This window comes from Ixodes scapularis, unplaced genomic scaffold (assembly GCF_016920785.2).
Source record: "Ixodes scapularis isolate PalLabHiFi unplaced genomic scaffold, ASM1692078v2 PGA_scaffold0__279_contigs__length_252992795, whole genome shotgun sequence".
NCBI classification, from domain to species: domain Eukaryota; kingdom Metazoa; phylum Arthropoda; class Arachnida; order Ixodida; family Ixodidae; genus Ixodes; species Ixodes scapularis.
The window spans coordinates 20,693,622-20,837,800 of NW_024609835.1; the positions used below are offsets into that span (position 1 = coordinate 20,693,622).

The following is a 144,179-nucleotide window of genomic DNA, read 5'->3' on the forward strand; positions in this document are numbered from 1 at the left end:
CGCGAGCGGAAAGAGTTACTTTCTTTTGATTCAGCTCATTCGAGGAATGTTAAGAGAGCTATTGCAACTTCGTGCCTGGAGTCTTCACTCCTGAAGTCTTTTGACCATCAGGCGGATGCTAGTTTTAAATATCGGATTCTAGCCTGGAATTGGCTGGCTTCCCGTGTTCGGCCTTATTTTTTTGTGACGGAGACCGCCCTACAAAAAATGAAGGGGTTGAAAAGAAAGGTCACAACGAGTCAGAGAACAAACACACCAGAAGAGATTCCGTACATCCACAAGGTTGCCCACAATCTGAAGAAAGTGGAAAGCAAGTACGATGTTCCTGTTCTGTTCTCTGCACCAAAGACATTGGCTGGGTTGTGCTCCCGTAATTCTGCTGGGAAGGCAAGAGCACCATGTGATAAACAACACGTCACCCCTTACTTGGACTGCACAGTGGGTGTGGTCTAAGAAATCGCACTGAGTTGTGGAAAGGTATACATGGGCCAGACGGGGCATTGCATCAAGGACCGAAAACAGGAGCACGCATTATCAGTAAAAATAAATATGGCTCGCATTTGCCTATACATTGCAGCACGTGTGGCTGTCTTCCGCGACTTCAGCAGATAAGGTTACTAGGGAGAAGCCGAGAGGCGGTCGCTCGAGAGCTATCGGAAGCTTTCTTTATCAAAAATGTGGGACGGCATGTGTCAGCGACACTTCTATTGTGCTTCGTAGTAATGAATTTCAGTTTTTGAGTGATCGGGTAAAAAATTAAGAAACATTTACGTGGTGCCACTTTGCCTGTCGTGTGTATATACATGTTGGTTTTTCCTAAATAAAACTAGTTGAAAGTTAGCGCCTGTCCTGTATATTTCTTCTCTTTGTGTTTTTTTTTTACACTATTTATGTTTTACCCCATACTAATAACCTTACAAGAATACATTCTACTACGCTCGTGCGCATTGGACTGCTCTAGCGACCAGGAGATCCTAGCCACTTCAGCGCTTTCCCGAGGGGAAGGGCTGCTGTTTGCGCACCGTGACATAACATTTTCTAAGACAGCAGACACAGATGTTTCCGGTGTTTTAACGAGTTTCCATGGCGATTGATGGCAGCAGGAACAACTCCCAATCAATAGGGGAAAACTCTGCGACTGCACACATTCAGCTGCTTTAACTCCGCTAAGCCTGTCGACGCCGATGCCTCTGAATTTTCCTGGTGTGAGATGGTGAAGTAATTAAATCACCTTTGAATGCTCGGAGGCGAACGTGGCTACAGCTTGGGGAAAGGGCGTGTTGGTTTAAGTCATGGATGAAGAAAGAATAAAACAATTAAAACAGGGACAACACAACCACATCTTTCATTGAAAGATGTGGTTGTGTTGTCCCTGTTTTAATTGTTTTATTCTTTCTTCATCCGTGGCTACAGGTTTCGGAACATTACAACATGAAACCAAACAGCTGTTTTCACCAATAAAAATATCTCAAATAAATGAAGATTGCCTGAATGGTTTTCGATTCCAAAGTGATATTATTATATTTAAAGCGTGGGGTCGTTCATAGTATTGGGATGAGTTCCCCAGCCCCTCGGTCTCTGCACCGTCCCCATAATATTGTGCATTCCTACAAACCTAACACGCCTTAATAACACACTTGAAGAAGCTTTCCATGGGCTAGAAAGTATCAAGGTTGTGCCTCACCGCCACTAGCCGAATAAACAATCAGACACGCACAGATGACATATATATATATATATATATATATATATATATATATATATATATATATATCAGTGTGTCGAACCGAAAAAAATACGGGTTCGGTTACGGTTCAGGTTCAGGTAAATTTATTTTGTTCCGGTTCAGTTCCGGTTCGATTAATTCGATCCGCGAACCGGTTCGGAAATTATAAATGACAAATTGCAACATCAAAATAAATTACAAATAAAACATCTGAAATCAGCACATACGAAACGGGATACATCGTAGTTTAAGGCTCGGGGATTTCTACCAGGAATGGTTTCTTTATGTGCACTCAAAGGTTACCTCACCGACGTTTACGTATTCGGACTTCATCAAATTGGGTCCGACGCAGTAGCTGTAAAATCCGCGACCTCCTTACAAACCCACTTACAAGTAGAACTCGCTAACTATCCCGCCACCTCAGCGTGTAAGCAATTGAAGGAACAGTGGGAAGAAAATACAGCTTTCTTTATTTGAACTAGCCTTCGGTAACTCAAATTAGACCCTTAAAGAAGTTTTCATTAAACAAGATACGGAATAAGAAAAACACTTCACCGAACGCAACGCCAGAAGGACGTAATAGGATAAATATTAAAATAGAAGAGTTCGCTGTCTCACAAATATGTTAGCTTCTAAGTGTCTATACGAAACCAGATGCATTATTATCAAACTCCACAGCCTTTTCTTTTCTCATTCCGATAGAAGCAAGCTTCAAGAACTCGCGCGTTCTAGAAACGTGTTATGAAATGAGAACACAGCAGCATTTAGGATTTACCAGATTGTAGGAAAATGAAATCCCGTGACGCGATTTTTTTTTTTTTTTTGCACAGCCTTCTAATTTTCTTTCTTCCGTGCAAGCTGCGACCAGCGCAATACTGGTTCCTATGTCAAGATTCATGGATGCAGCGTTTGTCAAGATTCATGGATGCAGCGTTTATATTCCTAAGGCTGAGTGGAGAAGAAAAATATGTAAGCGAGGTGTCTGTCAGTTGACGGCACTTAAAAAACAAATGGCTTTGATAGCACATTCATTGTCAACAGCGCGTGGCCGAACCGTTTTGACATGAGCCGGTAACCGTTATTTTTTTCCGGTTCAGTTCCGGTTCGGGTTTATCGCGATAACAATATAACGGTTCGGGTTCGGGTTCAGTTCCGGAAAAAATACCGGTTCGGTTCCGGTTTTCGGTTCGGTTCGGTTCCGGTTCGACACCCTGATATATATATAAATATATATATATATATATATATATATATATATATATATATATATATATATATATATATATATATATATATATATATATATATATATATATACATACATATATATATATATATATGTAATGTATTTCGCGGACATGAACCCAAGTGAAATGTATTTTAGATCGGTCACCTTCAAAAGGTTATTGAAAGAACAACAAATATGCTGTGCATACGACACAGCTGCAAGTTTAAAGCGTTACGTCTACGAGCCGAGTCTAGTGATATAAGACGCATATATCGAATGTTACAAATGGATTTGTAAGTCACAGAATTAATACACTGAAACACAAGAACCCATTTAAAAATATTTATTTGTTAGTCACATATTCCATAATCAATCACAGAGTTAGTCGAGATGCAATGCTTGTCACCAGATGGCGGCGCAGGTGACGCCATGTCGGCGTCAAACGTGCTTTCATCATCATGTTAGGGGCATATATTTTGAACTGAAGGAACCTATTATTTCAACTTCACCTATGGGTTGATAAGGTCTATGCATGATCGCCATTTCAGAGATGTGTATGCAATAATAACTAAGACAAAGGCCTCGAGCTTAAATTTTGAGCTGCAGTTTCATATTTCACGCGCAATTAGAAACCCAGCATTATCACAAGTTACATCTTAGCCCCTAGTTTAGTTTGGGGTGTATGTTTATTCTACTTTGAATAGATACCAGAAACAAGTCAATCAAATGGCACGTCTGCTAGCAACAGCGAGTCAAACTGTACTGAGGGCGCACTCAGGCGGCTCACTAAAGTGCCACTTTACTCCGCGCCTCCGCGGGTGGGGAGTGAATGGGCGTGTTTCAAATAAGTTAGGCATGGTGTCAAGTACATTAACTATATCACGACATTATCTCTATCACGGCATGATAGCAATGGCTTTCATGCCGTGATGAAGTGGCATATAAGCCATTGCTTATATGCGACTGTTATATCTGTCATATCGAGGCATGCCACTGTTATATCTGTTATTTCGAAGTTTGTTTTCGTTACACAATGTTTTTGTACATACGCCCCTTCGGGTGTGGCACTGCCACATCAAAATAGATTTGAGTCAATTATCTTAAAGCCCCAATGTTTACAGAGAGTTGGCGCTCGCCATATTTGCTTTTGCTTCCCTCTGTCCTTCATGCTATTTGTCTGTTAAATATCACAAATTCAACAGGATTTCTGCCAGGCTTTTATTGATTTTTATGTACCCATTAAAAATAAACATAAGGGCTCCGTGAAGTGCTAAAACTTTTCTTTATATATTACAATAGGCTCCGGACAAAGTACACATGTTAGCATGTCTTTGGCATCACGCAATTTCATTGAATGTTATAAGCGACTTCGACGCAGATAATTTATAGACCTGAAATGAAAGGAAAGAGTCATTAATCAAATTGCACGTGAACTACAAAGTTAAGCAGATAATGCTTACTCTTTAGTTTAAGACTTATTTTTGTGATTACAAATATTGTAGAACTTCTAGGCGTGAAACATATAACTGATGTTTTTTTGTAATTGTTACAGATTCTTTATAAAATATGCATTGTAGGTACAACATTTCGGTCTATGCAGGTGAGTTGCACGGCCAGGGGGCATAATGCAGGCGGATAAACGTCAGACTAAGTCACTTAGCTAACTATAGTTTGTTAATTAGATTGTTCTTAATTATTGAAGTTAGAAATATCATCTTAACGGAAACTTGATGAGCGTCATCGAAAACCACTGAATAGGTAAATTTTACAAATATTTGGAAGGGCAGAAAGGGCGGTGGTACCCGTACCCCTCGTACAACATGCACAAGGCTATTAGTGCGAAAATGCACCAGCGTAGTTGTTCCCTGTCTAATCATCCGAGTTTTGGCATGCCAGCATCGTGCCCGTTGGTAGATCGGTAAATTTAGCGGAACTTTCCGCTTACTATATATTAAATCTATCCCTTAAATTTAAGTAAGTATATTTTAATGCCACTCAGCAAGTTTATAATTTGAGCGATATGTTTATCTTCACTAACTAAAAAGTTAACTCAGCAATTTAAGTAAATTAACGAATGCATCGTGACCATTCATCCATTCTACTATGTCCCCCTGGCCGTATAACGTACCAGCAAATACCACGTTAGAGTAGCTTGTGTTTTGTTTGCCTTTCTGCATACCCGACCCGGAGGAATAACGCGAAGCCAACAATTTCAACGTCAAGAAACTACATTGAATAGGACAAAAACGATTACAACACTAACATAGTTTTCACCTTTCGGCGGTAATGGGCCGACTGCCCCTTGCGCCGCTTCTGTCTCGCCTTGTCGGGGCGAGAGGCACGAGGCTCGCGTGGCCGGCTGCTTGCCGCCACCTTGCGGCCTAATGATGGCCGCGGTATTCGGGGACCAGGCAAGCGCGTCTACCGGGTCCCCACAAGCTTTCACGAGTTTTTAAAACAAATCTGTAGAGCCTACAAATACAGCTTTTTTTGCAAGTCTAGTTTCAAGGCTTCATGCAATTCCTGTGATAAATTTAAAACCTCACTTATTGTACCTAAGATCATTCTTATCCAGAATCCGTTTTGTTTATTGTACATGCGACGCTTCGCCCACCCTGTCAAAAAAGGCACGCTGTAGGTCTTTCTTTTTTGTACTGGGAGAAAAGAATAAGACCAGTTCAAAACAGGTTTCTAGCAATAAACGCGTTATTACATTACTGCTTTTATGAAAGGCATATATATACTTGAAATTGTTTACAACAACGCTAGATGTGCATATTTAAATAATGCGCGATACGTTAGGCTGTGCTTTCACAAGAAAGGAGTTAGACTCAGTAGAGTTTTCAGCACTATAACCACAGACGAGACTCGTGCGTGCTCAAATGGTGGTGTTAAGTTCCATGGCACAAGGCAATGCCCGTATTATATATATATTGATACGAAGAGGAGAAGGAAGTTTGAGATCGGCTGGTCGAGAAAGAAGAGGAAGCAGTGCCGCTTCTGGTGCTTCGCAGGACCGCCATCTTTCAACCTCTTGTTCGTTGTAAAATATAGTATACCATAATCACCGTAACACTTTTAGTGGCGGTGCGGGGTACTTTCCCTACCTTTACGCCTCACCCATCCTGGACACCGAAACCCGCCGCCGCCTTCCCCCACAGGGCGAAATGCCCGATACCGGTACACCGCCCAAATGTACGCCAACGGTACCCACACCACCACTCGTCGCCTCACAACCACGACATCCTGGAAACTTCACCGGCACTGGCGACCACGTTGTCGAAGAGTGGATTCATCTTTATGAACGGATTAGCACCCACAACAGATGGGATCCCACCATTATGTTGGCCAACATAATTTTTTACCTCAAGGACTCGGCACGGACCTGGTCTCTCACCCATGAAGAAAGCATATAACTTCGTGGGATATGTGTAAAAACCAACTTCGACACCTTTTCGGTGATCCCACTGGTCGAAAAGTATCCGCAAAACGAAAACTTGCGTCCCGCGTCCAAACATCCACTGAATCATACATGGCCTACGTCCAAGACATCTTGTCGCTCTGCCATAAAGCTGACGCCGCCATGGCCGACTCTGGACAAATATCCCACATTCTCAAAAACATCGCGGACGACGTGTTTCAGCTTCTTGTTTTTAAGAACTGCTCCCCAATAGACGCCCTGGTCAAGGAATGCCAGATGTTTGAAGAGGCCAAGAAACGCCGCATAACTTGCAATTTCACACGGCTCCCTAATACGACAGCCGCTTCCACGTGTGAGTACACATTAAACTCAGACATCGCAAAAATCGTTTGTCGTGAGTTAGAAGCGATGCTCCCACCCAATACTCTTCTTCGCCCCGCAGAACCAGAAACGATTCCAATATCAACACTGCAAGCCGTCATCCGCCAAAAAATTGATAGACTTGGCATACCAACGCCCGCACGGAGATCCTGGTCCCCAGCTTACCTCTCAGCTAACCGTGAGTGTCAAGCGCTACGGCGAGATCTTGCAGCATAGACGACGCCGGACAATGAGGCCATCTGCTTTCAGTGCAATACCGTTGGCCGCTACTGCCGCAGCCGATGGAACAACCGACCTCGTACCTTCTCTTCACTCACCCACCCCCGCTCCTCCGATGATCCCTTGTCCCCCTCCTTGCCCCTTACTCCTTCCCAAAACGAAGGCTTAGCACCACGACCTCTGTACCACCACTCCACTTCTCCCCGTCGCCGTCAGTCTCCGTCGCCCGCCTTTCGCCGCCCTATCTCGCCAGCCAGTGACCATCGCAGCTCGGAAACTAAATCATGCAGCTTAAAAAGGTGCAGCTGAATCACTGTCACTGCCCACAAATCTTCCAAATGACGCATCGGCCACTGGTCATAATCTGCTGCCCATTAGAAATAAACGTTTCCTTAATTACGCCCTTATAGACACTGGAGCCGCCGCGCCTTTTATAAGGGAAGTTTTTGGGCGACAGCTACGTAAACCTTTAACACCACCAGACACTAAGCGACTGCTCTGTGCAGAAGGTCGTGTTATACCTTCCATTGGTATGTGTGGCACCCGAATTACTATTGATTACCAAACGACCCATGACCTGTTTACCGTCATTGCTAGCTCTCTGCATTCACCAACACTCGGGTGGGATTTCCTTTCTGCTCATTCCGCCCTGACTGACTGCCCAAACAGAGAAATTGAACTTGACGTTGCTGCCCCAACAGACGTTGCAGAACCAGTACTTTTGAGGCCACCATCTACCGACAACTATCGCATCCCACCACTTGTTGGAGCCTCCGTGAAAGTCGCATCAAACGGACCTACACCTGATGGTAATTATATGGCGTCTCCAAGCGTCGATGTTTTGTTAACGAAACGACTTGCTATTCCCCACTCTCTTGTTTCCATCATGGCTGGCACGACATATCTCTGGGTAGTTAATATCTGCCAGACCAGTGAAATGTTGCACACTGGAACTTGTCTAGCACACACATCGCCCTTTGCAACAAAAACTATATCGATCGGCTATTGCAGTGAATGTACCGCCACCTCCAGCACTATGTCTCCTGGAGAGTTCCATCCTTCCTAAACTCAAAGGCATGATCGACCCCAGACTGGACGAGCGACAGCAGCAAGACGTTCAGGCTCTCCTTTACAAGCACAGTGACGTATTTGACCTTGGGAGTTGTCCTCTCAGTCGAACGACGACAACCACACACCACATCAATACAGGCACTGGACCACCTCTGCACCACCGTCCTTATCGGGTTCCTGCCAGCGAATGTCGCATTATACAAACAGAGTTTAAAAAAATGCTCGCGCAAGATTTTGTTCAACCTTTTCTAGCTCATGGTCCTCCCCAGTTGTTCTAGTGAAAAAAAAAAAAAAAGACGGGAAGTGGCGATTCTGCGTTGACTATTGTCGGCTCAACAAGATAACTAAAAGGGATGTATACCCACTGCCACGTATCGACGACACACTTGATTGTCGGCACGGCTCCCAGTACTTTTTTTTCGTTGATCTTTGCACCGTCTATTGGCAAATGAACGTTGACGAGTCAGATAGAAAAACAAAAACTGCATTAATAACTCCAGACGGTCTTTACGTTTTTAAAGTGATGCCGTTCGGCTTATGCAACGCCCCAGCAACCTTCGAAAGCATGATTGATCGTGTTTTGCAAAGGCTCAAATGGACAACCTGCCTACGGTATCTCGACGATGCCATCATTTCTTCCACAGCGTTTGCATGTCACCCTCGAGCCACTCGACCAAGTTCTTACCCGGAAGGCAAACCTTCAATTAAATTATTCCAAGTGCCAGTTTGGTAGCTCTGAAATCAAAGTGCTAGGTCACCTTGTGGACAAAAATGGTATCAGACATGACCCCGACAAAACCAAGGCGCTCCAACAATTTCCAACACCAGCCTCCCCTAAGGACGTCCGCAGTTTCCTTGGATTGTGCCAAAACTTTAGTCGTTTCATTTGCCAGTTTGCTCGGATTGCCTGCCCTCTAACGAACCGCCTAGAGAAAAACCAACCATTTTTATGGGCTGCCGACCAAAACAAGGCTTTTCAAGCTTTGAAGACAGCCCTAACATTCAACCCCATTTTAGGCCATTTTGACCCCCCCCCCCCCCCCCCCCCCGCCCTTACTGAGCTAGGAACAGACGCCAGCGGCCAAGACCTTGGGGCTATATCGGCACAGCACCAACAAGTCCAAGAACGTGTGATTGCCTACGCCAGCCGAACCCTTTCTTCTGCCGAACAAAACTACACCATCACCGAACGTGAGTGGCTGGCTGTCGTCTGGTCTATTACGAAGTTTCACCCCTATCTCTTCGGCCGTCCATTTTCTGTTGTCACGAATCACCACGCACTCTGCTGGATCTCTTCACTTAAAGATCCTGTGGCTCGCCTTGGCCGCTGGGCTCTCCGTCCTCAGGTTACGACTATAGGTTCATTCAGAAAACGGGAAAACTTCACCGAGATGACGACTGCCTTTCTCGACATCCAGTGGACCCACCGGACTCAACGCCTGATAGCGAGACACTCCCGCTCTTTCAAATATCCGCCATTCTTAACATCGCAGAGGAACAACGACGTGATCGTACTCTCCAAACCATCATCAATGACCTCACGGCTGGAACGATTCGCCCACCTTCTACTTCCTACAGAATTGACAGCGGCATCCTTTATTGCCAAAAATTATCGACCAAACGGTGCTCCTCTGCTTCTCGTTGTTCCCAAACACCTTCAAACGACAGTGCTCGCCGAGCTGCACGACTTACCATTTTCCGGCCATTTAGGTGTTATTCGATCAATACCCGTGTTAAACAGAGATTCTACTTACTAGACAAACATGTACCGCACAGTCAAGTGGTATGTCTCCTCTTGTGACTCCTGCCAACGTCGCAAAATGCCATCAACGGGACCCGCAGGGCTACTTCACCCTTTGGCACTTTCTGAACACCCCTTTCACCAACTGGGCGTGGACCTCCTCGGCCCATTCTCTGAGTCCTACAATCGCAAACCCTGGGTCGCAGTTGCAGTTGACTATGCCACACGCTACGTGGTTACTGGCTCACTCCTGACTGGGACTACTGTCGTCGTCACCAAATTCCTCTTTCAAGACGTCATTCTGAAGCATGGCACCCCACCACGAGAAATTCTTTCTGACCGAGGCCGACCCTTTGTATCGAAAGTCGTTCATGAAATTCATCATCATCATCCTGCAATATTGCTTCATTGTGCACAAACAAACAATGGCCTAGCTATCATCGCCAGAGCAATGGGATGGTTGAGAGACTCAACAGGACCATTTCCGAGATCCTTTCTATGTATATATCTTTTGACCACCGCAGTTGGAATAGAATCCTCCCATATGCCACTTTTTCCTACAACTCCTCTTGACACGACACCACCGGGCTATTCACCCTTCTACCTTATATTTGGCCGTGAACCATCGCTCATGCTAGATTTCCTGCTTCCACCGCAACACATGTCCACGCTAACGGGCCATACGATCGACGCCACATGCCGTGCCGAGGAGGCGAACTAAGTGGCACGCCTGCGGACTCTAGACTCCAAGTACCGTCAGTGTCCCCGCTACAATCACAGGCACAACCTCGCCATTTATTTCCCAGGTGATTTGGTGTTGCCCAGAATGCCTCAGCGTTGCGTAGGCCTTGCTGAAAAGCTTCTGCCACGGTATCGCGGCCCGTACAGGATTATCAGCCAAACGTCCGACGTCAATTATGTTGTCAAGCCTTCTGGCCCCCACCGAAATCAGCACCATCATCACCCCCAGACAGTGCACGTCCTGCGATTCAAGCAATACAGAATTTTTGAAACGGCGAGACGCCATTTCCTCCGGCGGGCGAGTGGTAATACAAAGAGGAAAAGGAAGTTTGAGCTCGGCTGGTCGAGAGAGAAGAGGAAGCAGCAGGCGCTTCTGGGGCTTCGCAGGACCGCCATCATTCAACCTCTCATTCACTGCAAAATATCGTATACCATAATCAACGTAACCATATATACTCAGCGTATTCCACGTTACTTGAGCGAAGGTTTAAAATGTTTTGGTTCAATTCAGGACGACGAAACCAAAGAAATGAGCATGTTCTCTGTTTAGAGCAAGTCAGGCTATTTTTTATATTTTCCCAATAAATATTTAAACAATAATAATTAATGAACTTTTGAAATATTGAATTTAGAGCGAAAGTTCCAATGACAAGCTTGTAGAACATCATCAGAAACATCCAATTGAGTAGTTTTTAACAAGAAAGCTTAACACGTATTTTTTTTTTCAGGACTTCGATAAAAGCCCGTTAATTACGAAATAAACACGTGATTTTGCGCTTGCGCACTTTGTATTACAGTGCTCTCAGCCGTGGCTTGAATAAACTAGGCTGCATTCTGCATAGCGCACTTCTGACAGAGTCGCGTTTTTTCGTGTCTTTTTTTTTTCTCAATAATTTGAGTGCGTTTTTTTGAAGTCCAGACGAAAGAACCGTGTTAGGGTTTCTTGATAAAAAACACTGAATTGGATGTTTCCGTGGACGCTCTGTCTTTGGAACTTTTGCTCTAAATTGTATTTTTCAAAAGTTCATTACTTAATTTAATTAAATATTTTATTTGGCAGAATACAAAAAAATACCCTAACTTGCTATAAACAATGAACGCGCTTATTTATATACTTTCGTCTTCCTAAAATGTACGAAAATATTTTTAAACCTTGCTGAAGTTTTATTTTTATTTCCTCGCCCACCTCGTGAAAAAGCGATCAGCAAAGTTTCGTACGACGCCTGTGAACTGGTGGGAAAGAATATGTTCTTCAGAGGACGGCAACCCTGGTCTTGAAGCGGTCATGAGAATCCACATGGAAGATTATTAACGAGCTTTATTTTCCATTTCGATACATAAAAGGAAGAAACAAGAGGAAAAATCTGCGAGAACAGCTTGACAGAGCCCCTTTCTCCCTTCAAGTGGCATAAGCAGAATTCAAACCAAAGCAACAGCGAAAATCATTTGAGAAAACCGACATATCAAAGATGGCCCATTGCTCCCATTGGCATAAAGAAGAACACCACGACGAAGTCCTCATGGACGAATGGAATGCGACGAGACCGGCATGCTCTCAAAACCTTGTGCATGCATGCTCTGTCTGTAATTAGACAATCCTAAAGTCAAAAGGAATCCTCACTGCTACTGAGACCGCAATGCGATTTCACAAAGAATAAGTTCACCTCTTCAATCCCAATTGCTGCGTTAGTGGCGCCTACCAGGCGACTGCTGTGCTGCTGAAAAAAATCCGCCTGCTCCGGGCGTCGATCCCGTGTTTGTTAGCATCCACTTGCTCCACTGACGACTAAACACACGCTAGCTTAGTTGGTAACACACTTCTCTAAACTAAGAGAGGGTTCAATAGTAATGCGCATCAAGATAATTTTTGTTCATCGGAAGACCACTCGCCGAGAGGGCGCAGATCGCGTTGAATCTTAGGTGACAGTCAAATAGTACTTGGGAAATCTTCTCCCCTGTATTATTAGCATCTAAGAATACAATTTCAGTTTATTACTAATCGCCTATCTCGTTAGCTGAACTAATTGCAGGAAGTTCATTGTTTAGTTTTTCAAATGAATCACGGTGTTGGATAGAAACTGACTTTGAGGTGTGCGCCTTAATTTTATGAACAGCGCAGTCATGTGTAGGGTACTGCAGTCCCCATGTTTAATTATAGGACGCCTTTGCAATAATCAATTTAATCCACGCAACTGCCCAAGCGTCAGGAGATGTCACCCGATATATTCTTGAACTCTGTAAGATAATGAGTACACTGAACCTTCTTACCTTTCTAGCGTTTTTTCAGACCGCATTTTCACACGCTACGATTTGTTAAGTGGGGTACTAAAGCTTTTGCAAATGTATAAATGAATTCAAATAAAGGATGCGGAAAACCTTCAGTGGCTTTGCGATTAAACAACGTTGCCTATGTCAGGAGTTGTGCGTCGCGACACTGTTCATATTCTAACGGTTTTGGAGTGGTAACTTTGTGCGCAACCTGGGGATCTAAAGCGTTAAACCAGCTTGTGCGCATGTTAAATCGTCCATGGTTATTTCCAACAAAAGGGGGCCAAGTGCCATTGGCCACTGGAAAGCCCCTTGATTAAGGCGTTTTTTAGAAGTACCGCCAACCATTGTTGTGGAAACGCGCAAGACACGTGCCACGAGCGGGTGCTGCACCGCCATTCGCTTCCAAAGGCCGCTGAATTCAGTGCTGCGCCGCCATTAGCTTCCCAGGGCCGCTCGAGACTCGAGCCTCGTGCTCTGGCTCATTTGAGGCTGCTTGCAAGACAAACTCAAGCACATCGAAGGGTTTTAGACAATACCGCCTAAAAGACAAGGCCTGCACGTGACGTCATAGTTAGTGATTCCCGACCCGCCCCCAGCAGCAAACACGCTGAAGCCTGACAAGAGTATGGGCCACGTCACAACTACGTTACAGCGATAAGCACAAAACTGGCAGTACGAAGGTTGTCTGTTCTTCGTCTGTCGCTTGGTTTTTGCCCGCACTCCACAGTTGCAGCAGTATGTTTTCCGGGCTGCTTATGTAGTGGGAAACTGCTGACTGGGTTTTTGATAATATTTAGGACAAGTTCTGGAAGCAGCCGATTCTATTTGAAGCTTGCGGCACCCGTCTTAGTACGGCCGACGAAGACGCCGTGACCAATTCTACAACACGGTATGTACCGTCTGTTTTTTGTCTGTCTTTAAGCCGATGTGGCGATGAAGTATGCCATTCTTAACATGGAATACAATGACTTAGGTACTACACTTCCAGCTAAATCTGCGAACGCATTTGGACATGTTCTGGTATGTGTAAAAACATGACCGGGAGCACTTCGTAGTAATTTGTGGCCGTTCGTGTTGTTATCGGGTGATTTGGCGGCGATTCCAAATAGTTATTCCGTTTTATGAAACTCATGCACTCTTGCACTCAAAATGTTTCAAGCGCTAGCATAACGCCATAATCTTCAACTTGTGGCACAAATACCTGGTTCAGACATTTGCGTCGGTTGCGTCCACAGTAACCAAAACGACCGTGACGCATTCACCGGTACAATCGAGACTCAAGACTGCTTCTCGAATGTACTACTTGCACGGCTTTTCACGTTGTATGCGACAAAATATTTTCCGGGTGCAGGCAAAAACGTGTAACATGCTTCTAAAGTCTGTTTAGTCAAGAAGGTCCTGGTGGACAGATCAAGTTCTGGTGTAACTGTCCTCTGTTAATCCGACGATTCATATTTGTTCATAGAGTGCTACACAGACCTAATAAAGAAACCGGATTTTAAATTTTTATGCCATTTCTGCTTGAGTTACCTGGGTAACTCTTCAAATAAATATTTTATCTGATCGATGAGCAAAGCAAAAAGAGCAGTTACTGGTCAGACGCTACCCTGCTAGTTCTGTTCAGGGGAGATGCGTAAGACGAATATGTGCCAAGCAAATATCGAATAATTAAAAGTGCTACTGACATATCTTGAATATTGAGGTTGCAAAGCTGTTCATGTTTCTACCGATCTCAATTACATTGCTTTTAAATGCAATCTAAGAAAGAGTTTGTGATTCAAGCACCGGTCAAAGCTAATATTTAGTGGGAATAGTTTTTTTTTCAAAACAGAAAGTAAAAAATACAATTACGATCTAGACGTCACTAGTCAACTACACTTCGACTCGTTAAAACAATAGTAGAATCCTCAACCCAGTTACAGGTTTAGTTGCAGCGTGTTCTACTAACTCTGTTGAATAATAACAAAAATGAGAAAGTTCGGTTAACTGTGTCGATTCACTAGCGCCTGTGTTACTATTTATCGGTTTTGGAGTTGAAATGTAAAATGTCCAGCCAGGTTATAGGCAAACATCTTGCACATGTCCCGGAATGAAAGTTGGGGATGACTATTTTTACAGTCGCGTTTTATTACGTTACGTAAAATGCGCCGGCGAGTGACTATCCCCGTTCCTACGTTACTGTTATTTTACGCTTGAAATGGTACATCTGTGCTTCGCATTCCGCGTACCAAGCTACTTATCTAATAGGTTGTAACTCTTGGTACGGAACGCGGATGTCCACGTGATTTACGGTCATATCTCGACTCCTTGATATGGTTCCTATACTCCAAATAAAACACGATTGTCCCGGTAATTCACTATTGCATTTGACATAAGCAGTCGTAACGTAGGGCGATGCAGTTCTCAAACCTACGGCGGAATATGCACATAGACGCTTTGCAGACGAGCTAGATTACAGCCGCCGCTGCTGACCTTCTATCGTCTTAGCCAGGTGCCAGGCCACTGAAGCGGGCGTTTCCGAGCCTTTACAAAAGGCAATGCTGGGGAGAAGGACATATTAGAATTCAAAATAGCAAAAACTTATTCTTTTGTGGTCATGATGATATGAAGTAAACGTAGGAACTAGAAACAAAAATTTGAAGGTCGGTTATGGCGGCGCTCATGCACAGCTGCTGCAAAGCGTCTATACGCATCACGATGTACATGCGCACCTTTGAGTGTTGGGACACAACAATGTACTTCGGAAGGGCTTGCAATCACTGTCTCCTTCGTGGTTCATCCATCGGGAACGCAAAAGCAGGTATTGCGCCATGAGACCTGTGCTCATTTGACACAGCAGTGCCAAGGCATTTTTCACGCATGCATTGGACGCTCCACATGAACTTCTCACTTCATCGTCTGCTATGAATATACACTCGGAGTGAGCGTCTGTTTCACTATATTGTACGAAAACCACTGAAGCAGGCGGTGGAGCGGACAATGGAGCAGACGATGTAGTAGACGATGGCGCTCATCCGGGCCACATACGGGGCCCTGAGTGTATCCACTAGTGATAATAACATTTAGAGGATGAAACGCGCAGGCCTTGCGTTCTGGATGATATTGCTTTAGACCCCTCGAGCGGCGCACCGCTGCTGAAAAAAGGCCGTCGCAGCGTGTACGCGAGGGCTTCTTGAGTCGTGGTGTTGGCGATAAAAGTGAATAAATGACTGCGTGTTGCTGAACCAGAGCGTTGTATCATTTTTCGAGACGGGTAGTAGCAAACCAAAATCCTACAACGTATATGTCTAGTTGATTTTTGCATCGTGAACCTTTTATGCATTTACTAGATATTCCTCTCAAAACGTCACTTCTCAGTAAAAAAAAGAAAAATTAAATATGGGCCATACTCGAGCTGCGGATCCAAAAACCATTGCTTTTGCCTAATAGGATTGCGCGGACTATGAAGCAGGCTAGGACTATCCGGGAGGACAGGTTATGAACTGGAAACAAGTGAAATATATACTATAGAATACATAAAAAAGCTGCATGCGTATTCACTTACATCAGATGGAGGAGTAACTAATTTCAGCTTTATCCATAGCTTCAGAAACGCCTCACCAGTCAAAGAAAGATTTCTTTTGTAGAGTTTAGCTTCGCCTGTAAACAAAAATTAGTATAGGTGACGGCATTCAATGTACTAGATTGCTTCAAAAGTAAACGATAAAAATACCGTGGGAATATACTTATATATTATTAAATATATTATTTCGTCTATGTCTATTTCACAAGTCCTTTTGAGCCGCCTCGGTGGCTCCGAGGCGAGAGCGCCGGCCTACGGATCCCCATGTGGCGGGTTCGAATCCCGGCCGAGGTGCCCGCAATCTGACGGTGGCTGGGGATCTTTCGGTTGCACGTCGAAGTCCTCCGCTGGGGCGTGCCGGATGCCCGTCGTCGGTTTGGCACGTAAAACCCCAAATTTGACTTTTACAAGTCCTTTCATCACCCATATCTGCGCCACGATTTTATTTTGCCTCCCCAGTATATCTCATCTAGGTTGGATCATGCTTTCAAGGTTGGAATTCCACTCTGCAAAACTAACGCTTTTTTTCATTCCTTTTTCCCACGCACATCAGATGAGTGGAATCGCCTTCCCGCACCTACGGCAGCCATCGAAGGCCACAATCTTTTCCAGAACGCTTTAGCTATCATTGTATGATTAGGAGCCTCTTATTTGTCTTTATTAATAACTGCACAATGTTGTACTATCTTATGAAATGTAATCCACTCTCCTCTATAATGCCTCAGGCCTTGAGGGTAAATAAATAAATAAATAAATAAATAATTGAACTAGAGGCTAAAAAACTCAAGGACTCACAAGAAAGATACACATGGGACAGGACCTGCACCCATCCGCCGGAATGAAGTAGCGGTGCTTATATTCTGTATTCATTCCACCTGACTCGTTTGTTTTACTGTATTCATTTTATATAACTACCGTATTGTTCAATCTTTTTTTAGGGTATCTAATTATATTGTAATATGCACATATCCTTTTATACCTAACATACTGTTTTTGAACTTGGTCAAAATGCCACGCGACTCATAGCAAAGATTATCTCAATAAAAAATGGTGTTTTGTGAAAACATATAGTGGCAGTGAAAACAGTCACGAAGTTCATCAATGGAAACCTTGATAATGCCGACTGAATTTAAACGTTATTACACGTTTTCTATTAATATGTCGAGTAATATTATAATTGCTGAACAAGAAATGAAAGTTCCACCTAGTTTTAATGAATAGTTCCAAATATACAAAAAAATATCAACGGGTACATCAGTACTTAAATATTCATAATTAATTCGTGATTGTCACTGCCTGAGAAACTGACACATTGAAATAAGCTGAAAAATAAAGACAAGCGGCTGTCGTCTAAGACCAATACCTGTGAGGCGTACCTGTAATTAAGCTCACAGACACACCAACCAAAATCATGAAGAGGACTGATATAAAACCACTCCAGTATGCCGAAACCTGGTAGAAATACGGTATACCGACGAATCTGTAAAAAAGTAATTGTATTCCATAATTAGCATAATTTACATTTTTAATTAGGTATAAAAGATGCACGCTATAGAGAGGTGTTCAAAAACCTATAAAAACGTTTGCTCGGATCTATTTCTTACTCTAAGGCGTAGCAGAGAACAATTATTAGCTCATTTTAGCGGGTTTGCGGAAGGAAAGGACAACAATACTGCCTCAATGACAAAATCGTCGGCCCCTAGTGCTTTCTCATAAAATTTAGGAAATTTTACTTGTAGGTGATGGTTTTATTACAGTATCGTTTGCTTGGAGCCCTAAAAATATGTTATGAAACATTTATGAACCTTCGAATTTGCGTGGACAAACCAATAATATAAAAATGCTCACTTACTCATTGGATCCGATGAATTGAGTTGTTGCATTCGTAACGTTACTGACACATCCGTCAATAGATACTGGCATCCAGGGAGGCTTTACGTTATAATAAAACTTTCCGGCTGTTTGCCAGAACTGGATTCCGGTGGCAAATAAAATCGCAGTGGCTGCGCCCTGCAGATAGTTATTTCGTATTATTAGGAGGGCAATCAGTTCGCATTTTGTCTACTTCGTCTCCGCGCAAAATTTGAATATTAACCTTAGAGAATTACACCATAAAATCTTGGAAGCTTCGGGCAATATATTTCCCCTTGATTCGCCAGAAAGTTTATTGGTGTTTCATTAATTTATTTGACTGATATGATAGACGAGCGGTGTCATACCGGGTTCAAGGATACACAGCTTCCTTAGCAAAAAGATTTCAATATTTTTGTTAATCCTGATTGCATAAGAAATGTGGCGCATAACCAATCGCAATATTCATTGGTTTAACTGATTTACAAAGTGCCAGCAATGTTTGTTTCGAGTGTATTACACGGCAGTATATGGGCGCCCCAGTGTGCGCCAAGAAGTGAAAGAGTATCATACCTTTCTGCCAACACATGGAAAGACAAATCCAAGGAGTACTATTGCAACGAAGGGGCTCGCCACCGACGAGTAAAACATAATTAAAACCTGCAATATTAATAAAGGAGTGGTTCGTTAAAGGGCCCATGAAACGATTTTTGGGTTGGGATAAATCATTTGAGATTGGGATTTTACTAATAGAACATCGTTCAGTGGGCCAAAAGAAAAAAGGTAAAAAGTCAAAAGCCTGACATTCAGTGCGAAATTTTGAAAACACAGCGGACTATTTCGTTCCTTCTCCCCTTCGTAACCGCTCTGCCTTTTCACGGGAATACATCCGCGGTCCCAAAAGCGTGTCATCGGGTCCAAACTGACGTCACACAAAACCGGACCTCATTTAGTACCGTCACCCCTAAGCTGACATTGTGGTGGAAGCTACGCGCTTGCCGGACCAATCAGCCACCTCCGTTTCATCACCTGACTTCATTCTCTGCAGCCACATTTGCCACGCTTACGTGGCAAAAGTGTGGTTAGCCCAAGGAGCACGTAGCTTCCACAGCACTGTCAGCTTAGGGGTGAACGGGCTAGGGAAAGAAACTTTTGTCTGGGTTTTGAGCGACGGGCTAATCTTCTAGGGGGAGAATGGATGTGTCCGGGGATTACACAAACCAGGTTCCGAGCTAGAGGGGCCTCCCTTCTTTTCGCCTTCTTGAACTGTTTGGTGGAATGCGCGATTTATGAGTTGAGGAGGAAAGCGAAACAGGAAAAAGTTGGAAAAGCGTTTCATGACCCCTTTAAGAACTTCTACTGGTGTCCACGCTGCTGTAAATATCAAGACACTCCAATGTTAAACAAATTTATATTTTAGATGCTTCATGTTTTCTGCGATTAGCTTCCGTCTTCCATATATCGTAACATTATTTGTGTTGAAACAACCCGCAAAAACGTATAAATAAATATAATATTTAATGAAATCCGACAACATATTCGATAATTTTCGTGCAAGCTAGTCTTGTCAATATGAGGTACGCTGGTTGTATCAGTAATACGGGTCATCTCCGGTCTACTAACGTGTAAAAGTTGTTGGTTTAATCGAGTGTATTGCTTATTTCAAAAAACTATCTCTGTGTTTTTTTAAATATACACATAAACACGTTTTGTGCCGATTTGTTGGGAAGACGGCATATGTACAATTAAACTAGATATTTCAAATACGTAATATTGTTTGTAATGATACCGCTACCCCCTTTTTATCGAGTGTAATTGCATGGATTGCATTTATAAACAAATAATTGTAATGCATTACATTTAGTATAAATTTGCTCTGTTCAGTGTAACGGATTGCAAGAAAAGGTGAGGTATAGTAACATAATATATTTTATTGCCATGTCATGTCTGAAATGTAAAGACTTACATGTTGTACTTTGATTTGTGCCATTCAAATAGTTTGATTCCCATGTTTTCATCGGTTCATGAGTATGTGCATTAAATCAGGATATAGTTGGGGAAATTCTTATTAGCACTTGAATATTAGAGCCTTGCCGGAAAACCCATAACATCTACAAAATAATTGTTTTTATTTTGACTTCTAACGATGTCGTAATGCACGTAATGAGTTAATTAAAAACCTCCACCCTCCAACACTTACTCTAACAGCGGATCCGAGGTAAGGAACGATGACTCCGTAAACCGTCATGAATGTTCCAAAAGAAAATGCTAGAAAGAAATTAGGTTTAGTATGTTACTTTTCAGCAGCGGCGTCGAAAGATGTTTTTATACAATTTAAAGTATGAGAGAAATCTGCAAGATAAGAGCACTGCTTCCTAAAAATTTAAACGCCTGGTCAGGACACTTATTTTATCAAATGACTTTTTTCTGAATGGAAAAAAAAGAAAAGGCAAACCTAGTTGAGGAATATTTTTGACACGCGGTGCCGTTTACAAGGATCATTTATGCAGAGCACGACCTGTTATGTACTGATTGACTGGTCGGCACCTTCAGCTTCTGACCACCGGCGAGGCTGGTGCACCGAGCGCTCGTGCGTTACATGCGTGGGCCGGACGAACGCCAGGCGCAAGTCAACCTGTTTGTGTATCGTCAACCACATATACAATTGTATTTAACACGACTCGTTTTTATAGCTCTTTATTATTTGCGCCATTTCTCAGTGCTGCGAGGCCGAAAGAGGAAAATGCAGGGAATTGAATATACGCCTAGGGTGTATCTCTTCTTTCCGCTTCTTCCAGCCAATGGTTGTTTTTGAAAATGACATATTATAAGGGCACTATATATGACGTTGTTCTTTAAATAGATATTATTTTTAACAAGCCCGCAAGCATAAAATATTTTTTTAGAATCCAAAACCGAAAATTATTGCCGTGGAGTCAATATTGAGTTGAACAATTGTGGAAAGTAAATTTTGTGCCATATTTGTCATATTTGGGCAGTAAGTATAATGTCTTTGGGAAGTGCCTTTTTAATGGACTTCCTGAATAAGTACTAGCCCGAAAATATTGACTAGGTTTAACTTGAGAGTAAAGTATGTTCGATGCGGAAAACTGTGCTCGTAAGATCGTATGCTATGCATGCTGTCGGTACATCGCTATAAAACACATTTCGCTATATAAAAATTATACCTAATTATGTTCCGTTCCAATGGCTAGATGACTGCATAAAACATGTTGCACAAAACCGAATCAAAGGCAAAAATAAGCGCCTGCAAATTGCAACTGCAATCCAAAAATTAAAGCAAGAGAACAGCACAGCATCAATGCTTTTCTTTTCATCATCTGGTGTTTTCTTTTCTTTTATATTCTCCCGGTGTTCCGGGTGACACCGGTAGAGCTGCATAAAGTTTTCAGTTTTTTTTTTTTTTCAAGCGGTATTCTTACTATGAAACTCTCGTCTTAAATTAGCTGTGGCATTTCTCAATAGAAAATAATCTAGATATTTCCTAAGCACTTTTCGTACCATGGGAATAATTTCCCAAATTCATCATTAATGCATATCAGTAACTTAATCCATAGCCGCATAGCTTGGATACTAATAACTGCCTGTGACAAATATAAACTTTTACTGTCTCTTTGTTAGCCACATATGTTACATTTAATATGTATACAAACTACCGCTTCTTTAGCAAATATGATATACTGGTGAGGTTTGTGGTATACCTAATAGCTTTACAACCAAAGAGGCTTTTCTATCGCTCATCTTCACTGCTGGTGAAATCACGTCCACGTAGAATACAGCCGCCTCTGAGTTTATAATTGATGAAGTGGTGCTAGAATGAAAAAAGAAAAAAGTATAACTTTAATGTTGTGCGTAACTATACCCATGTGAAGTACATTATGAAAGACGATAGACGATGGCAAGCAAATGCAACTAAGATAAAACCTGGCACGTCGTTGCACAAATGAGTTCTTGGTTGTTGTTGTTTTCAGGTAGCTGGCATTTTGTACCAAACGAAAGCTTTCTGCAGCTTAAATAGAAATGTGCATCAAATTTTTCAGCATACAGGTAATCATAGACCTTTTTTTGCTGTTTCCAAACAAAATGCTGTTTGCGTCCTAAACGACTTCAAGTCGCTCAGTCTTTAGAAGCCTGGCAAGCTTACTTATGTCACCAGTACTAAAAATAGTAAATGCTACACGGACAACAAAGTTAAAAGTTTAACGAGGGCTTTCGGCTCTACAACCTAGCGCCTTGGAGGAGGCAATTTGGTTTACAAGAATATTCGAAAACGTTTAACAGATCTCGCGATTAATCGCTCTTTTGGCAGTCATCTGGAGAATCGGTTCTTAAACGTTTCATCGATGTTTTAAACAGCCATATAAAGGTGAGTTTTGTTCATCATTTTTATGATCCGGAAGTTCTTGGACGTCAAAGACTGGGACACCACCTAGTGGCTTTTGCCATGAAAAAGGTCTATACCGCTTTGAACGCACCATTCACAAACACCTTGCGAGAAGGATAACAAAGTTCTACTGCAGTTTAAAAAGTTACGAGCACACCTAGAAATAATCGCTGCATAAAAAAAACGGTTCTAGCTGGGCTAGTTGCTTTATAACTGGAACATCAAAGCGACAAAACACACAGAAGAAAGACAAGTTGTTTCAGTACAGCGGTCTTGTCCGATCTACTTTTGGATGTTTTTTCAGGCGTTTCAAACATTTGACTTTAATCACAAATTAGAGCTCTAATTTATTTTCTCTTGTACTTTGTTTCACCTTCAAGTTCAGACAGAACCGACGCTATAAGCTAATGTGACTAATCAAGCAGTGCGAAAAGCGCAAGTGACTGGGGATTTTCTATTTATGATTGGTTTAGCGATAATTGAACACGTACAGAAACATGACGAGCACCGTGATGCTGCCCTTTTGACGCTGTCTGAGGGATCCCATCAGCTCGTAGCGTCGGCTGTGTCTGAACTTCAAGGTGAAACAAAGCATAGCTTCAACAGTAAGGACTGCGGTTGTCTTGTTAGTATTTCCTCCTGATAGCGCAGAAAGCTAGAGTTTTTTTTTTTGTTTTTTGTTTTTTCAAGGAAGCCAAGATCACTGAAACGGTAAATTCAAGCCTTGTGACTTCTCAAGTGATTTGTTCCATTGGGTTAATATTTTTTGTCTTTTCTTGTACCACTTTCTCTAGTCAAGGACTGTTTGATATTTTAAGGCGACATATAAAACATGAGTTCGCTCATGTAAATATTTACTGGTGGTAACCAAGCTCAATGTAACCGCGTACTTCACGGAGAGATCTATCGGGAGCAGATATTTATTAAACAAAGTTGTGGTAAAAGCAACTGAAGTATTTGCAAGAAATGAATCCGGGTGTTAATTTTTTTTTTTTTTTTAGTTTCAGGCCGCAATAAAGTTTTGATACTTGACTTTTTTTTAGACACAAACTTAAGTTTCGAAAACATTCAATTACCTCGTGGCAGCGCATACGACGCCTGTGAGAAATAATCCTGAAAATCCCGGGAAGTCGCTGAGGTATTCCTTCACGTAGTATGGAAGTAGCTGAAATTAATCACTGCTTTTTAGCGTTCATTTCAATCAAAGAAGGAGCAACCTTTCTATTTCACACATTATGACTGCACGTGCATTGAGAATTATCTGTGCTCACAGCAAAAGTTTATATAAGCTCTTTTGTGTGCACAGTTATGAGGTGTCAGGCAAACTCAAAGAGAGTTTCTAGGAAGAGAGACCAAACGCAAAAATAATACCTTAAAAGATGCTATAGACGGTTATAGGTCAAAAACGATGTGGAAGCTCCTCCCACCCCTTTCCACTTTAACAGAGCGAACGCTGGAGAGAGGTCGCCTCCTCTCCAGCGTTCGCTCTGCTAAACTGGAGAGAGATGGGAGGAGCTTCCACTTAGTTCTTGACCTGTCGCCGACTATAGTTGCTAGCGAAACGGCAAACAGCGCACAGTAAACGGGGACTAAAGGAAGCACAAACAGGACAACCGCTGACTCTCAACTAAATTTTAATCACATGGAAACAAAACAAAGAAAACAGCAACCTCGCCCGCGTCAGATGATATATTCACCACGTGTTTAAAAAAACAATCTCTTTACTACTTAAGCCCAGTGACGTTTGACTTACGCAGTTGGCAACTGCTTTGATAATTGCATGCGCCTCTAAAATTTCTCTTTTCACTCTGTCCCTTCCATAGCCAATAATACCAGCCTTGCTGAAAATAGGTTTGCACCCACATCTATGACAATGCAATGGCAGATGCCCCCATACAGCACCCACCACTGATCGCAACGACAAGTCATGCTCCCGCAGTCTGTGATTTAACGTATCTGCCCGTTTGACCGACGTAGGCTGTAGGGGGGCATCTGCCGTTGCATTGCCATGAATGTGGGTGCAAACCTATCTTCAGCAAGACTGGGGTTATTGGCTGTGGAAGGGACAGAGTGAACAGAGAAATTTTAGAGGCGCGTGCAATTATCAAAGCAGGCCCCAACGGCGTAAGTCAAACGTGAACGAGCTTAAGTAATAAAGATATTGTTTTTTTGTTTTTGTTTTTACACGTGGTGAATTTATCATGTGACGCGGGTGGGGTAGCTGTTTTCTTTGTTTTGTTTCCATGTGATTAAAGTTCAGTTGCGAGTCAGCGCTTGTCCTGTTTGCACTTCCTTTAGTCCCCGTTTGCTGTGGGCTGTTTGCCTTTTCGTCAGTATGAACCAACTAACCCACATCACCACCCTTATATAGTTGCTACTTTGATGCAAAGGAAAGTGCCAACTACTTCAGCGTGCGGAGGGATCCAGTTGAAGATTAGAGCCGGCAAAAACATTTCATGCGTCATTTTAGCATTTAAGTTGTTTATAATTAATTTATAATCTCACCGCTTGTGCATAATTAGTGTCATAAACTCTTCAGGAGAACAAAAATACATTTAAAGAAGAATTTATAAGTTAGTTAATTATTTTGTTTTATTACTTTTGATGGGAATGCTTTTAAAGCGTCAACTTATAGCCTAGGCTTGCTCTAAATCTCAGTACTCTCAAGGCTCTTTCTTCTATGCGGGAATTAGACGGAAGAAACTTTTTTAGATGATAGTATTTTGTGCACTAAACTATAACTTGCAATGTGCTAAAAGAATGCTTAGGCAATGAGAATGAAAAATAAAACCTACCTCGTCAAATCTGGTGATTGAGCCAGAGTGAAGTGGATCGCAATCGCTAAACCAGTACACAAGCGCAAACGCCATGCCACTCATACAAAATGTGTAAAAGATGTTGAGTGCAATAGCCATCCACGCAATTCTGAAAGTGTAGGTTGTTGGTTAGAAAACGTCCACCTGAGATTACACTCAGAACATTAAAAGAACTGCATGAGGCGTTGTTAAAAAGGACCTTAAATTGAAATACCCCTAAACTAAGGAACTTTCTATTTCAAACTGTTCAGCTACTGTTCACAATGATGGATAACACTCAGACTGGCAAGGGGAGGGGTTACACAGAAAGCTGGGAGAAACAGTGTTGGTAGGATCATTCTTTTTATTGTGGGTGCCAATAATCAAAAAGTAGCACTCAAGAAGCGATCAAGCAAACCATTTTAGCTATTATTGTTATAAGCTCCTGTAGTATTCATAGAGGAGTTTATAGTCCAATGCTCTAATATTGAAAAAAAACGTAATTTCTAAGTACGCTTATAAACACTGTTTGCTTTCTAAGGCTAGGTTATGCGACAGAACGTGTGGTTTGCCTTGGTAAAAAAAGGAACTCGCATCTTGTCGGGACTGTTTCACGAGTGATATTTTGACGCTCTAAATTTTAGGCAGGACAGTAATCTATAATTATATCTGTAGTAGTTTCAAAATATTTAAGTTGTTGCACCTTTAAAATATGTAAAGTCTTGTTACGTACATGATGTAGTAGTGTATGTACGCAAAATGAAATTTTTTACGTGACTAGTTTATACATAGTGTATATCAGATTCATATCAGAATATTCAGCGCAGCCTAGATGTAGGTTCCACCTGAAGCTTCTGTAGGCATACCGCCCTTCGAGTAACTTATATCACCGTATATTCTCTTTATTCAATAGATTTAGCCAAAGAAATATCATTGCAGCGTGAGAGGCAGTGCTCTCATTTTTCGGTGAGGGCATTGTCTCAAAGTAAAAAGGAGTAGACACATGTTGCGACCAAATCACGATACCAGTCGGTCTTCTTAATTGAAAAAGTCATTAGATAATGAGCAAAACATTGGTGTTCCGAGTCACAGTTTATAACCAGAAGCTTGTGAGGCTAAGGAATAAAATATTATTTCAAGTTCAAGTTCATTGCCCTCAAGGATACTCCTATGAATGTATTACACGAGGCGAAGGGGAAGGAAACAGAACGTCTTAAATGCATTCGGAATCTACTAAATAACTTCACAAATATACATGAGCAAAATTTAGGCTGGCTAAACAAAGTTAGACAGTCATTTGTGATTTTATTACTAACAATATAACGAGTCAGAGAGTAGAAGGAAATCACGAAAGTGGAGTTGACCATTTTGCGCAAAATTAAAGACAATTTTAACATGCAGAGATATGTCCCCACATTTATGTTAACTATTTAAACAGGCGGAAGTAAGCTACACATTGAGATATTTGGCACCTAATAAAGACAAATTGTACAAAGCAAAAAGAAAAAAAAAATCGCAAAAGCAGAGGTAAATATTTATCACTAAATACAGAAGGATCGCATTCGGTAGCAACTTCGTCAATGCTAGAAAATGCAGTTTAAAATCGAGTGTGCAAGAGGTGAGGCCTTGAATCTAGAAGTGCCACCGAATATTGGTTCAATTTTTAGGGAGTGCTCATGGCGTAGCTAGTTCACAGAATTTAAAAGTGGCCTTCTATGAGTTACTTACAGCAATAATCGATGCACTGTGAATAAAAAAAAAAAACGTAAGCAAAAACGTATTCTCGAAAGGGCGCTGTCTTCTTGCTTGCGTTATTTATGTATTTATTTAATTATTTATTTATCTATATGGACGAAATAGTTGAAGATTCGCTCACTTTATTTATACCCTGCTCTCGAGTTTCTTAATTGAATGCTTTCTCACGAGAGTCTAATAAAGACCAATGCCATGAAAAAATATTAGTACTTCTGTGCATCCTTGAGTGTCTTCGCCGCAAAGTAACGCTGGACGACCATTTGATCCACACCTTGGCGATACAGGAATGTGATGCTGAGACCGAAAATGCACGCCCACACGTTTTCGTCGTTGGTGATCGTGGCACTTGCACTGGAAATGGAGACAAACGTATCGTATTATGACTGTTATAGGACGGACTCGCCGATTTTGTGTGTTTGTGTGCGCGTGTGTGCGGGCGTGTGTGCGTGTGCGTACGTGTGCGTGCGTGTGTGTGCGTGCGTGCATGTGCGTGTGCGTGAGCGCGTGCGCACGCGCACGTGTGTGTGTGGGGTGGGTGGGTGGGTGGGTGGGCACGTGCGTGCGTGCGTGTGTTGTTATAAATGAGTATTCAAATTTTATCGTGAGCATGACTCAAAATTGAGATTGGCAACCGGCTCATAGAAAATATAAGCAAAACAAACGGGTAAAATACTTCGTTTACAATCTAGACGTCGGTAGTAGGCGGTACAAAAATGGAAAACAGTGACAATTCTTGTCCTAAAAATAAAACATGATTACAAAGAAAGTTTTTCCGTAGCCTTCATTGGTGCGCACAACGACTCATTATTTACTGACAGAAGGTAGTCAATGTTCATTAACTTTTTTTTCGTAATCTTATATTATTCCTTTTCAGCTTACAAAAACAAATAGCCGGATTGGTCCTCACTAATTTGCAAGTCGCAGTGTCAAAAACGTCGTGCACATCTTTTTATAGTCAAACAGCGCGGCGATAAAGCTAACCTTGCGGAACTTATTGATTGAACTTATCACAGAAACAGTAATGTTTGGCGCTTCTACTCTATCATGGTAGAGATCACACTCAGGGACTTTCGGGGGTGTTAGAACACGGGCCTACTTAAATCGAGAATTAAAAAAATAACTTGCATAGATTTAATGTTTTTACGCTAAGGATAAACCCAAGCAGCACAGAGTTGGCCAAGCATTGGCCAATGGCTGGCAATGGTCCTTTGGCCAGTGGCCAGACAGTGGCCAGAGATTGGCGGATGACTGGCTTTTCTCTGGCCATTGGCCAATGGCCACTGGCCATCAGCCATCGGCCAAGCATTGGCCAATGAAGGGCCACTCTTTGGCCACTGGCCACGAGACCATCCCCAGCCATTGGCCATTGCTTGGCAATAATCCCTGCTGCTTGGGAACTCTAACATATATCGATTCGAACCATGGCGGCAGCTTTGTGCTCTCTTTAAAAAAATTTTCGTTGCCAGAGTCCGAATTGAACTATTATTGTCTACCGTAGCGGAGCTTTCGACTTTCGCGCATATTTTTTCCGCTCCCCTCCAGGAATATTCGACGAAGCAAAGTGCCTGTTATTAGCAGGACAGGGGTACCTCTCCACATGAAACAATTTCGAAATCGCCATTAGACCACCTCTGTTCCCGCTTCAATTACGATATTCTTAAATAAGGACGATTTATTTATAAACAAGAATTAATCACCAAAAGGCAGCCTCTCTTTTATACACCTGCGCTTTTTAGTGCACGGTGTTTAGACGGTGAATTGGGCTACTGAATTATTTTAATTCTCGGAAATACAACCCAGGAGAACAAAAAAAAATGTATTGAAAATTATGTTTTGTGTGTCGTTTTCTTGTAAACGTTGCCCATTCCCTGGGTTTTTCGATATGAAACACTCTTTATTTTATACAAAAAAAACACTTAATATAATTTGTAGGATGATTCAGTTCCTGCAAGTGTAGCTCGTAAAATGGCATTTGCTCGCGCGCTTTGTTTGGGCGATTGCTTGCCTATAATAAAATAGTGTGCATAATAATTTTTATTTCACTTTTCTCAACAACTCGTATTTCACTGCAGTCGTCTATTTGTTATAAAGATTAGCGAGATTGAAATTTCATACTCAAGCATGTATCGTCCGAACGGAACGTCTGTCACTGGAGGCAATACTTTTTTATTGTTGGCGGAGTCGTATATGACTTTTGTAATCACCGTTACAGGAGCCATCAATATCAGGATTCCTTGCATGCAGTCGGTCCACACAACACCACGAAGTCCTCCCTGTTGTGAGATAAAAGGAATTGTGTATACCGAATAAACGTCTGAGAAAATGAAAAGTTCCGCAATGAGTCTAAGGAGAGTATATAACTTCTTGGTTGATGTAAACGCATGCGTACCTTGTGCTTAAAAGCCCTAAGAAGCTAAAGTGAACAAGTAGGGGTTGAGTCATTGGAACATAAGAAGCAATGTTTATGAAAGATTTCTACCTTCACAGGCATTAATAATCACAAAATCTTTTACATCAGCGCTCTAATAAGAACACGTTGCTTATAGCCTAAACAAAGGGGATTACATTATTAGTGTAATCGATATAATCTAGCATTTTACTATAAACATAAGCTTTTGAAGAACTCAGAAACGCGAAATTACGCCAAAATAATAAAGGAAGGTAATTAAAGAATTACTTACAAGGGCTGTATATATTGTACCGGCTAATCCAATTGTAAGTGTGGAAAAGAGCAGTCGAACAGTGAAAACTGAAACGAGAGTCAGTGTTGATATCGCATAGATTGTTAGCATTGGAATTAAATTTGTCTTACGTGGAAACTATTTTTTGCTCTGCAGAAATAAGCACACAATCATTTATTTGACAGCAGTACTTCTAGTTAAATACACGTCTTTCTATATATCTAGAATATATGCATAACGTAACTATTTAATTTGCAGCATATTATAGTGTGGAATTCAAATTGAAAAAAGGAAGAGCCAAAAGATCAGACACACACATATATGCGCGCGCGCGCGCGCACTCACGCACGCACACACACATACACAGACACACACACACACACACAGACACACACACATTCACACGCATGCACACACACCCAAAATGGGGAGCACATGGTTACACTCCTCGTTTTGGAACTATTGTTGTAAACTTAAAAAACGATGGCGTCGTACAGCGCCGCTGATTTCACTAAATTTGCATCAAAGAGCGTTAGTGTACGCGGTAACTATTAGTTGTAGCTCTCTCAATATATATAGCTAAACGTACGTTATAAATGCGAGAATGAATAATATTTTAAACTGATACATTGTGCAGCTGACGGCACAGTGGGAAAAGGTTCGCCAAAAACATCAAAATTCCATTATTGTTAAAATTCATTACTTAGCCGAATATAACGTTCTACTTAATTGAGGATGTCATATTCACTTAGGTGACTTGCGCTAAAGTAGTTGAATAAGAATTTACAACTGTATGCTTAACTTCCATATGTCTAACAAAATAAATAGGGATTGACATACGAACTCCACTGCCCGAAACTCTTTCTGGCTCGTTAATGTATACTCTACCACGATACACTGGAAAATGCATCACTGGGTTCCTTGTAGGAGACTATTCATTGCCAAGGGTGATTGCTATTATGCGTCAGAGGATAAGCAGTTTCATATGCAAAAAGGTGAAAGCGTTATTCCACTGAGACTGCATTAAGATGTGATACCGCTTGCCATTCTCGTTCGTTAAGCTGAATAAAATGATACCAAAGGTTGGTGATTTATGGATCAGCATACACGCACTAATATATCAGAGTGAACTCAAAACTTTAAAATTACATATTCATTTTTTTAGCTGATGGTTTTATAGTGCGTAGAACACGCCGTGATTGCTGTGAACACTTTGCTACTTCAGTTGACCTACTTGTAGAAACGGCCACGGATGCCGAATAGAGCGCCACAGCTCCAAGTGATTGCTGGAATAAAAGAAACAGGTTTTACAGAGTTTTCGTATCAATCAATGGCACGACTGCTTTCTTAAATCCTAACATTCCGAATGGTTTATGAACCACTATATTGCATGCCAATGTCACAAACAAACGTTTTGTGCCGTGTTCCGCCACCTGGATATGTGTACGTTTTTGACTTGCGTAGATGAAATGTACAAGCAAGCGGCTTCAATAAAATAAGTTGGAAGTGTTACATGCACTTTTTGGAGACATGTCTGATATTAATACTGTAAAGACTGTAATGAAATAGACAAATACTTACACTCATCAGAATATAAAGACCGCAGCTCACAAGGCCTATATTTCGGCCGAACCTCATGCGGACGTACTGAAAACAGAAATATTCATCTCATAGATTAAACTTGACAGTTGTAGTTTAGTAAAGAGGAACATCCAGGGTTTTTCATATATGAATTTTAAAAATAGTACAACTTCTGTAATGTTCACTGGCACACTATAAACAATTTAATTAGTCTATGTTTCACCAGGGCATTCGAGATGGCAATCTCTCCAACTAGAAAATAAATGTTGTGAAATGAAGGGACTTTAAAACCCTCTTCATATATATATTTTATGTGCACGTTTTATACTTTTAAGCCTTAGGCTTAAACCTACATATCTTACTGCTGTTTAAGGTTTAATAAAATATCAATGGGCAACATATAACCATATCATTGCCTCTTCCCTTGTGGTAAAAGGCAGCTTGGTGATCAAAAGAAATGTGTAGTCAAGGGCAAAAAACATTACGATCCCCACTATTACACCATGCTATGTAGACGGGAGATGATTTTATTAGTTATTCTACATGTAAAACATTATTTATTTATTTATTTATTTGTAAATATTGTGCGCCCTCCTGGGCGCTTTACAGGAGTGGAACCGCAGTTTTTATATCATGCAATATTATATACATTTCTTAACACTTTATACATTTCATATCAATTTGCAAAACCGCACTGTTTCGCATCACGCTACACAAGCTATCAATGTACCTAATCAAGAAGATAACACTTCTCTTACTCACTCATAGAGAGAAATGACAAGTCTAATATAATTCAAGTAAATATTTCTCGAATTAGGGTAATAGTCACAATTCACAACACTTTCGGGAAGCTTGTTCCACCATTCCACTCTTCTAACAAAATATGAATACTTGTATGTGGCATCATTAACTCCCGGAACTTCCATAGCCCTATTGTGTACCCCCCTTATTGGTCTACTAATACGTGGTTGAAAGAAATGAGATGTGTCCATATTTAGTAGGTCCTTTGAAAACATATAAATAAGTTTTAGCCTTGATATCTCTTTTTAGCTGATCTTTTCAAGACTTCTCTGCTAACGCTCTTTTATGTTAGCATGAGCATTAAACTTACACACCAAATAGGTTTAGAGTTACTTAAGTCAGAGCAGGTTCTTGCAACGCCTCCTCCAGAAAGATGCTTGTCAGATGGCTCGCTCTACATTTGCGGCCGGCCTGCCTTTGAATTGTAGACAAGCGCCACGTGGTGGCACCCGCCTCCAATATTTCTCCGCGCTATCGCGTCCCGTTTCTAGTGCTGCAGCACTAGAAACCGGACTGGCTGCACCATGGTTCAGCTAGTCGCCTCTTAATAACACAGTAAGCAAAGTAATTTCGTGAGAACGTGGTTTTTTGCATCTTGAGAAAGCATATTTCTCAAGATGCAAAAAGTACCAACATTTTGTGCCAGCGAAATATTTCCGAAACAAACAATTCGCAAAATATTAAACCCACAAAAATAAGGTCGTTTACGATATATCCATTCATGTGTTACTGCAGAAAGGAAAGAATGGACTGTGAAGACGAGTTTTTAGAGTGTTGCAGCTATCATGCAAACTGTGTGTTAAGGACGGCCATTAACATCTGGTTTTCAAAATACATTTCCGACACACATTCTACATTAAAAGAGATGGCAGAAATGCAAATTCACGTGCATGGTAGGACGTTATTTGGGCATTTCGGCTGTCAAGATGTACGAGCCCGATGCTGCTACAACTTCAACACTTTGTGGGATAGGGGTGTCAGGGTGGCGGGGGGCTGTCGCCTTGTCAGGCATGTCGATGCCTTTTGTGACGGCCCCCGAGACAGCTGTATTCCTCGACGGTTGTCTAAATAAACTTTGATTTGATTTGATATATATGATGGAATAACACTTTGCAAACTTAGCTGTTTGTATGTCTCGTATTCTTGCAGACCAAATACACGCACCAAATAAGTTGATATAGAGTCAGTGACGAGCGGAGAATATAGAATATTTCTACACTAAATTTAAATGAAAGTGTCGAATTCTTTCACCGTCGTGAAAATCGTACTTTAAAACGCCGCTGTGAATCGTGGGCTCTACGACTTCGAATGCAGGGCGAAGCGGTGGAAGATATTCCCTTTGGCGTTTGTGTACGACGAAATTATTAGCTGGCAGCGAGTGGACCTTGCGTGATATCGCGCGACATGTACATGAGGGTTGGAAGAGCTTCTGCCTTAACCTGTAATACCTCCTGTGGTAAGTCGACTCAGAGATTCAGAGGTTAGAAGAAAATGAACAAAAAGAAGGAAACAGGGGTCCGGCAAAGCGTCACCGTATCGTAACCCTTTATGCGCAGCGAGTGCACCGAATAAATGCTTCTGTGGTGAAACAATCCCTATATGCTCGTGTGTTCGCACAGAGTCAAACGAGCAGAAATTATTCGGTGGTAGAGTGATTTGTTCTTGTTTTTGGAGTACTGACCGTAGCATTCTTAAGTAGTCATTAAATATTGACAGGTTACAATCGAACATTTAACTTGCAGGTATCCTCTTCCCTAATGTAGAAACAATAATTGCCTCTTTCAACTAAACCTGGTGATATGTTAAACATTTTGGCCACTATAACGCAAGAAGGCCAATTTGTGCTACCTTTCAGCTATACTTTTTGTTAAGTAGGTCTTTACTGCGGCGGACATTGCTAACTGTAACACACGAGTGGTTGCCGCTCCACGTAGACAGCGCCACAACGGGCGCTCTGGTGGGAATCTTGACGTTACTAGGGGTCTTGATTAGAGATACCAGACTAGGGAGTATTTGCGGCATCCCCGCCTTGCAGGGTGGCGCCCTATTTTAACCTGTGCCACTCCACTCCTTTATTTTATTTTATCGTCGTATATGGGCGCGCCGAAGTAAACGCTTGTGTATGAAGTTTAAAAGCGAAAGCAAGGTTGCAGAATTTTATCCAACGTCCAGTAACCCACCGAGGCGATATTACGAGCCTATACGGCGACAGTGTCTCCCCCGTACGAGAGGCGCACTACTGAGACACCAAAGCAGCCACTAAAGTTTCTAAGGAAACGGTGTAGTTTCTGCTTTCTACTGTAGTTATGGAATGGGTAAACTGCAGGGAGAAATTTCACTTGTCCCGCATCCAGCGCGACCTACCTAGTTTCAATAGCCTTTCGGCTTTTCTTGGGCTTAGAGTCTGCATTCGTAGTCAAAACACGTCACAAGACAAGGAGCGCGTTCTAAACGCCTAACATTAAAAAAGAAAAAAAAACTCCCTGCCGTTGTAATTTTGTCAGTGACAATAATTGCAGTACATTTCTGTGGCCACACGCCCTTTCGCTGCAGGTCTTAAAAAGAAGACGGCACCGCATATCAATAAGATTAACTTAGAGACGCATGTTCTTTCTAAAACAAATGCACTCTCAATCGTGGTGATTCTGGTGGAGAAACACGTACCAGATCGCTCGCGGCATTAGCAAACATTGTAATTACATATGACAGAATGAATCCGATATTTTAAAGCGCAAACGCTCACCTCAAAAATGGACGTCACTCGCTGTCTATAGAGCAAAGGCACCATGACGTTCATGACCATGGGCAAGACAACGATCTGAGACAGGAAAGCCCAGTTGAAGTAGAAGCCGTAGTAGTAGTAGTGGGCGACGAAACCGACTACGCCCAGAGCTGACATCATGGATGCGAGCACGGACATGGCCAGCGGAAAGCTGCCCAGAGATCGACTCGCCAGGAACATCTCGTCCGTGCCGGCTTTCTTCGATCGCTTTGCGAATGAGAAGTAGAGGCCTAGAGCTAGGTTAGCGGAGGTCAGCACCCCAAACAGGATGTACTCCAAAAGGGGGCCCATACTCGACGACGTCGTTTTGAACCAGCTTACTCGTAGAAATGTTTCGAGCCTTTTGGTGTTTCAATATACTCTGGAGCGAGCGAATCAGCCTGAAAATAAAATAAACTCGTTGAGAAGCTTGCTTTCTTCGTAAGCCTATTTGCTGTGTCACTTGCAAAGAAGCCTCCGGGACTCCTCAGTGTGGCGGCCGATGTTTCGATAGGGATGTTTGCAACTTCAGCCCTATCCTAATTACCCAATCTATATGGGCTGCCATTGATGATTTCTTTACAAATATAAACAATAATGTTGGCCGTGCAGGTACGATAAGTCATGTCATAAGCGATCATTCACCGATATCAGCGTGCTTTAAAACCCACTAATTATCTAGCGGCGCGAGTAAACATTTCCCTTTTCAACCTATCGCAGTCCGCCAACTGCGATGTCTGCAAAATACAGTTATGGAACTGATTGGAGCACTGTAGTTTTGAAACAGTACGTGAACCTCGCAAATGATGAGTTTATGAGTATGTTTAAGTCTATTCACTTTACGTCTTTGCCGTATAAGACAGCCACGGTTAAAACACGAATAAATAACCCATGGGTTACCACAAATATTTTGGCAATGATACGGGACAAAAATCGCTTGTATCAGAGCTTCCTGGCGTCAAGATATGACCGTGACATTACTGCGCTCAGGATGTATAGTAATCAATTTACATCTAGAATTAAAAAGATAAAAAGCGTTTACAATTTCTTGTAATGCCGAATTAAAGCGCAGCTCTTGATGAGGAGGAGGGGACGGTACGGAGAGGAGGGTATGCCCCTCTTCCTCCTCCGTACCCTTTCCGTCTCCCCTTGTCCTCCCTTCCTCCTCGTTTCATTCTCCTTCCTCTCCCCCTCCTCCATCATCATCCTCCCTTCTTCTCCCCTCATTCTCCTCCCCTACTCCTCCGCTCTTCTCCTCCGCCTTTTTTCATCCTCCCTCGCCACGTCACTCATGACCTTCGTGACGTCACTCGTGACCCTAGTGACCATCGTAATGTCACTCGCGAAGGTCGTGATTTCTCCAGGACCTTCACGAGTGACCTTCATGACGTCACTCGTGACCCTCGTGACGCCACACGTGAGGTCACGTGTGACGTCATTATGGGAAATGTCCCACAATGCAACGCGCGGTTACGCCGACGGCGACGGCGCTCAAGCCTGAAACGGGCGCCTAAGAGCTGCGCTATAAAACACAAAGGCAAATTTTCACAAACGTAATTTTCACGACACACATAAAAAGCGCCCCGCCATTGTATGGCAGTCCATTAACGATGTTCTTCAACGCTGCAATCCAAAAGAGATCAATATATACTCTTGCAATATCTGGTGATCGAAAGAGCGTCAGAAATACCGCTCTCCGGGTATTTTAACATTCAGTTCTCCAACTTACCTTCCAGCGTTCACAATGTGTATGCGTCTTCGCTTCTCTCGAGTCGAGTAGACAAATCTGTTTTTCTGTCACCTAGGAACGAATCAAAAGTGTTTCGTGAATTTAAATGACCTAGTAATAGCAGAAATCACGACATTGATAGTGTACAAATAAAGTCCGCGTAATTTTGTGATTGATATAATCGTCTCAATATTAGTATACATATTGAACTTGGCCTTGTAAACTGCAAAGTGTCCAAATACCATGAAACTCGTAAAAGTTACCGTTTTGCATAAGTGACGTGATAAAAATGTAGTTACAAATGATAGGCAAATATCTGAACTACCCATATTTTCTGAAGGGCTAGAAAAAATAGTTTTCGTCGTTTAGACGATCTTTTTAATTCTACTTTAAGTGTTAACTTGAATTCACATTGGCTTCCGCAATAAAAAATCTACAGAATGCGCTTTGTTATCTCAGAAGAAAATAATATAAAGAAGTTAGTGCATAGATGATTGACATTGGGACTTTTTATTGGTTCTAGCAATGATTTGGAGTTTCTTAACCAAACAACCCTCCTTGATAGGCTTCCTATTAAAATGTACGAAGCAAGCCTTTAGGACTTGTTAACTCATATTTAAATATCGAAGCAGTGTATCCCAGTGAATGCTTATATAGCGTGTCTGTCACCAGACGCGATCTAAAAGAGAAAGTAAAAATCGACACCTGCACGAAGCAATCTAAACTTTCCGTGGAAAGATGTATTTTACAGATACGTTTTTTTTTGTTTTTGTTTTCTTGTTTTGCAAACTTAGAAAGCGTGGATTCATTTCTGTAAAAAAATGGGACCGAAAAACTTGCCAGCGTTAACGGCGGGCGACTGAGTTGAGCGGCGAGGCGAGTATGGCGCACGTATTGATAAGTGGCCCTACATCCTCATCGAGGCTGCGAGCGACGGCCGCGATTTACTAAAATGAAAACAATATTTTTGTAGTGAACATTTAATTTTAAAAAAATGCGGACAATAAAAAAAAGACTTGAAGTTAAAAAAAAAAAAAACGCCGTTGCTTAACGACGGCGTTCTTGCTTCCGACGGATTTCGTCTGCGCATCGTCTGCATTCTTTCGCTGGTTGCTAAACCTTCCGACGCTGCTCGCAACGCCATATTTCAATACGTGCGCCTAATAGGCCCGCCAAACGACTCAGTCGTCTGCGTCGCCGCCCCCCGCTGACCCCGGCAAGTTTTTTGGCCTTATTTTTTACAGAAAGGGAGCTACGCTTTGTAATTTTAGAAGAAAAAAACGCACCTGTGAAATACACCTTTGACGGAAAGTTTACAGTGCTTTGTGCAGGTGTCGATATTTACTGTCTATTTTAGATCGAGCCTGCAGACTTCAGACAGCCTACATTTATTCGTTGCAACTACTGAATTCTGGTGTTCTACAATGCAGTATATGGCCCCTTGCTGTTCAATGTGTATATTAATTACATCTTTAACATCTGTCACCGCTCATATATTATAGTGTATGCAGGTGATTCTAGTACATTCATTACAGCAGCGAATACTGATGAACTGATCATTATAAATAAGGCTGTCTTGGAGAAGTTTCTTTAATGATCAGAGCAAAACGGACTTGAAATAAACACCGCTAAAAGGAAAGCGATTTTATGTAGAACAGTAAATAAACTAATTAATACTAATTATTCACTTAAAAATGGGTGCACCCAGATTGAAAGAGTAAGCCATCCTAAACCGCTAGTCGTCTTTTTTTTTCAGAATATATTCAATGGGTTTATTATATAGAATTTCTAACTCAAAACTGGAAAAGGCAGCTGGCATTATCGGTCACTGTCTCTCTCTTTTGCCTACGAATGTTAAGATTCAAATTTATCAGGTTACGTAGGGCTTACAAATCAACTTTTGCCATTTAGTCTGGGGCACAACTTCAAAAACTGAAAAAAAAGAGAACTAATAATTCTTTACAAGAAATGCTTCGTTTTATTGTAAATGTTTCCTTCAACACACATGCCGAAACTTTATTTTTGAGGTAGATCGCCATAAACATATTTTGTGTTTATATTTATCGCTTGTTTATTTACGCCTTTTCGAACATAAAGTTTATTCCTTTTTTGGTGAATCTACCAAACCTAACTAAACCTAAATCAGTCATCACTGTTCGTCACAGGGAAATCTAGGACGTTCCTTGTTTCCGTATTCAAATTATGCACTACGATCTCTTGCTCATAAGGTACCTACACTGCTCAATAACATTTGTATGAACCGCATTGTATACAAATTGTAAAGTATACTGCCCGCATTGTATACCTAAAAAACGTGCTCACTTTTTTGTGTTAGAAAATATATTTGATTAGCGGGAATTTCAAAGGAATGTTTTGAATCGTTTCGCTAGTAATTTTTACCTAATGCGTTGATTTGATTTGTATAATTTTTAGGAATGTCTAAATAGGATTGTTTTTAAATCAAAATTATGCATTCTATGTACTTACAAGGGCATCAGACTCAGTCAAGCTAGCTCTTGATAGCCTTTTTCCCGGTGTTCTTGGTATAATGTTGCGAAAAGCAAAGTGCAAAGGCTACCAGGAGATTTTCTTCTGCAGACTCTAATGTTGCAATTTACTACTCCCCCTGTCTTCCCTTTACAGCGGGTTCTGCTCAATAAAGAATATGTACAGCTTGCATGCCACAGCATAGGACGTTTTCATGTGGGCTTTGCTGGACTGAGGTATTTGGGAAAGTAACTTCCGGACAGAAGCCTTATAATATTTTTTTTTTTAGAACGATCAGTTACACCTTTCCATTTTTTTTCGGTTCAGGCTTTTTATATATGTATGACTGTGTGCTTGAGTCCACCTGCTGAAACTAGTGAACGTTCCCAACGATCCCGGTGATTATTTTCTTTAAGCCGTATCTCCTCATAAGTCAATGACGTCTTTCTTTTGCGGTATTTTATGGCACCATGTGACCCACTAGACGTTCCAAAACTGCTTCTGAAAAAAGCGGTAGATGATGTTTTATTATGGGCGCGAAACGTACCTGACGTCCGCAAAGTCAATATTAAAGGGTGGTTTTTTACTTTATTTATTTACCCTTGTTAGAAAAGTTTTGACACACAATACTTAACACTACTTAAAAGAGCAGATGAGCGTCGAACTTGAAATAAATGCCCCATGCGGCGAACTTCAATCAATCAACCTTTATTCAGTGTGAAAGAACAAACTAGGGTGGCGAGAAACAGGCTGTTCATACTCATTGACAAACCTCACCCACCATTACTTGTACCTTCAACTGAATCGAAAGAATGCCGTATATCCTGCCGCGACGGACGAGTGGCAATGCCGCGTGCTCATTTTATGCACTCCCGGTTAACACCAAGTTCCTACAGCAGAACGCATGTCATGTATCCAGATTGATCTTTTTAGAACGGTAAGCAAATGCTGCACAGGAAGGGTTCAAACCCGGTGCCTACGCGTGACAGCCGCGTGCGTTACCATCTCAGACACGTACGCGGCAGTATTTACTTGTTTTTTATTGAATAATGCACTGTTACTTAGTTCAGACGCACAATAAAATGGGTCACCGTTTTTTTGCGGGAAAGAATAACATCCTCGCATCTGGAGAAGGATTTTATTTACCATGAATTGTATGTCCTGCAAATTTATGGCATTTATCTTACTACTGTCTCCACTATTTCAGTGAGAGCCCTTCGCGTTTCCTGCTCGTTGTTCGCCATCCCGCGGCAAAAGGGGAAGCATTCTATGTAAGGTCCCGCGGTTCTCCTGCACAGCGGGCACGGCGGAACTGTTCGCGTTGATGCCTCATCAAATGTAATTTCGGAATAAAAACATTTTTCACTGTCCCATTGTGGTACTGCAGCCAATACGTGAATGTCCCTTATTAGCGCGTTTAGTTAATGCGTAGAGAAGATAACTCACGTGCTACGCGTTTGCGTTAGTGTTACTGGCTCCACACTGGAGCGTGCAATCCAAGACCGCAATTTCGGGCTCCGCGCAGGTGCATTGAGCGCAACGCTAACGCAAACACACGGCGCTTGTGTTCCCTTGTATACGCAATGCTCAAACTCTACTGTTTCACCAGTTTCTAACGTCAACGAAAAGTGCTGCAGGGAGCAGAAGTGCAAGTGGTCGGCGTTCCTTTCAACTGGAAAGGCTGGGATTGTTAAGACGACGGCGCAGAACAATTATAGAAAATAATGTTCTAAGAAGATTTGTAATAAAAAGAAAAGTTTTTTTTTATTTGGCGTTGAAGGGTTGCTAGCGACAGGAAGCTTTCCCGATTGTCGAAAGTCGCGAGTTTGATAGTACCATATGCTTCACTCATAATTAATGTAATTTTGCATGGATTTCTCATACTAGCTGAAATATTTTAATAAATTTCAGTAAAATTGGATTTTATAACCTGCTAAATAAAAATAAGGCGATTGGCACAGCGATGCTAATTTGCTCAGTTTTTATTGTTATACTTTCTCGCACGTTTGAAATTTGATAATAGGTGACAAATTATATTGAAGCTTGAAAAACAATGTTTAAGATATCGTCATGGTACTATTATTATTAATACAACTTGCGGTAATGTAGGCCACCAATACGCATTGCGGCGATGTAGGCCCCTAATAAACACCACGATAATAAATATAGTTCATTCAACCGTAATAGTTTCCCCAGAAAGGTCAAAATTTTATTTTTTTTATATAAAATATATTGACATTTTTTTTTAAGATATACAATCAGTTAAATACTGGGTGTAACATAAAGTCCAATGCGTCACGGGTTACTTTGAAAACGCAGACGCTTCTGCTATCTGACTCAAATTCTGTTTTTTTTTTTTTTTTTGTAGTGAGAACAGCGTTTCTTAATTTGTATGTTTTGTGAATATGTTGTAAGCTCATTACCCGTGACGATATTTTGTAAAATTTTGATTAATCCTGTTATTCTTTTGCTGGGAATGATGTTAGAGTCATTATTCATCTGAATACCCCAAAAACCATTAGAAGGCCCGCAGTTCATTATTTCAAATGACAATTACCTTAGCGAGAAAAGGCAGGAACATCACAGGAATAACAGCACTGATTTTTTTAGATAAATACAATATTTTATGTTAGCTCTAAGGTTAATGAAAGACCAAGTTTCTAAAAGGACACTGAACTCTCTAAAATATTTTGAAGTGCCTGAATTGCACACGTATCTCACGAAGTAAAGTTGCTGCGAATAACTGGTTCAGCTCAATAATTACGCTGTGATACACATTTTGAGTTATGAAATAATCCGAAATTAATAATTATGCCAAGAAATTAAATCCAAAACAGAGGTTTGTTCCGGCACCCTTCCAGAATTAAAACGTGACTCGTGGCGTAAATATTACGGTAAACACCGCTTTCGTTTTCAAGATAAAAATGTGACCTGCGCTCATAACACCCCAGCTTCCTCGTATAAGCTGCAATGATTTGTGTCGCTCAGCGAAGCCAGCACACAAGAGAAGCTCAGCAACTGGTATGCCGGCACGGAACTCGGACCCTCACTACACCCGCCATTTTGGAAAACGAGTGGCGCCAACTATAGTGAATTTGAGTCGCGAATACTAAGTACGTAGCCTTCTTCCGAGTCACGGCCCGCCTATAATAATGTACTTACGACAGGAAATATGTAATATTCTTTAACCGCATCCTCAAACTTCAGGTAGGCAGAATTCCCGTGATTAAAACGTTTGGTTAACAAACTTTAGCAGACTTACGGATGTGAATGGATGGTTGCTGGTTTGAAGCGCTATCTATGTTCCGTCTCTTAATGTTTGTGAGTCATAGCTATTATTCATTTTAGCCCTGGTATAGCAGATGAGCACTAACCAGACTCTTCATAAGAGCACGCAATGAAGATTCTAGATGATGAGTCTCGAAGAGAAAGCACTGCTGAAAATGTAGAAGAAACACTGGTAAAAAATTCCAGAGACAAAGATGACGTCGATTACTCACTTCCGTTGCGTCTATCGGCGAGGAGCAGATGTAAAAAAAGAAAACCTCTGAGTTAATGGATTTTTTTGCTGCTTCACTCGCAGTAAATATTTTTTTGTAACATAACAAACTAATTTTATTAAGCGCACATGCTGAACTATTGATCAATAAATTAAGAAAATTAGTCGCCATCGAAAGGCATGAGGCTATCTGACAAAATCTTTTATAGACACAGCATTCATAAACTAAAAATATAAGCCCGATAATTGCATTTTCCTTTCCGTATAAGAAACCTCAGGTACGGCATTTTCTACTTTCTTATTGTTTTGTTTTATTAAAAAAAACTTGTAGTAAAAAAAGTACACTAGTGTTTATTTATTTCGATCGGTTTGGACACAGAGAAGCAAATACATCTGTTTGATGGGCAGGTTTTTTTATCTGAGAATTAAAAAAAATCAACACGTTACACTCGGTTTGAAAACCAAACAATGCTAATACTTTCGTGGTCTCGATGCGGTATCCGCTGAAAGACCTGTAAATCATCCTTTGCTCTCTGCGATCCCCCGAGGGCGTCGATCTTCGATTCAGTTCCTTTCAGATTTCATTGTGTTTTGGAATTCCTTTTACCTCTGGGGGTTTTTTTTCGTTATTTTATACTTTAACACGCAATAGTTTTTATTATTGCTTTCAGGAGCATTTATACGGATTGACGCAGACTCTCAGCTTCTCATCCGAGCTCAAAGTTTTCGTCAAAGAATTCCTCAAATTTCGGTCTCTTTATTTTTCAGTTTGGTGCTCGTAAAGTTCATGTAACTTTCTCATCCATTAAATTCATTCGTAGCTCATGAATCTCTGGTCTCAACTCCCTTAAGAGCGATTTCTTTGAAATTCTAAAGGTGGCGTTTCGAGTAACCCTTTGGCCTATTACAAACGCTAGCAATTCCCTTAGACATGAAGATTGCCAGAAAGGGGCTGGCAAGCAGCGACAGCATGTCCCAGTATTTCTTTCTTATTAGGCCTGCGTTCGGGATCGATTAACCTACCGATTAATCGATTAATGCTTTATTCAGGATTAACTTCTGTAACCTGTTAAATGTTGACTAACAAATCTAAAATTAAACATTCAACGCTTTCACCATGCAGACGTGGACAACTACACCTCTATGAAGTCAAACTTTAGCTGAAATTACGGCCTAAAGTAAACTTTAGGGGCAAGATTTGTAACTCTAAACAAGTTCACAATGTTATTCGTGTTCCTCGCACTTCAACGCCGTGTGAGTGTTTGATTAGCGCAGTAAAGACTGTTGTGAACAATCAAAAGGGTTCGCTTTTTTCAGAGAATATGAACGAACCTCTTCCCCTCTGCGTCTGAAGTAATACTTGATGAGCTTGGGGTGTCTTTTGGCTGTCCTGAACCACACATCAAGGTTCAGTTACACACGAAATAACACACTGCACTGTTTATCAAATATTCAGCGAAGGCAACCACATTCATTTTGACTTTCTTGAAACTATTACGCAAGGAAATGAACGAACCCGATTAATGGATTACAGGGTGTCGATTAATAGAGTTAATGATTTTAACTGATGCACTGATCTTCACTTTTCATAGTAAGTTATTTACTTAAATAATGTGTTTTCCTTGTGATTAGCGTAGTATCTCCCCATCGCGACTACTTTCGAGCGCTCACCAGAGTGCTGATCGTCCTTTTTCATAGACGGCTAGCTGTACGTGCGCGAAGACCAATCTGGGTACAGTAATGACAATACCTCTTTGAACGAGCTCTTATTTTCTTGCCTGGCATGTACATCTCGCTTGCTTAAAAAGCCGTTGGCCTGCAAATTATGATGCAGCAATATGTGTTTAGTGAACAGTGCTCGTCTGAGAGATTTAATACGCTGTTATAAGTGCAGCAGCTACGGCATGGTCATGCCGTAGCTGCTGCTAAATGCTGAGCTGTGTGCCGACGTCCCCTTCATAGGTGAGTCCTGACGTACGAGCACGAAGGCCGTTCTGCATTGACGTCCTGCAGTTTCATGTTACTAACGTCCCCGCATTGCAAGCCTTATATTCCTTGCGTCACTACTCTCCTTGCCGAGATTAGCATCATATTGTGAGAAAGTGAAGGTGCAGCACTTTAAGTACGGTCATAGCAGTTCGTGTGAAATAGTTCGTCCGCAATTAGAGTCACTTCGCCGTGCCTCAGCTACTACCCAGAAATGAGGAAGTGTTCTGATGTTCATTTATAATGTCAGTAGTGATTCTGACTTCCGAGTGCAAAGGAAAATGCGAGTAGATGTCCTGTAGTCCAGTGGTGCCGGTGTCTCCTAGACGCTACGCGTTGTTTCTCTGCGTGACGAATCTCCTTGATATGTGTGAGATCGTGTGTTTAAGCGACGGCGCTGCATTTATCTAAAAGAATTTACGTGTAATCAGAATTGCAGTGCCCTAATGACGGGCCGAGGCTACTGCCAAGTGATGAGCAGTGTGCCGACATCCCTTTTATTGAGGAGTTGCTGTTCTGACGGGATGAGCGAGAAAACCAACATGCGTAGACGTCTTGCTCTTTCCTGATATCAGCATCCTCCACGTGCCAGACTTTCTTTTTTAACGCGATGTGTTTCTTTTTTTTATTGAGATTTTTTTTCTCTCGGGAAGTTTTAAGGCTTAGTTGAATGTCTGGTCATCGCATATTTTTGGCGGCGAATTCTCGCAACAACCAATTTAGTGCCGCGCCGCCGATTATGAGAAGTGCTGAACAGTGGGCCTACTTCTTTTTCATAGGCAAGTTGGTATTGGGACGTATTAAAAAAAAAAAAAAAAAACGAAAAAACTTGGAATTAGAATCTGCTATCCAGTGAAGCCTATCTTCTTCACTGTTGGCCTTTAATTTCTAACCTGGCGTCCCCTAAATCCTTACATAAATCTTGTTGAGCACAAATACTAATGCGCTTAATGTTCAGTCAGCGCCGTTGCTTTTGGGAATCTTTTTCCGCACTTAGAAGTGCTATGCCATATGACCACCGCTACAAAGTTACAAAGTTAGACTCTATGGAGGTCAAAATATGTGTAAGATCTCAGGAATGAAGTAAGGGGCCAAACAAGTCTAGATAAGCTTAATCGAAAGGCCTGGTGGTATGCGGAAACATTAGAACTGGCGTTACTGTGTAATGATTGATCTTCGACTTTTGACAAAAGGTGCGTGCTCTTGATCAAGTGCAGATATCCGAGTTCATCTTCAAGTAAACGAAAAGGACGCTGATCAGTTTTTACGTAGCTTGTGCGCAAGGATCCGACACTCCGTGCAGAGCATTGGAGACCGTATGGTCGTAACGCTTCTGTTGAACGATCACGAAGAACATAGAATTGTCCCTTGAACGAAGGTTTCCTTTAGCCACAAATATGCGCCTTGTGTGTCACCTTGAAAGCATGTCTTATTGCTGGTGTTTTGCGAGATGAAATTAATTTGTACCATGCCGCGTAGGATCAATGCGTCATTATGTACACGTGACAGTGCGTCAGCGACCACAAACTTCTTTTCTTTGATCTGTCAGATGTCGGTGTTGATACCGTTGAACGAATGGTGAGTGCCTTTTTTCCCGAGAAAAGTGTGTTTTCTATTTGATGTTATGGCGAATGTAAGTGGCTCGTGACCTATGAGAATACAAAAAATTCGCGACCTTAGACAAAATAACGAAAATGACGCTGAGATATGTGGCAAGAAGTTCGCGACCAAACAGACTGTAGCGGATTTTTCAGGGTGTTCATTTTTTTTTAATGATAGCAAGTGGCTTCCACTGTTCACCGATGTGTTGCAGTGGCACTGTTCCTACTGCAGAACCCGAAACATCTGCCATAATGCTTGTAGGTGCATCGGGTTTAGGTCACACTAGTAACCGGTAGAGCTGTAAAGACTGGTAAAGCTGTAAAGCATGGTGTCGTACTTGGTTTCGGCTTTCCGCAAAGCAGCGTAGTGCTGAGCAGCGGTGAACTTGAGAGAATTCCACGTACGCCAATGTGAGCTGTAGCGTCTCAAAGCTTATTCGGTTTCATGTTCACCAGAAGAACGAAGTGAGTTAAAATATCAGCGCCAATAATAGCATATGGAACATCTGCAACGATGAATACCCGCCTGATTGTACGGTGCAATTCAAAGTCCACGGACGCAGATCTCTGCCCGTAAGTTCCGAGGGCAGTTCCATCGGCTGCTTGCAGAACCTTCGTGGATGTGGTGATCCAATGGTCAAGGGAGGTCGCGGGAATCGCACTAACTTGTGCTCCAATATCTATAAGAAATCGAACTCTTGTTTCACGATTGGCAATAGGGAAGACTTCATGATGGCTGAGAGACGACGCAACTGAACTGGCCGCCGTCACTTCTTGGTTCGAGTATTTTTCTGGAACGAGCGCGAGTTCTTGGCATTGACGTGCATGAATACCAAAAGCGGGATGGTACCAGCACACAACACCCTCGGGAGTTGTCTCTTGTGCTGTTGCGTTAGAACTACTGACGTAGCGATTGGCTCTTTTGTCGAACTCTAATGTTGTTCGAGCCACGTTGGTTCAAGTTGCGAGGGCGGGGAAACGAGGCATCCGACGCGCTGACTCCAGCAGCTGTGCGTGTTTGCGTACTTCGTCTTAAAGCTGTCGAGTTTCCTATACCTGCTTGTTGATGGGAGCTACTATGGAAGAGGCCACAGATGGCAGAGCAGTGTTTAATATTCTTTTTTTCTGCAAGCTTGGCGGAACAATCCGAAGAGAAATTACTCAACGTCAGCAAATTCATTCGTGCGTTATTAGGAATTTTGTGGAGAAAAAGCTCGTGCCGTTTGGAGCCATAAGAGAAAGTTGCTCCATCTCCGAGAAGTTGTCGCATGGATCGTAGCAGCTGAGATGGTTTGCAATCGCCGAGTTCTTCTGTTGTAAGTCGCCGCTTCTCAGATGCCGTCGTGCGCTTAATAAGCTCTTTTTTTCTGTCGTATGGACGTTAGGTAGGAAGGTGCACTATTATGTCTCGAACTTCACCGGCCTCACTTGGCTGAGGTGCGATTATCATATAATGCTCCGTGTTATGCTGCGCGTTGAGAACAGAAGTTCGATATGCGTGAAACAGTGCACTGGATCTGCAAGCATGAACGTCGGAAGCTTCACTGTAGCGGTAGCGATTGTCGTTTTAGGGCTCACTTGTAGCTTGCATGTTGCGCTTTATTTTCCAAGGCCATCATTTTTTTAGGGTTTTTTCTATAAATAGGTGTATATTCATTTAGGCTCTGCAATCGCTCTAATCCGCCCTTTGTTCGTGCGGTCCTCTTTTGCGTTCTTCTTCATAAGTCTCTAAAACACTAAAGCATCAATAAACACTGCGCAATTGTTAAAAAAATTACTAGAAACGTAAAAACGTCAATAACTTGCGTTTTTTTAGAACTCGAGTGAAGTGATTAATTTAATTCACATTAACGCTCAGTTCCACTCATAGCAGCGAAATTAGAGGCTTGGTAGAAGGAATCAAGACGTCAGCCGATCAAGATAAATTTCCCCTCCCTAAATAAATGACGACGGATACTGTGAAATAGCTCATATTTCTTGCGCAATCATGCCTGTGGCGCATTCGAACTTTTAATGGCGCATTCGAACTTTTAAGGACAGCATTTTTTTTACTTTAAATACCCGCCATGTCTTGTCAGGTTTTACACTTGTATTGTGCGTTAACAACTGGAGGTTAGATATGTAGTCTGAAACTGTATGGGAGTAAGTAGCTTTGAGAGCTTACAACGTGTGCAGAGAAAGTTTACACGTGTTATGCATGACTCTTATTACGGCCACCGGTTGTTCTTTAGCTACGAGTCGATGTTTCTTAGGCTAAACTTAAAAGCACTTTTACGTCGCCGGAGTTCTTGAGGATATGTATTTTCGTGTAGAACTGTAGGTAGTGGAATACGTCACCCTAGACTTGTTTCTCCACTTTCTATGACCCTCGTTCTTAGTGTCGTCACCACATTTTTATGTGCAAGACGTGCCTATGTTTTAATATTTTATAAATTCAAGGATATTTTAATGCACTGAGTCCGGTGGTTGATGTTTTTGGAAATGAGCGGAATTTTATAATTGATGATTGATGTTTATTTTTAAAAGTGCTCTAACCGTTCACATTTACTAACAACGTTCTATTTTTCTGTGTTTATTTTCCATAAAAGTGTATGTGTGAGTGTAAATGTGTACCAGTATTAAGGTATTGGCTGTTTCTGGACACCAGATGAGTAAATGAGTACATACATTTTAGCCTAATACGATAGAAACGTTATAAAACTCATCGTTTTTTAGAGAGAGGTAACACAGCTTGCTGATCGAACGTGGACACTTAATAGGGATAGGTCTCATTGGGACATGATTAATAAAAATATTGGGACGTCGAACAATCAATAATTAGGGCCAAATGTTTCGAGGCCTACTCGGTCTTATCTTCAACGGTGACGGACGGTGGCCGTTGAGGATCAGCATCTTTGTGTTTTTTGTTTGTTTCTGTTTCCTTTATAGTGGTGTATTTCTCTAGGGTTTCGAGATATCGGAAGCCCGTTGTTGTAGGTAGATAGTAAAGCGCCGAGGGACCCATTAAGTTTTTTAGGCGTAAGGTTTTCGGGTGTGCCATGATTCCACAAAATTTCTTTGACGGTAGTAAGTTTCAATGGTGAATATGCGGGTGCTATTGAAGTCAATGGGGTAGTGTCTAACGTTCCAGTGACCAGCAGCCACCTTGCACTTGTGATCGAAATTGCGAATGTCGTTTCGGAGCTGGCAATTCCTCTCCCGAAAGTTCTTGGTTTCGCCGATGTACACAGCACTTTGTGCTTTTTTTTTAAAGTGGTGATAATGTGTTCGTGGCATAACCCATTCAAATATTGTTAGTGGCTTCTATTTAATTACTTTTTTAGGCCGTCCGGATTTATTCTCTGGTCAGCACACATGTTAACATTTTGCTTCCTTCTTGTATGTAGAGAAAGCTTCTACGCCTTAATGGGCGGTACTGGGTACACGTATGTGGTTGCAGGGGTTGTCCTTCGCTTATACGGCGTGCAGTGCAGTGTATTATACATAAGTTTCGTGTTTTCGGATAAATCCGAAAAAAATCTGAGAAACCCTCAATGGCAACGTTTTCGTCAACACCGATTTATAAAAAAACTGAGAATTTCCATCTTGTAGACTCTGAGATGTTCCCCATCTCAGGGTCTACAAGATGTCGATTTACTACCAGCTCGTCTTGAGTCTATTTCTAGTAAGAATTTTAAGTCACAATTTAAAAAACAAATAAAAAATACGTTTTTCTTTTAGGTAAGTTTTTTTAAGAGCCCCCTGTCAGTGGTTTTGATGAAATGCCACTTCACTTTCTTTTAAAATCTCGAACTACTGACACAAAGGGCTTGCCTTTTTATCAAAGTTCCTTCAGGGCAACGGGTTATGGTGCCCAGAATTTTTTTTTGTTATTGTTTGGAACACAGTAAAATAAACTGTGAATTTCAAAGCATTGGAGATCTAATAAAAATAAACTCAAATAAACCCAGCATTTCCACCGAAAATTATAGTATGAAAAACTCACTCAGAATTTCACGGGAAATGAACTCCGAAAACGCGGAATCCTAATATACATAATTGGGGTTATAGACATATATTTCCTGATTGTAATCTGCCAGGCATTCAAAACAATACTGCATTTCAGCAGGTGATAGACACAATATATACCATCAACAAACCAAGGAACAAACATTTCCCTCTTCCTCAGACGCATCACTGGTAACGTGTTCATGTGAAATTTGATGCGAACAGGTTTTCGCAGCTGGAGGAACTTTCTTGATCCGGCACAGAACGTCTTTTTCTTGGCAATTTATATGCAGCGAGCGGTACACGGGTGGGGGAAGGGAATAAGGTCTTCGGAGAGTTTCTCTTCACAAAAAGTGCCGAGGTAATCAAAATGTAAACTCGCATTTAAGAAAAACGTTGCTTGGTTTTGCCTTTTTAGCTTTAAAATAAAAAGCACTGTGCAAGAATCAGTTGTGGCGAATATACGTGCCAAGGTCTAGCATGCAATCTACCAGAGTTTCGTGGAGTCCCACAAACATGGACAGTTGCTCGCAATGAAACACTTTTGAAACAACGTTATCCTAACAAAGGACGAATGCAATGCGTTGTGGACCTTGCTTTACTTTCTTCCTTTTAACAGAAATAAAACACGGACTTCTTCTCCATACCCTTCTTAATATATTTATGTGAGCTTTACTAGACTTCGCTTTCCTTTTACAAAATATGTCGTTATGAACACTTCACTTTTTTGTACGTCACTACTCAAGCTGCGGCCGAGGTGGCGCAGGAGCCGTCGGGTGTGGCAGACTCTGCAGATAAGAGCACGCGGCTCTTACGCCCTTGCGCTTCGCCAACGCCAAATTAAGAAAAAAAAAATTTAATGCCCGAAAAGTGGCTCTTATACATCCACGTAGCCTCATTATGCTAAGATGGCGCAAACTTCGTAACCGGGCCCGTCCTCGACGCCGAGCGTATTCCGACGCATCGATTGGACATGAGGCCTAGCCGAACGATGACACAGCGTTCGTGTACAATATCTGTCTTTATCTCAAGGTGATGGCGTCAAAGTGCTAGTTCATGGGCTTCGATTGTTCGAGGAAGTGTTAGCTGCGCTCACTGCGCCCGTCCGCCCAGTCGCACGGTAGATGTTGCACATGTTTGTGAGTCATGCCAAGCATGTGAGGATACAAGAAAATTCTTTCCGCCTCAAGCACTGTTCAGGAGTTTGTTTGGAACGAAATATAAATAAAAAAAATATAAACAGAATATTCTTGGGGCTTGAATTCACACTGTGAAGATGATGACCAACGAAGCTGTGGTATCAGCTGCAACGATGGCCCACTTCGCTACACGAAAGGATTGACGAAAGAAAAGTAAATGCACTGTACCAAAACGTTTACCGTGAAAGGACATTGATATCTGCTCTGTTATCACTGTGGTACACGGTGAAGTTTTCCCTTCTCACTATAGAGAGATTCTTGTCTAACGTTAGATCACTGCATGACCCATGCTCGGTGGTTGAATGACTCGGATTGATTAGTTGACTTGGAAAAGCTTTGGTGCAGTGCATTTACTTTTCTTTCGTCGATCGTTTGGTATAGTGCAATGGGCAATCGTTGCCGGTGATACCACAGCTTCGCTGGCCAGCCATTTTTACTGAAGGGATTGGAGTCCGAACTTTTCTTTTCTTCTACGTTTATCCTGCGTAAAGCGCAGCAAGTTTTATGCTGCTTGCGCGTTGCCGCGGGCTTTGCCGAGTGGCAACGCACCCAACTATTACGCAGAGACCCCCGATTCAATTTCCGAGTACCACGCAACTTTTTGTTCACTTCGAAATTCATGGAATGGCTTTCTGTCAACTACTGTTCTGTCGATGGACACGAGGAAACCCGACCAAGGAGCCATATAAAGCTTCGCTCTAATAGATTAATTCCATAAAATGAGGGTAGTGCCGCAAACTTGCTAGTCAGCGGTCACAGTTAAATAAAAAGTAAAACAAGTCAACACAGCGACGTCTCATTCGTTCATAATCAGTCGATGTATAATCAAGCATTATCCCAAAAATTTCTAAATTGAGCTCAGTCGACTTTTAATAACAAATATCGTTTATTTTGTAAGGGCTGTAACTCCAAAACTCTGCTGTAAATGGTTTTCAAGACGTTCAGTCATAATCAGCATGGTGTGAATACCATGTTATCCATACTGATGATTGCTGGATCTCCGAGAAGTTTAAAGAGCACAAGATTGGACGTTTTGTGCGTAAGGACGGCAAACAGCGGCGGACGAAGGAAACCTCTCAGCTAGTGCCAACGTCACCAGAACCAGTTCGAGGGGCAGATACGGTGCTTCCTTTCTCGGCAATGCATTGACGTGGGCCAAATTCATCCAAGCCACTCTCTGAGTTTGATGCGAGCGCCTTGTGCAGCTGGCATGACATTCGGAGAGCAGTTGTTTTCCCCAGAATCAGGTCACACTCCGAACGCCATGTCTGTACCAGCTGTGGCAGTGGCCCACGCGCGTTCCGTCGTTCTGATTTCTACGCCTAAAGGGCGCCTGCTACGGCGGAGTCATAACGAGTTGATTCGCTCTAATAGACCTTTTCCGAGAAGTGTTCTGCGCACGCGCGAGCGCCCGATGCCAAGCGGCGGAAGTCGGCACAAAAAATCAAGGAAATTCAAAAGGAGACTGTGGATCAGGAAGTAGTAGACGTAATTGAAGCATATATATAATTGTGTTAGACGACAAAAGAAAGTAGACGGAAAGAAAAACACGAAGTTTGGGTGGACGCCACGGATGCCCCTCTTTAAAGTCGCGTTGGGCACTCGCCGCAGATCAGAGAACAAAGAAAATGGTAGCGTAGCTCCCATCATCGATTGTTAGCGCAAGGTGGTCACTTCCTCGATTTTTAGTTCGTGCAGCCACCGCCTGGTGCCGTCGGTATTTGGAAAAGGTTCATTGGAAACTCGGGCGAATCGAGTTGACAACCAAGAAACAAAAATATCAAGTAGGACGCTGCGATCTCGCGACGGGAAGAACCACGGCATGCAAAGCGAAGCTGGTGCAACTTGCCGACCAATCAAGCAGCACTAAAAATGCTACATCATGACGGCCGTTGTATTTTGAGTTGTGATATAAATGGATAAACCCTCGAGCGTAAACTTTCCTGATACTTTTTTTTTTTACATGTGACGAAGCCCGGTAGGCATGACGACATTAATTCCTTTGGAACAATATTATGTCTTTCAGTTCAGTCTGTTGACGCACGCCGCGATTCGCTTCCTAAAATTTCGCACCGTCACACAATGGGCGGTTCGAAGAATGACGTAACTAGTTTGAAGCATGAAATCCAGATTCTATCGAAGAACTTTACTCGAGCGCAGTGAGTGGAATTTGGCCTCACACTCTTAGTCTGTGCGTCTATACGCCTCCCAGCCTTTAGCGGACTCAGACATATATCGAGACGTCCGCGGAACCGGCAAAGTACGCGGTACAGGCCTAGAACCTCATCCGCACCAGGTGCAGAGCTGCTGAAATTAGGAATACAGCGCCAAGTCAAGAAGGCTGTTGAGTTTCGACTGTCACTCCAAAGGAGGCGAACACACTCAACACGAATGTTACGTCAGCGTTCGGCTGAGACTCGTCTCGAATCAGAGAGTAGCCGAGTGCTGGCCGCACGCTGACGCGGCACTTGTATCGAATTCATGCCTCGCTTTCGCCTTCTTAGGGTGACGCTGAAAAGTCAGTCAGTCCTACGCTCTTTTATAGCCATATTTCGTTTCCCCTTAACTCGAAAGGCAGCCAGCGGTACGAGCTGATGTGACAAGTTAAGTAGTGTGAAATTTGCACCATCCTCGTGCTCGTACAATTCACAAGTATAAAATGCCCACTGACTTGCGCCTTTGGCGCTGCTTGATTGGTCCCCTCACCACGTAGCATCGGCTGCGTTGAGTTAAGCTGAAACTACGTATGGGCAGTGTTGACTAGGTGGAACCACCTCAAGGCTTTCGACGTGAACGTCGAAAACATTTCTGCCCAGCCGGGAGAGCCTCAGCTCGAAAACTGTGCCAAGAGGTAAAAGCTTCTAAGCTCCGTTTCACTGTACGTTTGAGCGCATACCGACGCCACAACCTGTCGAAGCCAAGGAAGTTATAAGACGCAGGAGGCGCCGTCCGGATTCTCCATACATAGAGCAAAGTGTAACGGAAGTACAAGTGTCCACGAAATATCTCCTCATTTCCTAGGTTGTAGGCACCTTGCGTCGGCTAGGAGCCAGTACCGATCGCCCAGACAACAGAGCCCTACGCGGCCACTTTCAAGTCAGCGTAGGGTGACCGGTAGAGCCCCGCGGCCGCTCCCGCTGCTCCCGCGCTTCCGCCATTATGGTAGCCAAAACAGGCATGTCGACCTTGCAACACTCACCGCCGTGCCACTGCAGTGGAGCTGGGACTGCCAAGGTCGCTTCCCGATGAGTACGCGCGACGCCGACGCTAGAGGCGCGCGTATCGGTACTGAGTTAGATCTGCAGGGTGCCCACTGAGACCATCCTATTCCTGTTCTTTTTTGTTGTTGTTTTACTAAGTTCCCCAACTCTTACCACAGTCTCGGCTGATTTTCATCGTGCTTAGGAAACTCAATCAACGGGCGCCGCCATGAAAATATGGGGCAAACTTTCGCGTTGCCATGGCATTGCCGCGGCAACGCGGTTGTTTGTCCCAGTATTTTCACGGCGACGTCCACTGAATCGGTGTCGAACAGGTGAGGTTTGGAGCCCAACACTTGCCTGACCAGTAGCAAGTCGTGCATGTAGCGGAAGCTCTCGACAACGCGCCGAGAGCGTCGTCATAGCGCGACTTTCTAGGGCGAGCGTATAGGCGTCGTACCCAGGAACGGTGAGAATGGCACGATGGGTTGAGAAAGCCGTACGAGCACTGCTTCCAGCAGGTGTTGATTTACCTCCGCTGTGAAGAGAATTGCCGGTTTGTAGCGAAACGTATTTTAATGCGCCGATCGTACCGAAAGCCAGCTGCGAGAGCGAGCACACGAAGCAGACCGCAGGCACGGAGCAGTCGTAGCCTATAACCTAACGCAGTCGACCGGGCACAGGGTGGCGAGCGGACGATGGGAGCTTGGATCAGAGCAACGTTAGTAGATTTGCTCAGTTGCGTTACTGTTCAGAGACGCTGCGTGCACGAACAGACCCCCCTCCCCCATCTCTCTCTCACCACGGTTCGCCTACCGTCGTTCAACGCCACGGACGGCTGCTATGGTAACTGCAGGGTAGTCTATGGAATAGGCACGTTCTGAAGCACGGAGTCTAGATGGCGTTTCAGCTCTGCTTTATGGAATGCGCAGTTATGAAACGAAAATCTAGATGGCGCTTCGAACGGTGGGAGGCGAAATGAAGTGAGGGGGGGGGGGGGAAGTACCCACCTCCGTGGGAGTTGCACAACGTAGAGTCGTATATACAGAGAGTTTGGCCATTCATTGGAAGGTATAGGTCGTGTTCCAGGACGTCTTCATAAATTCGAATCTGGCCAACCAGAAGCCGGAAATAATACCCTCGCGGTGGGCGGTGGTCGTGAAAAAAAAACTCAATAAGTGGGTCGGAGTAACTCTCAGTGATTGAAAATATGGTGCACGTGATGTTTAAATCACGGTCATTCAAAATCATGGTGGAAGTGTGCGACTAGCGGAACAATCGACATAATCCCTACACAAGTGCCCAGGGCCGGAAATCTGCCGTCCTAGCGATTGCGCTCTGTCCCAGCAAAACAGGGTTGAGCGGCACACTAGTTTCTTACATCTTTCTGAATCACTATGATTGAAACATCACGTTCTGGCTATTTTCAACCATGAAGGGTTACTACATTTAACTCTTACGTGGTTATTAAAACGATTAAAACTGTTTTGTGCTACCACCGCTAGGGGATTTTTTTTTTTTTGGCTCCTGGTTGGCAAAGAGAGCATGTCAAGCCCTCTTCCTGCATCTGGTGCACGCCTGGCTCTGCCACAACTGAAGTAATCTAGTAACGTTCGCATATAGCCCGTCAAAGGCGCCGGTGCGCAAGGCTGCCTGGGACTGAGTTCTGTTTCCGGCGTCTCAAGACATGACGCCAGAATAGTAGTAGTAACTCGTTGTGGGTTTCTGTCGCCTAGGTTGGCCTAGCTATTGACACTCGCACTGGCAGGCGACGAAGCATGACGCCATGCTTCCCCTGCCTTATTTAAACGTTCTTAGATGAAGCCTAACCAGCAGCGCAAAAAGTGCTTTATCGTGGCGCTCGTTGTTTTTGTGCGCTTTGTATCTATCAGGTGCAGTGAATGCGCAACAATCCGGCGCTGCTTTTTTTTTCTTTCTGTGCGCGCTTGGTTTAGAAGATCGTAGCGAAGGCACCGACGGGCGTTGTGAAGATGAGCTTTTAGCGTTGCTTTAAGGCGCTTCTGAGATCCCCGTTTTCTCTGCGCTCGGACTTTGTATGAAACGGACTACGTTGGGTAATGCGATGACACGCAAGACGGCTTTAACAAACTACTTTGTGATCGTTTCGCATAAGACGTCATTTTGATGAATGATATGAACATATTATGGTATCTTGTCAATGTTGCATAAACTGAAAGTAAAAAAGAGTTCTGGTATGCCCAATGCCTCTCTAAAACGTTGTGCACTGCAATTAGCTGAATTTTCGGCTAAGATTCTTCAAGTTTCCTGACTTACCGGAGTAGTGCCAGATGACTGGAATAGAGCTCGGGTTGTACCGATTCACAAGAAAGAGAATATGTTATTGATGTCTAATTATAGGCCTATATCAATTACTTGTAGTTGCTGCAAGTTACTGGAACACGCCGTGGCCGGTTATATTAAAAGCTTCTTATCTGAAAAGGGCATCTGATCGCCTAAGCAGCATGGATTCAGGAAGGGAATGTCGACCGTCACGCAACTCGTTACGTCTGTTCATGAATTTCTCGCGATACTCGATGATTCAGGGCAATTCGATGTTCTTTTCTTTAGACTTTTGTTAGGCATTTGATAAGCTGTCGCATGCGAAACTGCTTTATAAGCGCGAACGCATAGGACTTCCCTCTTACACTATTCTTTGGATAAGTGCCTACTTCAGAAATAGATCCCAATTCGTTGATGTTAACGGCCATGTTTCAAATGTTCTATCTGCCACTTCCGGCGTGCCCCAAGGAAGTGCGTTGGAACCATTACTATTTCTTATTTACATAAATGATCTAACCAAAGTGGTTTCTCCGTCTGTTTCCATGACATTGTTTGCGGATGACTGTATTGTTATTAAAGACATCAACACTGCTGACGACCGTCTTCCACTTCAAGAATATATTATCGAAATAGAGCACTGGTGTGAAGGTTGGGGTACGCATTTGAATATTGAAAAAAACTGTGCTCCTAAAAATTACAAAAAACAAAAACAAAAAGAAACATAAGCTCATTTGAGTATCACCTTCACAACATTGCCATTCCTGAGCTCACTAGCTATAAATATTTAGGTGTTACCCTTACTAATCGCTTAATTTGGTCTACACACATCTGAAATATTTGCTCTAAAGCTTTCGCTAAACTGTGTTTTCTGAGGCGAAAGCTCAAACACGTCCCCAGTAGTGTTAAGCTCCTCGCATGCCATACGTTCATCACGTCAAAACTCGAATATGCATCAGTCATTTGGGATCCCAACAATAAAAAAAGATATCCGCCAGGTTGAACTTGTACAAAGAAAGGCAGTTAGGTTTATATTTAGTAAGTACAATAGATTGGACACGCTCACTTAACTTATGAGGGATAACCAAATACCACCTCTCGATACACGTCGGAAAATGAGCTGTATTTTATTTCTTTACAACATCCTGACATCCAAAGTAAGCTTAAATACACTCCCATATCTCAATCAATTAAGTTTAAGAAAAACCACACACACTAAGGATCACGCACTACAGCCCATCTTCGTAAAAACAAATGCCTTTGAGCATAGTTTTTTTCCTGGCACTATTTCGGACTGGAACTTGCTACCAGAAACCATTATTCAGTCAGCCAATTTCATTCAGGCATTAGAACGGTACTTAATTCGATAATGCATTCGCAGCAGTGGTCTCGTCTTCTTTTGTATTATTATTTTTGTCATTTTTTCATGTGCACCCATATGTTGTATTTTTTGCCCCTCCTGCTTGGGCCAGAAAACTGGCCTGCAGTATTGTAAAATAAATTTAAGAAAAAATTATATCTGTTTTTAGCGCTCGCCGTCTTTCTACTCAATAAAATTGGTACGAATATTCCATAGCAATATTTGCCCGTACATACCTATTTCTGGGGAAAGAAATACAATAAACTGTCCATTCATCTGCTTACCAAGCCGGCATTAGAGAACAAGGTAATGCCAACACCTTGTTAAAAATTGCGCGGTTTTTCGCGTAGACACAGGGCTTTAAGACGTGAATACAATAGACACAGTTTTTCGAGGTCAGCGAGCCGCCTGCTGCTCATTTGCTGCACCATCAAACAAACAAAAAAATAACTAAGGGACCCCAAGGCCTTATTTTTTCATGCTACGCGCCGAAAGTAAGCGCCTTATTTCCCCTTATCTGGTTTTTAATTTGTAAAAGTGAATTCGCAGACCGTAAAATTGAAACTTTTGATCTTAGATAAGAAATGTTCCAACCAAAAAAGCAGTTTTGATGATCGGGACTTTTTTATTCAAAGTATGTTAACCAGTGGACGGATTTTGTTCGCAAAGGGCTCGTGCAAAGAAAAGGTCAAGGACATAGTTTTTTTTTTTTTTCTTAACTATATTACAGGAGCACATACAGTGATTGCAAGCTCTTCAGGTTGAGAAGCATTAAGTGAATATATTCAATGAAGGTGAAAAGTTAACACCATTCTTTCATTCGATTTTATTTTGGCGCGTTCGCTTCCGCGACATTACAGCGGCTTCTGATTCCTAACCCGGAGGTTTACTTTTACAGAGCTTGTTCTTCGTATGATGGGCGTTCATCCTCTGAATTTAATTCCGAAAAACGATGAAAGCCTGACTCGGAAGAGACCGTGTTCCCATTGTCACTTCAGCCAGAGCGGCCAGTATGCGAAGTGAGCATCGTGCGCGGGTCTTCTAATTTAAACATTATAAACAGCCTGGCAACGGTAAACACCATCCAAATATAACGTCTATAGCCAGCCGGCATCAGCCAGTTTGCGCCAGCAGAGTGGGAGCCCACGGTTATACCCTATCTCGTTGTAAATTGGCAAAGGGTGAACGATAAGCCCACATTGCGTGCCGACGGCTTCGACATCTGCTACGTATGCGAGCGCAACGCACACATACTGGAGTATGGCGCAACGAAAAGCTTGATACTTCTTCGCAGTAAAAGCGCACTCCGGTGATATGTAACTACGTTCCGATTGGCCCGTTGCTGCCGTAGCTTCCGCCGTACTAGCATGTTTTGCGATCACGACTTCCTGGCCTACCCAGTATTTCTTGCTTCAGACAGTGGGCTAACCGGCGCCACCGGAGTAATAGCTCACGTTTAAACAATGCAGGCGCCACTCCCAGGCATACGCAATATTCCTTGCATACGCCGCTAGATAGCGCCAAATCAAACCGCATTGCAAGTTGCCTATAGTTCGCCAGACAACTAATAATGACACCTCCCGCGCTGCGCGAAGTTTCGCGTTTGAACGGTCCTTTTCAGATATTGTCACGGGTGGTGGCCAATAAACAATAAATAAACAGAAAGAAATAAACGTTTAATATGGCGAACTTGTGCCAAAAAACAAAAGGGTACAAAAGATAATAACGGAGCGTCGCGGGCGTCGAAATCGGCGTAGCAGCAGAGTCGAACGCTGGGCGAAAACTGACTGCAGATCAGCACGCGGAGTATTATGTACGCGCGTTGGGTTCTGGAACAATCGGCCTAGATTGTTCGGCGACTGGAACATTCAGAACTCGATCTGACGAGAATGTTCTCGAACTCACGAGAACGCAATGAGAGAACAAATAAAAGAGCATTCCACTGACTGGAATCGAACCCAGACTTTCTGCACGACAGTCAAGCACGGTAACCACTCGGCCACGCGCGCGGTCGCTCGCTGACGAGCGTGGCAATATGTAATCACCGTCGTGTACGTACAGCGCCGACCGTCAAAGGGTCAAATTAAACGCACCGAGTCCAATGATAACCGATTGCCACTCTGCGACCACGTGAAGATAAAAGACAATCCCGGTGACAGCGGGAAAACCCCCCCCAAAAAAACACTATTGTTCAGACTTCCTGTTAAGCGAACAGACTGCCCTAAAGGCCGCTCTTATCGCGAGCCATGCATCCACGGCACGCGCTTCACGTTATCAGGACATTGACACCGAACGCGCCCATAGAACAGGAGTCACAGTTGTTCATATTGAATTTTTTGTCCGCACGCTGGCTTGTGTAAATAGTATTTTTTTTTTTTGTTTTTAACTAATACATGGTCCAGGATATGTTTGCCACTCTACGAGAATCGATTCTTTCGGACAAGCAAAAGTATGAGAGGCGTGCTGCCGACGTTTGAGTAAACAAAAGAGATTGCTCGGAGAACCTAACAGGTGGACGTGTCATCAGAGAAGCCACCGCCAAGCAGGTCGCTCGAAGCGTCTACTCTCATGAATCAATAAGACCTCGTCGAAAAAATGGGCGATTGAAAATGCCATCTGTACATGATGCCAATAAGGAGTGATTTAATTTATGTATAATTACAATGCATGTGGACGATGTCATTTTTTGTTGAAAAAAGTAAAACAAATCTAGTAAGGTACGTTGCTGGGCTAGTTCGTTCATCTTAGTTAAACATATAATATAGGGCGAAAAAAAAGAGAGGGCCACGAAGTAAACAGGACAAGCGTATCTGACACGTCAATTGTTCCATTGCGCTTCGTCGAAATGAATGTCAGTTTTTGCGTGATCAGATACCGTCTTGATAGCTCTATGTGTTGCTGCTATGTGTATGTGTAAATGCTTTGCTTTTCTTCTGAGTTAAAATAGTTGAAAGTTGGCGCTTGTCCTCTTTACATCATGCCCCTGACGTTTTTTTTTTTGCGCCATTTTATATGTTTAACTAATACAACACATGTACAAAAAATTTTGTAATATATTTGTTATGTTTTTTTTGTTCCTAAATAGAAGGGCGCTGGTTGAAGTTTGAAAGATAACTAGGGCGGAAACCCATGAAGCTTCAAAACGAATAAGTGGTATACCTAAGGAATCTGTTTATAGTTTGTTTTACGTATTGTGCCACCAGGAACAACAGCTAGTTGCAACAAAAACACATGCAAACGTACAGAGTATAATCGCTATGTCAGGACGCATTCATCGCGTTCCATTGGATTAGTTTCACGTAGAACACTCAAACAAACACTTGAAATGTCATGATCTTCCACTTTACAAGAAACACCCATAGGCTTGTAGTGTTGGTAGGGTTGGAACTTAAAGAAAAACCTGCAAAATATTTTTCAACAAGGTAGAAAATCCTCTTTGCCACCCTTCCCATTTCCCCCTCTCCGACTTCTTAACTTGAAGGCGGAGGGATTCTTTTTGTTACTGCACCTTGAGCCCTGATAAGCTAAGCTAAGCGCAAAATGGGGGATTATCGGCAGGAAGAAATCGACCTCGCGAGTCCCCGTTCTTCTCCTTCTCCTTCTTCTTTTTCTTCCTCTTCTTTTTCTTCTTCTTCTTCTTCGCCTTCGCCTTCTTCGCCTTCGCCTTCGCCGGCAGTCACTGGCAGTCACCGTCGAGGAACGGACCAAGTAACATCGGAAACGGCGAGCCCGCACACTAAGCTGTTCCCGCAATCTTCTTCGGGGCTACAACAAGCGCGTCGAGCTTCGTCCGAGTGTGCTCCGCAACGCCAGGCTACACTTTTCCACCCGACTCTCTACCGTGTTCGTCGGGAACGCGTCAGGCAACATCGAAGGACTGTTCGACGGCGAGCTGGGATCAGTCGTACCACCTTACGTAGATCACTTGGTGAGTGCTGCTGTCTTCGCCTATTGACGCTACTCGTGCTGTGATCTGTGACCTGTTTCGCGGTAGACTTGGTCAAGCGCCAGGACACATCCCGTCTTCGAATTGTCCTCCGGTCACCTTGTTGACTTGTGCTTCTGCATCGCGTGTCATAATCCCCTTTCCGCCGATGGTCGATCTATGTCTTGTGCAAACTGTAAACACGCCTATCACCTAGGGCAAACATGCTCGGGTATTGCCTCGAAAACCTTTACGACTATGGATCAAGACAATAAAGACGTGTGTGTTTGCAAGACCTGCCGAACAAACAAAAAACGTCGCGGTGCTGATTCCCAGCCAGTACAGAATGAGGAGGCAGAAAACTTGCGCTCTGAGTCATTGCTTCTCCGGGATATCAGAAAGACAAAAAAAAAAAGACGTGGAATTTTCGTTAGCGCTGCATGCGAAAGTTGACTCTCTGCTCTTTTTGAAAGAGGAGTTCACGAAGCTCTCTAGGTCGGTTCAGCAGCTTAATGTTGCGGTGAAAAGTGTCCGAGAGCGGGACACTACACCTGAAGCTGAGATGAACAGCTTGCAACCAACTGTTCAGGCGCAGGCGAACCAGCTGAAGCAATTGCGAGATGAGCACAATGACATAGAAATGTACAGTAGAAATTCCAACCTGAAAATTGGGGGCTTGCCCTACAAACAAAATGAAAACTTGTGGGAGAGGCTAACTCAACTTGCCTCGCGGCTTGAGTTGCCAAACTTTTCGATCACCAACGTTCTGGCGGCTCATCGCCTTCCAGGCAAACCGGAAGCAATTCTGACAGTCCTTGTGCGTTTTTCATCGGTCGCCGCTAAAGAAAACTGATCCAACCCGCGCGGAAGGTTCAGCGGCTCCACGAATCGGGGGAGCCCTACCGAAGCTGTTCTTTAACGATAACCTTTCGAAACTAAACCCAGAACTGCTCTGGCAGGCAAGGACTACACTAAAGGAAAGAGATATAAGTTCATGTGGTCCAAGGGAGGCAAAATATATGTAAAAAAGCAGAAAACACAAATCTAATTCGAGCCAGCAGGCGAACAGTTATCGATGAGATTCTATGAATAGCTCGACTCCAAACGTTTCAGAATTTCCTGCCTTTTTTTTAAAGATAACTTTCGTCGAAATACAAAGCATGACTTTTCATTGTTAAATACAAACGTAAGAACTTAAGCCTTGGAAGTAGTGGGAAGATTTCAAAATTTTGGCTGAATCATTGGCAGGTTTTATTCATATTTTTGTTGTCACGGAAAAAATGTTACAGACGAACATCCAGATATGTTTACTTTGCTAAGTTATTTTTCATATTTTGCAACGCGACCACTAAGTAGGGCGGGGGCATAGCTATTTTTGTAAAATATATTTATGCCGTGTCAACTCTCGACATTGCACTTGCGCACGCAGAAGGCCTAGCCATTAAAGTGAGTCTTGGCAATTTTGTCTTCGTTGTGTTTACTTGTTATCGCCCGGCTTCCAATAGTGTTTAACGTTTTATATTCGAACTTGATGACATGTTGCAGCTGTCCGGGTCGACAGATCAGATTCGTCTGGTAGGAAACATGAACATAAACACCTTATGTGCTAGTAAAGTCTAGCCGTGTCGGATTACTTGTCGGTTCTATCTCCATATAGATTGCTATGTACAATACATGCTCCTACTCGGGAAGAGTTGGTAAATAACCAGGTGGTAAAATCGTATTCAGCGCGTGCACCTAATAGTTCTTTGAGCTTCTGCGTTATCACTCAACGATTAGCGGATAACTATTTTATGGCCTGTCGTTTTTCAACCACGTCATTCCTTTTTGTTTTACGACCTTCATACAGTGAGAGAAAAACCAATAAAATCCAGGCTGTGATAATCAATCATCGCAAGTTAGATGACCTAATCACTGGTTTTGATTGGTTAACGCTTCTTCAATATAATCCTCCTGATAAAGTGTACGAAAAGTTTTGTGAACAGTTAAAGATAGTTAAAAATCTCAGTCAACGAGTTTATATAAAGTAACGTAGAAAAATTACAACTGGTTAAATTTGAACGTTATTCGCGCCATGGCATATCGAGACTGGCTGTGGACGCGCCACAAACGTGCTCCGAAAATCCAGTCCTTAGCTTTAGATTACAGAGTTAAAAGAAATAGAGTGGCCGCTCTTACCCGTGTTAAGAAGCGACGGTACGTTTTACAACACTTCGATGAATCGGGGAGAAACGCGGCGAACATATGGTCTGTGATAAGTCACCTTTGAATACGAGGTAACTGTTTCGCTATCTTGTGGAATTTTGTTATGAATCCCACTGCAGTGACCGATAACGTTAATCATTACTTCGCACGGGCTTCGGAAAGCTCGTCATCGGTGCAATACACTCTAAAAAAAGCCCGTGCGTCTGCTTTTCCGCACAACACTTGGAGAGCCAATCACCGCAACTCACGGAGGCGGCTCAGCGAATGAAAATGCCGAAACATATGTTTCGACCAAAAAACGTCGTCTGAGTTGTGACATTAAGCAATGCGAGCGTGACGTTTTGCATTGCTTAATGTCACAACTCAGAGTGCGCTCTCTAATCTAAACATTTGTCTCGGCCTTTTCATTCGCTGAGCTGCCTCCGTGAGTTGCGGTGATTGGCTCTCCGAGTGTTGTGAGTGAAAGTGCACGCACGAACTTTTTTTAGAGTGTATAGCCATACGGCAACAGCCGGGTGGCGCCAGCAGAGTGAGGGCCGACGGTTAAACTCCGTCGCGTCGTAACTTGGCAAAAAGTGAACGATAAGCACCACACTGCATGCCGACGGCTTCGAAATGCGCGACGTATATGAGCGCAACGCACACATATTGGAGCATGACGCAGCGAAAAGCCTGATACTTCTCCGGAGCAAAGGCGCGCTCCCTTCATACGCAGTCACGTTCCCATTGGCCCGCCAGGGCCCTAGCTTTCGCTGCACTGGCATGTTACGCGATCACGGATTCCTGGGATACCCAGTATTTCTTGCTTTAGACACTAGGCTAAGCGGCGCCACCAGAGTGAAAGCTCAAGTTTGAATAATGCAGCGGCCACTGCCAGGAATACCAAATATTTCTTGCTTCAGTCGCTCGATAGCGCCGAACCAAAATGCATTGCAGGTTGCCTATGGCGGGTGCACGTTTACAGAAACATTAACATCATCAGCGTTTTTGCTTACTCTAGCCAAATGTGAACTTGCAAGAATAATATTTTGTTTTCGACATAATAAGCCACCTGGCATCGACGGATTGTCGGCATTTACGCTCCGAAGGAATTTCAATACTCTTGCTGGTATTTTACTCTTTGTGCTAAACGGCTTCTTGGAGAAATCGGCCATTCCAGAAAATTTAAAGACCGCTATGGTCAAGTCACTTTTTGAGGTAGGAAAAATAACAAGATGGAAAATTACAGGGCAATACAATATTGCCAATACTGTCGCAGATATTGGAAAATTTTCTTCTCGAAGGGAAGACGTCATCACTGGAAAAATGTGATATTTTGTTTAGCCGACAGTTCGGCTTCATTACAGGACGAGGTACCATACCTCTTTTGGTAGAATCTTCAGATATGTGCCATGGCGCGTTCGTACAAAATGTGTATAGCTGTGCTATTTCCTTAGGTATCGCAAAAACTTTCGAAACTGTTAACCATCATATTTTATTACAAAAGTTGGATGCGGTCGATTTTCGTGGGCCTTTTTCCTAGATTCTTAAAAATTACCTCTCCAATTGATCGCTAATTGTAGTATTAGGCGATAAAATTTAATGTAGCAGTAAATTTCAAATGAAGGCCGGTGTCCCCGTGGCTCATTTTTATCTCCTTTGCTTCTTAATTAACATTTTTATAAATGATTTCGCTTAAACGCTAACAACTGTACTGTGTTCCAATACTCAGATGATACGGCTCTGCTTTAAAAAATACCTGCGCTACGAAAAGGCAATGAACAACCTACCACGTAATGTAACCGAACAAATGTGGCGGTAATCTCAAAATGGCATTTCCGTAAATGTGCAAAAGACAAAGCTGATTTGTTTCAGAAATCCTTTAAAACCAGAGTGATTGGCATCCCTCTTTTTTTCATAGTCACGACTGTTCTCCGTGTAACTGCTCTACGGTTGAATATGTAAAGTATATTAAACATATCAGTGTTTTTCTTACAGTGACATGTCATGGCAAAGTCACTTACCTTAGGTGTGCAGTAGCTTGCGTAGCGCAGCCCGTTTTATTTTTTAATCTCAAAAGTATTGTTAAAGTTGAGATAAAGAAAACAGTAGCTCAGGCTCTCCCTTACAGCATACTCAGATATTGTATAACTGTCTTCGCTTACGTTTCACAGCATTGGCAGAGCCGTGTTTACAGTTATACTGAAGAACGCATTAAAAACGTATTGCGTACAATTCTTCCCTTTTAAGTGTATCAGATATTTTTCGTCACGTTGGCCTTCCTTCTTTTCGTCCTTTATTTGAGCAGACGGTGGTGACACGGCATTTCTGGAATCGTGAATATAAAATTGAGCATGTTTCTCCATGATTGTGAAGAAAAGGCCTACGTTTTACAGTGCCTTGGTGTTCAACGCAATACGGTACGGCCAGACGCTGTGTGTATGTTCCCGATATTTTTAATTATTTACCGGAATAGATATTTTCCGTGACTTCCAAAAGAAAATTAAAAGAGGCTGTAGGGCTGCTATAACGAATGTCAGTTTTTTTTTTTTTAATAGGTTTTGATGTGCGCTCCTTTCCTGATGTTCTTTCATGTACCGAGTGTGTCTGGCTTGTTTTTTCTTTTGTTTCTGAGTGGGATATCTGTGTTAATACTGTGCAAATGTTACTATGAATTATGTCTTGTTTTTGTATACCTGGATTTTTCGGTTTTGGTATTATTGCATTTTTCTTCAACTTTTCTTCAACTAGTTATTGTCCCTCTAGCCGATGTTGCCGGGCCAAGTCATACAAGTCTGTTACAGACTTCGTCGGGGCTGTTTTGATTGTATTAAGCTTTGTTTGAAATCAAGATATGAATAATATTATTATTATGATTATTATTATAATTTGAAATTGAAGTTCTTAGTATACAGCTTTTACGACCATACGTTTGCCAATCTGGATAACATCTGTCAGAACCTTCGTTTATGACAAATGCAAATTCATATACAGTAGAGCAGTATAGATAAAAATGGCAAAGGTCGATTAATTTCAATAAACTGTTAAAATTATGGTTGAGGATGCACATTGGAATCCTCTGATGCTCTTTACTGAGTATTTAAAATAGCAAAAACACTAACGAATAAGCAAACTCCATAAAATTTATCGGCTGATGGTCACTTGACTGTAGTTACACAGACAACCTCCTCAAATATCGATTTTCTTAAACTGAAACCAGAAAACTCGATTTTTCAAATCGCAGCAATATTTCAGTACAAAAAATCCTCGCACAGACATGAACAAAATGTATACCGTAATATCCTGAAAGATGCCCCGAACGCCGAAAGATAACGCATTCCTATTTTTGATATAATTTTCTTTTTTTTTTTTAATTCTGGAAGATAGGTTACTCCTTGCAATTGCAGTGCCCTGGCCAAGGGTGACGTTTCCCGAGATGCGGCTCGTTAACTACGACGGGAGATAAGGAAACATCCTGACAAGGAGGTCTATGCTCCATCGCACCTCAATGTTAAGAAGTGTTGCAAATCACAAAATAAAAAATCGAATTTTTCTTTATTAGCGCTTACCGGAAGCTAGCCTACTCCTTATTCTGACCCAATTTTTTCTCCCTTGTGAGTGGGCTATTTCTCGGGATATTACTATAATTAATTTTCACAACGTATAAAATTATAAAGACATCCAGAAATAAACTTAATTAAAATGTTTTATAGTTAAAGGCATATTAAAAAAAGGTAATTCGTAAATTATGTTGAGAGCTCTATAGTTGGAGATTACATGGACTTTATGAAAAAAAAAGTACGCATTGCAATCAATTCTAAAAAGCGACCTCAGATAAAGCTATCCAGTAAAGGTACAAGCTTAAAGAAACAACCTAACGTCTAAAAAAAAGTATCTTCAGCTACGGTATGTCCTAAAAATGGAGTGCTTCTTTTCACCGTTCAAACGAACAACAAATCATCAAACGATCTCTCCGCTTTAATGCAGCGCTAGGGGGCCGGACCAGATGACCAAGTGTCAGAGCTTTATGTTATCTGGTTTGAAAAGCTCTAAAGGACTTTCAAACATTTCTCATTTCCTCACCGATAAAAAGAAATCAGGTTCGTTCCTATTTTCCGACGCCTCTCATCTTCAAGAATTGAAGGACTTCGCCAGCCGTTATTGTTCATTAAAAATTGAAAAAAAAAGTTACCCAAAATTTTGCATCAAATTACGACAATCTGAAACATCGGCATTTGTTTCGAACCTAAAGTGCCTGATTGAGACGAAGACTGAGCGTTGGGCAATATATAATATATTTTTATATAGGGGGTCGGGGGAGGGGGGTGATACGAAAACACTGCAATTTATGTTTCAGAGCCAGCTTGCACATTTAAGATTAATAAAGCCCCTGTTAAGAAAACGGTCTCGCGAGTCATACGGATCAAAAGGATAATCTTGACAGCACCAATGATGCTTAATAGCGTGTGTTCCAAAAAATAATAAAAAATAAAGGGCGAAACATTTTGAGGCCGGTGAAGTCTATTTTAGCTGCCTCAACCAGTGCAACTAACTTCAACTTCATTTTAAAAATACGTGGTAGAAAAACGAGAGAATGAAGAAGGGGACGAAAGCGTTGGTTAAATGGCTGAAATACCGCGAATACTATAGAGAATGGTTTTGAACACAATATATTAAGCATCGTCCGTTCCATAAAAAGGTTCCCCTCTTCATAAAACAACTTCGAAAAAGATGATTCAAAGGCGCTAGAAAACCAAACCAATACACGATAAAATAATTATTCGCCGAGAAACTGATGTAGAGGAGGAGAGGAAAGCGAGCGCGGACGTCAGAACCCTGAGATCTGGTGGGAAGCATTAGTGAGTGGGCCTAAAGCTGGGCAGCCTTTTTCTCCACCGCACTCGTCGAGCGCGTTAGAATGTGGAACTACAGTGGCTTTAAGGGGGTAGTGTAGTTATCGCGTAGCCTCCACCATGTATCGGGAACGGCCGCTCCTTGGAAGACGGTGTAGGTGGCGCTTCGATCTGCAGCTCCGTTAGGGTGCCTTTATCGGCCGGTAGATAGAGGCATTCTAACATGCTTCATAACTAATATAAATACCTCAAAAACAATTATTTATTTCCAGTGAACTTCCAAGAACATGGTTTTTGTTCGAAGGTGAGTAAAAATGTGAAACTAGCAGACGACAGTGTAGTCGACAACTGAGTCTGCGATCGGCCGGAGCTGACCAAAGCCAAGCTAGCGAAGCGGCCAAGCCGGAGCCATAGCCGGAATGACGGTGCTGCAAGCGCCAGCGCCACCCCCGGCCGTCTTCCAACGCTATGCCGCTTCTCCAGTTTTGTTCGTTACACTACCCCTTTAAGCCACTGTAGTGGAACTCTGGCATCTGGCGTTTGGATTTCGCATTTGACTTTGTTCGACGAGTGGAATGGAAATAGAGGGAGTCCTTGACTTGACTGCGCTCGTCGAACGCGTCAGGACGCGCAACGCCGGTGTTATCTTCAGTGGCGTTCCTAGGGTCAGAGGCACCTTGGGGGGTTGCCCGCGGTAACACCCCCCTCAGCCCTCCCCCCCCCCCCCCCCAACTCTCGCGACCCATCCCGACCCCCCCTCCTTTTCACTGCCCTGGTGTATCCAAAACGGTCTCCCCCCCCCCCCCCCTCCGCCTCCCCCTCCCATCAAGTCACGCCACTGGTCAGGCTTATGGCTCTCGCATTCAAAGGCGTTCGGCGAATCATTCCAACCAAAGCTCGGCGTTCCGCAGTCCCCGAACGCTCTCGTCTCCTTATCTCCCTCAGTTCTCGGAGCATGATGTCTATAACAATCACAACAGGAGGATATTTATCAATTTATTGATTTCATCATAAGTAGCTGAACCAACTAACTTTGATGTAGTTTGTATGAATAACCAGGGATGAGCACGACTTTTAAAGAGCATCAAGTGCGAACGACAAAGTTAGAAAAAGTCAGTCATTTACCTTGGAGGTTCAGGTGACTAGAAGTTACACTGCTTAGATATAACATACACCCTGAGTGACTAGTCTGTTGATCCAAACTATTTTTCGCGCATACAATTGAACTACTCACCTTTTCAGTCAGTATCGACGTCTTTGTTCAGGTGATATGTTGTGACATACAACCCTACTTTACAGGCAACGATCCGTGAATGAGTGGTACTCCGAAAAATCTTGGTTGAGCGCTACGGTCATTGATAAGAGGGTGTTAGCTTTCAGGCAATCTGTCGTAATCAAGTGCAGGTCGCTCCTTTGCTCGATAAAGCGTTCATTTCCTCTTAGGCTGCCAAGTCTATCAGATTCTGGTGAAGAGGGGAGATAATAATCGACAGCAAGGCTTGAGCAGCGGTTATAACTGATTGTATGTGAGTTTCAATAACCTTTTACCTGTGATACCCGAGCCTGAATGTTTTGTCGGCCAAGCATATAGAATATAGGCTACACATAATGGAAGTCTATTTCACTCTATATTTTCGGTGGTTTGATCCCAAATAGTTCGACCATTGAGACATACCATAGTAAAGGTGCCCTTCTTATTCATACAGCATATGGTACGAATATTCTTGTGCCAATTTTCAAAAATGGCTGTATAGAAGTTCTGCGGTATACTAGCAAAGGATGTTCTACGGTCTCGAATAACATATTGAATAGGTTTTCAGTAGACAGATTACAACCGTGTGGAGCCAAGAGCACTTAATCTGGCACCTATAGATTAAAGCACTCCTTGGTTTGTTGCAGCATTACCAATTGCAAGCGGGGAAGGCAGCCACTCTGCTGTAAGCAACTCAGACTTCAGACAACACTCATCGCTTTTGGTGTCAACGCCATAAATTAAGGACGCATAGAACGATTTTTTATCTCTTTCACAAAACTACTTTCAAAAGGAATCCTTGACGCCTCAGAAGCAAACTTGATTATTTCTGTAATACTTCAACACACAATATGGGTTTCGAAAACAAAAAACACAACTTTGCCAATGAAAAAAAGTTTTCGGGGGATCGGTGGTCGAGTGGGCTGAAGCGCACACCCAGCTCGACGCGCGTGGAGCGAAAGCTCGCGCTGCAGAGCCCAGGGATCCTGTGTTCGAGCCCCACCCCTGCCCGTTTCGATCTGGATGAGCATCGTACCGGCGTGCGGTCGTGTATCACTACTGCGTGGTGCACGTTAAAGACCCCAGGCTAGCGGTTGTACTGCACTGGCTAAATTGCTCATCTACAGCGAGTGACTCGTCGCAACTTTAAAATGGCTGACCAACGACTCGCTGTATAAATATCTCCACAACCCCCTAAAAAAAAAAAAAAATTCGGATAGCATTTATTAGGTTTTAGACAATATTCAAATCGCTATCGAACTGTTTCTTGACCTATCCCGAGAGTTTGATACTATAAATTATTCAGTCATGTTAGCAAAGCTGTTCAGAATTGGTTTTAGGGGGCCATTTCATGCCGTTTTCAAAAGGTACCTTACTAACAGATTTCGAATGGTGAAGCTCAATGGTCAAACAAGTGTTCAAATTAAAATGAAGTTTTGTGTTCCACAAAGATCTACACTGGGTCCTTTACTCTTTGACATATATATGAATGACATAGGTCACCTGAAGCTCAAATCAAATTAACTTCAATACGCAGATGATACTGCATTAATATTACCACACGAACGATAAAATCTCGCTGCTCCTATATTTTAAAGCGATATAGTACAATTAATGAGCTGGTTCGCAAACAATTGTACTTTTGTCAATCGCAACAGCACTGAACTCATGTGTTTCCGAAGCCCTCATAAACAAGTTCCGTTTGATGATCCGGTATACCTTCATGATCAACATTGTGATCAGTGCGACTGCGAAAAAATGGATACTGTTAAAACAACACCCTACCTTGGTTTACATTTCGACGAACACGTTTTATGGAGTAATCACATTGATCATGTCATACAAAAACTTCGCGTTGTTTCTACATATTTATATAGACTTAAAAGTGGATGTGACGCCAATCTGAGGCGTGAGCTGTACCTATCTTTGGGGGAATCTGTGATACGTTACGGAATTACTATATATTAAACATATCCTATATACAAGCCACACAAAATTGATAGTATCATTAATAGATGTGTTAGCAATATACTAGATGGGCCAAGACATGAATTAAAGGAATCTAAGGAAAGGAAGAATGCAGTCGGATTATTTTCGTTTGAAAATATTTTTAAATTTGTCGTTTTAACCAGCCAATATTTTTCGAAAGAATTCAAAGAAATACCCAACAGGATAAAAACACTATGCAATTCCAAACATATATACAAACTACGGGAAAAAACAGAGAAACTATTATGTTCCTGCAATATTGATTAGCTTGCCTAAAGGCGTCTTGGGCCTATCTAAGAGGCAGATGTATAATTAAATAAGAGTGGGGTTTTTTGTCGAACTGAAAGGCTGAACAATGAGGTATTGCGTAAAAGCTTAGTGTTTTCTATCGAGTGTTTCTTATTAAATACGAGTGGATTCTTGTCATAATGTGTTTAAGTTCACAATGTTTTTTTTGCAACCATTCATTGATTGTCATTGGCGCACTGGGTGTTATTTGACAGGTGAGGTTTCTACTTGGGGGTAAATTTCGCTGTTTAACCTATTATTTTGAGTGTTTCTTTCATGTTTTACTTACATTTTGCTATTATTTATGTCTACACGATGAAAATGTTTGTACTGCCATGTCCCGCATACAAGTGTACCTACGCTTAAGCGGGCAGGATTGCATGAGAGTTCTTTCTAAAATCAAATAAACTTATCTTCACGTTCATGTCGGCTCCTGACACACTGCATAACTCTTTTATGTGCTTGAGAGAAAATTGTTGCTTGGGCTGTGATAAACACTGAATGCTCATATTATCGGCGTAGGTTTCAACCTTTATAGATGTCGCAGCAATTTTGCCTCCCCCCCCCCTCCCTGGCTCCCTCCTCATTTGATTTCCGCGTGTAAAATTGCCTTGCAAAAAGGGTCAAAGCAAAGTTAAAATAGTACGAGTGACATGAAACAGCCTAGACTTAACGAAAGAACAATCCTATTAATGGTGATTTGCAACCGTAAATTAAAAAAAGCGAGTCGTTATGTTTTTGTACCATGGTTTTCATAGCTCAATAATATTTTGTCCGCCACGAAATGTTCTTTAAAGTGAAATAAACAGTGATACTTTATTTAACTACTTTTTTAATCAACTTCGCTTACAGCTATTGGCGCTTGCGTCGCATTTGCTGTTTCAGCTGCATGTGTGTGATACAAAGATTTTGAAGAAATTTTCTTTTTTTCTCAACCTTTACGTTTAACAATTACCAACCATTGCTAGCAGCGCACACTCGAACAGCTTAGCTAGTAGTTTCGGGAGAAGATTATGATCTGCCGTCGGCAAAACTGTTTGTCGACAGTCATCCGCCAAGCGCGTGTTCTCGTTAATAAATATTTTGTGATTTAAAACTCTCACGGACTGTCTCATGGACGGCGAAAGATACTGGCTCTTCAAAAATATCTGCATAAACTTGACGGAGAACTGCGCTTGTTCCACCGAATACGCTTCGGCAAAAGTCTCCAAAAATGAACCCTCTCAAGGTTACTTTAGGGGCGCTATTGACTTAATTATTGCGCGTGCATTACCAACAGTCACTTCTTGGTTTACCAATTATGTAGCTGTCGTTTCAGCGGTGGACAATAGTTTAAGGCTGCTGCAATGTATTCTCATTAAAGGGACATTGATCCATTTGATTACATTGTGTACGTGTGCCTGGACGGCACGTGAACACGTTAAAGAAAATTGAGCGCGATTCAAACGATCCAATTCTCAATCGGCAATTTTTGGGAGGAGAAAAAAACGAATTTGAGCATCAAGATGTGTTTTGCCAGCTGGGCGTTCATATATCATTTACAAATAAAAAAACCTAGAGAAGAGAAGCTCTCATTGTCCCTCTAAAGTTCTGCTTTTGTTTAAAATGTAAAAAAAAGAACATGTATGAGCTCTCGCTCAATGTCGCCTTGCAGAGTCACAAGAGCATCTCCTTCCATGATCTTATATCTTTAGCTCGCCCAGGCGCTTTCGTTTTAAAAAGAAAACTTGCTTCAATTCCCGATCTCGCTTCAGAGCTCATATTCTGCAGCGAATGATTTCCTCACTGCCGTGTTCTTGGAGCTTTCACAAAATATTAACCTTGCATTTCTTTAATGTAATTGGAAACTAGACCTGCGGTTTGATTTTCAGCCAGAATAAGTATATTTGGCGGTTCAGAAAGGACGCCCTGTTCCGTTGGTGTTTTTTTCTTTCTTTCTTCGTTTGCTTAAGTTTCTTAAGTTTGAATTTCAACAGTTGCTAATCAAGAGTTTAATTTTCAACAGTTCCCAGTTCAGTGCATTTTTTTCAAATTATTATCGGTTCATTTTCTAATTAGCTTTTTCATCTCATCAAGCATCTCATCATCTCCAAGCGCGACTGTGTTAAGCTTCCACCACTGTCACCATAAACCCTGTGTGAATAGATTATCCTTTCCAAACCTCACAGAAAAAATGGCGTGGTCCAAAAAAGCTTCGGTTTCAACGTAATCCCGAGGTCTATTGGAAAATGACGATGGCGAGATTAGAAACCATGTACACATTACATATACGGGGCAGAGAGGAATCAATATCGTGACTGATAAAAATAGGCACTCGAATAAAAAAAAAGGGAGAGTCTGGATTTTAACATTCATTTATATATAAATTCTGCTAAGCTTCTTTTTGAGGTGGCGCCAAGAAGGGATGGTGCATTTTCTCACAGAAAAATGGATAAAAAATTACCTGCAATGAAATGTACTAAATGCTTAATAGTAACATAGAAATTTTAATGTATATTCTAATAGCTACATTATTTCGGGAACTTCATTTACATGTCCTCTGTTTTAGGCCGTCGTCGCTCGGTAGTTAAAGCTGATCCTCGCGAACGTTGCGAGGGTTAATTAAAGCACGTGACGTAGCATTTCTGGTTCCCTCCTCTGATGATTCTATGGTCTGGAAAAAAAGGAAACATATGCGATATTTCTTATACAAAAAATCGCCCTGTATAAAAATATTAAGGCAAACAGAAACAAAGGAAAAATATGCGATATTTCTTTACTAGAAATCGCACCGTATAAAAATAATAAGGCGGGCGTGAAGGCTGTACATAAATATTAAATCAGACGAACTTGTGCCTGCAATCAAAACTAAGGGGCGTCATAGGTCATGCGTCGGCCACGAAAAAGCGACTGCAAACTTCTCCTAGCCGCGATTTTTTTAAATATATATACAGGTATATTGTTAACACATTCTATACTCCAATTTTTTAAATTTTTTTTTACGCTGAATCCCGGAATAAACGAGGAACAAGAAAAGGAAGCCAATCTGAGGAAGTGTGAGTGCCACGTTTTTTTTACAAAACAGTTTTAAGTTTAGACCCGGTTGAACAGAGGATAGACGTAAAAAGATGCAATCTAAAAAAAAAAAAAACACTGATAAATTGACTGTGCCTTCTTAGATATCAAAATGGAATCAAATATCAAGCGCAGCTTCTGAAGTTGTGGTTTCATAGCCCGTTATTTTAGTATTTTAGTAACAAAACATTCAAAGTAAGATATAAATATGGTCAAGGAAAGTTGCAATACTTACTGAAGGCAGTAATTTCAGTTTCCGCCAAACACCTAAGAACACATCACTTGTGAGATGTAAACGATGCTTTGCATTCTTGTGACCGCCTAAAACAAAGAAAGATTAGTATGAGATTAATTCCGGTTGCGAGCTAAACGACGTGAAAAAAACGTCAACAGACTAAAAGTGGCATGCTGGCTGAAATATGAATTTCATTCTTATTTCAAAGGCCGTGTGACCTAACGCACGCACGATTCACCAGGTCGTTACAATAATCGAAAGCAGCATGCTGGGCTGTTTGAATATCTACCTACGATGTTTGCAGCGCGCCTAATGTTGCACTCTGCATCCTTGGAAGCCTCCGAATAGAAGCGGCGCCGTAAAGTTTTCGAAATAACAATTTCTTCAATGAGTAATTAGCTTGAAAGACCACGATAAGATTTCCACCGCTTTTCCTATGGCCTTTACAATGCATTCCTCTTACAGCAAGGTGCCATTACCGTTTGCATTGGTTAAAAAACACGAAATTGAGCTTCCCACTGCATCGTGCAGAATTATATATACAGGGTGTTTCACAAAACGTGGACAAATTCGATATTGCGAAAACTACGTATTGCACCAACAAAAGGTTAGTGTCGTTTTGGTCCCAGGACAGGGGCCTATTTAGGCAAGTTATTATGTTTCGGGTAAATAAATTGTTAATTATTTTCGCGTATTTATTTTTTTAATATTTTGTTTAAGGGCAAGGCCCCGACGGCACCGCACCCCGTGGAGAAATCGTGTAACACACCTCTGCTGCGCTGTCCTCGGGCAACGCAGCAGAGCCTGGTTCTTTGCCCACGGGGTGCGGTGCCGTTCGTGCCGAGAAGCGCTTCAATTGCAAACCCAAACTTAAAAACCCGTCGAAATTGTGAGGTTTTTCAGAAAGCCGTAAAATACCGCGCATGACTTCTATGGTTTTGAAATTTGATGATTTAGTGTTTTTCAATGATGCTCAGTAAGATTCTAATTGAAACCATGCCCCTAAACTAGATATTAAAAACAATAATTACACGAAAATAAGTAACAGCGTAATTATCCCGAACTTTTTAATAATTTTCCTAGATAGGCCCCTGGCGTAGGAGCTGAATGAAACAAGCCCCTTTTTTGGTGCGATGTGTAGTTGTACATATATATATATATAGGGCATTTCAGGAAACGCATGCCGAATCGCTGCTGCAAAATCTAAGCATCGCACAGAAGCATCGCACAGGTTGATGCCGTGGTCGTGTCTGCTCAAGAGACCATTTAGAAAAAAATATAATGTTTAGAAAAAAATAGTTCTTTTTTTAAATTTTTACCACGTAAATATTCATTTGTTCATTTAGAGGCCATAGTTTTAATTAGAAACTTACTGGCATCATCAATAACCCCTATATCAACCCTTTTAGACAACTATAAAGCATGCTGAGCATTTTACCATGTTTTGGAAAACCCTTCAATTCTGACCCGTACTCTGGTTTCGGATTCTTATCCAGGCGCATGCTGCCGGCAGCTGTCCTGCCCTCCGACGGCTGAAGCGCGGAACCAAGGCCAGCCCCAAAGTCAAAGCTCAATCTTGCAATGTCATACTTTTTCGAACAGCGAGGCGTTCCTTATCGCCTGGCCACGAGCGCGCGCAACATTTCTTTGTTTTATACGAGAGAGGAGGGCGGGCGGGGCGGGCGGGCGGGCGAGACTGGCGAATTGTCTGGGCCTTGGTTCAACACCTCCTAGAAAAAATGCCGTAGCGCTCCAGGTGGTTACATGACAATATCGCAGAAGGAAGGCCATGGCACAACTACCTGAGAAAATACCTGGTATCGACGTGAAAAAAATTTCTTGTCGAGCGGCGCGGTGGTCCTTGTGCGCGCTTGTCCGGCCTTAATACACATTTTAAACGCGCAGTCTTGTGCAATTTATTATGTATATAATATAAACGTAATAGACAACGCGTTACCAAGGTTTAAAGTACGAGATTTATATTTATGCTTATCCCCGTAACCGCGGGACTAGTTGCAGTCCCGCAGCTCTCCACACTTTCCGAATGAACCGGCTCCGGTGTGACATCTTCCCTCACACGGGCTCCGATTCCGGTAAATTTGCGTTGTGTGTGAGCTGCTGACTGTCTGGAAAGGAACGCTGGGGCATTTCAGAAGACGAGGGAACCGCAAAAAAATCCAATCATCGCCGCAGGGAGCGCACATTTGCAATTAATGGGTTAGCAACGTTAAGTCCTTGTCCACACTGTTGCCGGTGCTGTCGTGTGTGGTTGTATTAAGACTTCTTTCCTTCCCGTCGTTTCTCTGTCGTCCCCGCAATCTCGGATAGCTTTTTTTGTGTTCGCTTAATACTACGACATTTACGTGGATTCGCGGACCAAGTCCTGCTACGGATTGAGTGACATGTGTGCCAACTAGTCAGCGATGATACTAGTCGATTATCGATAGACCTCTCTCTCTACAAAAAGAGACTTCTTGGAGTTCGTGTTGAAATATTTTCGTTGCAGATATCGCGGGACGTATGGATACTATCGACAGGTGAGACACAACTTATTTAGGGGTTTTCTTGGTCATGTAGGAAGCGAATATGCTGCAGCCGATTTTTCATTTATTTAATCTCGTGATAGAATGGAATCTCATTCTTTGTCGTTATCCGTGTGTTGTTGCGTCGACATTATAAATATGCGTGATAACCTAGTTTTTACTGGAATGTAAATAACAAGTTTGTTTGATTATTGAAATTCTGGTGTTGGTGCTTATCTGTTTATTTATGCTAATTTTATTTTATGGCCTTTACCCCGTTTATACTAGAATCTTAACTGTATTAATTAAGGTTACAGTATTATTGTGTACAAAATAAGTTATATTTTGTTCTAAGGTAGCTCGAGCCCATAGAAAAAAGTAAATTATTTGACTGTTATTGGTAAGTTTAGTACCCCTGCCACACGGAAAAGTTAATATATTTTCAGTAAATGATATGGGAAATCAGCTCGCTGTCTTGAGTGATTATACGAGCGTCGCAAGCTAATTTGTCAACCCCATAATTCAATTCGATCAAAATTACATTAATTTTGCCATGTGGCCGGGGTATAATGCAAGAATTCAGTGACTGCGCGCGATAATATCGCTTACATGCTCGAAAGTGAGACTTGTCTTGCCCTGTCCGCGTTGACCACGTCTACCTGATTTATAACTCTGATCTGTTTTGCTGTGTCAAATCACTGCGTGTATAGCCATTTCGTCGAAGTATTTCTGTATAAAATATGCATTCCTAAAACAATAGTTGCGTGACTCAGTGTTTTCGACTTAAAAGAATTGCAGTTTTTTATAGACGTCTGATACGCATACCTCGTGCCATTTCGTACCAATCATTTAGCAGTGTAACAACTTTCCAGTGTAATGAAATGTTTTCTAGCCCCGTTGCTATGTGCAGCTCTCATTTTAGCTAATATAAGACACGCGTATGTGACTGAAAGCGCGTTACGACGGTCGATCCACGCGCGTTGCATTCGCTTCGACGGGCGCCCCGATGGCCTTCCTTTGCGACGTCACGAGAAGAGCGCTACGGCCTTAGTTTCTATGAGGTGTTGCTTGGTTCCGCGCTTCGGCCGTTGGACGGCAGAACAGCTGCCGCCAAGATGCGCTTGGATAAGAATCTGAAACCAGAGTACGCGTCAGAATTAAAGGGTTTTTCAAAACATGCTAAAATTCTCGGAATGTTTTATACATGTCAAAATAGAGTTGATAATGGCTATTGATGAGACCCAGTAAGTTTGTAATTGAACCTATGGCCTAACAATAAACAGATAAAAATCGATTTCTAAAAAAAAACAAAAAAACTTTTTTGTAGCGTTATTATTTTTCCTAAATAGGCTCTTGGGCAAACGCCAACACGGCATCAACCTGTTTTTTTGCGATGCTTAGTTTTCGCAGGATCGATTTTGCTTGCGCTCTCGAAACACGCTGTATATAGATATATATGTATAATGAGTTCATTTACACTGTAGCGTGTTTTATGAGCACTGACATTGGCGATACTCGAAGTAATTGAGGTAAGATGTAATCGAAGCTTACAAAAGATGTTTGAAAGTGGCCAATTTTTCAACTGCGACTGATCAGCCATCAATGGATTTAAACTGCACTCTAAAAAAATTCTGTGCGTCTACTTTCACGCAAAACACTCGAAGAGTCAATCAGCGCAACTTACGGAGGCAGCTCAGCGAATGTCGATGCCGAAACATATGTTTAGACCGAAAAACGCAGTCTGAGTTGTGACATTAAGCAATGCAAAACGTCACGCTTCCATTGCTTAATGTCACAACTCAGTCAGCGTTTTTTGGTCTAAACAGATGTTTCGGCATCGACATTCGCTGAGCTGCCTCCGTAAGTTGCGGTGATTGGCTCTCCGAGTGTTGTGCGAGAAAGTAGATGAACATACTTTTTTTAGAGTGTGCGAACGAAATAAAACATTGTGTATTTCTTGCCGTGCGTAGTTGTCCTTAAAATGTATATATTAAATACTTCAGACTGTACTTTAATTTTACTCTGAAAGTCCCTACCCAAGCCACCTGGGCATATATGGGTCTTTCGAAGTTTTTTGCTAGATCACCACAGCTCTCAGTAACTCAGTCCTTGAATCGATTTGAGACCGGAGGGTTGTTGGCGCCGAAAATGAACTACGCACTGAGAGAAGTATTGCTTTTGATTTTTTGTTTTAAAACTAAAATCTGCCCTTTCATCTATATATAGCAATATTGTAAAATTTAAAATTACTTTAAAAAAAAATTGCCTCGATAATTTTGGTAAACGCGGGAAGCACAGAACGTGTAGTGCGTGTATATGTGTGGGTTATGAATTGCTATGCTTGCTTGCTATGGGCGTTGAGTGGTGTCACATACGCTGCACACGCGGTCGACAACAGCGTGTCGATTTTAAATTATCGAGTCAATATTGAATTACATAGGAATTTGACTGTATTAATGAGAAGTCTTTCGTGGGTACGTCTAGGTAGGGCTTCGATTTCTCGGTGCTCTTGGATAGCAAGGAGGGAGCGTCTTGTTTTAACTCAAGTAATCGCGAGGGGAGCCTGTTTTTCGCGCTTTTTACGCTATCGATTGACTTTTGTCAGACGTTCTGACGTAATACGCCCGCTGCGCGATTCCATTCGTACGTCACCACTCACCCCCCGATGTCGTGAGTCCACGTGGCGAGCTACGTCTCGTGGGGAACCAGCTGTACGCACTCGCGCACGGCTGCTATCTCTATTCTCTACTCCGCTTCACTTTAGGTCCATCCGCAGTGAATACTGTAGGATCAAGCGAAGTCGATCAAGCATCGCCGAAAGTGCATCGACACGACGCTCATCTCTGTGTGTTTGCTATCGCCCACTAAGCCAACCATGCGCAACGAAGGCGCCGTTACCCTGGGATTTTTTCTCGCCGTAATCGGTTTACTCAATAATAAAAAAAGCAAAAAGAAAATCTTTATTGGATCTATTGAATTGTAGCTTTGGCTGCGTTCGGAATTCAGCAAAATTGCGGTGGACTAAGTATGATCGCCGACGATCACCTGCGGAGTATGTAAGTATGCTGGACAACGTATGACTCCCCCTCGGACGGTCGCCAGGAGACCTTGTATGCAGACCGAGTATGCTGAACTAACTGTCATTGGCCGCGGACAGTCGCGTGTTACCGCAGGCGACCGTCGGCGGCATCCTTAAGCAGGGAATACATTAGCGGAAAAAAGGGCGCCGCGCACTGATTCCTATAGCAACAGCCCAGGACACCCTGACGTGGACCTATGCTAAGGTGCCACGTCCCAGTGTGCGCGCAAGTTGCCATGGAAACTGCAGCGCGGCGCGCGTTTTTGTCGCTCATGTGTTCCCTGCTTTAGTCCGGTTGCTCGCGCTCTGGTTCACTTCCTGCTTGTGGCAATAAAAACAAAACAAAAAAGACTCCCACTTGTGGCGCCGAGCCACGATGTCAGACTGCGGATCGCAAGGATTGGGGTTAGATTCGTGCTGAGCTCCTTGTAAACGTCTGGTTTTGTTTATTCGTACCTCGTTATGATCATGTGCGAATCTCTGTGACTAATTATGGCTCCGATGTGCTTTGGATGCCTACGAATCGCCTGTTTCGAGATTCGCACCCATCATGTTGCCTCGGCCTGCGTGTAACGCTTCTTCTTTACATTCGACGTTTCACATTTTTTTATGAAATACAGCCGATGAACAGATTATCTGTTAATATTATCAACGTCAATACACGTGAACAAGCAATATAGTAAAAACATAAAATGAGCGAAGAACTTCGTTTGTGGGTTTGCGGTCTTCTCGTTAAAAATGGTTAGTTGGTATAAAGGTCTACCCATTGTAATATTTTTGTTTGAGACCAAATAAGTGTCTCTATAATCAATCTGGTGAAAAATAAATGAAAGCCGTTTACAACTCCCTGTAACGCCGAATTAGAGCGCAGCTCTTGAGGAGGAGGAGGGAAGGGTACCGGGCGGAGGGTATAGCCCTCCTCCTCCTCCCCTCATAATTCAACCTCCTCCCCTCGGGAGGGGGGTCACGCGGCCTCACGGTTACGACGACGGCGACGGCGACACCGCTCAAGCCGGAAACGGGCGCCTAAGAGCTGCGCTCTAAAATTAGCCATACCCGAGATGGATGCAAAGAAGGAGGACAAACACAACCTTTCTAGCAAACGACGTAGGAGCGTGTCCAAATGGGTGACGTTGCAAGGGTCGAGATGTCAGTATATATGAAATGTGGGTATAACAATTTGTGACTCTTTTTGACAGGGCGCGTTTATCCTCCATTTTTGTTTCCTGTCTTGGGACTTAGTATTTGCAATGACAACCAGCTCGCCTCCCTTGTAACGTTGTCTTAAGCATCTCTGCGATGATAGATGAAAACTTACCTACCAAAAAATTTAGTATAACTTTGCACTATCCGGATTACGGAACCGGAAATTTGTTTCTGGAAACCCGAAATCCAGATTGCATACAAAGGAATAATTTCTGAAAGCCTAAAATGCAGATAGAGTCCATATAGAATCCAGATAGATTTCCGGCTCCATAATCCGGATAGCGAAACGTTATACTGAATTTTTTGGCAGGGTAGATTATCACAAATACAATATTTTAATTAAACAAAGATGTAGAATACCTAGGAACATATTTAACCAATGCAGGCACGTTACCTATTCTCTCTTCCAGAATATTGTCGTATACTGTCGAGGCCGGTTATAGCGAAGTCAACGGGAATCGGAAAGCGCTTTGCTATATCCCCTATTTCGTTACGGCTGAATCGGTTAAAAAAGGGCAATTGAGAATGAAAAATTGGGATTGCATCACTGTAGCCGCTATTTCGTTATAACCGACTCCGTTACAACCGGTCTCGGCTATAGCAACAATAAAGAATACCACTTAAATTAACTCAAATATCGAAATCCAATTGGTTCTTTCTTAGTTCTAACTTTTAACATACAACCAACAGACATTTTTTTTTACTTGCCCTTGAAGTAAAAGTTGTATTATTCGCGCTGGCGACTGATAATTTGTGAGTCTCAGTGAAAGCTACCAAAGCGACTAGAAATGCGTCCTACACAATTGGCTCAGAATAGATTTTCATTTAGCTCAAACATTTACCTGTCGCGAGACTGACAATAATCCCAATAAGAATAGTGAGCACACAGCATGCCAGGCTAGTCCAGTAGGATGATAATTGGTACAATATGAAGAGGTTGTCAAACCTGGAGAAAAAAAGAAAACACAGTTACAACACTGGGATAATGCCCGGGAACGAAAGTTTTAATCACCTATTTTGTATTGCTATGTTTTTAACATTTCCTGCATCGTCGGCCAAAAGCATAAAAATTTTGATAGGTTCGCACCATCCTACCAAATAGAGAATCCTGACATGTTTTAGTTGCCGTAGTTGCAACATAGTACAGGTGGCTATTTATTATAATGCAATATTATTTCGGATAAACTTGAAGAGCTGACCTCTTATATTTCATTAAATGTCCACCAATTATAATGTCGTAGACGAGAGAAGATCTAATTGATTATAATTTTACATCTTCATAAAAAGTAGTCATATGAGTATAATGTATTTAGCTACATAGTATATATTTATAAAAATAGATTTTGGTTCATTATGGTGGGCAACTATAAACACAGACAGCCTACAGGGAAAATTTAATTCAATACTCTTAAATTCGTGACCAAGACAGTTTTCACCTCAGTCGGTTTCCCTGAATTAAAAGAAATGAATAGTTTTCTCGATATGTTGTGTAGTTTTGTAAATATCACGACTCAAAGTTTCGTTTGTGCCGACTGCGACACAACCGAAACTATTTTTACACTGGAATGGCAACACTGATCATCAGCTGTACGGTGACCAAGACGTTACGTTGGGGATGCGCTACGCGCTACGACATGCAGCTGACCTGGCCAAGCTATCGATTTCAAGAAGCTAGGTGATCTGCTTTTATTTCAGTCCTTTGCCTATTCGTGAAGCTAAAGGCTAAAAAGTGAATTCTACCCGCTGCGCACTCCAAGAAAAGATTGTGCTCGGTCCCTGCCGCAGGGTGCCGGTGCAAGGCACGCAGCACGGCTGCAACGCTATAATGCTGTTTCTTGTTCGCGGAAATGATAATCGATTGTTTACACAAGCGAAGGAATCTATTAATGCATCATGCAATTAAGCGGCGTGAGTTTCACACACTGTACCGCTGTTTGCAGTCGCGTGCTTCCGAACTAGTGTACTATGCACAAGAGTTTGCACCTATAGGTAGTGCCTAGGCTTTTTTGTTTAAACTAAAAAATCTGGTGAACATACGCCAGAGTCAAAATACAAAATCAATTTTAACTGAAAAACACCAATAAACATATATTGGTTCGAAAATCACAAAATTGGATAAAACCGATCAACACCGAATTCTGGAACGTTTCGCTCGAGTTACGACTGCTTTTGCCGATAACCTCCACTCTTACATCTACAGTCTTAGGTTTTCTTTATACTCATTGACTAATATACACCGTTTATAGGGTTTGTCCAAAGCACATCCACTAAGATACACCGATATGTAAAAATTAATTAATCCTGAGAAATATCTGCCAAACTTGCGTATAAACTAAGGACATTCCCAGGCCATTTTTCATAAGCATAGCATAAATTCTTCAAGATTTTTTATAAATATTTTATTTATATTGCTTATTTTGAAAAACACACCATTTGAAGATTCAGATAACAACGTTTAGTGGTTTTTTTTAACACTTTCTTGTGAAATCCTGATGCTTTGAAAGGCATGGGCCTTCAAGGTTTTATAATGATAAATACAATATTAGCAATATCCTTATAAAGGGGATTTGTTTTTCCAAATAAATATTGATAGCTCTAACCCTCTGTTTTCTCGACATCTTTTTTTTTTTTTTTTTAGAAATAAGTACTGATTGCTGCTGCTCCTTGTTTTCTCAGCGTCTGTGTGTGGCTTTTACGTCTTTCTCTTGTAGAAACCAGTCGGTAATTACCATTCGGCGCAAATAGACGGATCATGCACTGACCCCTTGGCGTTCAATGCATACCTTTGAGTTTAATCCTGACGCACAAACTGATGAGAACAAAATATATACTGAAGGATCAAATTTTAATCTTGAAACCTTTGAAACAAAAACAGGAAAGCGTTTGGTTCATAGGCATTCACTTCACACAAATCGTTAAGCATACGGAAACGAACAAGGATAGGAATGCTCTGAGACACAACTTTTGTTGCGCCAATAATAGCGCATTTTTAAGCTGCTCTCTATACTTTACCGTGGCTCAGGTACGAACAGCTTCTATCCTGCAGTGGCATGGTGTCTTCTCATTTTATTTTGTGATCATTCTTCTTTTTTTTTTTTATAACCTTAGCATGAGATCGTCTCTCATATATTTTGGACATTCGTTTTAATATCTAAATGATTGCTTGCTCCGTGTGCTTTTTAATTATATTTCGAATGGTTACTGATCTCCCTTATTGTCTGCAGTTTATATCCGTTCCAAGCTTTTAAAACGTGTGATTCTAAAGTTTGAGAAAGTATTCCGCCTTAAAGAAAACATAACCCGAGTAGGAAAACAGAGCTTGCCCACAAAAGAGAGATGAAGAAAAATCGGGGAACATGCATTTCCCAGAATGAATGAAAAATATAGGGGCAGTCATGATTCATCTAAAGTTAAAAAAGCGCATAAAAAAGCATACAATATTGTTTTAAATACTGCAATATTTTGTAGATTCAAGTTCAATGTGTCACATTCTTTCCACCGAATAAAGTATATTTTGTTTCCTTTAATTTTTCGATAAAATGGGATATATATATACACACACACACACACACATATATATATATATATATATATATATATATATATATATATATATATATATATATATATATATATATATATATAACGAAGTGGAGAACTCACGGTGAAAAACAACAAACAGAGGAAGTTTAATCGACAGTTTCGCCGAGAGACTCGGCTTCGTCAGGAGATGACATTCAAGTGCGGGCATATCGCTGCGGCAAAAAAAGTCAGAGCTAAGGGGCAAAAAAAAAAAAAAAAAAAAAAAAAAAAAAAGGAAAAGGGTGTAGGCTAAGTACGCGTTTCTAAATAGTAAATAACTTGAGCTGAGCCCGCTCCTCCTTCAGGGCGGCGAAATACAAAGTGCGCTTGAACGCTCACAGCAGTGGCCACAATAGGTCGTGGACGGCGACGTCTTCTTGGCTGATGGCCCCCAACGCGCCAATGCATCCCCGCGACGGTCACCCCTGGGGCGCCGCGCGTGTCAAGAAAACCGAAAATTCAAAGAATCGCAAAAACATGTTTGCCCTGTCTTCCAACTTAAAAAAAAAAAAAAAAAAAAAAATGAGGGGGTGTGGTATTTGGGGGGGGGGGGGGCGATGAATGAGGGTACGTTTCTGAGCTGTGATTAGTGAGACATGAAGCGCGCATGTAAGAGAAAAGCACGGGAACAGCACGGTACCATAGAAAATAACATTCACAATATAGGGGTCTCAATAGAATAATCACGTGGTCCAATTCCAGTCGAAAATACAGTACCACCATGAAAGGGTAGTCTAGGTTAATGCTCTTATTGATGCAAGTGTTCCTGGACTCTCGTTTATTCCTTTTTCTATAGTATTAAATTTGTATATGAGGTATGACTCTCGCTGTTCGCGCTCCCGGTTTGATCTAAATCCCGTTTCCAGTAATGTCACGGATAGTTCGTCGAAAGAATGCTTTGGGAGACGGAGATGTTTTGAAAGAGGAAGGCCTGGATTAGTTTTAGAGTGAGATTTGTGATTGTTAAAGCGTAGTCTAAACGCTGTCTCGGTCTGTCCTACGTATTGCATTTTGCATACTCTACACTCTAGCAAGTACACTACATTTGAAGAGTTGCATGTCAGTTCCCCTTTAATTTTCATAGAGTATTGCGAATGCGTGCTTTTGGCTGTGTCTGTTTGTTGAATTTGTAGGCAGATTAAACACTGTGGTGTATTACAAGGCCTGCACTCATTGTGTCGCGGTGCAGAGTTTAACCGAGAATTTACCAGCACGTCTCTAATGTTGCGTGATCGTCTATAGATCACCCCCGGTGGGGAAGGAAATGCGCGTTTTAGGCGGTCACTCTGCTCGAGCATATTGTAGTGCCGTCTTAAAATATTATTTACGTTAGGATAGTTAGTGCTATAGGTGAGACACAGATTTGTACGTTGCGTGTTGCTCTGCGGGGGACGGTCCTCCAGGAGGTCGCTGCGGTTCAACATTCTGGCTTTATCGATCGCATTATCAATTACACGTGGGGGATAATTTTGATGTGTCAACACGTTCTTAAGGTTCTGAGCGCTCGCGTCAAAATCATTTTCGTTTGAACAGATGCGTTTGAAACGGTGGGCCTGGCTATAGGGTATGCTGTTCTTGCAGTGACGTGGGTGGTCGCTTTTGTAATGAAGGTAGTGTTGCCGATCTGTTGGCTTGCGATAAAGCTTTGTTGTTAATTTCCCATCCTCTACTGTAAGGGTTACGTCTAAGAAGTTAATGTCGGTTTGGGAGTAAGTGTGAGTGAAACGGATCTGTGGGTGGACAGCGTTGTAATTAACTATGAAATCTTGCAGGTCCGCCTCGCCGTGTGTCCAGATGAAAAATATATCATCTATGAATCTCTTGTAGAGTAGTGGTTTTAATGGGTAATCGCACAAAAATTTTGACTCCAACTTCCCCATAAAAATGTTAGCGTAACTGGGTGCCATCTTGGTGCCCATTGCGGTACCACTAACCTGTCTGAAATTTTCATTATTAAATTCAAATACATTTAGTTCTAAAACAAGCCTTGTTTGGGTCGCAATGACGTGACCATCTGGGCTCTCTGGTTTTCTTTGGGTCTCGTACATCTCTCTTAACGAAGCTATTCCGTCGTCGTGTGGAATGTTCGTATACAATGAAGACACGTCCAGGGTTACAAGATATGATCCTTTCGGTATATGTAAATTTAATATGTCCCTGAGAAAGTGCGTAGTGTCCTTGACATGCGAATCGAGAGTTGTAGGTATGTGCCCAATTAGATCGTCCACATAGCCCGATAGAGGTTCCGTTATTGTTCCTATTCCGGATATGATTGGACGGCCTGGATTACCACTTTTGTGAATTTTCGGAAGCATGTAAAATCTACCGGGGGATGGTTGTTTTGGCTTCAATATATTATATTCATTAACGGTTATCTTACCTCGTTGTACAAGTTGTTTCAGCTCTGACGTTATGATCTGAGTGTGGCGTTTCGTAGGGTCGCCTGGAAGACGCTCATAAAATTTCGGATCGTTTAGTTGGCGATACCCTTCCCGAACATAATCGTCAGTACTGAGAATCACAATTGTCCCTCCCTTGTCTGCAGGTTTTATTGTGATGTCTTTTCTCGTGCTTAGTGATTTCAAAGAGGTTCTCTCAGATTTAGTTAGGTTGTCCCGTCTCCCTTTGTACCTGTGGTATTCTCGCATGATATCCCTTTGTACAGCGGATATGTACAAGTCGAGGCCGTTGTCGCGACGGGTCTTTGGAGTCCAATCACTAGTTGGACGTGGCTGTGTGTTTTTGGAGTTGGACGGTTTATCTACAAAGTATTCCCGCAACCTTAAATTTCTGGCAAAGCTATCTAGGTCTCGGAGAACTTGGAACTCATCAATGTAACCAGTGGCAGGGCAAAAGTTTAGTCCCTTAGAGATAACTTTTTCTTCTTCGGCTGATAGAGTCATTCCAGACAAATTAACGATAGTGCATGTACCACTCGCCTCGTTAATATTTGAAGGGTTATCTTGGTCTTGGTGTATGTTATCTCTAATTCTTGTGTTTGGCTGAATACCGGCATCATTTTGGTTTGGTGCGGATGGAGGTAGTATGGGGTTTGGTACTTTGTCCCGCTCCAGTTTCCGTGACTTGATTGTTTCAAGCTCGCGGCGTTTCTTTCTTTCAAATTCTTGTAAGGAGGTTGTTTCATGCGCCGAAAACGGGTTATTCGATCGGATAATAGTGGTTATTGAGGTGTTACATTTTTTTACTTGTTTTTCGCTATGACTGATTGCGATTTTCACCAGTTTAAGTGACGCCTCTAAAAGGACGGAATCCCATTCCGATCGGTCGCATCGATCGAGGTTTGTGATAGCCGGAGGGAGAGACAGTGACATGCCCTTCGGGGTGACCCCCGCGTTCAGGTACACTTGCAGAGTTGATTTGTGGAGTTCATGTCTAATTCGCTTGTCAGTTAATTTTCGTACTTTAAGGAAGGTGGTACTGTAGTTCGTTGGAAAGGAATTGGACTCACCGGGAACAAGTCAGTTGTTCCCGGTGAGTCCAAATTCCTTTCCAACGAACTACAGTACCACCTTCCTTAAAGTACGAAAATTAACTGACAAGCGAATTAGACATGAACTCCACAAATCAACTCTGCAAGTGTACCTGAACGTGGGGGTCACCCCGAAGGGCATGTCACTGTCTCTCCCTCCGGCTATCACAAACCTCGATCGATGCGACCGATCGGAATGGGATTCCGTCCTTTTAGAGGCGTCACTTAAACTGGTGAAAATCGCAATCAGTCATAGCGAAAAACAAGTAAAAAAATGTAACACCTCAATAACCACTATTATCCGATCGAATAACCCGTTTTCGGCGCATGAAACAACCTCCTTACAAGAATTTGAAAGAAAGAAACGCCGCGAGCTTGAAACAATCAAGTCACGGAAACTGGAGCGGGACAAAGTACCAAACCCCATACTACCTCCATCCGCACCAAACCAAAATGATGCCGGTATTCAGCCAAACACAAGAATTAGAGATAACATACACCAAGACCAAGATAACCCTTCAAATATTAACGAGGCGAGTGGTACATGCACTATCGTTAATTTGTCTGGAATGACTCTATCAGCCGAAGAAGAAAAAGTTATCTCTAAGGGACTAAACTTTTGCCCTGCCACTGGTTACATTGATGAGTTCCAAGTTCTCCGAGACCTAGATAACTTTGCCAGAAATTTAAGGTTGCGGGAATACTTTGTAGATAAACCGTCCAACTCCAAAAACACACAGCCACGTCCAACTAGTGATTGGACTCCAAAGACCCGTCGCGACAACGGCCTCGACTTGTACATATCCCCTGTACAAAGGGATATCATGCGAGAATACCACAGGTACAAAGGGAGACGGGACAACCTAACTAAATCTGAGAGAACCTCTTTGAAATCACTAAGCACGAGAAAAGACATCACAATAAAACCTGCAGACAAGGGAGGGACAATTGTGATTCTCAGTACTGACGATTATGTTCGGGAAGGGTATCGCCAACTAAACGATCCGAAATTTTATGAGCGTCTTCCAGGCGACCCTACGAAACGCCACACTCAGATCATAACGTCAGAGCTGAAACAACTTGTACAACGAGGTAAGATAACCGTTAATGAATATAATATATTGAAGCCAAAACAACCATCCCCCGGTAGATTTTACATGCTTCCGAAAATTCACAAAAGTGGTAATCCAGGCCGTCCAATCATATCCGGAATAGGAACAATAACGGAACCTCTATCGGGCTATGTGGACGATCTAATTGGGCACATACCTACAACTCTCGATTCGCATGTCAAGGACACTACGCACTTTCTCAGGGACATATTAAATTTACATATACCGAAAGGATCATATCTTGTAACCCTGGACGTGTCTTCATTGTATACGAACATTCCACACGACGACGGAATAGCTTCGTTAAGAGAGATGTACGAGACCCAAAGAAAACCAGAGAGCCCAGATGGTCACGTCATTGCGACCCTAACAAGGCTTGTTTTAGAACTAAATGTATTTGAATTTAATAATGAATATTTCAGACAGGTTAGTGGTACCGCAATGGGCACCAAGATGGCACCCAGTTACGCTAACATTTTTATGGGGAAGTTGGAGTCAAAATTTTTGTGCGATTACCCATTAAAACCACTACTCTACAAGAGATTCATAGATGATATATTTTTCATCTGGACACACGGCGAGGCGGACCTGCAAGATTTCATAGTTAATTACAACGCTGTCCACCCACAGATCCGTTTCACTCACACTTACTCCCAAACCGACATTAACTTCTTAGACGTAACCCTTACAGTAGAGGATGGGAAATTAACAACAAAGCTTTATCGCAAGCCAACAGATCGGCAACACTACCTTCATTACAAAAGCGACCACCCACGTCACTGCAAGAACAGCATACCCTATAGCCAGGCCCACCGTTTCAAACGCATCTGTTCAAACGAAAATGATTTTGACGCGAGCGCTCAGAACCTTAAGAACGTGTTGACACATCAAAATTATCCCCCACGTGTAATTGATAATGCGATCGATAAAGCCAGAATGTTGAACCGCAGCGACCTCCTGGAGGACCGTCCCCCGCAGAGCAACACGCAACGTACAAATCTGTGTCTCACCTATAGCACTAACTATCCTAACGTAAATAATATTTTAAGACGGCACTACAATATGCTCGAGCAGAGTGACCGCCTAAAACGCGCATTTCCTTCCCCACCGGGGGTGATCTATAGACGATCACGCAACATTAGAGACGTGCTGGTAAATTCTCGGTTAAACTCTGCACCGCGACACAATGAGTGCAGGCCTTGTAATACACCACAGTGTTTAATCTGCCTACAAATTCAACAAACAAACACAGCCAAAAGCACGCATTCGCAATACTCTATGAAAGTTAAAGGGGAACTGACATGCAACTCTTCAAATGTAGTGTACTTGCTAGAGTGTAGAGTATGCAAAATGCAATACGTAGGACAGACCGAGACAGCGTTTAGACTACGCTTTAACAATCACAAATCTCACTCTAAAACTAATCCAGGCCTTCCTCTTTCAAAACATCTCCGTCTCCCAAAGCATTCTTTCGACGAACTATCCGTGACATTACTGGAAACAGGATTTAGATCAAACCGGGAGCGCGAACAGCGAGAGTCATACCTCATATACAAATTTAATACTATAGAAAAAGGAATAAACGAGAGTCCAGGAACACTTGCATCAATAAGAGCATTAACCTAGACTACCCTTTCATGGTGGTACTGTATTTTCGACTGGAATTGGACCACGTGATTATTCTATTGAGACCCCTATATTGTGAATGTTATTTTCTATGGTACCGTGCTGTTCCCGTGCTTTTCTCTTACATGCGCGCTTCATGTCTCACTAATCACAGCTCAGAAACGTACCCTCATTCATCGCCCCCCCCCCCCCCCCAAATACCACACCCTCTCATTTTTTTTTTTTTTTTTTTTTTTTTTTTAATTTGGAAGACAGGGCAAACATGTTTTTGCGATTCTTTGAATTTTCGGTTTTCTTGACACGCGCGGCGCCCCAGGGGTGACCGTCGCGGGGATGCATTGGCGCGTTGGGGGCCATCAGCCAAGAAGACGTCGCCGTCCACGACCTATTGTGGCCACTGCTGTGAGCGTTCAAGCGCACTTTTTATTTCGCCGCCCTGAAGGAGGAGCGGGCTCAGCTCAAGTTATTTACTATTTAGAAACGCGTACTTAGCCTACACCCTTTTCCTTTTTTTTTTTTTTTTCTTTTGCTTCTTAGCTCTGACTTTTTTTGCCGCAGCGATATGCCCGCACTTGAATGTCATCTCCTGACGAAGCCGAGTCTCTCGGCGAAACTGTCGATTAAACTTCCTCTGTTTGTTGTTTTTCACCGTGAGTTCTCCACTTCGTTATATATACGCCTTCGGCCCCTTGGCTCCTATGCCACCATGCCCACTATATATATATATATATATATATATATATATATATATATATATATATATATATATATATATATATATATATATATAATTATAAACTTTAAACAAACGTGAACAAAAACTAGAACATTAAAAATAGTCTCAAATGAGTGCAGTACCGATTCTCCGGGATCGACACTTCACCGGACTCCGTGAGCGTCGACACGTTTGAGGGGCAGTAGTCCACAAAATGCTGTATTCTTGGAGGCTTTACATTGTACGATACTTTACCGAACAACTGCCACAACTGCAGACTCGATGTCACGAGAATGGCTGTAACCGCGCCCTAGAAATAATACAAGATCAGTTAGCGTAATTACTCATGCGTACACAGGTTTTCATTTGTAATAATTGTAGTGTATGTTTAACACAATAATTATGTGGACCCTAGCTAAGCCTTTTAATAATAACCGATGTGAGCTTCCATCTTCGCTTAATTCTGAGACTAGAAATCTCTAGTGTCTGCAAAAAGTTAATGCGCAGTTTTTACTTGATTGCTGAAATCTATACACCGTTGAACTATAAGCTGACAGGGTTGTAGGAGTTACATGTTCGCCGGACAATTAAGGCAATGAGGGCCTCATATACACCCCTCCGACGGATGTATACAACACCTCTTTATGTGCAAAAATGTTTTCAGATAGAATGAAAATAGTCAGAGTTTGTGTATTACACAAAGATGGGTCACTGCATGATATTAACAATTATGGGAACATATCGGCACTTGCAATATTTTCAAAATTCTCAAAATTAGTATTTCATACTTCACTTATTGGTTATTAAGGAAAAAATACTGATTGAACACAACTAGTGTGAATTCTAGAAAAGGAAATCTATCAAAATTACTTTAATAAGCAAAAAGTATGAACTAAATAGTAGTTTTGAAAACCTGTTATACAGAATTGAAATTATTTTGGATTTTTGAAGGGCTTTAGATTTATTAAACACAAAGTACTTCTTGGGAAATTTTATGGAAAAAATGTATTCAATTAAAGTAAATCCGTAGGTACTTATGTATTGTGCTTCAATACAATGCCAGCAAAGGTTTTCACTAGGAGCTGAATCATATAATATATGGTGTGTCACAAGGGTCAATTTTAGGGCCATTGCTTTTTTATTTTACAATTAAATGACATAGTCAATATACCTAAAACTCCTGACACTACACTAGACGCAGATAACACTAATGTTTTCTTTAATGACAAAAGCAATGAGAAACTTGAGCACATGGCAAATATTTGGCTACACCAATTATCATAATGGCTACAATAAATAATATAGAACTAAAGATCAGCAAAAGAAAATATATTGTCTTCAGTTGAAAAGATGAGTGAAGGGTCCATAATATAAATATAACATTTAAAACTGCAATAATTGAACAAGTACCTTCACACAAATTTTTAAGGGTCTAGATTTAAGAAACCTTAAAGGGCAACTCCGCTTCATTTTTGATATCTAGAAAACTATGTAGCCCTCTTCAGTATCATATAGGAAGAACCCATGTCAAATATTGCAATCTAATTTCGTTTATATATTTAATAAACTGGCCAGCAAACCTTCAAGTGAGCCAAGCCGCCGAAATCTGCCAACTCTAGCGTGCGACGTGAGGCGCATCGTCAGCGCAGTCAATGCGACGGAGTTTGAGAGGCAAACGTTGAGCCACTACGTCAGAGGCATGGCTACGTCATTCTCACGTTTTGTTTGTTTTTACTTCTCAGAGCGAAATTTAACGATGACGTCATGAGTTACTCCTCCCGGTGTTGGCTGACCGGGCGTTCACGTGATCACCGTAACGCGGATGCGCTAGTTTGCGCTGCCCTGCGCGCTTAGCGGTCTGTTTCTCCGCTCCCCTTCTCCTCTTTCGTCTTCTCCCCTCCCCCCTCTCCCCCGGGCCATCACCGTCCACGCCATGCGAAGCGACCTGCCCGCGTCGCGTGTCCTGTCCCTCGCTCCCTCCCGAACGTCACAAGACCACGTGGTTCGACGTGACGTGGCCATGGCTCTGACGACCAGAGACCAATGTTGCCTGAAGCAACCGAAGTTTCGGTTTCGGTATCAGCTGATGTTTAAATTAGGATTACACAAATAATATTCCACATCTCGCGAATCCGAAGATGTAGAGTTGTTTAGTAGTGCTTTGTGAATTTGAATCGCATGTAAGCCTATATTTTTCGGAATTGAGCGGAGTTGCCCTTTAACATGGCCAAATCATATAAATGAAACTCCAACCAAAATCTCAAGACCAGCTGGTATTTTGAATAAAATTGAGTTTCTACTCGGAGCTGGGTTAAGCTCCAACTTCATTACAGTCTTATCAATTCACAGCTTAATTACTGCCAACTTGTTTTGGGTACTAGCACAAAAACAACTTAGACAAAATTCTCTTGAGAACGAAAGTTGCAGGCACTATTGAAAACTTATTATTCAGAGATCATACCGCCCCTTAATTTTCAAGCATCCCATATTAGGTATTGAATAGCTTTTTACCGCGAAACTTGAAATTGAGACAAATAAAATTATTAGAAAGGTTGAGGTAGCTTTTTACCATATATCAACTAAAAGAAACATACCAGAACCTGAGAACTAAAAGTTATGTGAACAAAAACACACGAACAAACTACGGCTTACAAAACTGAGAATTTCAAGGAGCAGAATTTTTGAACATATTTAGAGAACTTCAATAAATTATTTAAATATTCTACATTACTTTATACGTTTAAAAAGAATATAAAAATCACTTCTAGCTAAACTACTGCTTTTTTGTTTTACCGTGATGGCTGCGATTCTGTTTATGTGCACATGAACTAATATTTCAGTCTGTGAATCTGTTTTCTCTTTGTTATTTATGCTTTTTTTAGTAATATAGGATTGTGTGATTGGCGTTGCTAGTAAAAGTGTGCATATTAGATTGTGGTCTGTTGTCGTCTCCTTGAAGCATACTTTCATGCCAATGTTTTTGTCCCCACTGAATTTTGTACACGGCTGGTCAGGCGGCATTAGTTTGCCGTTTACTCTACCGGCCGAAACTCAAGAAGTATGAATTAAGATATACTACTCTATGCTTATCATCTGGCCAATGCTAGACATATTACTGATCAAACAAGAAACTAAATTCCGTCAGCTCAGTAAGTCTGTTTGAAATTAACATGTATAAAAAAATCATTTGAGAAAGGATTATCTTGTAAAATGGAAACCACATTTTCATTAGATTTATCTAGTGATAGTTGGTTCTTCTATTTCATATGGATGTTCATCTTAATTTTATTTTTAAACAAACTAAAAATTGCCTTTTTTTCTAAACCAAAAGATATATTGACGAGTACGTCTTACCTTACTGTTTGTCCAGGGGAATGCGAATGCCAAGAGTGCTACGCCTACAAAAGGTCCAGAAACAGCTCCATATGACAGTATAATCAGCTGTTATGAAGAAAATGCAGTGAATGCTCATGTTATTTTAATCTATAGCACAATAACTGCTGCTTGAGTGAAGCTGCTTACTGCTATGCAAGAAAAAGGAACGACACCTCGTGTTCCGGGATGAAATTTAAATTTGTTTGATTATATCAAATACGATTTAACTAATACATTTTTATGAAATGCGCGATAAAAATGTGACATTCTTACCCTCATAATTGAGCCCAAGTACGGCACTGCAATTCCGTAGCACGTCATTATAATGCCTAAGAAAAATGCTGCAAAAATAAGTCACATACGCTAAATGTAGACCTCTGTTTTAAAGGTAAACTAATCCTAGGGAAACGCTATTCAGGGAAACTGAAACACAACGAGATGGGTAAAGCTGAACTTCATGATGTACAGAAGACGCCTGCTTTAGATGTTCATTTCAAATGACCTTTAAACACTCTTCCTATCTATATTGTCCCACGCTCGCCTTCTGCGGATCATGTTTAACTTCTTGAAAAACGTAAGTCCACGGTTGCCGTCTTAGTCTGGAATTTTCTGCTAAAATGTATTCTCTTTTTGAGAAAAGTGAACTCGACTGGCCTACCATTTAGTAGATATTTATACTTTTGATTTACTCAGAAGGTTTTATTTTGTTATATGAACCTGGAATTAGATTTCATTATGCGATTCAGTTTATAGTATACGCACGGAAAACTAAATGTAAAGCGCGCTTTGTTTCTGTAGACAAATTCAATTACTTAAAGGCCTTCCCGATATTTTGAAGTAGGAAGGACACCTGAACCTACGGGTTTCCCCTTTGCTGGGGTTACCACGTAGGAACACGGTGTCTGTGTCAGTAGAGCAACGTGTTTAATGACTCATGTGCCAACACGCTTTGTCCTCAATAGGTCCGACGTATAGACCATTCCATTTAGCGCTCTCTGGGCGGCACCATTTTGTTCGACAGCAGCGCCCTCTCCATACATCCGGGAAATTCAGTGGGTTCGGCGGGGTAAAACGAGAGGGAGAGGGCACGCTCCCGACTCTGCTAGCAGAGGACAAACCCGGAGGTCGCCGTTCTCCATCTTTGGGCTGTACCGGCGGGCTGTACGGAACATCGAACTCTCACTCGTGGCTGTCGTTGTGAAGTGGTTCGCGTTCTTAGAATAGTTATGGCTACTCCAAAATCAGCCTAGAGCTCTCTGTTGTTCCAATTCGGTAAATGATCAACTAGCAAATATTTTTTCCGTTACTTAAATAACAGTTGAGTCAGCAGGCAGTACTACCCTCAACTACTGCGTGTATTGCGGCAGGAGAGCTCTTAATTATTTATTATTTCAGACTTTCACTTGTGGTCGCTAAAGGCCTACACCAGTACGAACTTAGTATAGTAAAAAGGGTACAGCAACCGGATTTACTTTTCGCCGGAGGGACGTGGTCAATCTGACACAGTTTTCCATATTTTTTTTTATTTGCACGCAGGTTACAGCGCAATTGGACCCTGTTAGTCTTTTTATCTAGCATAGTATTATACGATAACTGGCATACCAAATCTGCGCATCTGCGCTTGAAATTTCTAAAATGACGCGATTTGAAACAGTTTGTACGCCAGCCGGATGCTAGGTACAGCCCACTCGGCGGAGCGCACGAAATGCGGATGAGAGGGAAAGGGCATTTTTTTCTCGTTTTACCCTCTCTGCTAAGACCCTAATGGAACGGTCTATCGGCGCTATCAAATTGTGAGAGGACCACCACTGTCGAACTCCGAGCTGTCGCGATACACAGAATCACGGAAAGGGGAAGAGCCTCAAATAGAGCTCCATGGAGCAAGGCCCTGCCACGACGAGAGCTCCGGCCTTTCTTTAGGGCCGGCTTGTATACCCTGCAGGAATGGACGTGTTTGGGTTGTCGGTAGTAGGTTTTCTCCCCGGGGGGGCGGAAGCGTCCAAGAATGCAGGTTTCGAAGCGTGTGACTGAAGAAAAGCACCCAGGAGGGCGAGGCAGAGCCATCCACTAGGAAATACGGCCCCGCCTCGCTTCCGTGATCGTCCCCGACATGGCGACACCCCACGGCCGGCCTGAGCTAGGCCTAGATAGGTAAAAGTGGTGCACAGGGTTCCCACACTTCCCGAAAAAAAAAAGGTAACACGCTACCAGCAGTCGCGCGCACGCAGCGTCTATTGTCCCAAAGTCACGCCGTAAACCGCGGTTCAAGGCAACTCGCAAAAGAGGAGAAAACAGGTCCCGGAAAAATCCGGTGGGAGAGGACTGACGTCAGCGGTCACGTGAACGTAACGTTATGCGATTCCCGCTTTGCGGTCGAAAGTTGAATATACCCATCTTTTCCCGGCCCCGAAAGCCCTCTCGGTCAAGCAGGGGAATGCGGTCCAGCCTCCTCGTGAACCTGGAGTGGGGTGGTGTAGGTTGAGGGGGGTGCGGGGCGCACTAATCGATTCGGGAACCCAACAAAAGGGCAAAGGGGAGCTTAAGAAGCAGTAGGCTTTGTTGTATTCTCACCCTCGAAGCCACTCATAAAACCCACAAAGGGTGAGTTTTCTCCCGCTCCCTGGTTCTTTTTTTTTTTTTCCTTCTCAACCCTTTCGTCTTCGGCGTCCCGGTAAGCTGTCCCTTGCAAAATAGGGAATTGTATAGACCGTTTCCGCAGCCCGCTAAGCACCCGGATAGCGCTCCGTAATCCGCCACAAGACCTTGAATTATGCAGACAAGGCTGGCGGCGCGCATGCGCAGCTGCGGCGTTTTCTTCGGGGATACCGTAGCGGAGGAGGTAAACGGTCTACTACAATTCCCTATTTTCGTCCAAGCGCTCCAGCACTCTTCTGACCTAAAACCGCTGAAGAAAATTGTACACAAAAAAAAAAAAAAAAAAAAAAAAAACGGGTTCCGCCTTATTTTTGATGGCCGTTTTGCGTGTTGGCTTAGACCGCCTTTAAAGCTCCGCGAACACTTGGTCGCAACGAACGCTTGAGTCCAGAGCGCTCCCGGTGTCTTCAGCCCCACTCTTACAAGGCTCACCCAGAGCAGCGTTGTTCGCTCCGGGAGCCTCAGCTGGCTAGTGCGGGAAGGAGTGGCCTGGTAACTCCGCGATGTACCGTCCCGCGGTCCAGGAAAGACTGCGACGGGGCGTGAACCGACAACGAACCTTGTGGTCGGGGTCGGCACGGGCCCGTACCTACAAGGCCGCATTGTGTCACGAGCAGCTGGCTCGCGGACAAGGTCCAGGCAACCGGGACAAAGAATAGACAGGACGGGCAGCCGCATGACCGTCCAGGCGGAAAACTGTGTCACGGGAACGATGCTTGAAGTCCCAGAAAAAGCTCACAATTTCCAGCGCCAGGTTCGCAGCGATTGGATACGAAACCAGGCAGCGGGAGGAGAGTTGACGCGATCTTGGTCAGCAGTGGCCAGCTTTCAGGGCCGGCAGCCTCGGCGACTATGATGTTGCCCCTTTTGTTGCCCTCCTCATGGGCTGCAACATGACTCATGAACAGCCGGGTACAGGAATGCAGATCGCGCGCTCCCGACTCTCCCCATTCTTTCCCCGAAAGGGTAGAAAAGATTCGGAAAATCCAAGCAAGGTCGGGCCGTCCAATCAAGGATACTCAATCAAATGTCCGGGTTCAAAAGAACCAGGGAGAGCAGAGACAGGTGTTCTTTCCTGCTGCGAGTCACGTGCATTGCACTGGCTTGCTTGCGAAGTTATTGTGAAAAGAGTTCCACCCCTCCGCTTAATGTGGAGACGGATTTTCACATACCAAGCTGACAATGAAATTGTGGGTGACGACTTCACGAGGCGAAGGTTCAATCCGAAAGCATTAACTGTCCACTGGAGTGAGCCGAGGTCATCAGCCCTGAAGCTGTGCCTAACGGCAGCTAAACTCTCCTCTCCCAAAGAAGCGAAGTGAAGCCGCGATGTGAAGCCTCCCAGCTTTGAAGCCGCGCAAAAAGCCAAGGAAAACGGCAGCTAAATTGACCTCTCCAAAAGGAACGAAGCGAAGGCGAAATCGGATGAATAGGCACCGCAACGTACCAGAAATAGCCGATTCACACGACAGACCGAATCGCGATTTTCGTCCGCGGACCGTGTACCACGTGACAGCACATCACCGGTTCCTGCGATCCGATCCTCGTACACGGACGCGCGGACTGATAAATTCGAGCGCCTTTTTCAGTCGCGAATGTTTGGCGGGAGATTGACTTAAAACGCATTTAGTCTGGCAATGGTGCACGTTTTCTTTTTCTTTTCTTTTTGTTTCTAGATGATGAAAACAAAAATGGCGCATAGTTGTGTTTTGTGTGATTGCTGGTTCATTTTGTCGCGCCATTCTTGGTTACACGCGTGAAAGAAACTGCAGAAACTTTGTCCGGCTGACGCGACGCAGATTCCGGTACCCCCCAGGGTCCGTGTCAAGAAGCTCCCGTCAAAACTCACCTAGCACGCCGCGAAAAGTCTTGCACGTCCAATCAGAATTTCATCGAGCAAGAACTCTTTTCTGGCTGTGGTGTGCTTGAATGTTCTGCACGAGCGCGGAGTGCGTGAAGGCATCTCCAAACGCCCCTCCGCGAGCCCAGAACTTCGTTGCTTCTACGTCAAACACTTCTCGAGCAGGATGCCTGTGTCACTCATGCTTTGGGTTAGTGAAGCTAGTGGCGCTTCGCGCGAAGCCTATCGCCGTGTTTTAGTCTCGATCTGTAGGTAACAGCGGCGTACAATTCTATATCGCGGTAGCAAATGTCGATTTCTTTCTTGGACAACGGTGCACGGTGCGATGTTCGAGTTTCGTGGCATCGTGGGGTGGCGAACAGGTTCGGTCCGTCCTTGCTGGCGTCTGCTCGTCGCCTCCGTCGTGTGGATGCGCTTGGGAGACGGACGAAGCGCGGACATGTTTTGGGGGAATACTTGCACACACCATACTTGGGGTGTGCAAGTATTTCCCCAAAGGGTGTAGTATATGTGACAAACACTTACACCCCCTATGGCTGTGCCCCATCACCCCCTTTTTTTTTAGAGTGCACGTCGGCAACAACACGAGTTGCTCGACACGGCAGGTACGCTGCCCTGCTGCCGAAGCCCGTCTGCAACAATACCACTTCCTTCGTGACGTTAGTGGCAAGCGTACCGCCCGCCGGACGCACCGCCCGGCTCCGCAGTGTTCGCGAAAGTATTTACAGCTATTCACATATTTACAACCCGGATCGTTCTGCTCAGCATCAAAACTCTTCGGCGCTGCGGTCGATTCCCCACGAGCACTTAGAATGAAATGGTTCACGATCTCGCCCAGTGACCACATGGCGATCACTTTAATAAGCACGCAATTATGGCGCGGTGTCTACCACATGTTCGGGACTCTGTTCGACCTCTGTCGCTTGTCCGGTAATGCACGTTAAACTGCTCCCTCACTCCGCGGAGTTTTAAAAATTGAGGTCGCTTATACGGAGTACCAACTCGGTGGGTGGCACACAAAGGTTCCTTACGTAATCGTTACATGCGACGCTCTTGGCTTTTGCCCGAGTCAGTTGCGGGTAATCGCGAAATCTTAAAAGTTCGATCACCGAAAACCATGCCCGCGAAAATCCTGTTGTTCCTCCATGGCGGGACGGAAATGCGTAGGAGAATACTGGAATGACTCACTCAGTTCTCTATGGATCTCGATCTCGGTTTTGAATCCGGGAAGGTCGCGCCGTCAACATGTTGACCGTTGGTCCGTTTTTGTGGCGTAGAGAGGCACGCAATAACTGTGGCGCAAGCACGGCTGATAAAGTGCACGATATGCGGTGTCGTGCACGTTTCGGCTCCAGACGAATGTTATTTGTTCGTTCCCGCCTTAGCGGTCCTGTCGAGAGTGCCTCGGTGTATTTCGAGCATTGTGAATCACCTTCGTTGGGAAGGACGCTTGAAAAACTACGCCACAAAGTCGTTGTTTGACATCGGGTGCTGGGCGCTTAGCCACTCAATCAGTCACCTACTCCGTGTTGTAACACCGAACAGGTGCTGCTTTTTTTGCAGTAGTCTCCTCCATTTGACGGATATGGGATCGAAAGACACTTGTTCATTGTGTCTGTGTGTAGCCGTGAAGTGGCGCCATGTTTTGTGCATGTGCCGCTTCCTCCGTCCACGAAATCCAATGCCTGAAATTGTCCTTGTTTGCTATCATTGCGAAAGGATGGATGCTGCTTGGCTTGCTGCAGGGGGATCGGTGGCCGAGTGGGATAGCGCACAGCAGCTCGGAGCACGTGGAGCAAAAGCTAGCGCTGCAGAACCCAGGGTATCCTGGGCTCAATCCCCACCTCTGCCAGTTTCGATCTGGATGAGCATCGTTCCGCCGCGCGGTCGTGTATCACTACTGCGTGGTGCGCCTTAAAGACTGCTAAAATATGTTGGGGCTAGTTGGCCGCTCCCTGTATATATACACGTGAGCAACAACAAAATAAACAAAGTGTAAAAGAAAAGACACAAAAATACAGGTATTAACGACCGATTAAGGTAACATCAGTACAACGAAAGAAATATCCGTGATGTGAGGGTGTAGTATATGTGATGTGAGGGTGTAGTATAGTCACGGATGCACCGGAGGTGCATCCGTGTTACTGTGGATGCACCCCCGACTACCAACAACGCTAATACTCAAAAGGAACGATCAGAAACTAATTCGAGACATAATAGAAGCTTACGATACAAACAAGCTAAATGGGAAATGTGTCAGCACACCCTCCGTTGGATTGTCTGATAAAGAAATTTGTTCGCTGACTGGTGCATGTTAGGGACCGAATATGACAGCACTTTATAATCTAACTAAAAGGGTGCTGAGACTGTGTGTATTTTTTGTCTTTTTCGCACTCTGTTTATTTGGCTATCACCCACGTCTGTATATACTGGGAGCAGTGGTAATAAACTTTCAGTTGAATTTCAGCGCTGTCGTCTCTCTTCTAGTCTTTCCATTGTCCTTGCCTTGTCGCGCTGTTTTAAACCGAGCCGTAAAACCGCAGGCTAGCGGTTTTACCGCACTGGCTAAATTGCTCATCTACAGCTGGGACAAGACGCACAGTGACGGCATACTAACTCCCCGCTGTATAAACATACACACACCAATTTTTATTTCTTTATTTTTTTATTTTTTTGCTGTCCTTGGACAATTTTTACGCTGGGGCGACAGGTGTGGGTTTTTCCTTGTTTGGGGTATCACGTAGTCAACACAGTTGACCTGTGTGTTCGTTAAACGACGTGTTTATTGACTCAAGTGCCAACACGCTGTGCCTTCGATAAAATCCGAAGTATCGGCGCTGTCTCTATGTGACAGGATCACCAGTCGGACTCCGCGCTGTCGCAATAGGCAGAACCACAGAAAGGTGAAGAGCTTGAAAACAGAGCTACGCGGAGCAATGCTCTCCCACGACGAGAGCCCCCGGCCGTTCTTCAGGGACGGCTAATATAGGCTGCGGGAATGGACGCGACCGTGCTGTCAATAGTAGGTTCGCTCCCCGGAGGGGCCGACACGTCCACGTATCAAAGTCCCGAAGGGTGTGACTAGAGCAAATCAAAAGAGAGGGCAAGGAATAGCCGTCCACAAGAGAATACGGTTCCGCCTCGGTTCAGGGACGGGCCCCGACATGGCGGCGCCTTACGGCCTGCCTGAGCTAGGCCTAGATAGCGAGACGGAAAACACGTGACTCCCAATACACTTACCGAGGCATTTTGTGAGTTTTACGGCCAGAACTTCTGTTACGTTGAAGAACGGCATCACTCCGTCAACAAAGCAAACTGCAGACTGGGAGTTGATTGCGGATGAAATTGTGCTGAAACGAACATTTACAGACAACGTACTAGCATTATTGTCTCCGGCTTTGACTTCATACCATTTGATTGTTTCATTCTTATCTAATTAAGTCGTACGTTTGTTTCAAACAACGTTAGAAAGCGCCAATGCTAAAAATGTCATGCAAAGTTTAGTTTCCGGACAAATCTGTACCGCCTCTCAGCGGCTGAAGAGCATATTGAGTTACCTTAGTGTCGAACTTACAACGCCCGCGAGAAAAAGAGCCGTAAAACTTGGAAGAATCGTAAGTTTTGTTTGGACATAATACGGTAGTATCTGAAAAAGGAGCATTATTTGTGTGTGAATATGCGGAAAACGTTATGGTCCTTGACTTCAAACTATGTCATACATATCTCTCAATGTAGAATGTGTACACCACTTGCATTGAAAGCTGAGCTTTTCATGAATTAATATAATTATCGAATATCTGTTTAAAACACCGTGCATCTGCCTTTCAGAAAATAAATATAAACTTGTAGGAATGACTTAAACATTGCCAACAGAACTAATTATCTAATTGAATTTAAATGTACATTTTATTGCACACTGATGAAAAATGTTCAGCCAATTGGATCACACGGTAAATTATCTGGAACACATTAGGCTAGTTTGAATAGTCCCCTACGAGCAGAAATTTCATTTACCTGATCTAACTTGGAAATATGCCCTGTCATGAAGGGATCGCAGTCGTGATACCAGTATAGAAGGGCCAATGCCATCAGACTCATAAGCAAAATGTAGATCAAAGTCAACGCTGTTCCTAAAGCCGCTGTTCTGCAAAAAGTAACTATATTAAAAATCGGATTGGTAATACGATAAATTAAGTCAAATAATTAACAAAGCTTTCTTAATTATCTATTATATTTGTGAAAATAAACATATCGCTTAAATTAAGAAGTCTCGCTTGGCGCCGTAAAAAAACATTCAGTTAGTACAAAAGAAACAAAAGTGGGGTGTGCGACTTATGACTCGTCTAACGGGGGGGAAAATGCAAATAATGTGAGACGTAAAAAACACGCGGGTGCGATTTCACACTTCTTGCCTGCGTTCGTTGCACGGGTGGCAATATTAGAGGGAAACTGCGATATCCATGGGACACACATATTTTAATCGTGTACTTATCAAGATGTTATTCATGACACTCAGCAAGTTTCTTATTTTAATCATATGTTTATTCTTACTAATTAAAAAGGGATGAACAAAGTCTAGGTAAAAATTTGACTTATTCTGAGGACTAGCTATCTATTATATGTCCCTCTGCCCGCATAACTAACCTGCTCAGGCTGCGTTAGACTTGTTTTCACGGCTATAATGAAACAAATCTTTAATTTAAGAAACTCCCTCTAGGTTTGTGATTATCATATTATATTCACACTCCCTCCATTATTTGTTTTTTTGTAGAGCTAATTTATTCCTCAATAAAACAGGTACGCATTGGTACAAATGATAAGCATAAAACCGGGCAAGGATGCAAAATATTTTTCCGCATAAGTTCAGGCAGTGACCGGTAGCGCACAGCAATGAGTGTCTTCCTTCGTTACTGCTGGCGTCTACCGATAATTAAACGGGACACGTCACAAGACTGGAACTCACTGCTTACAACTCTCACTGCTTGGAATCCTTGTTTGGTTGTTATTAGTTTATGGTGTAGGGGGGTATGAATAATCCAAGAAGTCTCGTGTGCATTGCTTATCAGATTTCCCAGGGCATGATATATTATCCCACCAATCGTTGTGTGTTTTGGTAAATACAGTCCTGAGTGAAAAGCTCGGAAAATGTCACGTGAACAGTCTTAATTTATTTTCACAATCGAAACTGAAAATGTCAGTCAATACAAGCTCCTAAAGCAGCAATATTCCACTAAGCATATCTGAGTGTTGCAGGTGCCCTTGCTTGCTCCCTCCTTTGGTCCCACTGAAGAGTAGCCTAGGCACTTTCGGAGCAATGTTGATCTGCTAGTAGAATATTTCCCTTACCAATGAATATTGAAACAGCAGTTGATGTTCCTGTGGCTCAAAACTTGTTAATTAAGCGCAAAGTCGGACCGAAATTGTTTGGAGCGCACCCATTGGACCCTTTTATCTCCGAAGTGCGCTGAGGAGCTCCGCGAGATTTAGGCTCAAACTTTGTGTTTGACGGTTCGATTGTATATATGATGATCAAAAAATAAATATTTCCTTCTGGACCTAGTGAAGGAAAATAATGACAGGCGTGCGCGAATAGATCAAATCCAAAAAGAATTGTAAAATAGTTCGATATATCGATAATTCGAGATACAAAATTATGTTAACTTACGCTTCAGTTAATATTTCCGCGCGTCTCTGCTAACACCAAGATCGTGACAAACGGGAGCTTAAAAAATAGAGCGTCCAAGAACCGCGAAATACGGTAGAACTTCGTTTAAGAGCTGCTGGAGTGAACCACGGGCTCCGCCACACACACGGGTACCTCAGTGCGCTTACACGCGCACCAAATAAAAGAAAAAAAACTAAAATAGCGAGACGCGCAGAAAAAAACAAAAAAACTCTCGATCCATATAAAGAACGTCGAGCAAACAACAAAAAAATAGAGTAAAATAAGACAGCAAAAAAAAAATTGCGAACCGAAAACTGCCTAAGAAAAAGTGTAAACGAAAATAAACAAGGATTGGACAACAATCGTTATCCACACATTCAAACAGTCCAATACTTATTTTTTAGATTATTTTATTATTCGCGTGGGGAGGGGGGGGGAACTAAAGTTGTGGAGGGTTTTTTTATTTCCTTTCTGCTTGCGTGTGCCTTTAGCTGCCCGTCTTCAACGCAGCGACGGTAGTGCTCCAGAAAAGCGGCCCTAACAGGGGCGCAACGCGCAATGAGATAGGTCTAACGCACCGGGGGAGAGGCTAATAGGCGCCTATGCTTTTATATGGGATTTTTTAGGAAATGCGGGTCGCTTTGACATTGACAGTTTTCGAAATACCAAAGTTCCATATACGCGGGCTTGACTATAGTTCATATGAAAATATATTAATAATTCAAGAATAGATTTTCAGAGCAAAACTTGAAAGCAGTATCATATTTCACACAAAATAAACGGATGCATACTTTTCAAGGTAATTTCGAACATATTGTGTCGTCTAAATATCACTCTCCTGCAGCTTTTATTGTACTTAAAAATTATCATGCATCTACTTTCCAGCAACACACTCATAAAGCGAATCACTGCATGGTACAGGGAGGTCCCGAAGCCGGGTGAAGACTTCAAAGTGGCCGCATAAATAGGATGGGTCACGTATCCCGCTACAATTTATCACAATGGTGCCGGAGGTAGTGGAAACACCGCATCGAAATTTCAAACATACTTAGCTAAATAAAAAGTTAAACGAAAAAAAAAAAAAATGAAAGGCGTTTACAATCCCCTGTAACGCCAAATTAGAGCGCAGCTCTTGTGGAGGAGGGGGGGGGGGAAGAGGAGACTATGCCCCCACTAAATTTAGTGGAAAACATTTTTCCGGTAAATTTAGCGGGGAAGTTTTTCTGCTAAATTTAGCGGGGTATTTTTCCCAAAACATTAGCGGGGAATTTTTTCCGCTAAATATAGCGGTGAAATCTTTTTCGCTAAATTTGGCGGGGAAATGGTTTCGCTAAACTTCGCCGGGAAAATTTTCCGCTAAATTTGGCGGGGAAATTTTTCCGCTAAGGTTAGCGGAGAGTTTTTTCCGCTAAGTTTAGTGGGGAATTTTTTCCGCTAAATGCAGCGGGAAAAATTTTCGCTAAATTTAACAGGGAATATTTTCCACTAAATTTAGCGGGGGAAATTTTCCGCTAAATTTAGCGGGGAAATTCACCCATAATGAACCGCGCAGTTACGCCGACGCCGACGGCGACGGCGGCGGCGACTCCGCTCAAGCCGGAAACGGACGCCTAACGGTGCGTTTACACTTGCGGATCCGACAGCGAATCCGCCCAGCTTTTGCCGCTGGGGCGAAACGCCGGGCGGAAAACGCGGCGGCGAGCCGCATAGGTCCGGGACCTATTTCTGCCTCCCAACAAGGCGTTTCGCTGACCGGAAGTGACATTCTTGCGCAGCGCGACGCGGCCTACGTCATGAGTACGCGTTCTTCTGGGAGCAGCAACGTCCGGGAGAAACAGCCGAGGTGGGAGCTCTCGCGCCTTCACATCATATTTGACGGAATGTTACGACAACAGATGCCGCAGCCGGCGCCGCCGTCACTGCTCGAAGGAAATAGATGTAAACACAACCGCTTGTCGCCGCCGCCGCCGGGAGCGGATCCGCTCCCGCGGCAGCGGATTTCTTCTCAGGTGTGAAAGTACCACAAGGCTGAACTTTATGGAACGAATATGCTGCGAATAACCTACGAATGTTGCCCGGCGGGTTTTGCTCTGCGCGTGGAATCAACACAGTGAATGCTACGTCGCGCGCAAAGCGAGAGTGCCGTCGGGCGGCGTACTCCAGTTATTCGTACCCTAATTCGTTCCATGGAGTTCAGCCTGCGTTCTATAAATAACTCGTGGTATCTACAGGGTGAAACAAGGAGACGCCAGGCTCTTTAAATCGACCGGATAATTCAGTTTCTTAACCTATCGCTTTTCGACTTGGTGCAGCGTTGTCCACAGATGGTGCATTTTTTTTTGTAAAATTTGCGAAGAGAGAACTTACCTGACGAAAAAGTAAAGAATGAAAAAGGCTTAGCTCCTATGGAAATGCAGCGACGCCACCGGTCTGCAAACAACATGGCGCCGTTTCGCACGGGAGACAAGAGATGGCGCAACAAACGCCGCCAACGAACGAGCATACGGCGCCGAGAGCAGCTAGGCCTTTTTAGCAGACGATCGTTTCGACTCAAAAGCGGCGCGCGTTCCGCAGGCGGCGACAGTCGCAGAAACAAAAAAGACAGGCGCGGTAACAGCAAGGAACTGCAGTTCCTTGTCTACTAAAGGGCCGGCTCTCGGCGTCGTCTGCTCGTTCGTTGGCGGCAGTTGGCGTCGCTACCGCTTGCGCCATCTGTTGTCTCGCGTGCGAAACGGCGCCGTGTTGTTTGCAGACGGGTGGCGTCGCTGCGTTTTCCATAAGAGCTAAGCCTTTTTCTTTCTTTACTTTTTCGTCAGGTAAGTTCGCTCTTCGCAAATTTTACAAAAAAATGCACCATATGTGGACAACGCTGCACAAAGTCGTAGCGCGATAGGTTAAGAAACCGAATTTTCCGGTCGATTTAAAGAGCCTGGCGTCTCCTTGTTTCACCCTGTAGATGTGGCGTCTGTCTGATAACCGTGCACCTTTTCAACGGCGTAACAACAGACGGATGGCGGCAGCGGCCCTGGCGGCTGCTTAGCTGCCATGCCGCGGTATAGCCCCTGAGCCATCGGGGCCGCTGCCGCCATCTGTCGGTTGTTTGTCCTGTCATAGGGTGCGCGGTTAGCAGACAAACGCCGTAAGTAGAAAAAACACGTTATAGTTTGTTTTGTTTTTTTTGGGGGGGGGAGGGTGGGGGGTGGTACATTTTTTTTTATATGAAATGTTAATGAATGCTTCCAAACCCTTCCTGCAGGTCTGTGGTAAATCGTAGCGCGATATGTTACGAAGCTAATTTATGCGGGCACTTTAAAGGATTCAGCAGGCTCCGGGACCTACTGAATCCTTTAAAGTGTACATGGAGAAATCGGTGGTTTCTCCATGTACACAAATTTCTCCATGTACACAAAAATACATAGAGAAATCGGTGACTATTTATTTATTTATTTATTTACTCTATGGGCTTTTTCGGGCGTTACATAAGGAGGGGGGTTTAACACTAATATTAGAAACAATACAAACAATGAAGAGATATCCGCAACACACTGGGAACAAAAAAAATTTAAAAAAAAATTAAGAACAATTTAAAGTTGTCATGGAATACAGAATGACAATGACTTGGGCTTTTTCTGAGATAAAAGAAATCAAGAATTCTAAAAAAGTTTGATAATCATGTACGACTGCAATGCTACTTGGTAGGGCGTTCCATTCATTAATGGCGAGGTTCAGGGGGGGGGGGGGTATTTGTATCGGGCGGCGGAGAAAAGCTCACCGGAGAAAAGCTCACCGGAGAAAAGCTCACCGGAGATAAGCTCACCGGAGAAAAGCTCACCGCAAAACTGGCAGATGCGGAGAAAAGCTCACCAGCCTTTGAGCGGATGCGGAGGAAAGCTCACCGATTTTTTCTTTAACTTAGCCGATTCTGCGTGAAACGTGGTAGTTTAACACAATTCGCAATCGTCACTTCATTAAAATTACGTCCTCTTTTTTTGTGATATCCTTGAGGTTCATTGGGCATATTTACTAACTTCTCAGAAATTAGTAATCAAGCATTTTTTATATTAATGAAGCCGCGAGTATAAAATCTGAACATCGCTCACCGGTAAAAAAGACAACAATTTATTGACAACTGACAGTGCGCCGTCGGTAGCTCTGTCAAATGAAGAGGTTTGTTCTTTGCGAGTTAATATGAAGAGCGGTGTGAACCGTTTCAGCTCCAAATATTGCGTAGTGGATAATAGATAAGTAGGTGTTGATGTAATCAGTGTCGGCTACGCTGTTTTCTTTGTTAATTTCACTAACAAACTTCAGTTGCGAGAACAGCTTAGCCCTGTCGTGTTTGTTGTCTTCACTCCGTCGTCGTCGTGTGAGCGGGTTTCATCATGTATAACGTTTACCAACTCGCCCTATTCGCTACCTTACAGATTACTAGTTCTTATATGGGTCACGAGTAACAACGGTGACAGTGTGCAGCCTAAAGGTCATCGGTGGATCACCGTAGAAGGGCACTATCACACAAAGGCAAGGTGTAGAAACACCAGCACGAACGGCTAGAATACGGGCATGTTCGTGCAAGAAAGAAGCCTCGATATCCTACTGACTGTTTTATCCTGTTTTCAAAGATTAACAAAAGCTTCAAAGAGAATTTCAGGCACCGCGTTGTTGCGCATGCACTTTCAGATTTTCAGCATTTAGCGTTTTGATTTTTAGGTTTTAGGCAGACATTATTAAGTATTTGAACTTTTTCCTGTTCTTCAAGTTCATGAAGTTTTCAGTTAGGCTTTCGTTATAGAGTAAGCCACAGAGAACACTCCCCCGCATTTATTAATTTGTAAGCAATAAGTTCATGAAGTTTTCAGTTAGGCTTTCGTTATAGAGTAAGCCACAGAGAACACTCCCCCGCATTTATTAATTTGTAAGCAATATACCCAATAAGCCTGACAAATAATACAAAAAAATATATTTTATTTGTTACAAAGCTGAGGAATTTTAATGGTAATAGATTAAAATATGTTACGCACGATCCAATTGCCTCCATATAAAAAGAAAAAAAATCGGTGAGCTTTTCTCCGCATGCGCTCAAAGACCGGTGAGCTTTTCTCCGCATCCGCCGGTTTTGCGGTGAGCTTTTCTCCGGTGAGCTTATCTCCGGTGAGCTTTTCTCCGGTGAGCTTTTCTCCGGGATTCATTTGTATCCGTTAGTACGTGCAGATACTGAATTTACTTAAGCAATTATTAAGCTTAGGCCTAAAATTGACTTCGATATGACACTGCTCATAACGCTCTGAACGGTCCCACCATACAGATTGACATGTCATACACCCCATTCTTAGTATTGAGCCTTCTTCCTTCCTCGCTAAGCTGCCTTCGTAGATTGCTGTTACTGCTTCTTCGATTGCTATCTCGGAATGTAGCCGAAGGGGCTTTTCCAGGTCTACCTGCTGCGATAAATTGACCCTAAAACAAACTCTGCGGATTATTTCGTACTTTGCAATGTGGTGTGCATTAAAACTTTTTTTTATTTCATCATAGTACGCGCGGAACACTAATCCTTGTTTTTTTTTTAATCAGTTCAACACGAGGGAAAAATGATATGAATGATGATGAAGGGCAGCATAATTTCAGTAGTCTCAAGGGCAGATGCTGCCTTGTCATTTTTGCGCGATGACCATTTGATGTCCTCATTAGATTAGTCAATAAACATGAATGCGTATTAATATAAGTGTATTCAGGAATATTGCGCATGCTGTGATTTCCGAGAATTTAGGATTAAGCATCTAACGTTTCTTTGAGACAGGAAATTTCTTTTCGAGAAAGAGGCATCGCGTCTTAGTGCGAGTCAAGTGTAGCCACAGAGTGTACCCACCTTCGTGCTTCGATGGGCGTCCTTGCAGCCATGTACCGCTGTACCATCATCTGATCCAGTCCCTCACGGTACAAGCCACTGGCCATCAGCCCGATGAAGCAGGCCCAAACATTCTCATCTTCCGTAAGGCTCAGATTGGTTCTAGGAAGATGAGCGTAATATTACGGACTTCAAGCAACATCCAACCAAACCGCGAAAAAGTATGTCTGCAGAAATGCTTCGGATTTCTTGTTCAAGATCAATATAAGAAATTGCCTAATCAGTATCGAAGCCTTATTGTGTGTGGCATTGGTTGGAAGGCTATTATCAGTGTTACTACAATAACTCTGTTGACAAGGTTCCAGCGAGACACGGACCGCCACCCTCCGCATTCAATGTTCGTCACCAGTTCATGAAATCGAAAACAAATTTCTACGTACAGTCTTGTTTCCGGAAAGGAAGGTTGAGAGAAGAACCGCAGCAAGCAAAAGGAATGGAGTTTGAATCGACAGAAGCGTAAAGTCATTTGAAGGGGTTTCCGTTGGACCGCATCTGATTTTGCCTGGCCTCACACCTTTTCATTGACAAAGGCAATGCGGGGAGCAACTCGTCTACTCGTTGCGCAAGAATGGCGGTGACGTCAGAACGACGACGAGACCTGATTGGATTTGATTGAAATATATATAGACCTAAACGCTAGACGCCTTGAGGTCTACCCACTATCTTCTTGAATCAGCCATTAAAAGCTCTGCGTTCTGAAATCATCGCAACCCCTGCTCAAAGAGGAGAACTTCCGCACCATATGCCCCATTGAAGACAAGGATTGCGACTTTCCCCATCTGAGGCCACTATTTGTAGTAAAATCATTGACAATTTGAAAAAAAGTGGAGTCTGGCTTATTGCCTCACAAATTTCTGCTTTTTAAGCTATTATCCGAGGTTTTTATGTGGCAATGCCACAATTTCATTGGGTGCAGAGCGATGATACGATGTTCGACATTTGCCACACCTTCCGTTTCTTAAGCTATCTTCGCCTAAGCGGAACGCAAGTTGCAGCTTTTTAGAAGCCACAAAAATGGGTATGATATTTCTTTTCTATCTTTAATGTTGTGTGCGTGCCTTCGATGACCTTCGACTTTGATTGTCTTTGGTGGTTGGGTCTAAACCATAAAAAACGGCTCGTGGCTATGGAGAAGAGAGTAAGCGCGGCTCAAAACGGCCAGTTCACGATCGGCTGTTTTCCGTCGGAAAGAAAGCAAACTTCCAGCCGCGAATTGTTTTCTGGGTAGTTGGACTCTCATATTTAATGTACAAATAAAAATTTGGCGAGCGTAAATACCATGTCAGTGTCCCTTTAATGAACTGTGCATATAAAATGGGTCGTGCAACTATTTTCGTACTTCCAGTAAATACCGCTAAGAGCAAATTCCGGACGTTGATAACTTGCAAAACACCCATTAGTTCGCTCCGCTGAATGGTGGACGCCAGAAAAATAAAGAAAAGAAAGAGCTGTCCCTTCTCAACTTGCTATTAGAACAATTGGCCACGTGATCTGATGCTAATTATAGTACACCGCCAGTGTCGATCACAGTCATGTGCTGGGATTGCAAAATATAAATCATGAGTTGAACTTGAGACATTGTTAGAGTTCAGCTATTCTCATCTTTGATTGAGCGCGAGCCATTACCCGAAAGTTTGGCGATACTGATTGTCATGAACCTGAGCACTGGACTCGGGCTCATGACCATCGAGTACGTCACGGCGTCATGTAACTCGCGGTGGGAAGTCGTGATGCCTTGAGAGGTGACGCTGCTAACAACTCTAATACATCTAGTGACGTTCTCAATCTAAGTAGACCTGACGAAGTGAGTCACGTGACCGCGTCACGGGGCCACGTGGAGTGACATTACTTGACAGAATGTCTTGACACCATGACGTCACGTGAGCACGTGCCAGATGAATATTCATAGTGCCAATACAAAAGTGCCACGAAAACCTACAATTTCGCATACATTGCAGTTTCGTATATGACAATCTGATAACCACATAGAAATACAGCTGTCAATTTGTATTTCTAAAAAATGTATTTTGTAGTAGAAATCAGTTCCGCGAACCGTTTTCACCCGGTTACCCTTATATTGTTTTCCGGTTCAGTTCAGGTCCAGTTTCAACATGCAAGCGACGATTTCTGCTCGGTTCGGTTCAGGTTCGGCTAAAAATAACAGGTCGGTTCCGGTTCGACACTCTGGTGAGGACTGCGTGTAATGCCGGCTTTCGGTGAGGCCGATATCCTCGTCTGTGTCGCATTGCCGTGTAGTCTCGCTGAGCATCAGTGTGTTTGCTGAAGTTCCGGGTAAGCGATGCACTGACGATAATGTAATGCGAAGCTCTTGTATCCTATCCAGTATACATGGGGATAAATCATGTGATAATTTCGACATATTTATTTATACCGCGCAGAACAAAGCTTTAAAAAATTAACCGAAATCAACCTACCGCGAGTAGCCCGTGGTTTTCTTGGACCCCTACAGTATCATGCAATCATTCACTTGAAATGTGCCTTAAGGCGTTGCATTCATTAAACAAAAACTATAAAAATATCAGTTGGCATAAGTCGGAAAAACAAAGAGGTAGAAAACATGTTTCTCGTACGGGCACAAAGCCAGTTAACCATTTTATTTTTTAAAAATCATCAAATATCATTGAGGTTTAACATGAATTTTATTACAACAGCAGAATGGGTCAAAGGAAAACACAATAAATTTGCTATTTTTATTATGCTCCTCATTAATAAAGTTCAATAAAGTGCAATAAACTAATCCCTTCTATTTAAACTGCATAATGCGGCATAAAATTTAGTTAATATGTTAAATTTCACCGTGATCAGTTGAACACCAATTCATGCGGTCCTATTAATAGGCGAGTGCGTCATTTGGTTCAAGCCATACAGTATATACAAGATGTATCGTTGGCAATTAGAAGTAACTTCTTAAGGGTTCTGTACGCGGGGAATTTAATATTTGAATCCTAAATATGTCAGTTCATTTATGCCAAAAAAAGAAAAACTTTATAAGCGATATCCAAACATCCACTTTAGCCTTTTTTATACAGATAATAAAATAACATTTTGATAAGTGTAGACTTTATTCTTACCGAGACAAGGATGGTTTCAAAAATATTATCATACAATTTATTACCTTTATTGTGAAAAAATAAAGTCTGCATTCTGCTGAAACCCACCATGACATCTGTTAGTTTCAAGCGAGTGTAGACTTAGTCCGTAGGAAAAATTGATGTCATTCCAACGCGAATCAACTGTACCTCTATAATTTTATTTACTGAGCATATGCACCACCTAGACATATCTGCGTTATATTCAATCACATATTGTTATGAAGCCAAATCACTTCACTTAATATTCCAAAGGTCGTCTTTTGGCTGGACCTTCACCATTTTGTTCCCAATGACTGTACAAGCGAGGCCTTTCAACTCTCCTTGAAGCACGCACCACTGTTGGTTCGAGAAAATAAAGACCGGCACCTATATGCGGATCCTCATCTTCAGAATTGAAAAAGGGCGCATGACAGTTTTAACTTAAAGCTTAAAACTTATAGATTAGAGCTTAAAGTTGTCAGCAAAATGCTAAACACAACGGCAAATTACGTTGGTCATTTACTTCCAATTTTTTTAGCGAGGTAAGCCGAGCACGAGCAGCGCGTTTATGTGTTCCCAGTATTCTCCTTGATGCTTGGGGAATTTTTAGAACATCCGTTGGAGCGTCGGTTATAGCGTTTACTTTTAAATATTTTGCTGATGTTAAGATTCAATCGCTGTACGAAATAGCATTCAGCATTATATCTTACCTCAGTATATAGTCCCTCGCGTTCAACTGATTGAAAGGACGAAGTCTGACTCCTGGCTGGTGGGCGTCGTAGACGACTTTGCTGATCACCGTCAGAGGACACAGCAACATAGCCAGGGCCTGCACGCAATCGGTCCATACGACCGCGCGGAGACCACCCTGCGTAGAAATAGTAGAATGATATCAACGAGAGTGGCGCGGGCCTAGCCTTCAGACAGTGTTCCCCTGAAATCGCTGCTTCAGGAAAAGGTGTTCCTCAAACTTCGGTATCTATTCCTGTCTTTGTGCATTATTAAGCCACTGGCAGCAAGACAACAACGGGGCCCCTATTCCAAACGCCTGGCCTCCAGAACGCGATAGATACCTTTCGCCGTGTTTTGGCAGCGTCAGGGCGTCGAGCTTTGATTGAAAGGATTAGTGGGTAGATCCAAAGCTAGCCGGATTTGTCTCCACTGCACTCGCCGAACGCGTTAGAACGCGTGAGCCAGACACCGGACGCCGGCATTTGGCGATCTAATTAACGCGTTCGACCAGTGTAGTGGAGAAAAGGCCAGCTGGCCCGGAGGACCGTTCTGACCCTCATTTCTCTCTCAGTTTTTCGGCGCATTAGTTTGCACTTGAGGTGGGACAACTGAGGCTACTTCGTGACGCTCTCGCATTGTCAGTGACAACAACTAATGTTTATTTCGAGGCGACTATTTTTTCTTTTGCTCGACATTTTGACGTTTATATGTCGTTGTTTCCTTGGTGCTACCAGACGGCTGTAACACTTTCATTTTTTCGTTCATTTTCGTTTTGTTAGAGCTACATGCGCATTTTTGTCAGTTTTTTTTTATTGCGTTTCTCATTATTGTTTAAGTCCCGTAATATACCAATGACTAAATAAATAATTCAAGAAATAAACCAAGATACAAAATTTGCAGCTCGTTTAGGTCATCTCTGAAGAAAAGGGTTTACGTAGAACAAGTTATTTTGCCGCTCCAACGGCCTGGATTAAATCTCTGCATTTACGCTTCACATTTTCGCTTGCAGGACGTGGACGTTTTCGCTGCACGTTTCATAAGTAATCAGTTTACCGTACTTATCGCTGTTCCCTTGTCATTTCGTCTGGTATTTTATTTGTTCTTGCCTCTGTGTTCAAATATTGGCATGTTCACTCGAGCTTTCTAAATTAACTTTATGCTTCCTTTCTTTGTCACGATTCTAGTCAATGCATTTTAAGGGTGTAAATTAGTGCATACTAATTGGCTATTCAATTGTATATGTTAAACTCGCTTATACTCACCAATGCCGTGTATAAAGTTCCAACAAAACCCATCGTCAAAGTACTCCAGATAATCGGAACTGAAAATACTAGAAACGGATGTACTATTAAAAAGCTGAATTAAAGTTTTCTTCTCATTTTTTTACGTTGAATATAAAAAAAAACTAAACACGCAATCTGAGCCTTTATAAAAAAGAAAAAAATATTCTAGGTTCTTAATACGTATCACCTTGTTGTTTTTATATTTTTTGCCCTCTACATATTTCAACGATGCCCTCAATTATGTTCAGATTCGATATTCGGTTTAAGTGTTTTGGTGGGTTCTTTTCATTGCGTGCGTGAAAAGCCCCAGCAAGGCAAATAGTTTCGCTATACTTCGTTTTACCAAAATGGCAAGCTGAAGAGTTCCTTCGAAAGAACGAGTTAGGGATGAAGTATGTTATAGATGGTTGAGCGTGTTGGTTATTAATTCACGATAAGGAAAGAGGGACATTTAAGACAAACAGACAAGACAGGCTTTCGACTTTCAACAAAACGTTTACTGGCTCGACTTGGCCTCCTGAAGCTCGACGAGGGGCGTCGGGGAGGTAGAGAGGGAGGATGGTGGGTGAGAGAAGCGCGAGCCCGCTCGCAGCTGAGCGTGCATAGCAGAAGGGGGGTTTGCTGAGTGTCAATCGACACGTCGCCGTTACACGCAGCCCCGAGTGCAGGCGGAGCCCTCTTGGGGAAAGAAGGGAGGAGGGGGGGGGGGGGGGACGGCGACGGAGAAGAGAAGGAGAAGAAGATGTGCCGGCGGTGCCGGCGGTGCTCTCTTGGGGAAGGAAGGGAAGGGGGGGGGGGGGGGAGGCGCTGAGAAGAAAAGAGAAGAAGATACGCGAATTTAGACTTTTTATGTCTTTGGAGGAGCCCTCTCGCCCCGCAGGAAGCGAATCTCTCGATCAGAAAGAGAAAGGGATGGGCTGGACAGGTTTGAGACTGAAGATTTGATATGTAGGGACTCAAGGATTTCCCTGCCGAATCGAGATTTGTGCCCGCCGAGAATTTTGGTTTTCGAGAACTCGGGGGTGCACGAGGGGCAGTCTTTTTTGACCACAACTGGATGGAAGGAGTCCGGAGAAGGAGACAAGATCTCCTTGGCGTGCTCCCGGAGACGGTCATTCACGCACCGCCCCGTCTGGCCGATGTACTCGGCCCCGCACACAAGTGGAATACTATACACCTTTTCCCTTGTGCAGGGCCGGAAGCACTGCGCGTGTTTTTTTCTGCATGTGGGTGGGGGCTCTGGGTTGGTTACTCGCCTGCCCATGCCTCCCAATTTAAATTTACATGTGAAAAGAACTCTGGTGCCGAATCGACGTGCAAGCGCGCGGAGTCGGTGTGCCGTGTTGTGGGAGTACGGGATGCACGCAGGGCGGGCAGACCGGGTCCCGGAGGGAGCCTCCTTTGGGCGGCTCCTCGACTGCAGGATGAGTTTCTTGCTGATGTTATCTAAAAGGTCCACCAGGTAACCCGCCCTCCTGAGCCTGGTGGCCTGCAACGACAGGCTCCCTCTGATCTTATGATCGCAGGACCTTTTGCACGAGGAGGAAAGGAGAGACTGGACAATTCCGGACTTAACGGTTTTTGAATGATGGGTAGAGAAGGGAAGGACAGGTTTCTGGGAACGCTGTTGAAAAGACCAGCAAAGACCGTGAGACGAGTGGGTCAGTCGAAGATCGAGAAATTGAAGACCCTCCTGAGTAGGGTCCTCCCTTTTGAAGGTGAGGCCACTGGCGCGAGTTTTGAATGCCTGAAGAATGGGAACATCTGAGTTGGAGACAGGATGAAGAACCAGATAGTCGTCAACGTAACGAAAGATTCTACATTCATTACCCGAGCGAGCAAGATGCTCCTGCACCGCGCGATCCACAAAAAAGAGATAAATCTCGCTGAGGATCGGCGCGAGGCAGGAACCGATACACACACCCGATTTCTGAATGAAAACCCTTCCCTCGTGCTCAACCAGAGTGGATTCCAGGTAGAGCCGGAGGAGATTGAGGAAGCCTCCGACCGGGATTCCTGACGCGTTTTGAAACGTCATGAGTCCATGTAGGTCAATTGCCTCAGAAACAGAGCTTAGAAGGATTTTGAGGTCGAGATTATAATACATGTCCTCGACATCCAGCGAGAACATGTACTGGTCCTGATTTGAATGCAAGGGTCGAATGAAATCAATCACCTCAAGGGAGCCCTTAACGCGGAAGGGGTGGGGAAGATCGATAAAGGAAAGGTGCTTTTGTAGGAAGAGGGCGAGAGGTTTCTAGAGTTTTTTATCCCGTAAATATGAATATCACGTCCGTTTTCCCCGAAGACAGAACTAAATGCGAGAAAACAGGAAAAACCTCTGACCAGTCGTTAGGTCATAAAGGGATCTTTCTGCCGCCGCGGGCGTGTCGCTCCTGTGGGCAGCGCGTGCAATTGCAAGCTTGACAGGCTTATTCTCACGATTGACAGGAGCAGAAGCGGAGAAATCCCGCTTCAAACTGAAAGCTTTTGGGTGAACCTGTGCTAAACAAATTAAAGAACGAGCGTCGAGACAACAGAAAAGCTGGCGGCCATTTGGTGTCGTAACAGCACGTGAGAGCGAGACTGACTCGACAAGGTTCCGTGCAGCTCCTTATCTAGTGTGCGTCGGCATCGCGAAAATTTGGCCCAGAAGGTTCGAGAGTCGAGCGTTTGGGGTGAGAATGAACAGGTGCATTATAGGACAAGAGTAGCACGAAATGATAAAAGTTACGTCCCGAGTAAAAATAAACACGAATCCTCTAGAAGTCCATGACGAAGCGTAGCTTGCTCGGCCCCGCGCGCAGCAATATCCCCTGCACTGACACCAGTCGTGATGTCTTTTTCTGGTCTTTTTGAAAATGGCAAGGGAGCGCACGCAAAGCTTTCATAGGCCCTGACGATGCAGGTTAGCGGAGATTCCGAAAACTCTTTTTGTCACGTAAAGCTCCAGAGAGGAAAGGCCTCAGCGGCACACTAAAAATATTATTTTTGCAACCCAACCCCTGTGAACTAAATTTAAATATAATTAGGATATTTGTGGTCCTGGAGGCCAAATAAAGCAGATTTAAGTGCTTTTTCTCAAATACAAAACTGCTTCAGTTTTCCTTTCTGCCCAGACATAGCCGACGGTATACGAGCTGGTGGGACCAATCAGACAGCATCAAAAGCCTCCTATTATGGCCTTCGCCATGTTTTTGTACGTAATCTAACATTGCTAAACCACTTATGAACAAAAATGCTCGGTGACTTGTGAGTTTTACGCTGTCTGATTGGTGCAATTACCTCGTAGCCTTTGCTGCCTCAGGACTTAAACTGAAACGGGGCAGCAGAAAATGTAAGTATAACGACGCACTAATATCTCTCGTAAATGCAGAATTTAGCGTCTACAAGGACAACAGCATAGAACAAGTGGACGGAGGCAAAACAAATTATGTCTTGCGGATGTATTGCGATGCAAAGCAGTATTCATAAATACAATTGTGTACTTCTGAGTGTATAAGAGGCGACAGCTTTTTTTCCCAAACTTTCCCGTACAAATATAAAAACAAAACCAGTCTGAACCACAAAATAAAGGGCATATAAAGCTGAATATTTGTTTCTAGAAAAGTTTGCTGACGATGTTTGAAAAATGCAAGTTTTTAATTGGATGTTCTGCGACCCTCAGTAATGTCAATATGTGACCCCCTATTACTGCGTATCGAAAGGCAATGAATGAAATCATCCCACCTGTGGATACTGCCACAGATGCTGAATAGAGTGCCGCAGCTCCTACAGATTGCTAGAAGGCAATATTTGTAAATACACTTGATTGAAAAATTTACTAAGATGCACACAGATCCGAACGCAATTCAAGAAAAAAAAATACTCACGCTTAGGAACATGTACAGGCAACATACACCAAGACCAGTCTTGTTTCCGTACCGCATCCGTAGATACTATTCGGAACACGTGTTAAAATTATGTATAAATGACAAAACACCCACATTTTTGCTGCTTCGTATGCGATGCTCATGCCCCGAATCACATAAAGTTCTACAAACAAATTTACACTTAAAGTGACAATGACTATTAAAAACTAGCTGTTATTGCATACTGTGTGTCATATTCTTGCGTTGCAAATTTTGTTAGACTTCAGATATATCGGTCAATGTAAAACATGATACTTTTATGTAATCCCCTTTTCTTCAAATTTAGAATAACGTTTACCTACGTTTTAAGGTTTAGGAAGGCCTATTTTCTCGCACTCATATTTTTATCGTATTATTAAAGAGTCGATTACCGATTTGCGCAGCAGCCATCTCAGTTCAACCATAGGTGAAAACAGGTCATAGTATCCCTTAATAGAGAAATCCGCCGATTTTTTTAACTACCTAATCCAAATACATCGTGTGAATGCTGGTGGCTTCCTGATACCCAAATGCTTTATTAGTTTCTTAAAATCACACTAGTCAACAAAAGCAGGTCACAATAATGTGGATGCTTGGGCTGGTTGGTAATTTAGGGTTGAATGGAAGAGCGCGGATATACTGTCACACTCACAGGCACACAAGAAGGAAACAGACTCGTACCGCTGACTAACAGCTCAGTGGTATATTTTTTCTTCCTCAAATCGTCATCTTCTTCTCCTTAGCCGTTAAAGTGAACACTTTAATTTTTAAACACTGAAAACCAAATAGCCCAAAACACTAATAAATAACTAATAAATAAATAAATAAATGACAACTAGAAATAAAAAAAAAACTAAATAAAATATTTTTTAAATAAATCAAAAGAATTATTGAAAATATATAAAAAGAATAAAAAAATCCCCATCACTATTAGTGATTGGATGTTATCTCGAGATAATCAAATTCTTTCTTTGATAAAGCTAAGGATGGGACAGAGATGCATTGTTCGTCAAACATGGCTATATATTTTTTTTTTCAGCTTCGATATTTTCTTGTGTCAGCTGATTCCCACTTCTGGCAATAAGGGCGCAGTTACTCCACTCCGCAGACCATCCGCAGGCCCGGCAATAGATGTCTAGGTTACCTGAGATTACTCTTTTTACGTTATAGTGATGTTCTCGTAAACGGTCGTTCAGACACCTCCCGGTTTGCCCGACATACTGTTTACCGCATGAGAGGGGAATTATATAAAACCTCCCTTTCAGAGCATGGAACAAAACTGGTGTGATGCATTTTTTATACAACCTAAGTTTCTATCGGGGGATGAATTGAATTTTTACATAAACTAGAGAGCTTGCATGAAGCATAGAATACTAGGTTCACGTTTACGCGGTTGCCTATCTTTTTAAGGCCATGAGAAATGTGGTGAATATAAGGCGCAACCGCTGGCCTTTGGTTTCGGTCCATTTTCTTACATTGGGTTAAATCGGAATTCTTAATTTTCTGAAGGAGTTTTTCTGCGACAGATATTAATAAGTGAACAGGGTACACCCTGATAGTAGCCTAGATATCTGCGCGTCACAGCTAGTTTTCACAGTATGAAGGCATGACTTTTTGATGGAATTTGTTAGGCACAGGGAAACTAGTCCTCTCTTAACTAATTTTGAGTGGGCCGATTGATAATGCAGGAGTGGCTTTTTCCCCCTCGGGGCGTCGGACGAACAAGTGTTGTGAAAAAGAAAAAAAAAAGAGTCTGAATTGTAAGCAGTGATAGAGTGCAGGTGAGTTGGTAATTAATCGACATCTTGTAGACCCCGAGATGGGGAACGATAAAAAAAAGTGAAAGCCGTTTACAACTCTCTGTAACGCCGAATTGGAGCGCAGCTCTTGAGGAGGAGGAAGGAAGGGTACTGAAGGGAGGGTAGACCCCTCCTCCTCCTCCTCCTTCTCCCCCTCCTCCCCTCACTCTTTATTATGCTCCGGGGGGGGGGGGGGTCACCTGACCTCGGCGGGAGGGGGTCACGTGACCTCGGGGAGGGAAGGGGTGTCGCGTGACTAGGGGCAGGGGGGGTCACGTGACCTCAGGGAAGGGGGCCACGTGACTTCGGGGGGGTGTCACGTGACCTTGGGGGGGTCACGTGGGGGTCACCTTGGAGGTCACGTAACCTTGAGGTGACCTTGGAAGGGGTCACGTGATCGCGGGGGTCGTGACCTTGGGGGTCACGTGACCTGTGGGTCACGTGACCTTGGGGTGACCTTGGGAGGGGTCACGTGACCTCGGGGGGTCACGTGACCTCGGGTCACGCGACTTTGGGGTGACCTTGGGAGTGGTCACGTGACCTTGGGGTGACCTTTGGGGTCACGTGACCTCGAAGTAACCTTAGTTACGCCGACGGCGACGCCGCTCAAGCCGGAAACGGGCGCCTAAGAGCTGCACTCTAAAAACGGACGAACACAACAAAATCTCAAACGCAGCTCCGTTTGAGATTTTGTTGCGTTCGTACGTTTTTTATCGTTCCCCATCTCAGGGTATACACGATGTTAAGAGTCTGATGTCTAAGAACTTCAGAGACTCTTACAACCGGAAGTTCATTGGTTATATCCAAAGGATCCAAACAATTTTCGAAAAGCGTGAGGACATTGGATACTGTACTTAAAAAGTCGTTTCCATCGAGGGCCAAGAACATCAATGTAAAAACTAACCTTGACGCGCAGATAGCTAGGCTATCTGCGCAGATACTATCAGGGGGGAATCCTTACTAATATTTGTCGCAGAAAAATTCCTTCAGAAAATGAAAAAAATACCAATTTAACCGAATGTAAAAAAAGGGACCGAAACTAAAGGCCAGCGGTTGGGCTTTATATTCACCATATTTCTCACGGTTTAAAAAAGAAAAAAATACGCAGCCGCGTAAACGTCAATCGTAGTATTCTCTGCTCCATACAAGCTCTCTAGTTTATGTACAAAAAAAAAAGTCAACTGATCCTCCGTCACCTGGGTTCTGCCGGGACTAACTCATGCAGGCGATGTGGTACTGACTGCGGCATCAGTGTCTGAAATGCAACAATTTCTTGACATATGCACTAATGGGGCTATGGAGCTTGGCTTGAGATTCAACGCGGGCAAGTCAGCGGCGGTTGTGTTTTCAGGCTCCCTCGAGCCAACACTCGGCAGCCTTCGCCTCGGCGGATGCGATGTGCCAATACTCGACTCATATAAGTACTTGGGCATCACACTGTCAAATGCGGCAGACTACCCTACAAGACCACCACACTTATCTTCGCCACGCAGCCACACGAGGAGCCAACATTCTCCGTAAGCGAAGCCTTTGGAGCTGCAATTGGTTCATTGTGTCCCGGGAGCTCTGGAAAGCGGTAGTAGTACCTGGACTGACATTTGAAAATGCCGTAGTATGAGTTCCCGGTAATGTCCGAGCCCAAATGGAACGCCGACAGAGAGAGATTGGACGCCAGGCATCGGGCTGCCACGGGGGGTCGCCAACGAGGCAGTTCAGGGAGGGCTGGGCTGGTCCTCCTTTGAGGCTCGGGAGGCAACCAGCAAAATTACCTACTACGGGCGTCTTCGACATATGGACAGCTGCAGGTGGGTCAGGAGGTTGTTTATGTAGACTCACCTGACGGGGCTGCGGACACGCTGGCAGAAGCGCCTTCATCAACTTGAGCATAAGTATGGCTTTTTTCTGACCCCGTTGAAGCGTCATCAGAAATAGAATGGGCGTCAGAGGTTAAGAAGAAAGTCCGTGACAACGAGGCCCAACAATGGCTCCGAGACGCACAAACAAAGTCGACGCTCCAAGTGTACCTGACCCACAAAACAACCATCGCATCGGAAGCACTGCTGTACGACAACAGCCTGGGCAGCCGCTTGTTGTCTGAGGCGCGCGCCGGGGCCGTCCGGACACTAGTTTACAGACGCCGGTTTGATGCTACGGTGACCTCGAGCGCATGTCGGGTCTGCGGAGGCTACGATGAAACGGTGGAGCACGTTGTGCTAGATTGTGCGGGACTTCAGCCGTCCCGGTGCCCACGCCTGCAGAGACCCTTAGTGCTCGCTGAGGCGTTGGGCTTCACAATTACTGAAGTCAGGCGCAACCAAGCACACTACTCTGATGCAAAAAGCTCTGCAGCTACGCAGATAAAGGGGCCTTCTAGCGGCCTGCACAGGCTTGTAGTGGCCACTAAACGAAGATTTGAAGGTTGGTGGAGCAAGATCCATCTCAGGGGGCATTAAGATCTCCTCGCTCACAGGCTTGGGCACGAACTTAGTTCGCGCTCGCCCGTTTCAAAGGGAACAAGCCGCATCCTCATCATCATCATCATCACCTCCGATACAACCTTAGGTAGTATAAAAGAGCTTCACACCCATTTCGTTCCGTGCTCTGAAGGGGTGGTTTATGCAATTCCCCTCATGCGATAAACAGTATGTCGGGCGAACTGGGAGGTGTGTGAAGGACCGGTTACGAGAACATCACTATAACGTAAACAGATTAATATCAGGTAACCTAGGCATCCATTGCCGGGACTGCGGGTGCTCAGCGGACTTCAGTAACTGCGCTGTTATGGAGAGACGTGTTAATCAGCTGACACAGGAAATTATTGAAGCTGAAAATAATAGCCAGGTTGGATAAGCAATGCGTCGGTGTCCCATCCTTAGCATTATCAAAGAAAAAAATGGATTATCTTGAGATAATATCAAGCACCAATATTGATGGGGATTTTTAATTTTTATTTATTTTTATTTAAAAAATAAAATAAGATATCTTAAAATTTATTTTTCATTTTATTTTCAGTAGTCATTTACTTAATTATTAACTTGCTGATTATTTATTTATTTATGTTTATTTGGCGATATGTTTTCTGGTATTCAAAAAATTAAACTGTTATATTCAACGGCTAAGGAGAAGATGATGACGATTTGAGGAATAAAAAATCTATCACTGAGTTTTGTCAGCGCTGCGAGTCTGTTTCCCTCTTGTGTGCCTGTTCGTGCGACTGTATCGACGCGCTGTTTCATCCGAGGTCACAATAAATTTCATACTGACACCAAAACTCGGTAAATGCTGTTTTTGCTTTTTTTTTTTCGTTATCCAAATGTGACGTCACCGGTGAGACGCATGGTGTACGGGTGCCGATCAAGTACGCTAGGGGTAAAGAATATTCATCTGTATTTACACAAACTGCGACCTTGGCCTCTGTGTTGAATTATGACAAGCAATAGAAGCGATTGGGAAGTTCGATCGGCGATTCGATAGTTTCGTCAGATCGCTGGTTTAAATTCGTTCTCCTTCTATTACATGCAAATAATTACACAACAAAAGAAAGCTCGACGTCTCTCGCAATAATCATTTTCCCAATTACCCTTGGAACGTTGGTCCTAAAACTTGGGGTGGTCAAATTTTCCACGGTTGGAGCTTTTTTGTCCTATTTTAGTAAATCCTGAAGAGGTAGTTGTCTAACGAAAGTTTCAAATTTAAATTACCGAAGCATCAAGAAAATGCATGGAATATTCCTTCTATTGTCAAAGTGGCTTATGTTATATTTATGCACACCATTTGTATTAGAGTTGCTCTAGAAAAGTAGCTTTTTCAGGCAACAGCACTTGCGACTTCACCTGCAACATGCTTGCTGGTGCTTGGGTAACTTAGCAAAACTTCTACAGACCATTCCAGCCAAGTACTTCTGATCAGTGCCATTTTCAGCGTTTGTGCTTTGTTTGCCTTCCAAAGTGAGAGACAAGCTTTATAAAATCAAATCAACCGCTTTCATGTACACGCCAGGCGATGGTCAGAGTTAATAATTATAACAATTGTGCTAAAATAAATACTAAAAGAACGACCCAACAACTATGAAAGTTAAACAATTAATCGAGAGACAATATCAGGTGTATAAATCACACCAAAAACTTGGAAGAGGCTTAAGCTTCGCTGGAACAGCGCGGATGAACAGTCACACATGTGAGTGTGAGTGTTCATCCGCGCTGTTCCATCCAAGCATGTATTACGAACTTGTTCAAGCATCCACATTATTAAGCTTCGCCCTTAAGAATGAAACACGATAGCGTTATCGGGCCCCGTTCGTGAAGCCTTCTTGTTAAACTCGCGCTCGTTCCTAAGCCGTGCAAGCGTGTGCGTAGACTAGTCGGTAGCGTCACGTAGTACGTGACGTCACATGACGTCATGTGTTTTCATGAGAATTTTCCTTCCGAATTTGGCGGGACCATTCTCCGCTAAATTTAGCGCAAAATATTCCCGCCAAATTTAGCGTGTTGATAGGGCCATGACGTCACAGCCACGTGTGACGTCACATGTGGCTGAGGCCGTTCCAACAGGCACGTAGCCAGGGGGGGGGGGGGGGGGGGGGAATCCTGGCTACGTGCCTGCGTTGCAATATGGGACTTTTGGTCCCACTGACGCGGACACCGACGTCGAATTTTTTGCTACACGGGCTCCTAAACGTTATCGCGTTTATACACGATTGCACCTTTAAACAGGTAGAAAAGCGTAAGGTGATTGCTTGAAGATTGAAGAGCGCATGATGTACAAGAGGGAGCCAAACAATTATCAGAATTCAAAACAAAACAACAAAAAGTAACCCACAAGAAGATTCGTATACATATTATTTTAATACCTCGGTAAAACATAATACGTTCAACCACTCATTTACGTGCGCACACAGGGAAAGGGTGCAATTTCAAGATTTGTATAATCTGCTTTTAGATATATATATATATATATATATTACACCTCTTTTTGCGATACATATACATGCCGGTCTTCAACAACATGGCTCTGATTTGTGTCACGGATTTTTAATTTTTCAATCACTTTGACATTTATCTGCGAGAAAATAAAGACGTTTCCCCATCCCTCTCGAGAGAAAACCGCACGCCAACCATCTGACAGGCATACGAGGCCGTACATTTAAGCTCAACAGCTTTTTCAAAAAACTATGCACTGAATCAGGTTGAAACAACAGTGTGTCAGAAGGCATCTCTAAAATCGAACTTGGTTTAGACAATTCAGCGCTCGGCTTCGACACGGCGTCGTTGCGGCGTGAGCTGGTTGATCACACCACCCTACTAAAGCGTTAATTAAATTTAAGAAAATGGTTGATTAAGCGGACATTATGACCAACAGATGGGACTGCTCCAAATGTCGACTAATGCTAGAATATGCGTGCTTTTTTCTGATTTTATTAACGCTTCTTTTTAGACGGAAGTCGTCGTGGTACATAGCTCGCTTGAGTCTACGATTACCAGTCTTGAAGCAAACTCAACTTTCAGCTAGCGGCTGTAAGGTATTCAGAGCATAGATGAGAATGTTTCACTCAGCTCTTGCGTTTCTCTGCATACATCTCCTGCAAAAACACATTGATGCGGCTCGATCCCACTGTTGTCGGCGAGCCTATTGTTTCGAAAGTAACAAGGGTAGTAAGGCAAAAAATCTTTCTTTTTTCGGAACTGTTCGTGCGATCTACAATCTTGCACAGATTGCTGCTAATTACAGAGTACGTTTCGACCCTGAAACTGCAAGAAAATAATCCCAATCGCTGGCGCCCGGGAAAACGGCTTCGCGGCCTCCCGGCTTCGTATCGGATTCGGGACCCCGATTCGTCTTTTTCAAGCATGTCATAAAAACGCGCTTCTCCGGCAACTTGACACAAGCGGTGGCACGTTCAGCTGGTTGCCGCAGTGGAGAGACAAGAGGGGACGGAGGGCAGAGGCTTAAGTAATGGCTGATTCACACGATGGACTGATCCGCCGACGGATTGATCAAGTGACGACACGTCCACGGTTCTTCAGTCTCCCAAGCGCATCCACACACGAGGGAGACGAAGAACAGACGCCAGCGAGGACGGACTGAACTCGTTCGCCACCGACCGTGACGCGAAACTCCAACATCGCTCTGTGGCACCATCGTCTAAGAGGAAATCGACGTTTGGTACAGCGATGAAGAATAGTACGCCGCTGTTGCGTACAGATTTATACAGGACACCGTGATAGGCTTTGCGCTAAGCGATGACAGTGACAGGCATGGTCCTGCTCGGGAAGGCTTGGGCGTAGAAGCGGCGAAGTTCTGTGCTGGCGGAGGAGCGTTTGGAGATGCTTTCACGCACTCCGCGCTCGTGCGCAACACTTAACACCAAAGTCACAAGAAAGGTCTTGCTAGGCGAAAGACTGATTGGACGTGCAAGAATTATTGCGGCGTGCTACACGAGTTTCGACGGGATCTTCTTGACGTGGAACCGAAGGAGTACCGAAAACTGCGACGCGTCTGCATATTTTGTTTCACGCAAGGAACGGGAATTAATGAACCAGCGAACGGACAAAACACAAAAATGATCCATTTTTGTTTTAATCGTCCAAATAAAAAGCAAAAGAAAAAGAAGAAAACCTTTTACCGTTACCAGACTAAAAATTGTTCAAGTCAATCTTCCGCCAAAAATCCGCGACTTAAAAGGCGCTCAACATTATCAGTCCGCGCGTCGCGGACGAGGTGCGGATCGCAGGAATCGGTGACGCACCGGTCACGTGGTACACGGTCCACGGACGAAACTCGCGATTCAGTCCGTCGCGCGAATCGGCTATAAACAGCCGCCAGTGTTTCACGTGTACACCTAGGAGATGATGCCGTCTCGGGCGTTTGCTTGCTTACGGCTTTATCGCAACCGGCCCATCTGATCTTCGCGTGTGCTTGCACGCGCGATTGTTGTAGCGGGCCAACACTTTTAACGTGCTCGCGGTGTTGCTTATGCAACCAAAACGGTTCTTTAACGCCAATATTGCTGGCCACCGTGCCGCTGAAATCCTCAGTGTCGTCATGGCAGGTTTTGCCAGCGCTGCTCGGTTTACTTTGCGGAGCCGTCTTATCTAGAGAAACGGATGAAAAAAGTCACACTCTTCTGCTGATTCAGAAAAAGAGGGACGTTCAAGTAGGGCCCTGAATTTTCTTCATAGTCTTGGTCCATGAGAAAGTCCCGTTTTGTTTTCCGTACCCGAGCGCCAACATTGACTCGACGAGACGCAATGTGTCCCCGCACGGGGCCGTGATGGCGACAGTTTCCGAGTCGTGTTCGAAGTTGGGAACGCAGGCTACCGTGTTTCCTTGTTCCCGGGTTGCCCTTCCCCTTTCTCACCGTTGACATAAAGGGGTAGGGAAATGTTGGGATTTTTTATGTTGCCAGTAAAGGCCCGTTCACGCTCTTGCGACCGAGTAAGACCGAGAGAGACCAGACCGGGTTTAAGCCTCCGCAGCAGCGCATCCGGTCCTAAGACCGTAAGAGGCTTAAAAACCGGTCTGGTCTCTCTCGGCCGTACTCGGTTGCGACTGTGCGAACCAGCCTTAAGGGTCGCCTACTGAAACGTTTCGTGGCCGACATAATTACCACATTTATTAATTACACGAAGAAATTTCATTTTGACAAAATATTTTGGATAGTAGATGTGATAGAGTTATTGACACGGTATGCCAATCTACCGTCAAATTAAAGACTCCGAACCAAGACAGAGTTCCATTTTACATCTTCTATCGTTCAGTTCTAAACAAAGTTGAAAGCTGAGATAGTTCTTAGTTGTACAAGGTAAAAACAAAAACAAAAACAAAACATCGCAAAAGAGAAAGGACAAAGAAAGAAACAAAAAAAAAAAGGGAAGGATGATGGAAAAAAGGACAAGGTTAAAAGAAAGAAGTTCCTTCTTTGTCTTTGTCGTTTGCCCAGTTGTTAACAGTTTCAGAGTTAGCTATATATATATACGTAAATGTAAAGAAAAAACATTTACCTAATCTTTTCCGAAAAATAGCAGACTCAATTTGATTTTAAAACTAATATCGGAACCCAAAACCTGTGAATAAACATCTTTCTAAGCGTAAACCCAAACTAAAAAAAAACATATAATACAAAATTCCAGTGAAACAGGTGACTAAATTGTTTAATTCTTGAGAAGCCTCCACGCGCTATAAAAATACTCTATTCTAAAGTTACAATTCTTAATTCGTACTCTCGTTTTGAGTACCCCTCGCATACAATAGAATGCACAAAGAGACATTTTCTAGGGCTATAATCAGTTCTTATAATTTTTGTGGCAGCGTGAAAAAAACACGATTTTATAAATCCTTAAATACAGCGCATACCGTAGCTTTATACAATATAGACAAAATCAGCACATCGTTCTTTTCGGTTTCAGATCAGTTTTCTCTTACTTTTTTTAATAGTGAGATTCGTTATCGATTGTCGTGTATAAGCTATGTTTAAAGTGCTCGGAGGTAGAGCTAATGACAAGAGTAATTTATATACTTCACAATCCAAACGAAGGGCTGGCGTGAGCGTTAGGCTAACGTCGTGATTTCTAAATCCGTTGACACATTTGAGATTCTTAACTCGCAATGAAATTTAATATGGCACTTAACAAGGTCAATCAAGGACCGCCTGCTAGAGCTGCGAATTGTAAATCACGCTTCCAATGACAGATTTCGAATCTCAACAAACTCTATGAAACTTGATAAAACACACACACTAAAAAAAAGGTGTAGCCCGTACACCCATTGTAACATATACGACACCCCTAAACTTTAGTTGGCCGTACAGCGCACTGATGTCCAACCGAAGCAACCAACTTTCACGAGCGACTTGATAGTCGAGTTGTACACCTAATAAAATAGCTTAAGTAAATGTAACTGACTGTAAACAAATAATCAGGATTTTCTTGTCCCTGCTGCAAAACCTCAGTGTTTCTTTCTGTACTCTTTGATTCGTACTTTAGCTGTTTAATATCTTATATCTCACCGTTATCCAGCCTCTCGTAAACGTTGGGGTCGTTAGTTTGACGTTAGTGCGCTGTACGCGAACTGAAGTTTTGGGGTGTCGTATATAGGAAGAGGGGTGTGAGGACTACACCCTTTCTTTTTAGAGATCATGAGAAGGAAAATCGAGAACGGCTCGGCGATAAACACGCGTTGATTGCTCACCTGGAAGATGGACGTGATCTTGAGTCTATACAGAATCGGCACTACGACGTACATCACAGTCGGAAGCGCGAGCAGCTTCGCCCCGACGGACCATATGAAGTGGAATCCGTAGGCATAGTAGTGGGCCGTCGAGCCGACAATCCCCGATGCTGACATGGTGGACGCGAGCGCGGAGAGTGCTAGAGGCGCCATCCTAATTTGCCTGTTAGCTAGGAATACTTCATCTAGCGAGGTCTTTCCGCGGCGTATTGCGAAAGCAAAGTAAAGACCTAGGCCCAGGTTAGATATCACGAGAAGACCAAATATGATATATTCGGGCACCATGCTTAACCCAGAACTGATATGTGCAACATTGAGGGAGTCTATTTCTACTGACATATGATATCTGTGTGTGCCTGATGTTGACCGAGATTGCCCAAGGCCAAAAAAAAAAAAAGTCTTTACGCACATGTTTTAACAGGAAGCTAACGTTTCAAAAGTGGAGCCAGATTTTCACTGCTCTATTTTCCAACGCAGGCGTTATTCTAGCTCATGCGTGGAATCTTCCCCTAAATATATTCTGCAAGTGCAGCAGAAAAATATGAGAAACACGTTAAAAAAATATGTCGAGAATACACAAAAAAGTACTGTAATTTTCACATGCGGAGGGAACATTATTACAAACGTAATTGATGAAACGACGAATGCGCAGAAAGAAACTACACATTTTATGGGGCGAACTTGTTCTGAAACAAAACGAATGAGAAGGTGGCGCGTTGTAGGCGTCGATGGCGGCGTAGTAGACGGATCGAGCGATGGGACCGGGCTGCCCCTGTGCAGCCACGGGCTGCACAGGGGCAGCCCAAGCAGCACCAGAAAGTGAATTTCGATCGGCCGACGGTTGGCCAGTGTCTGGACAGTTTGGCCACTTTAAGTGCTTGGCCACCGGAAACAAAAACAAGGCCGGCAAGAGTCCGGCCACAAACTAGTTGTTTTTAGCTTGTCCGCCGGAGACATAAACACTGCCGGCAAGCGCCTGGCCAGAAGTGCTGATTTTCAGCTTGGCCGCCGGAGACATAAACACGGCCGGCAAGTGTTTGGCCAGCAGTGCTGATTTTCAGCGCTGCCGCGGGGACATAAACACGGCCGGCAAGTGTTTGGCCAGAATGCTGATTTTCAGTTTGGCCGCCGGAGACATAAACACTGCCGGCAAGTGTTTGGCCAGTAGTGCTGATTTTCAGCTTGGCCGCCGGAAACATAAACATGGCCGGCGAGTGTTTGGCCAGCAGTGATGATTTTCAGCTTGGCCGCCGGAGACGTAAACACGGCCGGCAAGTGTTTGGCCAGCAGTGCTGATTTTCAGCTTGGCCGCCGGAAACATAAACACGGCCGGCGAGTGTTTGGCCAGAAGTGCTGATTTTCAGCTTGGCCGCCGTGGACATAAACATGGCGGGCAAGTGTTCGGCCAGAAGTGCTGATTTTAAACTTGGCCGCCGGGGACATAAACACGGCCAGCAAGTCTTCGGCCAAAAGTGCTGATTTTCAGTTTCGCCGCAGGGACACCCATAATCTAAACTTTCATCGCGTTGACGAAACTTTGGCATAACGACGGGCAGCAAGGGAAGCATCATGAGCGAGTGGTTGGCAGGATATTAGTGCGTGCATCGCGCGAACACTGTTAGCGCAAGCAAACGATCACCGTTTTATTCAGTTTTTTTTTCGTTAGACTTGAAAAGCTATTCTCTTAACTAGCACTGTCGTGTGATATGTTCATTTGGAACATTACCAGAAGTGGAAAAATATTGTGCCCATCATTGTTCTATGAAAATAAAATATGAAAACAGCGCCCACGTCATCTTCGCACTAACAATACCGCTCTGTCGCTGCGCGGCACTCTTATCGCGAATACCACATCCGCGATTTTTCGGTTAGTGCTCCCCATATTTACTTCCCAACTGCACTCGAAGAAAAAAAAAATTGTAGTCGGGTGCATCTTGCGCACATGCTCGCCTTTCCTGAAAGACGCGCCCTCCGTTACCCAGCCAGTGTATACTTGTACACCGACCATAAGCCCCCTTCTCTACCTTAAAAACCTATAGGTGTATCAATGCACTCAGATTAGTAAACCGCCACGCTAGCCACGCTTCCCGATCAGCTTGTGCTTGAATCGGATAAGATTGGATATTTCAGGCTTTGTGTTTTGGAAGAGCCTAAAGAAGACGTCTCTCATATATTGATTAAACTTAAAGGGGTCATGAAACGCTTTTCCAACTTTTTCCTGTTTCGCTTTCCTCCTCAACTCATAAATCGCGCATTCCACCAAACAGTTCAAGAAGACGAAAAGAAGGGAGGCCCCTCTCGCTCGGAACCTGGTTTGTGTAATCCCCGGACAGATCCATTCTCCCCCTAGAAGATTAGCCCGTCGCTCAAAACTCCGACAAAAGTTTCTTTCCCTAGCCCGTTCACCCCTAAGCTGACAGTGCTGTGGAAGCTACGTGCTCCTTGGGCTAACCACACTTTTGCCACGTAAGCATGGCAAATGTGGCTGCAGAGAATGAAGTCAGGTGATGAAACGGAGGTGGCTGATTGGTCCGGCAAGCGCGTAGCTTCCACCACAATGTCAGCTTAGGGGTGAAGATACTAAATGAGGTCCGGTTTTGTGTGACGTCAGTTTGGACCCGATGACACGCTTTTGGGACCGCGGATGTATCCCCGTGAAAAGGCAGAGCGGTTACGAAGGGGAGAAGGAACGAAATAGTCCGCTGTGTTTTCAAATTTTCGCACTGAATGTCAGGCTTTTGACTTTTTACCTTTTTTCTTTTGGCCCACTGAACGATGTTCTATTAGTAAAATCCCAATCTAAAATGATTTATCCCAACCCAAAAATCGTTTCATGGGCCCTTTAAGCTAGTCTCAGTAATGTTTTATATAGGTGCTAGGATACTTATTTCCTGAGCCAACGAAAGCTAACAGCTTCGGTTAAAACCGCAACGGAAACGTTCAAAATCGAACCAGACGTAAAAGAAAAAGAAAATGAACATCTCGACCTAGATGTGCAGAACGCTGGTTTTCTTGTTAACAACGTGGTTGTTGGCGGGTGGTGGGCAACGCCGTGACGCTATTGACGCTATCGTGGTGATTGACGTTAGTGATGCTCGGCCGTACTACACAGTAAAAGTTTTTACACCTTTAAGGGTGTAAAAGGGGTGTCGTGGCAACTTACACCCTCGGCTACATTCTTTTAACACCCTAAAAACTAGGAATACAACCTCATAATTTTAACGAAAAGGGTGCTGTTTCGTGTTACACCCTACACTTAGTGAAGAATGTGAGAAGGGTGTAGAAGAGGGTGCTAAATAAATAATGTGAAATGGTTTTGGAAAGCTTATATATGGCTCTGTCCAGAATGTACAGGTAAGATTTCTGCTTGAGAAGCAACAGTTGTTAGCAGTCTAGATTTTTATAATGTCAGTTGTAATTCATGCAAATAGCTGATAATAAAGTGCCTCTTTTGCATACAATTTTTATCTTTGCAAACAAAATTTTATGTATGAGTTCATATTTCATTTTCTTACAAATCACTCCATGCTCATAAATTGGAAAGTAGGGTGAAATGCTCTATACAAGCATTTTTTACAAATATTTATTGATGGAAGTGTACAGTAAAAAAAAAATCAGTTAGTCTCGAGTTTATATCTGGCAACATGAAATCAAAATATAGTGAAAATGTTTGACAAATATTAAAGACATGCTGCTAGAACCTGTCACATGATCATGTCAACCTGAGTAAAAATTCATTTGATAATATGGTGACATGCACAAAAACTCACACAAATAAAGAGGCAACTCCCATAATAAACCAGTCCGACACATCCCAAACAAAAATGGCCTATGGTCGTCAATGGAAAATTCAATGGCAGGCTATCACCCCCTGTAGCTTTGCATGGTCGGCCTTAGAAATTTATAGATACAGCTACAGCCAGCTATAGAGAAGTCTAGGGCCCTGTGTCTAAAGACTCAGGGCTATGTTTCAATAACAACAACAACGACAACAATAATAATATTAATAATAATAATCAATAAGTTAGTGTTTTAACAGTGTCCAGGAACATCCAATTGTTCCTCTTGCGGGCGAAGTGCAATAGAACGCACAAACAGAGGCTTGCGCGCTCGCAGTCGCACTCATACACGCGCGCACGCACGTACACACGCATGCACACGCGCAAACCCACGCCCGCGCGCAGACGCACACGCACGCACAAGCAGAGACGCAGACACGCATGCACGCGGACGCATCGACACGCGCGCGCACAAACACGCACGCGCATGCACGCACACACACGCAAACAATTACGGCGAAGGAAACGTTGCTTAAGTTAGTTTCGGTTTCGGTTTGCACAAAAAAGAAACAACCTAAAGTTTAGAAAAACCTAAGATTTACTCACTTTTTGTAGTGTTTCAAATTATTATTCTAAGGAAATTCTTATTGTTACTAATGTAATAATAATTTGCTTAGTATCGTTTTAAAAAATAACAATAAATAAAAAGGAAAAGAGACTCTTGAAGACTGCGCAAGGCAATCGCTATTGCAATCAGCTTCCGTTGGGCTCGGTTGAATGGTCGTTGAAGTTCCAGATGTCTCAGAAATCTCCTTTTTTTACGCTTTAGCCGTTTTAGTGGATATTTTAGATATCTTCCTTACGAATACCGTGTTCAAGAATAGCAATCGCTGACTGAGAGCTGGGAGACGCTGCGTCTTGCCGACGCCCGTAAGTTCAGAACCGCCCATGCACGACTCGTGCAAACGCCGGTAAGCAACTTTCTTTTGTTTCTGCGAAGTGGGCTGCTGTTTCAAACTTTGTCGTGTACCGTGTGCTTGCTAAGCTATGCTTGATTCTAACTATGCTTCTGCCCTGTATTATTTCGTTATTCGAAAAGAGCGTATCTTCTTCAAAACCTGTGGCTCGCTCCGCAGAGTGACAAAGATTCCCGTGCGGCGGAACCGTGGGCATGTTCTGGGCGCCGTCGTGCGGCGCTCGTCCGACGACGCTTGTGCGGAGCGTTAAAGTGTCGTCTGACGGCAGTTCAAGCATTCAGTCGCCGTCCCAAAGTGTTAATCACAGGTCATGCTAGTTCTGACGTCGTGTCCTAACAGCCGCTCGCCACCGATTTGTTTCATAAAGCGGGAGCGAGAAAAACGTTACAAGAGCGAGCATGCAGCATGATTTTTTGCATAAGCTAATGCCTGTGCCGTAGAGACGCGCGGTCTCTTCGTCATATTTCCGAGGGTAAAAGCGCTAAAACAACGGACAAACAACGCCCTGTGTTGTTTGTTTATTTTACTTGTCCGTTGTTTTTAGAGCTTTTACCCTCGGAAATTAGGTCTCTTCGCGTTTACCGAACCGGCACACTTTTTACGTTTACGATTGTGTGATGCAAACAATAAAAGGAGTTTAGATGTCACGTTTTTTAGTAGTGGCGAAAGCCCTTACAAAAATCAGAGCAGCTAGAAAAAGCAAAAACATGAAAAAGGCGGAAAAAATTAACTAATATGACATTAGTTAATTTTTTCCGCCTTTTTTCATGTTTTTGCTGTTGCCTGAATATTTGATGGAGTTCAAAGACTACCACCGTACCAACTCGCCCGGTTGTTCCTTCTGTCAAACAACAATAGCCAATAGTAATAAACAAATAAATGCCAACTATTAATTGGTTACAAAGTCGTAATTGGTGCAGTGCAGCCCTACGCTACTCTACTCTTTTGATGATATCAGGTAATGTGTAAATGTATAGGGCAGTTCATAGCAACCATTTATGCCCGACCCATTATATTGAGTTTTTTCTTTATATAAAAGGTCATATGAAAAAAAGTGCTCTTCCTAAATTAAGCCGCACCACTGTATGTACAACAGCGTGTAACGTTTATGTATGTTCTCAGCAAAAGAAAACGATGCATTAAAAAAAGGCCAATCATTTTGTTTCCTCTCTGTTAGAGCTTCTTTTACGTACATGCAAAATGTGGATGTCTACGTCTAAAAGAGTGGAATTGACATTTTCTGCAGGGCTGGAAGGCCTGATTCAATTTGGCTAGCAGCTTGAAACCTATGGGAACCTGGGGAACTTAACCACAAGAGTGAGAGTGACACCCGCCTTGCACTTCCTGAACGATGGCACCATGAGGAAGGGGGAGCTGCCCTAAAGTGAATGCAATAGCAGGTGGGTCGTTCCAGTGAACCCCTATACAGATGATACCAAGCAGAAAATCATTAATGAATGTGTTATTAAAAACATGGAATGTGAATGGCACGGACAAGAAGGAGATCAACACAGCGCTGTGTTGTGTTCATATCCTCCGTTCCCATATTCTTCATGATTTCTTTTCAATAATTGGCTACTAACTAGTCCAATCATCAGCACTAGTCAATAAAAGTATGCTGCTATTTATTAGTATGCATTAACACCGTGCTTGCAGTTGAATCCTACAGTCATTTATTAATAAACAAAAACGAGGGTGCAAGCTAGCTAAAGAGGCTAAACACATAATTTATTAAAGACGGATTCTCTGAAGGATGACACAAACGCAGAGAAGTATCAAACACAGCTGAGTATTAATGGGCAAAAAATGAATAGGCAACCCAAAAAAGAAAACGTTGGGGAAGACATGAAGTCAGTCTTTACAATTTCTCTTCTGCTTGCCACCACTTTACAAAGGGAATTCCTTCCTGAGCCTTACAGCGTTTTACTGTTCACAACTCCTGACATACCCAAAGGCAGTAAACATAAAAAAGCAACCTACTAACATTTGGGTAAATGTGATTGAACAAACAACAGAGAATGCCTTGATCTTTCAACCTAGGAAATAAAAAATATGCTCAACATCAAGATTTAAAAAAAAACAGACGGACGCATCACACCTGTTTCTTACAAAAATATAGGCCAAGAAACTTCTTCCACTCGATGGCGAAACACAGGGAAGGCACTAATAGATTTCTAGGTTTCATCATTGTTAGTGATTCTTTCAGTATACATTTGTGGTCAATCTCTTTAGTCAAAATTATTTCATCATCATCATTCATTAATTCATCATCACATTAGATCACGTGCTTTGACACAGCTGAATACAGATCCTTGTTTTTCTGCAACATTTATACTAAGTTCAATCGGTCCTTAATGCAGGGTTTTGTCGCATGAAGTGTTCTATGAGTCGAGCGAGAATTTCTAGCCGTCCTTGGGACATGTCGTGCTGTAGACTTATGTATTACTGGCTTTTCTTTGTTACTTTGTGGGATATGGCACGCGGTATTGAATTTATTGCAGGTCCCAGCTGCACCAAGCGAGTAGACTCACAGTCAAAGACCGCAAGCCGCTATCTTCAAGCCGCGCAGAGTGTTCTATGAGGTGAGCAATCATGTTTGGCAGCCTTTCGTACATGCAGTGCTGGGGGTTTATGTAAAACTGGCCTTGTCCGTTTGAACCAGTTTTACTTCAGAAAAAAGTGGACCTCTATAGTCTGATGGTGCACGGCTGCATGCACATGCACCCGGAATTTATTATATTTATATATACATAAATACAAAGCTTTCTATTTTGATTCAGAGAAAGTAAAAAAAAAAAAAAAAAAAAAAAACCGTCGTGAGTGTTACTTGGATGTTGACTTCAATGTGTGTTTCTGGGGCTCAGAGGACATTACACAAGGGGAAACCCCTTAGCAGTATGTTATTTAAAACTAATTAACGAAAATTTTTAATAATGGTCTTTTGGGGTATGTTTCAATTCTAGTTTCAAAGGCAGTGAATATTAAAGACTAACACAATTAACATAATTTGCGAATGGCAACAAGTTTCGAAATATTCAGTGATAAAAATCTGCCTTTTCGTCGCCCAATTCCAAAATCTTGCGCTCAGAGGGCCTCAGGATGTCGTGCGGACCTGGTTGCTTCGGACGCACCTTCACTATCCTGGAAGTATGACGCCGATGCTCACGTCAAGGACACACTGTCGAGATAGTGACGACGTACCCGGTATGACTAGGGGACTCTTCTGCCCATTATTAACGGCACGAAATCTTGAGCTCAAGCTGAGCACGGTTTTTGCATCGGACATTAAAAACGCAAAAGTTGGACAATGAATACCTCCAAGCCGCTTGACTTTTTGTGAATGGTTTAAATCGGGATAGCCTTTAATATTGACTGGCTTTTAACACTGCAGTTGCAACATGGTCCATAAAGCCATGAATACAAAGCTAACAGATTTTGGCCAATTATTCAACGTACTGTGACAGTTATCCCCTTTACTAATGTCCGCCGAGTCCCACGAACACGCAGTGAAGACATCGACAGAACTCTCACGGCCTTTTTTTTAAATTTTGTTAGCTTTCAAATATAATGCTGTGCAGAGTGTATACACGTAAAACGACCTGTAGAATGTAATCATGCACATAATTGTTACAAAACTTTGCTTTTCACCCAATTAAGTATTGCGTTTGTCATTGCAACCTTCCAAACATAAGCAAAGCATCCAGTTTAGTACTCAAAGTGTTCGGCAATAAATCAATATACTATTCGGCAATAAATCAATGGACTACTACTTGGTTCGCCTTTGGCTTTATTGTGAAAATAATAGGCATGTGCGAATCATGGATTTTGGCTTAAAATGAATAACAATTTGAGCTTATTAACTTTTCAGTTGAATGTCACATAGTTTCCGCACCTCTCTCCAAGCCCGTGAATTCTGGGTTCGTTTACATGAAGTCATCCAGCAGCCGCAGGTTACCTTTTGGGCCACCGAGATTGCTCTTCTCTCGACGCAGACAGCTCATTGTATATTTTGTCAGAACACCTTTGTCTGTCACGGATTCGAGGGGTGCATTGAGGTGCAAACGCAACAATGTATCATAGATAGCTGTAAAGATATATTATCACGAGCACCTTTTAATGTGTAATCACCCCCTCCACCGTTGAAAACCGCAGCCGTCAACCTCGACACGCTGCATGCTGGATTTTTGGTGCACCGGTTGGTGTTTGGACGGGGGAGTTCATATGGCTGGCGACTGTACTTAAAATGTCGCTCTTGAAAATTAATTTCTACAGCTACATGCGAAACATTTTTATGTTGACTGTTTTCTGTAACCTTTATCTTTGGGTTTTTCAGTGTAGAGGAGGAGGCAAAAAAATTAACATTGGCCAAGGGACAAATATTAGCATGTACCGTTATGGTCAGTCGGCAGCCCTATACGGTTCATAAATGCAGGGTGGCGAGGTGAGAAGGGTGCGTCTGTGGCAAACATAGATTGTAGCACCTAAGCTCCCCGCCTTCTGTCGGTGTTTGTCCCTTTTTTTTTTTGCAACTTGACTTCCCTTGGCTGTGTTCGCTGATACCGAAAAGAACCCATTATCGCACCCAGTGAACGCTGGCGACCAATGACACTGCCTGACAAAGCGTGTCTGCCCAAACGTCCCTGCTTTTTGCCTTCTTCTTTTAGACATATTGGTTCTCATCTGTGGATTTGTTGGTGGCCTCTTACTCATACAATAACCTCAAATGTACACAGAAAGACTGCTGTCAGCAGAAAGAAAACCGGCCGCTCTAGAAGTTAAAAGTGAGAGCAAAGCAAAGAATCACTCATTGCCAAAATAAACCAGTGATGCGTCGGATTTTTCAGTGGCTTTTTTTTTATCTCCAAACCTGTCAGCTCATTTCTAACAATAAATGTAACAAGATACAAAAGTCTAGCAGCGTATCATAATACATCGCAAAAGTATTTCATTACTGAAACACAAATAGATTTCGGAAATGCATTTCGGTACAGAAATAGAGATACTCACAAGTGCCCCTAAGATTACATCGCAATGCTTGCATGTTGTGATGTTGCCCCGATTGTAATTCTTCATTCGTTTTACATTGCTGAAGATGTCGGTTGCTTGTTCCAACATAAGCACTGTATGCCTGTGTGGAGGCTGATGCTCATGGCCTTAACTGCAGCGAATAATAGCAGTTGACAAGAGCAAACATGTTTTGGCCTTCTACATTAAAATATGTTTTGCTTTATACTTTCACCTAACGCAGGATGAGAACACCCCACCGGCACCATGTGTCCTCTACAACAAGCAAGAGCTGGACGATGCAGACTTTCTTCATCTTGTTGCGGATCGTGAGCGCTTGTTTTCCGTTTTTAATGCAGAAGAGGGGCTGTGCATGTTGTTGGCAGCATATTGGCTTTTCAGCATCCAGTACGAATGCAAGGCCTCCAACACACTGGTTGCTCTGGAGAGGATTTTCCTTGGCTTGAGCGACACCAATCCAAGGACAGTCGTAATTAAATTTTTGAACAAAGTTTACAGAAAGGTATGTAATTAAAGAGATGTTTTATGAGCCGTTTTAAAAGTGTATAATCCACTTTTCTCGCCAGTATTATCAGGTTATTTTTTATTTTGCTGCCAGAACGAATGATAGAAGGTTTTGTGGAGGCATGTTTTCTTTTTCTTTCTTTAAATGTTGGGCACTTTCTGTGATAACTAATGCTGACCACCTGTAGACGAGGTGCTTAGAATTTAGCTGTACGAGTTCCTTATCCATAGTCGTCTTCCAGAACTTTATAATTTTCTTTGTACGTGAGCAAGAGGATAGCGTCTTCTACTGAAACGTTTGCTTTTTTGCCGTAGAGTGCAAGTTCATTCTGTAATATTTTTCATTACATGTTTGGAGATAGCATTCTTTATTTCATGGAATGGCATACATTGTAGTTTCCATTTCTCAAGGTTCAATGAACGTTCAATTTAACACATTCTAATTGATGTCAAAATGAGCTTCACCTAATGAAATACTCCTGTGGTTCAGCCAAGGGCTAAACCACCCCCCTCTGCCCTGCTTCCAATTAGTAAACAGATGCGCGTAGGAAAACGTGATAAGCGAAGCGTGTTGCCTGCAACCCTCTGGGACAAACAAAACATGTCACTTGATCTCCAAACAGGAATGCTTTACATGCTTCATTTGTGGTAGACCATGATGTTCACAATGGTTCAGCCGTGCAATGCGATGCTTGGGGCCACTGCTTGCTCACTTAGAGTTTGAGAAAGAAACGATTTTACAATATCAAAATATTGTAACTGAACAGTACACTCTAAGAAAAAAGTTGGCCTCAAGGGACTAACGGCAGCATTTGGCCCTCTGAACTCCCAGTTGCTCCCCGAAAGGACCATCTGGCTCAAGCTAGGTACCGTGCGCAAACGCTGGGGACTAATTGCACTTGACTGGGACCAACCGATAGGCGTGCGCGAGCAAAAGCATCCGTTAGTCCCCCTCAGACAGGG

General features: G+C 43.0%; 1 protein-coding gene across 3 annotated transcripts; it reads right to left on the reverse strand.

The window, feature by feature from the left end:
• Positions 1-11,828: 11,828 nt before the first annotated feature.
• Positions 11,829-70,634, reverse strand: LOC8041322 (sodium-coupled monocarboxylate transporter 2). Of its 3 annotated transcripts, none has more exons than XM_040216383.1 (18): positions 70,534-70,633; positions 36,721-36,792; positions 34,974-35,392; positions 31,430-31,495; positions 31,083-31,134; positions 29,849-29,916; positions 29,283-29,440; positions 27,378-27,518; positions 25,413-25,542; positions 23,694-23,782; positions 21,935-22,044; positions 20,413-20,480; positions 18,786-18,872; positions 18,214-18,371; positions 17,738-17,841; positions 16,344-16,438; positions 12,193-12,261; positions 11,829-12,110 (listed from the first exon to the last, which is right to left on the reverse strand). In XM_040216383.1, exons 3-18 carry the CDS (start codon positions 35,301-35,303, stop codon positions 12,084-12,086), a joined length of 1,752 nt encoding a protein of 583 aa, XP_040072317.1. In that variant the 5' UTR covers positions 35,304-35,392; positions 36,721-36,792; positions 70,534-70,633; the 3' UTR covers positions 11,829-12,083. The 3 variants fall into 3 exon arrangements, with proteins under 3 accessions (XP_040072317.1, XP_040072318.1, XP_040072319.1); XM_040216384.1 differs by lacking the exon at positions 70,534-70,633 and adding an exon at positions 64,441-64,531; XM_040216385.3 differs by lacking the exon at positions 12,193-12,261 and having other exon boundaries at positions 70,534-70,634.
• Positions 70,635-144,179: the final 73,545 nt, after the last annotated feature.

What these genes read in the sequence shown, in the direction of transcription:
- LOC8041322 (XM_040216383.1), bottom strand. Translation starts at nt 35,303, where the DNA reads ATGGGCCCCCTTTTGGAGTACATCCTGTTTGGGGTGCTGACCTCCGCT. An exon ending in GTCTTTATATTCTGATGAGT is followed by an intron (nt 31,135 to 31,429) that starts GTAAGTATTTGT and finishes CTTTTATTCCAG; the next exon opens with CAATCACTTGGAGCTGTGGC. An exon ending in ATCCGTGGCCGTTTCTACAA is followed by an intron (nt 29,917 to 31,082) that starts GTAGGTCAACTG and finishes CTCTCGTTTCAG; the next exon opens with TTTTCACTGTTCGACTGCTC.